The sequence below is a fragment of the Bufo bufo genome, chromosome 4 (assembly GCF_905171765.1).
Source record: "Bufo bufo chromosome 4, aBufBuf1.1, whole genome shotgun sequence".
In the NCBI taxonomy this organism is placed as follows: Eukaryota; Metazoa; Chordata; class Amphibia; order Anura; family Bufonidae; genus Bufo; species Bufo bufo.
Window position 1 is genome coordinate 547145103 of NC_053392.1, and position 144179 is coordinate 547289281.

The 144179-nt window shown below is 44.2% G+C and overlaps 2 protein-coding genes across 2 annotated transcripts; both read right to left on the reverse strand.

Annotated features, from left to right (window-relative positions):
• Positions 1 to 292: 292 nt before the first annotated feature.
• Positions 293 to 65101, reverse strand: PLEK (pleckstrin). The gene is made up of 9 exons (XM_040430049.1): positions 64964 to 65101; positions 52812 to 52964; positions 51473 to 51654; positions 49842 to 49933; positions 33066 to 33250; positions 28408 to 28512; positions 4934 to 5017; positions 2090 to 2150; positions 293 to 673 (listed from the first exon to the last, which is right to left on the reverse strand). The coding sequence occupies exons 1-9, from the start codon at positions 65009 to 65011 to the stop codon at positions 534 to 536; spliced, it is 1050 nt and encodes a 349-aa protein (XP_040285983.1). The 5' UTR covers positions 65012 to 65101; the 3' UTR covers positions 293 to 533.
• A 37738-nt stretch (positions 65102 to 102839) lies between these two features.
• On the reverse strand, positions 102840 to 125928 carry CNRIP1 (cannabinoid receptor interacting protein 1). The gene is made up of 3 exons (XM_040430051.1): positions 125388 to 125928; positions 120624 to 120768; positions 102840 to 103503 (listed from the first exon to the last, which is right to left on the reverse strand). The coding sequence occupies exons 1-3, from the start codon at positions 125564 to 125566 to the stop codon at positions 103339 to 103341; spliced, it is 489 nt and encodes a 162-aa protein (XP_040285985.1). The 5' UTR covers positions 125567 to 125928; the 3' UTR covers positions 102840 to 103338.
• Between the last annotated feature and the right edge of the window lie 18251 nt (positions 125929 to 144179).

Genomic DNA, 144179 nt, shown 5'->3' on the forward strand with positions numbered 1-144179 from the left:
GCACAATGTGGATATTACTACCGTGCAGGGGCATCGCTATAGGGGAAGCAGGGGAAGTGACTGCTTTGATGCTCGAACTCAGAAGGACCCATCCAAGAAGAGGACTAAAAGATTTTATTGTCAGTGCTTTGTTTCTATTCCCTATGTGGATCATTGGTGCTCTATGGAAATCTGAAACTGCACCTCAGGGTCGTTTAAACAGTTTTATGGCTATTTAGTTAAGCGATATTCCCATTTACAGCATATCCACAAGCTAACAATGTGTAAGTAATAATAACAGCAACATCACAGGAACAGCATATTCAGAGAATTTATTATGGTAGGTTTTTTTCAAAGTGCATCAAAATACACCGAAAGCATGTATTAAATTGTATGTTCTATGTATTGTATGTAACTTTTTTTTTATATATTTCAAATACATTTCTTATTAATTTATTATCCTTTCCTTCATGTCCTTATTAGGGACACAGCATCTCCAGAATTGGGTTCATATATATTGAAATCTTGAATTCTAGATCTTTCATTGTGTGGTCTTATTTTCCGATTTTGGAGACAGTCTGAATGGCTTTAATCCACTCTTTCCGCTCTTCTGCTGATGCCGCTTGCAGGAAGTAATGCACTTCAGATGCTGTGATGATTTCAAAAATATTCCCATCCACTTCTTGCCTTTTTGCTGGTAAAAGCAAAAAGATGTATTACCCAATTTAGCAGAATAATATCATAAAATGTTTATTTATTTTTTTAAGATTTTTTTAAGATTTAAAAACTCCACCGCTGCTCAGTTCCCAGGTGTTTCCAGTCACTGCAGGACCAGGAAGCCGCTGGGTCCTGTGACTGTTGTGGCCAATCACAGGCCTTAACAGTCACAATAGCTTGAAGGCTATGTCACAGCCAGTGGCGTACATAGAGACGTAAGGGTCCCATAGCAAGGATCAAACCAGGCCCCCCACACAGGACATAAAGTTTTCTGTCTAGACCCTTTTCAATGACCCTTGGGACATTTTTCCACTGCCTCATTTGCTAAAATAGGTATAGTCCTGACCACGTTTTCACCACCAGTAGAAGAGGAGATAATCCCAACTAAGACTTGGCCCCCTCTTGCCCTGGGCCCCATAGCAGTTGCATGGTCTGCCGCTATGGTAGTTAAGCCCCTGGTCACAGCACAAGTTAGGACCCCAGGAGTTGTCGGCTTCAAGGCTGTACAACCCCTTTATTGTTTAAAAAAATGCAATAAGTTGCCAGGATGTTGGTGAAAATCAAAGTGTAAGCTATGAGGAAGTTACATGTGTTTTTTACAAACGTTTATAGGGTTGGCGTTTTTTTGTGACACATTTTACTTTTTATACTTTTTAAGTATATCAGAAAATTCTTATAAAAAACAATGCTATACCCACAGTGTGCTGCCTACATTTAAAGAGGACCTCTGTCACCTCTCCTGACATGCCTGTTTTAATAGCTTCATGCATTCCCCATGTAATAACGATTCTGGAGCATCTATTCTTATGGCTCTAAGTTGTGCCATTCCTTTATTATTTCTATTAGAAGTTATGAATTAATTGCTAGCAGTCTGCAGTAAGGGTACGGAGGGGCGGTAACCAGTTGGGGGGGGCGTGTACCTGCACAGCCTCACTATCCAATCAGTGCTGCCATTTTCATACTGTGCAGGTACACACCCCCAAGTAGCTACCACCTCTCTGTACCCTTACTGCAGACTGCTAGCAATTTATTCACAATTTCTAGTAGAAATAATAAAGGAATAGCACAACATAGAGATATAAGAATAGATGCTCCAGAATTGTTATTATATGGGGAATGCATGACGCTATTAAAACAGGCATGTCAGGAGTGGTGAAAGGTCATTTTAAAAGTGTATTCATCCATTGTATTGATATCCTGTCTTTTACCCTCAGATTTTGCACTCCAGTTTAGAGAAAAGTGCTGCAAAAATGTATGGCCATACAGTGTCAATGCATCAATGCAGGGTATAATAAAACTTCATAGCCCTTCTTTGCAATGGCACTTTATAGATGTGCTTGTACAGATCACACATCTACTAGTACCTTGACATAAAACCATGAGGGCAACTTACCTTCTACAGCAGTCACAACACAGCCTCGCAAATGTATAGATCCCAATGGATCTTCATACCCCTGAAAAAAAGACATTGCTTAATGAAAAAAAATGTATATAAACATATACTTTTAAATGCTCTGATAAAATAGTTTTGTACAATGCAACCATGTATACAGTATACGCCTCAAAGGCAGCCTTATTACTGCTGGGAACACTATACAGGGGGCTTATTACTACTGGGGGCACTATGGGATTCCTTATTACTACTGGGGGCTTTATTACTAGGAGGATGGATCCCCAGAATTGCCAAATCAGCCCTAGGGGATGCCTCAATGCAGAATTCAAGACTATGCTAAAATGTCCAGGCATAGTTTTTCTTTTTTCTTTTTGCACAGTTAATGAAACTTTTTTGTTGTGATACATACAGTAAGCCTTTATTTTTATGGCTACTTTATGCTAACATTTTTATTTTATTGGATATTAACATGGGGAAAATGTACAAAAACAAATTCATGCCTGTTTTTAACATCTACGTATTATTCTTAAAGCACATCTGTCAGCAGATTTGTACCTATGGAACTGGCTGACCTGTTACATGTGCACTTGGCAGCTGAAGGCATCTGTGTTGGTCCCATGTTCATATGTGGCCGCATTACTGAGAAAAATTATATTTGAATATATGCAAATGAACCTCTAAGGTCCCTTTCACACGAGCGACTTTTCCGCGCGGGTGCAATGCGTGACGTGAACGCATAGCACCCGCACTGAATCCTGACCCATTCATTTCAATGGGTCTGTGTACATGAGCGTTGTTTTTCACGCATCAGTTCTGCGTTGCGTGAAAATCGCAGCATGTTCTATATTCAGCGTTTTTCACGCAGCCCTGGCCCCATAGAAGTGAATGGGGCTGCGTGAAAAACGCATTGCATCCGCAAGCAAGTGCGGGTGCGATGCGTTTTTCACTGATGGTTGCTAAGAGTTGTTGTTTATAAAAATTCAGTTTTTTATCACGCGCGTGTAAAACGCATTAAAACGCATTGCACCCGCGCGGAAAAAACTGAACAACTAAACGCAACCGCAGACAAAACTGACTGAACTTGCTTGCAAAATAGTGCGAGTTTCACTGAACGCACTCTGAACGCATCCGGCCCCAATCCGCAACGCCCGTATGAAACTACCCTAAGAGCAATGGGGGCATTGTCGTTACATCTAGCGGCTCTGCTCTCTCTGCAACTGCCGTCCGCTCTGCAGTTTGATTGACAGGGCCAGGCGTGATGATGTTATCACTGCCTGCCTTCTTTTGTATTTTTTTTGTATTTATTATTTATTTTACACATTGTGCCCACAATAAGGTCAGGCCTTTGGAGGACATTTTATCACTACTTTTCTTATATTGCTGATATCCCCTGTAACTAAATCTGACATATTGACCCTGATTGCACATTGAATAAAGTCCCCTGACATGGACTGCAAAGTTGATCTGGGTCTGCTAAGACACAGCAACTCTTGCAGCAAGCCAGCACCTGGAGGTCCTGTGATCGCCAAGACTGCACCAAAAAACACCGAAGGGACATTTTTCATGATATTTACTCTACTATTGTGGAGTTAAAAAGCCACAATTTATTTCACACACCATTTTTGCGGCATAACTTGGGGTGTGGCAAAGAAGGGGGCATGTCTAACAGGACCAGCACATTTATCTTCATTTATGCCAGTTTTCTGCCATGAATAAAGGCAGAAATCTACAAGAGCTGGTAGCCTGCCATAGATTTTAGCCTGTAGCCACAACATAACTTTGGAGCATCTTCTGGCTGTGCAGGGGTATCAAGACAAGCAATGAAAATGCCAGTCTTGATAAATGTCCTATATGTGTACAGCAATCAGGAATTAACAGATGGCAGCACACTGTCTCTGCCTTCTTTCTTTAGAGTTCGGCTCTCTAGACAAGCCCCACAATGGGCCTTTCTAGAAGGTTTTTGTCGGTGTTTCTGGACTAACTTCAGTGGGATTTAAAGGGGTTGCCTCACTTCAACAAATAGCATTTATTATGTAGAGAAAGTTAATAAAAGGCACATATTGCTTCCTTTGCTGGCTGGATTCATTTTCTATCACATTATATAATGCTTGTTTCCATGGTTACAACCACCCTACAATCCAGCAGCGGTGGTCGTGCTTCCACACTATAGAAAAAAGCAATAGCCTATGTGAACTCCCATGGTCCCGACCACCAGGGAGGCCGGCACTTTTTCCTATAATGTGCAAGCACAACCATCACTGATGGATTGCAGGATGGTCATAACCATGGAAACGAGAAGTGTATAATGTGATGGAATAATGAATCCAGCCAGCAAAGGAGGCAATATAGACAATCACAATACATTAGTAAGTGTCTTGTATTGACTTTCTCTACATGATAAACATAATAAATGCCATTTGCTGAAGTTAGACAATCCCTTTAACATGTCCTATTCTAGTGTTGAGAAATGTGTTTTGATTGATGCTTTTTAAAGGGGTATCCACAGGATAGGGGAATCCCACCAATCACGAGAACGGGGGCCCCTGTACCCTGTAGAGCCTCGCTGAAATGAAAGAATCGGTTGGTCGGGAATGCGTGCCACAGCTCCATTTATGTAAAATGGGAGCGCCGGAGATAGCCAAGTGCAGAGCATTTCCAACCAACTGCTCCGTCCATTTCAGGGGGGGGGGGGGTCCACATGGTACGGGATCTGTGTAAGTCCCAGTGGTAGGTCCCCCACAAATCTGATAGTTATAACTTGTTGTAACCAGAATACCCCTTTAATGTTCGATTAATCACTGAATATATAATAAAAATAGTTTAAAGTCTGAACAATTCTCTTACTGAGGCTGGATCATAGTAGTGCAGGTAAGCGGGGTCCTCTCTGAGGACAAATTTCCTCACTTTCCAGTTTTTCCTTCTGTGCCCCTATGATGAGTATTTCAGAAAAATATAAAGTTAAAATGTTTAGACGTGGAATGCAAAATATATTGACATATACTGACACATAATTATTGCATATGGCATAACAAGATCCGTATGTACAGTCGTGGCCAAAAGTTTTGAGAATGAGAAAAATATTGGAAATTGGAAAAGTTGCTGCTTAAGTTTTTATAATAGCAATTTGCATATACTCCAGAATGTTATGAAGAGTGATCAGATGAATTGCATAGTCCTTCTTTGCCATGAAAATTAACTTAATCCCAAAAAAAACCTTTCCACTGCATTTCATTGCTGTCATTAAAGGACCTGCTGAGATCATTTCAGTAATCGTCTTGTTAACTCAGGTGAGAATGTTGACGAGCACAAGGCTGGAGATCATTATGTCAGGCTGATTGGGTTAAAATGGCAGACATGACATGTTAAAAGGAGGGTGATGTTTGAAATCATTGTTCTTCCATTGTTAACCATGGTGACCTGCAAAGAAACGCGTGCAGCCATCATTGCGTTGCATAAAAATGGCTTCACAGGCAAGGATATTGTGGCTACTAAGATTGCACCTCAATCAAACAATTTATAGGATCATCAAGAACTTTAAGGAAAGAGGTTCAATTCTTGTTAAGAAGGCTTCAGGGCGTCCAAGAAAGTCCAGCAAGCGCCAGGATCGTCTCCTAAAGAGGATTCAGCCGCGGGATCGGAGTGCCACCAGTGCAGAGCTTGCTCAGGAATGGCAGCAGGCAGGTGTGAGCGCATCTGTACACACAGTGAGGCGAAGACTTTTGGAAGATGGCCTGGTGTCAAGAAGGGCAGCAAAGAAACCACTTAAACAGATTGATCTTCTGCAGAAAGAATGGTGAATGGACTGCTGAGGACTGGGGCAAAGTCATATTCTCCGATGAAGCCTCTTTCCGATTGTTTGGGGCATCTGGAAAAAGGCTTGTCCGGAGAAGAAAAGGTGAGCGCTACCATCAGTCCTGTGTCATGCCAACAGTAAAGCATCCTGAGACCATTCATGTGTGGGGTTGCTTCTCATCCAAGGGAGTGGGCTCACTCACAATTTTGCCCAAAAACACAGCCATGAATAAAGAATGGTACCAAAACACCCTCCAACGGCAACTTCTTCCAACAATCCAACAACAGTTTGGTGAAGAACAATGCATTTTCCAGCACGATGGAGCACCGTGCCAAAAGGCAAAAGTGATAACTAAGTGGCTCGGGGACTAAAACGTTGACATTTTGGGTCCATGGCCTGGAAACTCCCCAGATCTTAATCCCATTGACTTGACTTGTGGTCAATCCTCAAGAGGCGGGTGGACAAACAAAACCCACTAATTCTGACAAACTCCAAGAAGTGATTATGAAAGAATGGGTTGCTATCAGTCAGGAATTGGCCCAGAAGTTGATTGAGAGCATGCCCAGTCGAATTGCAGAGGTCCTGAAAAAGAAGGGCCAACACTGCAAATATTGACTCTTTGCATAAATGTCATGTAATTTTCGATAAAAGAAACATATGAAGTGCGTGTAATTATATTTCACAACATCACAGAAACAACTGAAACAAAAGCAGTTTAGCAGCAAACTTTGTGAAAACTAATATTTTTGTCATTCTCAAAACTTTTGGCCACGACTGTACATGACCATGAAACAGCAGCTAAGGGAAAATACGCCCATGAAAGTTGTCATCTTTTGTAGACACAACATAACGTGGATCTTTTTAGTAACCAATGCTTTAAGAACAAATGCTTTACTTATGAATAAATGAGCAGGATTAGGGTATTAGATTCGTAGTCCATTCACAGCAAGACACAAATCAACAAGCACTACACAGGATAAGAACAACGAATCTAATCAAAGCAGCTTGCCGATGGTTTCCAAGGAGGAAAGGAAACTATTTCTACACTATGCAAGACTGAATGAGGCTCTCTCTCCAGGATCAACCCTATTAAACCAGGCATACTGCCTGGTAGGCCTCATCATGCTGATTAAAACAATTTCTTTCTTTTGTTTGTATGATAAACAACTGCAGAGAGATCTGCATTTTATTCATATGCAAATGAGCACATTCGAGCACCAGGAGGTGGGACTGCATCCTTGGACCACTGTGCTATCCCTGTCAATCAGAGCATTACAAAGCAGTGCTCAAAGGATTCAGCTCCGCCTCCTGGCGCTCAAACTTTGCATATGAATAGAAATGCAGATATCTCTGCAGCTGTTTAGCATACAGACCAAACAAAGATATAGTTTTAATTAGCATGATGAGCCCTACCAGGCAGCATGCCTGGCTTAATAGGGTGGATCCTGGTGACAGAGCTTCTTGAATGAAGTGCCTACTATAGAGGCCTTGAGAAGGTGGCCCAGTTCTGGTTGGACCTATCCCCTTTGTTATTGACTGCATGTGTAATTCCAGACACAAGGATGATCTTTATTGCATTTTAGTCTCTATTAGTATGTTTTCATGTGCTTCTTGACAATGGTTGTCCACTTTGGACAGTCTTTTTTGGTTAAATAAATCCAGACAATATGCTGATCACATAACATTGCACTACTGAATCCTCCAATGATCAGCTGTAAGTTCTTAGGAAATCCAACAACAACTGTTCAATTACTCTGCAGCACCACCACAGGTGAAGCAAAGTATTACACAGTGCCCATTAAAATCAATACAGACCATCAAGAGTGACACTCTTTTCAACCAATTTACCCTCTAAGTAATAGCTGAATATCCTGAATATGGGACTCTCGCCTCTGTTGCCTTAAAATTTCTTAACTGTTTGTTGGAAAATGGGATTTCCTAAACCAGACAACCCCTAAAGGTGAATTTATGTGACAGTATGTAAATTAAAGACCATGGAACCTAGTACGAAAATGCCTGAAAAGTGGTTCTCGCACATTACCTCTAAATGGTCACCTTCTAAAGGAATGTTAGAACACTTGGGTAGACATATCATATGTGCAACCTCCAGACCAAGGACCCCACTAGCCCTTAAACCACAATTATAGTACTTCCTACTGCTTAGGACTATACATGTCAGGGGCTACAGTAATTATTCACCTAGTTTAAAAATGGATTGAGGCCATCAAAGAAACTGACTCACAGATTATTACAGGTTTTGCTACACTGTTCCAAGGGTGGTGATCTGCGATGAGCACTCTACTATTTAACATTTAGCTAATTTACTCTATGCACAATTAGAGCTCAAGGAGCATGCACAGGGCCCTCTATTGTTCATGCTGTCTTCGGTGGGAGATGTAATTTGCATGTGTCACCTTTTAATATTAGATTTAATATTAGATTTAATGGTATATAAAAACACATAAATATCATTTCAAAATGTCACAGAAAGAAGAAGTGAATATGTGTGACTGCAGAGGGTCCCTCACCTCCCACTCAGGAAACAACCACTTGTTTATTCCTATTTGTGAAACCATTAGTCATTTTTGGTATTAACTAGTGTTGATCGAGCACCAAAGTGCTCAGGTGCTCTGGCTGAACACATCGGGATGCTCGGGTGCTCTAGCGAGCACCCGAGTATAATGGAAGTCAATGGGAGAACCCAAGCATTAACCAGGCACCCCCTGCTCTGAAGAGGGGAGGGTGCCTAGTTCATAGGAAAAGGTCAGAAAATGATGGAAACACCACCTAAATGGTTCGGGAACAGCATGGGGAGGATGTCTGGGTGCATCTTGGACTCCCAGGTCACGGCTGGGAACGATGTTGTCCAAGTAGTATGCCACTTTTACAGACTGACAATAATATGCACTAAATTGAAGATAAAATAGATTTTAGAGGAAAAATTGTTAGGAAACATTCTTTCCTGTATATTTACTTTGTATATAAAGTGCAAGTGCTGCCAAAAATTACAAGGAAGAGGCACTCCGATACAACCTGTATATCACATAAAGGAGGGCCTCATTCACGTTGTGGTAAAATTGTTCAGGTAGTGGGACTCCTACACTCATAAAGCCTATGCACTAAGTCCAAGGGCTGCCAAAAATTACAAGGAACCGGCACTCCAATATACCCTTTGTTGCACATAAAGGAGGGCATCATACACAGCCTTGAAAAATTATGATTGATGGCCTGCTGGTGACCCTCAAAAACATTTGGAGCAAGGGCCTGCTGATCTGACCATCTAAAACATTATGGGCGAGGGTCGGCTGCCGCTTTGGTGACTCTAGATAACCTGGGGCTGATTGCACGTCCCCGTCCCCGTCATGGCGACGATCCATTCGGATGTCTGCCCTATCAACTTTCGAAGTTATTTTGAGCCCAAACCATGTAGACCATGGGTTAAGGGGGAATCATGGTTCGATTCTGGAGAGGGAGCCTGAGAATCAGCTACGGCTACCACATCCAAGCAAGGCAGCATGCGCGCAAATTACCTATTAGGTATAATTAGCTGAGGGCCTTCAGGTGAGCTGACCCTGTAAAATATTGTAGGTAAAGGCCTGCTGGTGAGCTGACCCTTTAAAAAATTATATGCGAGGGCCTGCTGGTGAGCTGACCCTGTAAAACATTATATGCGAGGGCCTGCTGGTGAGCTGACACTCTAAAAGGTTTGTAGGTGAGGACCTGCTGGTGAGATGACCCTCTAAAAAATTATATGCGAGGGCCTGCTGGTGAGCTGACCCTGTATAACATTGTAGGTGAAGGCCTGCTAGTGAGCTGACCCTGTAAAAGATTATATGCGAGGACCTGCTGGTGAGCTGACCCTCTAAAAAATTATATGCGACGGCCTGCTGGTGAGCTGACCCTGTAAAACATTATATGAGAGGGCCTGCTGGTGAGCTGACCCTCTAAAAAATTATATGCGAGGGCCTGCTGGTGAGCTGACCGTGTAAAACATTATATGCAAGGGCCTGCTGGTGAGCTGAGCCTGTAAAAAATTATATGCGAGGGCCTGCTGGTGAGCTGACCCTGTAAAACATTATATGCGAGGGCCTGCTGGTGAGCTGACCCTTTAAAAAATTATATGCGAGGGCCTGTTGGTGAGCTGACCCTCTAAAAGGTTGTAGTTGAGGACCTGCTGGTGAGCTGACCCTCTAAAATATTATATGTGAGGGCCTGCTGGTGAGCTGACCCTGTAAAACATTTTAGGTGAAGGCCTGCTGGTGAGCTGACCCTGTAAAACATTATATGCGAGGGCCTGCTGGTGAGCTGAGCCTGTAAAAAATTATATGCGAGGGCCTGCTGGTGAGCTGACGCTGTAAAACATTGTAGGTAAGGGCCTGCTGGTGAGCTGACCCTGTAAAACATTATATGCGAAGGCCTGCAGGTGAGCTGACCCTTTAAAAAATTATATGTGAGGGCCTGCTGGTGAGCCGACCCTCAAAAAAATTATATGCGAGGGCCTGCTGGTGAGCTGACCCTGTAAAACATTGTAGGTGAGAGCCTGCTGGTGAGCTGACCCTGTAAAACATTATATGCGAAGGGCATATATGCGAGGGCATTATATGTGACGAATAAGCATGTGTTGATATGATGGAAGAGGAGAAGGAGGATGAGAAAAGGAAGATTCAACCATATACCCTTGTTTGTGGTGGAAGGGGTGCATGGGAATACAGTGTATTCAGTACATTATAAACAACACATTTAAAGTGCCTTTATGTTCATCAGCTTTCCTCTGGTGGAGTCGAGAAGTCATGGTCAATTCAGGCCTTGGTAATTTTTATAAGAGTCAACCTGTCAGCATTTTCAGTTGACAGGCGGATACACTTATCTGTTATAATGCCACCAGCAGCACTAAATACGCGCTCAGACAAAACGCTGGCGGCAGGGCAGGCCAGCACCTCCAAGGCGTAGAGCGCCAGTTCGTGCCACGTGTCTAGCTTGGACACCCAATAGTTGTAAGGCACTGAGGGATCATTGAGGACGCTGACACGGTCTGCTATATACTCCTTCACCATCTTCAAAAAATTTTCCCTCCTTGTGACACTAGGCCACGCTTCAGGGTGAGGGTGCTGGCAATGTGTCATGAAATTGTCCCAGGCTTTGGAGAGTGTTTCCCTGCCTCTGTTGGAACTGCTGTGTGTTCCCCCTTTCTCCCCTCCTCGGTTGGCCATGGAACTACGCACCCTGCCGCCAGCGTTGTCAGAGGGAAATTTTTGGAGCAATTTTTCAACAAGGATCTTCTGGTATTGCACCGTTTTGCTCATCCTCTCCACCAGAGGAATGAGAGATGAGAAGTTCTCTTTGTAGAGGGGGTCGAGAAGGGTGAACAACCAGTAATCCGTGTTGTCTAAAATGCGTATAACTCGCGGGTCACAGGAAAGGCAGCCTAACATAAAGTCAGCCATGTGTGCCAGAGTCCCAACAGGCAAGACTTTGCTGTCGTCATCAGGAGGATGACTCTCAATCTCCTCATCCTCTTCCTCCTCTTCTGCCCACCCACGCTGAACAGATGGAATTAAACTTCCATGGGTTCTACCCTCTGTAGCGGAGGCAACCGTCTCCTGTTCCTTCTCCTCCTCCTCCTCTTCATCGTCCAATTCCCGCTGAGAAGACAAATTAAGGGTGGTTTGGCTATCACCCTGTGTAATGTCTTCCCCCATTTCCACCTCTTCCACATGCAAAGCATCGTCCTTAATTGTGAGTAGCGAGCGTTTGAGTAGACACAGAAGTGGGATGGTTACGCTGATAATAGCATTATCGCCGCTCACCATCTGTGTTGATTTCTCAAAGTTTCTTAAAACCTCACAGAGGTCAGACATCCATGCCCACTCCTTGCTTGTGAAGAGTGGAAGCTGACTGGAAAGGCGACAACCATGTTGCAGCTGGTATTCCACTGCTGCTCACAAAGCCTGGCCAACATGTGGAACGTTGAGTTCCAGCGCGTGTTCACGTCGCACAACAGCCGGTGAGCTGGCAATTTGAATCGCTGCTGCAGCGTTGACAGACCGGCTGAAGCTGTCGATGACTTGCGGAAATGTGCACACACGCAACGCACCTTCACCAGTAGCTCAGGCAAATTGGGGTAGGTTTTGAGAAACCGCTGAACCACTAAGTTTAAGATCCTTGGCGTGCCATCCCAGGGTAGTGTGCCATCAGGGAAATGTAGCGTCCCTGGCCGAAAGCACGTGTCCATGGTTAAGTGGACCTTCCCAGTAACTGCATTGGTCAGGGCACATGTGATGTTAAGGGACACAGGTTGATGTAAGGCGGGCACGGCACACCTTGAAAAATAGTGGCGGCTGGGTACTGCGTAACGTGGGACGGCTGCCGACATGAGGCTGCGGAAGGCCTCAGTGTCCACAAGCCTAAATGGCAACATTTCCAGGGCCAGTAATTTGGAAAGCTGTGCATTTAGTGCTATGGCCTGTGGGTGGGTGGCTGGGTATTTGCACTTGCGTTCAAATGCCTGGGGTAAGGACATTTGTATGCTGCGCTGTGACATGGAAGTGGATGTGGTCACTGATGGTGCTTGCGAAGGATATTGGCCAGCACGTAACACAGGGGAAGAGTAGGCAGTGGTGTGACCCGCAGACACAGATTGCGGACCCAGGCGTTTGGCCCACCTATTACGGTGCTTTGATGCCATGTGGCGGATCATGCTGGTGGTGGTGAGATTGCTAGTGTTCATGCCCCTGCTCATTTTTGTATGGCACAGGTTGCAAATTAGAATTATTTTGTCATCCGTACTTTCCTCAAAAAAGCGCCAAAAAAACACCTACCTCTTGGCAAGGGAGATTTCCGCAAGGGGGTGCTCCGGGAAAAAGTTGCAGGCCTGTTTGGTGTGGCTCGTCTTCTCCCTTTTGCCACCCACTGCCTGTACTGCTGTCCTCGCTCGGCTCTCCACCTTCCCAGATTGGATCACTGACTTCATCGTCCACCACCTCCTCTTCCACTTCCTCACTCTGCTCATCCTCCTGACTTGTTGACCTAACCACTACCTCAGTGATTGACAACTGTGTCTCATCCTCTTCATCAACCTCTTGAGACAGTAATTGCTGTTGAGTTATTGGCAACTGTGTCTCATCATCATCCAACGTATTAAACAGTAATTGCCATCCCCCACTGCCATCTTCTTGTGTTTGTGGAAGCTCATGAGTTTGGGAATCAGGGCACAAGATCTGTCCCTCTTCAGGCGTGTTTGGCAAGAGGGCCAAATCAAGGAAGGGCGCTGAAAAGAGCTCCTCGGAATATCCGAATGTGGGATCACTTGTTTGCCCAGACTCTCCATGGTGGGAGGAAGGAGGATCAGGGTGAGAATTGGGTTGAGCAGACTTTTGGCTACTGAGACTGGACTTGGTGGAAGACACGGTGGTGCTTAACCGACTGGAAGTATTATCTGCTGCAATCCAACCGACCACCTGGTTGCACTGGTCTGACTTCAAGAGTGGTGTCCTGTGCCACCCTGCAAACTGTGACATGAAGCTAGGTATCGTGAATGATTGCTTTTCTTGTGCTCTGGCAGCAGGCACAGTTTAAACGCGCCCAGGGCCACGGCCTCTGCTTGCACCATCTGCATCACGGCCACTGCCCCGTCCCTTACTGCTCGCCTTCTTCATATTAAATGTCATATATGATTGAAAGTCTGTCACACGTACAGTAGTGTAGGATTTGGAAGTGTATGCGTAAACAAATTTAAAAAGGTATTTGGGATGTGGAAACGTCACACAGGAGATATCCCGCAGATAATGTCATTGCTGTCACCAGCGACTAATGAAAAATTACAGGGAATGTCACAGATATTTGGGATGTCACTGTATGCAGCATCTACGCAAAAAAGTACACTGTATGTCACAGATAAATTTTTGAAGTGCACACGTTACACTGCAGATGTGGCCCTGGTAATGTCACTGTCAGAAGCGGACACCATCTATTGAAAGAGTACACTGTATGTCACAGATAAATTTATTAAGAGCACACTTTACACTGCAGATGTGGTGCAGCTAATGTGTAGTGTACGGGGACTGTAATGCCCGTCACTACAAAAGGGTCACTTGGTGTGCTGTCGTCCCTCCTTAATTATGGGGAAGTTGGTATATGTCATCTTTATAAATTGTCATGTAATGTAATGCTATGTATTTCCCTGTTACTGTGAAACTTGCATGTACAGGCCTGCTAGGGGTGTCATTCCAGCTTCTAGTCACTAGAGGGAGCTAGGGAGCCCTAGTTTATATAAGGCCCAGTCAGGGAAAGGAAAGTCAGTCTAGAGTCTAAAGTTGGAGTCTGGAGTTGGAGACTAGACCATGTCAGAGTCCAGTCCAGGCCTGAAGCCTGCGGACCAGGAGAGGGTATTGTAGTCCCTGTAACCGGGTTCCAGATCCAAGGAGAAGGTTCCCCTCCTGAAATTTATATATGCAGAAGCAGGAAGACCACTGTTAAACAGCCTGGGGTTCAGAAGTTTCTAGAGTGTGCTGAAGTTTCTAGAGGCTGAGGAAGCTGAGGGAGAGACAGAGGCATGTCAAGGAAAGCAAGAGGTACTCAAGATAACAGAGGAGGTACTTTATAAAGAGAGAACCAAGGATATACGCCAGAGTTAAGGTATTGGGCCTTGGAGAAGATTTTCTATGTCCCAGGATCAGTCAGGAATAGAGTGCAAGCTCCTGTACTGCAAGTCCTGTGTTTCACACTCTGAAGTCACCTTGCTTAATCTGTATTGCCTGCATCGACCGTATTGAAAAATCAACTGTATGCAAAGGAACTGTGCTTCCGTTAATGTCCCTATATGGAAACTACTAAAGTTGGAGTTTTGTTTTAACATCACGTGGTTCCTCAGTTATTCCTGCTATCAGCAAACGGCGTGCCACCGTTTAATTGGCACTGGCGTCACGAACATTTTCCTACCATCACCTGCCTATGCAGAGAGTCAGCCGTCTCAGGTTAGTGTCTATTGCACTACTACACCCAGGAACACATTTCTACACACAACTTGAGTACGCTGCACCTCTCTTTTGGCGTCACGAACAGGATACGCACGCTTTCTAGTGCAAGAAGCGTGAACTTTGTGCCTTATACAGTTGCCCTGTGACCAAAGTGACAAATTGCCTGTTTATTTAAAGTGGACTTTGTGAACTGAAAATCATACCAAAAGTGTTCCTAAAACCTCTAAAAAGCGCTGTGCAGTGTTGCGCTACCAAGAGGAAGAAAATCGCCACATTGGAGTGTGGTTTTGTGGACTTTTCATCATCCTGCTTGCTGTCAGTGAATAGACAGCGTTTCTTGCTAAAGATGGCCGCTGAGCTTGCTGAAATAACTGCTGCGTCATCTTCATCCCGAAAAGGCGGGAAAAATTGGCGCCTTTCTGAGGAAATAGCGGGAAGGAGTTCAAGGTCAGGCGCCACTGCTTATCTGGACATTTGCATGTCTGCCAGCATGGACACCGCCTTCCATATACTGGAATACCTGGGGGGCGGCCTCCCAGTGCAAGGGGAGGAGCTGGCTGATTTAATTGACGCGACCCTATCGCTCTCCAGAGAAGGATCGAGCATGTTGGAAAGTGAACAGAGCGTTGCTGCAACGTCCGCACCTGAGATTTCAAAGATGAGTGATATTGGTGTAGAGCCAGAGGAGGCTCCACCGGCCTACTCTCCGGGACCGGAGAATCCCGCCTGCCCGCCACGGGAGAAAGATCCAGAGCCCTGCTATGTCTCTTGGAGAGACTTCTTTCAACCCTCTTTCAAGTGGTCGTCACTTATGGCAGAGATCCGGGAGGCCGCGATAAAGCGGAATACAAAGACCAAGATCTATTATGAAGAGTTGACCAAGACAATCCATGAAAGACACACCAACACCCAACCCCGCCTGGAAAGGAGAAAGGGAGTGGTGGTGTCCTTTGACAAAACCCGTGGCTACGGGTTCATACAGGATTACCTGACTGGCAGAGACCTATATGTTAATAGAAGGTCTGTCAAGAGAGACTACCTCCCTTCCTATCAGCACAGCCTCCGCGAGGGAGAGGAAGTGGAGTTCACCCCTACCGAGAGCCTGAGAGGCCCTTATGCCACTGCCGTGACCCGTCCCAAGCGAGAACCTGAGGACTGGGAGGCAGAAGAAGAAGACTACTCTGGCTGCGAGCGGGAACCGGAACGCTCTCCAGAGCCGGCCCATCACGCCTTCCAGGAGCGGAGCTCCTTCATTGGGCCTAACGTCTTCTGGCAGCCAACCGTGTTGGAAAAATGGGTGAGCCCTTACCCTTCCCCCGAGCTGCCTCGTCGGGAGAAGACCATGCAAGAGATGGAAAATCTAAAGGGACTTCGAAATACCTTTGAGAACATCCGGAGGGGTCGGAGACCCGATGCATCACCAGAACCTGCAGAGGCCGAGTCCGTGCCATCGGTGACAATACCTGCGCCGGCGGCGCCAGCAGATGACCGCGACTCTGACACGGAGAGCATCGGTGAGCAGATTGTCCGGCTGGAGGAGAAGTTGCGGGAGCTGCGCAAGATCGCGACCGCCAGGATCCAGACGCCGCCGAAGAAGGACGAGGTAAGGGTGCCTGTCACCACCCGTAGACTACCTTCTGCTGCCACCGCTCCGCCAGTGCCCCAAAGAAGACCCCCTGTTGCTGTGAATTGCTGCACAGAGCCCACCGGACCGCTTGCGGCGGCTGTATCCACTCCACTTCATCCCACAATTATCATGCCGGGACCGGTACGGTCCACCCAAGGGTTTACCCCTAGGCCCATGGGGCCAATACCTATTAGGGGTCCCTTCACGTTGCAGCTTCCCCCTAACACTGTTATGTGGGCACATCCTCCTGTAGAGGACTACTACAGGCCGTACTTGCCAGCAGAGCCGGGTAATGATGACATACCCCTGTGAATCAGCCTGCTAGGCCTTTGATTTATTGCACCAACGAAAAATGCTGTTAACCCTTCCAGGACAGGAGTCCTATGTTCCCTGGTCGTTTGTTGCTGCTGCCAGTTTATCCACGGCTCAGTGGTGGGTGTTGACCACTGAAGTATTAAAGTCAACAAAGCCAAGTTTGTTTCCAGGACCTCCTGCCTGCTTTTGCTATCCCACGCCAAGTTGTGCCTGTTCCTGAGTTGCACCTTTTACCCTTATCCCCCTTTTCAGGTTGATCAGGGGTATTACCGCACTTGTTTTATATTATACCATTTTATTGTGCAACTTGATACTAAGGAACCGTGCCCGGAGACAGACTCAAAAGAACCTGAGCCTCTGAGATTTTTGCTCTTTTAAAAGGAAATGTGCCCAGAGATGGACTCCACCGCACGAGAGCCTCTGTGATTTATTAGGAAAATAACCTGGGTACGGACTCATGTTTGTTCTTTGAGCCTCCAAGAACTTTTATACTGTTTTATCTATTGTGCTGTTCTATTATGGACTTATTCATTGTCATGGACTATCCTGGTTATAATGTTACGCTGTGCCAGGTCAGCGCCCCAGTTCCATTCACTATCCTGAGGAGAAGAGAACGACGCCCCTTGTCACCACCCTTCACCTTTGCCAATTGGACCTGATATGAATGTAAATGCAGATGAATTACATATATGTATGCCTGCATGTTTCTTTTTCTGTTTCAGGTAGAGATTCCAGTTGGGCGAGCCCTGATGGAGTACGAGGTCGTACTCAGCTTAAAGCAGTGGGGTATGTAGTGTACGGGGACTGTAATGCCTGTCACTACAAAAGGGTCACTTGGTGTGCTGTCGTCCCTCCTTAATTATGGGGAAGTTGGTATATGTCATCTTTATAAATTGTCATGTAATGTAATGCTATGTATTTCCCTGTTACTGTGAAACTTGCATGTACAGGCCTGCTAGGGGTGTCATTCCAGCTTCTAGTCACTAGAGGGAGCTAGGGAGCCCTAGTTTATATAAGGCCCAGTCAGGGAAAGGAAAGTCAGTCTAGAGTCTAAAGTTGGAGTCTGGAGTTGGAGACTAGACCATGTCAGAGTCCAGTCCAGGCCTGAAGCCTGCGGACCAGGAGAGGGTATTGTAGTCCCTGTAACCGGGTTCCAGATCCAAGGAGAAGGTTCCCCTCCTGAAATTTATATATGCAGAAGCAGGAAGACCACTGTTAAACAGCCTGGGGTTCAGAAGTTTCTAGAGTGTGCTGAAGTTTCTAGAGGCTGAGGAAGCTGAGGGAGAGACAGAGGCATGTCAAGGAAAGCAAGAGGTACTCAAGATAACAGAGGAGGTACTTTATAAAGAGAGAACCAAGGATATACGCCAGAGTTAAGGTATTGGGCCTTGGAGAAGATTTTCTATGTCCCAGGATCAGCCAGGAATAGAGTGCAAGCTCCTGTACTGCAAGTCCTGTGTTTCACACTCTGAAGTCACCTTGCTTAATCTGTATTGCCTGCATCGACCGTATTGAAAAATCAACTGTATGCAAAGGAACTGTGCTTCCGTTAATGTCCCTATATGGAAACTACTAAAGTTGGAGTTTTGTTTTAACATCACGTGGTTCCTCAGTTATTCCTGCTATCAGCAAACGGCGTGCCACCGTTTAATTGGCACTGGCGTCACGAACATTTTCCTACCATCACCTGCCTATGCAGAGAGTCAGCCGTCTCAGGTTAGTGTCTATTGCACTACTACACCCAGGAACACATTTCTACACACAACTTGAGTACGCTGCAAATGTCACTGTCCGCAGCGGACACTGTCTACGGAAAAGTACACTGTATGTCACAGATATTTTTGGGATGTGCACACTTTACACAGGAGATGTGGCACAGCTAATGTCACTGTCCCCAGCGAACACCGTCTACGGAAAAAGTACACTGGATGTCCGATATTTTTTGGAAGTGCACACTTCACACAGGAGATGTGGCACAGCTAATGTCACTGTCCCCAGCGAAAACCGTCTACGGAAAAAGTACACTGGATGTCAGATATTTTTTGGATGCGCACAATTTACACTGGAGATGTGGCGCAGCTAATGTCTCTGTCCGCAGCGGTCACCGTCTATTGAAAAAGTACACTATGTCACAGATATTTTTTGGATGCGCACACTTTACACTGGAGATGTGGCGCAGCTTATGTCGCTGTCTGCAGTGGCCTAACTATTGTTCGCTATTTAGCGCAGGATGCGCTAAAAATTGATATTGCTGCCATACACAATAGTCCTTAGAAGGACTTTTGGGTCTGTAAAGTTTTAGCTATTTAGCGCAGGTTGCGCTAAAAATATAGATTGCTGCTGTCACACACAATAGTCCTTAAAAGGACCTTTGGATCTCTGAAAAGATTTGGTGGTAATAATATTCTTAAATCACTCCCTACACTGTCTGTCCCTTCCTCAGCACAGCTCTACCTGACTAAGAATGAGCCGAACATGCGTCATCGGGTGCTATATAGCACTCGATGACGCGTTCCGGCCAGCCAATCACTGTAATGCCATCAGCCAACATGGCTACGGCATTACAGTGAGGGCAGTACTTACCTGCACGTTTACTGGCTGCCTAGCAGCCAAGAAACGTGCAGGGCGGAGACTCGAGCATTGCGCTCGAGCACATGCGGTATTTGGCCAAAGGTGTTCCGCCGAGCATGCTCGATCATTACTAGTATTAACTAAACCACAATCTGAGTATCAGGAAACTACTAAAAGTAATGTAACTAACTAATGCAATCTTGCTAATAAAAAAGTCTTAACATAGCTGAGCGTGTCAAGTCTTTCACAAAAATACATTACTTATATACAGGTTTACAAAATTTTCCATGGTCAAGGTTCTTCTTCTGCGGTAATCTAGCATTATTGTTTAATTACTTATGTATGTATGTATGTATGATCGAGAATGAACATTCAGGACCTCCAGATTCAACCTTTTCTAGACCAATTATACAAAATTAATTGTTTGATTAATTATAGCCCTCAATGCCGTTTGCTAGTAGAGCCTCAAGCCCTTTTTAAAATGCTGACAAAGTATCTCTTGGGGTAGGGCATTCCATAGTTTGGCTACTCTAAAGAACCCTGTACATTACTCAACTGAGCAGATGATTGTCGGGAATGAACGCTTCCTGCTCATCAGTGGAGACCGCTGCATTTACATGCTCCTCCACAGTATAGGGGGAGTTGCGATCATCGTTCGTCCCCATACAGAATCATTGTTTGCCAGCAGCAGAGCATGATTACACAGCACAATCTGCTGCCGGCAAGCAATGCTTTAGGTGTCCGCACTAAAGAGCCTATTATCCAATGAACGTGTGTTTCTCTTGTTCATCGGGTAATCAGCGCTACCTTTACAGCAGCAGATTATTGCTAACGAGCATTTGTACAAACAATTGTTAGCGATTATCTGCCCAAACATTAGGCAGTCTAAAGGGGCCTTAACTGTAAAGAGTCCTTTCCTGTATTGATGTATAAATCACCTTTCCACCACATGTAATCAATGTCGCCTGGTCCATTGTAAAGTTCTTGGAATGAACAAATCATGTGCCAGTTCCTCGAATTAAACACACATCTATTTGTACATGTAAATGAGATTCCCTTTAGGACCTCTAACCCTTAGTACTGTCTAGAGATTTCTGAGAAAGGGGAGTCCAAGTGTCTCAAAATCTAGAAAAACTTGCAACTCCAATAAAATAGGGAGCTGAATAGATAAAAATATGGGCAGACAGTCCACAGTCCTTCACAATGTCATAGAAGTTAACTGCAGCTCTACCCAAAACTCTTCACAGCTTAATCATCAAGATAAGTCACCACAGTTCACACTGTGCGGGTAGATGAAACAAGCAATTATGTTACTTATGTGAGTATGATTATTAGTGTTGATCAAGCACCAAAGTGCTCGGGTGCTCGAATAGAACACTACGCAATGCTCGGGTGTTCTACCGAGCACAATGGAAGTCAATGGGAGAACCCCAGGCACCCCTGCATTGAAAAGGGCAGGGTGTCGGGACTCTAGTTCGGCTTAGGAGTCCTTGCTCTGACTCCATATATAGCTATATCCATATATGGAGTCAGTGCTTGGGGACTCCCCAGTGTATTTAAATCTAATTTCTGAAAAGTTTCTGCCAGGATTTGAACTCCCAACATTGTACATTAGAGGCAAGGACCTTATCCATTCATAGTAGTTTCTGTTGTAGTGACAATTCCTATTCAGCAGAAGACTTATTTTATATATCTGTGCTGGTTAACATGTAAATGTATAGTGTAGTGGTTAACATCCTTGCCTCTAATGTACATGGTAGGGAGGTCAAATCCTGGCAGAAGCTTTTCAGAAATTAGATTTAAATACACTGGGGTGTCCCCAAGCACTGACTCCATATATGGATATAGCTATATATGGAGTCAGAGCAGGGACTCCTAAGCCGAACTAGAGTTCCGACACCCTCCCCTCTACAGAGCAGGGGGTGCCTGGGGTTCTCCTATTGACTTCCATTGTGCTTGGGTGCTTGGTAGAACACCCGAGTGTCGCGAAGTGTTCTACTTGAGCCAACCAGCACCTTGGTGCTTGATCAACAATAGATTTTAGCTATAATATATTTACATATATTATTATATATTTTGAATATATAATATATTATAATACATGCAAATATATTATGGCTAAAAGTAGTTTACCACATATTATGCATTCATATATATCAGAAGTATGATTGTATCTATATATATATATATATATATACTAGCTGAAGGACCTGGCTTCGCTCGTGTATATTTAATCTATTTCATTTAATGTTTGTGTGTGTGTTAAAAGATATCAACACTATCCACTATAAGGGACATCTACAGCACCCCGCCCCCAAAACAGTGACCTCCACAGCCTCCCACACCTTAACACTGACCCCCCCACAGTGCCCCGTCCCTTAAAGTTGGACCTCCACAGCAGCCCACCCCCTTAACTTTGACCTTTACAGCAGCCTTCCCCTTTAACAGTGACTTTCACAGCATACCACCCCCTTGACAGTGACCTCAACAGGGGCCCGACCCCTTAACAGTGGCATTTACTGGATCGGGGGCATGTCCTTTAAACAGCTCACTCTAAGACAGCTGAGGAGTGGAGGGGCGTGGTCTAACCAGATCGTGGCGTGGCTTAGCGGGACCTAGAAGTGGGAGGGGGAGTGGCATAACCAGATCGGGGGCATGTCCTTTAGAACAGCTCATTCTAAGACAGAAGCACTGTGCTGTCTAAGTGTGAGCTGCAGGGAGAAAGTCACCCTCCCTCCCACCTTTGCAGCTGACAGATGTTGATTTTTACCTTCATTTTTTCAATCCCTGTCGGCTCAGGAGTGGGAGGGGGCATGGCCTAACCAGATCAGGGCGTGGATTAGCGGGACCTGGGGGCGGGATTTTAAGTCTTTTGAAGGTGGACACATTGTGGCAGGGGGCGTGTCTGGGCTTCTTCCTGCAAGAGTGACGCCCCTCTGGGTACCTTACTGGCTCATTTGCATAACAAAAAAACTGGATTTTCAGAGGATAAAAACATCTATTGCTAGAACAAAGGCACATCTTGAAATAAGGTACTAAGTGCTATTAGGCCATGGCTTTACTTCAATAGCGATTATCCTGGTGACAGATTTCCTTTAACCCCTTAAGGACTTAGGACGTACCGGTACGCCATGTTTGCCGAATCCTTAAGGACCCATGACGTACCTAACTTTAAAAGTACATTGCTGCGCGGCGGGGGTTAATCAGAACAGGATGTCCGCTGAAATCATCCAGCGAGCATCCTGTCACAACGCCGGGGGGGGTCATGTGACCCCCCCGCATCGGCGATCGCAGCAAACCACAGGTCAATTCAGACCTGCGGATTGTGGCTTTTACCTGTGCTTGCGGCGGCGATCGGCGGTGCCATCGGGTCCCCATGCGGCTGTAGGGGCACCCGATGGCATGGAAGGCAGCGCAATGCCTTCCTTAGGCATCAGCGCTGCCTTCCGGCGACGAGCCTGTGAGATCCAGCCCCCTGGATCTCACAGGCCGGAAGCTGTATGAGTAATACACACAGTATTACTCATACAGCCACTGCATTCCAATACAGAAGTATTGGAATGCATTGTAAAGGGGATTAGACCCCCAAAAGTTCAAGTCCCAAAGTGGGACAAAAAATTAAGTGAAAAAAAAAGTTGAAAAAATAAAGTTTACCCCCCAAAAAATTAAAAGTTTCAAGTAAAAATAAACAAAAATGTCATTTTTCCCAAATAAAGTAAAAAAAAATAGGTAAAAAATAGGGGGGGGGGGGGGGAAGTATACATAGTAGGTATTGCCGTGTCCGTATCGACCGGCTCTATAAACATATCACATGACCTAACCCCTCAGATGAACACCGTAAAAAATAAAAAATAAAAACTGTGCTAAATAAACCATTTTTTTGTCACCTTACACCACAAAAAGTACAACAGCAAGCGATCAAAAAGGTGTTTGCCCACCAAAATAGTACCAATCTAACCGTCACCTCATCCCGCAAAAAATGAGCCCCTACCTGAGACAATCGCCCAAAAAATAAAAAAAAATATGGCTCAGAATATGGAGACACTAAAACATCATTTTTTTTGTTTTAAAAAAGCTGTTATTGTGTAAAACTTACATAAATAGAAAAAAAAGTATACATATTAGGTATCGCCGCGTCCGCATCGACCGGCTCTATAAAAATATCACATGACCTAACCCCTGAGATAAACACCGTAAAAAATAAAAAATAAAAACTGTGCTAAATAAACCATTTTTTTGGCACCTTTCATCACAAAAAGTGTAATAGCAATCGATCAAAAACTCACACGCACCCCAAAATAGTGCCAATAAAACCGTCATCTGATCCCGCAAAAATCATACCCTACCCAAGATAATCGCCCAAAAACTGAAAAAATTATGGCTCTCAAACTATGGTCACACTAAAACATGATTTTTTTTGCTTCAAAAATGAAATCATTGTGTAAAACTTACATAAATAAAAAGAAAGTATACATATTAGGTATCACAGCGTCCGTAATAACTTGCTCTATAAAAATATCCCATTACCTAACCCCTCAGGTGAATACTGTAAAAAAATAAAAATAAAAACGTGTAAAAAAAAGCAATTTTTTGTCACCTTACATCACAAAAAGTGTAATAGCAAGCGATCAAAAAGTCACACGCACCCCAAAATAGTGGCAATAAAACCGTCATCTCATCCCACAAAAATCATACCCTACCCAAGGTAATCGCTCAAAAACTGAAAAAAGTATGGTTCTCAAACTATGGAAACACTAAAACATGATTTTTTTTGCTTCAAAAATTATATCTTTGTGTAAAACTTACATAAATAAAAAAAATGTATACATATTAGGTATCGCAGCGTACGTGACAACCTGGTCTATAAAAATATCACATGATCTAACCTTGCCTCACAAAAAGTGTAATATAGAGCAACCAAAAATCATATGTAACCTAAACTAGTACCAACAATACTGCCACCCTATCCCATAGTTTCCAAAATGGGGTCACTTTTTTGGAGTTTCTACTCTAGGGGTGCATCAGGGGGGCTTCAAATGGGACATGGTGTCAAAAAAACCAGTCCAGCAAAACCTGCCTTCCAAAAACCGTATGGCATTCCTTTCCTTCTGCGTCCTGCTGTGTGCCCGTACAGCGGTTTACGACCACATATGGGGTGTTTCTGTAAACTACAGAATCAGGGCCATAAATATTGAGTTTGGTTTGGCTGTTAACCCTTGCTTTGTAACTGGAAAAAAATTATTAAAATGGAAAATCTGCCAAAAAAGTGAAATTTTGAAATTGTATCTCTATTTTCCATTAATTCTTGTGGAACACCTAAAGGGTTAACGATGTTTTTAAAATCAGTTTTAAATACCTTGAGGGGTGTAGTTTCTTAGATGTGTTCAGTTTTATGGAGTTTCTACTCTAGGGGTGCATCAGGGGGGCTTCAAATGGGACATGGTGTAAAAAAAAACAGTCCAGCAAAGCCTGCCTTCCAAAAACCGTATGGCATTCCTTTCCTTCTGCGCCCTGCCGTGTGCCCATACAGCGGTTTACGACCACTTATGGGGTGTTTCTGTAAACTACAGAATCAGGGTCATAAATATTGAGTTTGCTTTGGCTGTTAACCCTTGCTTTGTAACTGGAAAAAAATTATTAAAATGGAAAATCTGCCAAAAAAGTGAAATTTTGAAATTGTATCTCTATTTTCCATTAATTCTTGTGGAACACCTAAAGGGTTAACAAAGTTTGTAAAATCTGTTTTGAATACCTTGAGGGGTGTAGTTTATAGAATGGGGTCATTTTTGGGTGGTTTCTATTATGTAAGCCTCGCAAAGTGACTTCAGAGCTGAACTGGTCCCTAAAAATTGGGTTTTTGAAAATTTCGGAAAAATTTCAAGATTTGCTTCTAAACTTCTAAGCCTTGTAACATCCCCAAAAAATAAAATATAATTTCCAAAATGATCCAAACATGAAGTAGACATATGGGGAATGTAAAGTAATAACTATTTTTGGAGGTATTACTATGTATTATAGAAGTAGAGAAATTGAAACTTGGAAATTTACAATTTTTTACAAATTTTTGGTAAATTTGGCATTTTTTATAAATAAAAATTATTTTTTTTGACCTTATTTTACCAGTGTCATGAAGTACAATATGTGACAAAAAAACTGTCTCAGAATGGCCTGGATAAGTCAAAGCGTTTTAAAGTTATTAGCACTTAAAGTGACACTGGTCAGATTTGCAAAAAATGTCCTTAAAGGGGTTATCCCACCTTCTAATTTCATCGCAGCGTCTCCTGTTTGCTCTGTACTAACGCCTATTTCCTGGGGCGTTGTCCTTTCTATTGATGGGCAGCTCGTCAGCGCTCTGCTGATCAGTTAACTCCGCCTCCCTTATTTGAGTGCGCGCTCCCGTTATAGCCGAACTTCATTCTGGGAGACGCCGCAGCACAAGGGAATGAAAAAACGCACATGCACGGCCAGCGGCGTGCGCGTTCATGGAAGAAATGCAGCCACACACTGGAAGGTGGTTTCTCTCGCCGCGCATGCGCGACCATTGCATTCGGCCGGCGAAAGGTGGCCGTAACTAAGGGAGGACACAGTACAACAATGAGGTAAAAGGGGGAGGTTTTTAGCGAGAAAGGTAGGAATTGGCTTAAACATTATATTTAGGAAAATGATCATTGTCGCAGCGTGGACAAATTAAACTATGATCCTTTTGATGGGATAACCCCTTAAAGGTGAAATAGGGCTGAGTCCTTAAGGGGTTAAAGCTCTCCTACAGCAGTGAAGAAAAATGGCTGGGTTGTTATGGAAACCTGGAGTAAAACTGTGTATGTGGAGACTGGAGGACCTGCGAGCTTCTATTCACTCATAAGGGTCATGTGACTAAGCTTCTATTGGCTAATGCATTTTTTGGGAATATCTCAGGAACGGTACATCCTAGAGAGCTGAGAGCTGGTCTAAAACCTTCCCAGACACCTGATGTACCCGTGTGCCAAATTTCGTGATTGTAAATGCGACGGTGCGGATTCCTTTAGCGAACATACACACACACACACACTCAGCTTTATATATTGGAGATATATATATATATTTATATATTTTTTTTTTTGTAATTACACATTTCTTTTGTGCCATAAAAAAATATATAAATTTAATTTCTATTTCGTAAATGTTTCTGCCAGGATTCAAACTCCCAACTTTGTACATTAGAGGCAAGGACCTTATCCACTCAGCTATAAAGCTGAATGCTAAACTGTGTCAGAAAAACCTCATAGGTGTATAGTGTAGTGGTTAACATCCTTGCCTCTAATGTAGGCTGGGAGTTCAAATCCTGGTGTAAACATTTCAGAAATAGAGATTAAATTTATATATTTTATATTTTTTTAGTAATTGTAAAAAATGTATGGCACAAAATACTTCTGATATATATGAATGCATAATATTTGGGAAACTACTACTGATATTTTAATCCATAATTTATTTACATATATTATATTGTAAATGAATAATAATATATGTAAATATATTATGGCTAAAAACTTATATAATATATATAAATGTTTCCGCCAGGATTCAAACTCCCAACCTTGTACAGTAGAGGCAAGGATGTTAACCACTTACACTATACAGCCGTAAGTTAACCTGCACAGAAATATAAAATAAGTCTTCTGCTGAATAAGAATTGTCACTACATCAGAAACTACTATGAGGTTTTTCTGACACAGTTTAGCATTCAGCTTTATAGCTGAGTGGATAAGGTCCTTGCCTCTAATGTACAAGGGATTCGTAGTTCAAATCCCTGCAGAAACTTTTCAGAAATAGATGCTAAATTACATTTAAATACACGGACTCTAGCATCGCGCTCGAGCACACGCGGTGTTTGGCCGAGCATGCTCGATCAACACTAATGATTATTTTACATACACTACATGACCAAAATAATCTGGACACTTGAACATCCAATTCACATTTATCTTATTCCAAATTCATGGACTTTACTATTTGGTCACTCTTTAGGGAAGCATTTCTAGATTTTAGGGCATTACTGAGAGGATTTTTATCCATAAACTCAAAAACATTATTGAGGAAGGGGCACTGATGTTTCAAGCTGAATGATGGAATGCTATATACTGTACATTTCAAGTCAACTCACTGGAATTTGATGGGATTGAAGTTAAGAGCAGTCTGGTTAAATTCAGCAAACCATTTTTAGTTAACTTTAAAAGAGTTTTCAAGGACTTTTTAACTGATACCAAGCACAGCCACTACACAATTTACGGCGTTGTGCTTGGTGAACTGATTGAAGGAAGCAGTGCTACTGCGACCCCCAGTGACTACTCAAACAGCTGATCAGCGGGGGTCTTAGGTGTTGGATTCCCACCAATCAGATACTGATGACCTATCATCAGTTAAAAAAAATCCCGGAAAAACCCTTTTAAAAGGACTGTTGGAATCATGAAGATCTTCCTCAAACTGCACTCCAATGATTTTTTTTTTCACCGGCTGAATTCTAGGAATGCAATTTGTCTTATTTCGGCTCAGTTGAATCCCTATATTGTCACCAAGTCATGTTATCCCCAGTCTGTCTACCAGACCTTGCTTTTCTGTGTTAATCTGTTTGTCAGTCAATCCTGTGTGACTTCCTGTGAACTACAAATCTCCCCTCATAGCTCTCAACCCTGTTCTCCCCATTTACTTTGTTCCATTTACTTTGGTCACCTCTTACATACAGTGCTGTTAAAAATATAATTTGTGCCTTATGTAAGGGAACAGGAGAGCAGTGATATCATAGGTGAGTCCCAACAGTGATTAGCTGCAGAGATATAACCTTCCCCTGATTCACATTAACTGTCTAAGTGTCTATATTATCTATGTGTGCTGTGTGCAGAATGTACAGTGTATTGTTATGACAAGCATCCTCACACTGCTCTTCCCTGCTGACAGGGAGAAACCTTTTACAAGCAGTAGGCAGAGATGAGGTGGAAGTTGGAACAAACAGGGTTATCATGTGCTTCATATACTTAAGTATTATTGTGTACATACTGACCTGCTTCAGTAAACATCCTTGCTTCACTATTATTCCTCGGAATTCATCTTTGACAATTGCATCATCATCGCTAGAGTTGTCTTCACAGAAAAATCCACTATCTGGCTGCACAGAGGAAACCACAGAAGATACTGAGAACATTCTAATGAGTCAGGTTTCAGTTTTATACTGTGAAAAATGTCAGACTGAATGACATCTTAGCAATGATTGACATATACAGTTGCAAGAAAAAGTATGTGAACCCTTTGGAATGATATGGATTTCTGCACAAATTGGTCATAAAATGTGATCTGATCTTCATCTAAGTCACAATAGACAATCACAGACTGCTTAAACTAATAACACACAAAGAATTAAATGTTACCATGTTTTTATTGAACGCACCATGTAAACATTCACAGTGCAGGTGGGAAAAGTATGTGAATCCCTAGACTAATGACATCTCCAAGAGCTAATCAATGAGATGAGATTGGAGGTGTTGGTTACAGCTGCCCTGCCCTATAAAAAACACACACCTGTTCTGGGTTTGCTTTTCACAAGAAGCATTGCCTGATGTGAATGATGCCTCGCACAAAAGAGCTCTCAGAAGACCTACGATTAAGAATTGTGGACTTGCATAAAGCTGGAAAGGGTTATAAAAGTATCTTCAAAATCCTTGCTGTTCATCAGTCCATGGTAGGACAAATTGTCTATAAATGGAGAAAGTTCAGCACTGCTGCTACTCTCCCTAGGAGTGGCCGTCCTGTAAAGATGACTGCAAGAGCACAGCGCAGACTGCTCAAAGAGGTGAAGAAGAATCCTAGAGTCAAAAGTCTCTGGCATATGCTAGCATCCCAAGAATATTGCTGAACTGAAACAGTTCTGTAAAGAGGAATAGTCAAGAATTACTCCTGACCGTTGTGCACGTCTGATCTGCAACTACAGGAAACATTTGGTTGCAGTTATTGCTGCCAAAGGAGGTTCAACCAGTTATTAAATCCAAGGGTTCACATACTTTTTCCACCTACACTGTGAATGTTTACATGGTGTGTTCAATAAAAACATGGTAACATTTAATTCTTTGTGTGTTATTAGTTTAAGCAGACTGTGATTGTCTATTGTTGTGACTTAGATGAAGATCAGATCACATTTTATGACCAATTTGTGCAGAAATCCATATAATTTCAAAGGGTTCACATACTTTTTCATAGTTGACAGTTTTTTTTGGATGCCTTTTTTGTGGTCAAATGAAGAACATTGGAATGTACTCTGTGTACCCCACAGTTACTTATGGTCTTACGTTTATGCATGTATTGCATATAAATAAAAGAGGTTGTGCACTGTTGTATGAGTGTGTGTGTTTGGCAGACCTGCGAAGGGAAAAATACCTGCTTTCTGATGTTGGCTCCCAGCTCCTGCTCTCTGGCCTCCACTGCTCCACTCAGGTCCCTGGATGTAAACTTCTGGTTTGACGCTGCTGCAGCCGATCTCTGGCAGTTGATACATGGTCACATGACACAAGGGGAGCAAGTCACCACAGGGACAACCAGGGACCAAGTGGAGCAGCAGAGGCCAGAGAGGGAAGGAGCCGGGTGCCAGCTTCAGGAAAGGTAAGGTTAGTATGCTTCTCTTAACAGGCCTGCCCAGGAGGAGCGTTTGCCAAACCTTCTGCCCAAACATGCATAACCCCTTTAAATATTGGTGTAGATTTATTGCCAGTGTTAACTTAGACTAGGCAGTCTCAAACTGTGCCAGATTTATCACATTGGCTGATGCTGGGGGATAAATCTGGCTCATCTTTAGACTGTCTAACTTTATATCACATATTTGTTGGCTTAGTTTACTGAAAATAAAGGCGCACATTTTTGCCTTATCAGTAATTAGCTATGTATACACATTTATACTACACAGGGGAATATGTCAACCACTGAAATGGAGCAGCTGTGCATTCAGTAAACATGGGGGAGTAAAATGTGTTTTCCGACTTCTCTCCCCATTATATTTTACTGTTGGAGAACTTGGAGACGGCTGCACCCACCACCCTGCTACTAGCTACTGTGTTGCTGCACCCTATGAGTACCATTACTCAAGACAGTTAGAGTTAGGACTCATGAACATGACTGTATATTGTATCTGCGCTCCATCCGCATGTTTTGCAGATTGAACATGACCCATTCATTTCTATGGGTCTGCAAAGAAAACGGACCACACACGGATGTAATCTGTGTGCTCTCCATACCATATGTGTCTGTTCCGCAAAAGGATAGAACCACAAAATGTTGACCATGGACCAATGACATCATAGGGTCTGCCCAAAAAAAATACAGACGCAACATGGAGGTGTTTTGCAGACAGCACAATGCTTACAGTGTGCATCAGGCCTTATACTACATTTAGGCTACCTGCACATGAATGCGGGTGAATTCACATGACAAATCCACACAAATTTCCCCGTGGATTTATGTGCATTTATGCAGAATATCCGCACCAAAATCCACAATGTCTAACAGCGGTTTTTGGTGCGAATTAGGTGTGGTTTTGTCGCAGATCTCACCCTTCCCTTGAAAAGGGTGAAATCCACAGCTAAAACTGCAAACATAATTGACATGCTGGAGATTTTGAAATGAGCAATGCAGGTCAATTTCTGTATGAAAAAAAGCTAAAAAAAAGTATATAAGATTAGTGTAATCTCATACACTTTGCTGGTATTGTAATACGCTGTGGTTTTTCTGCACAGGAATCCGTGCAGAAAAACTGAATGTATTTCGCAACGTGTGCAGGTGGCCTTAATGGGAGTAGGGGTAATCTGGGTTAAAGGGGCTTCTTTAAAATAAAAAAAACAATACTGCCTCTCTAGTGGTCCCCACCATCACCAATACTACATTTTTCCTGCAATGGCCCACATTTCCCAAGACAGCTGGACCCGCAGTGATCATTAAGCCAGCTTCATTTAAAATAAGAGGTGATTTACAGTACTGTGACAAATCCTTTTATACAGAGGATCTGTCAGTTCTCTTGACATGTATGTTTTTGTAAGTTTATAAATATTTTCTTAGAACTCCACATTGTTTCATCCTTCTGTTATTCCTCCGAAACACGTATGAATAAACATCAACTGTTAATTATATGTTATAGTTTACGACAGTGACGCCCAACCTACAGCCCGCGGGCCAAATCCGGCCCGTGAAGCTGTGTAATGCGGCCCGTGCGACTCCCTGGAAAAAGTCTATGATGTACTAATATGCCTTAGACTTTTCCCCCACATTCATCAGTGCAGTGAGCGCTGTGAACGGCACAGGCAGCGCAGCGATGCTGCCTGTGCCTGAAATAACCAATAGAAAAGCTCCTTACAGCAAGGAGCTTTGTTATTGGTTGGTATAGGAGCACGCCGGAGCAATACAGGTCCTGCAGCAGGGGAAGCCGTCAGAAGCTGGGAGGAGGAGGGGCCGGCTCCAGGGGTGGCTGTTGTAAGGAGAGCGGGGCGCGCTGACAGAGGACCTTGGGAAACATGAAAGGGCTGCTGGAGAGGTAAGGAGCCGTGGACTCCTGTGACTGGTCCCTGGTGACCCTGCTCCCCCTCCTCCTGTCACCCCACTAGTGACCCTGCTTCTCCCTCCTCCTGTCACCTCACTAGTGACCCTGCTCCCCCACAGGGAAGAAGCTGAAAAGACTCCACCGACTATGATGGGATCTGTTCAGTTTCCGTTCTGAATCTGTCTTTTTACCGGACCCAAAAGTGCTGCATGCAAGGCTTTTTTGTCTGATCTTTTGACAGAATCTGCAACAGAGGCTCCAAATGCAGCCTCCAACCCCACTAGTGACCCTGCTCCCCCCTCCTCCTATCACCCCACTAGTAGCCCTGCTCCCCCCTCCTCCTGTCACCTCACTAGTGACCCCTCCTCCTGTCACCCCACTAGTGACCCTGCTTCCCCCTCCTCCTGTCACCTCACTAGTGACCCCTCCTCCTGTCACCCCACTAGTGACCCTTCTCCCCCCTCCTCCTGTCACCTCACTAGTGACCCTGCTCCCCCCTCCTCCTGTCACCTCACTAGTGACCCCTCCTCCTGTCACCCCACTAGTGACCCTTCTCCCCCCTCCTCCTGTCACTTCACTAGTGACCCTGCTTTACCCTCCTCCTGTCACCTCACTAGTGACCCTGCTTCCCCCTCCTCCTGTCACTCCACTAGTGACCCTGCTTCCCCCTCCTCCTGTCACTCCACTAGTGACCCTGCTTCCCCCTCCTCCTGTCACCCCACTAGTGACCCTGCTCCCCCCTCCTCCTGTCACCTCACTAGTGACCCTGCTCCCCCCTCCTCCTGTCACCTCACAGGGAAGAAGCTGAAAAGAGTCCACCGACTATGATGGGATCTGTTCAGTTTCCGTTCTGAATCCTGTCTTTTTACCGGACCCAAAAGTGCTGCATGCAAGGCATTTTTGTCTGATCTTTCGACAGAATCTGCAACAGAGGCTCCAAATGCAGCCTCCAACATAGGTTTGAAGGCCTACGTATTATATATTCTAGTAATGCTCACACGTGCTCCCTCACAGTGTTAGCATTTCTTTCTTGCAAAGCTACCTGATTCTGGCCTGCAAAATTTATACTATGTCTAGTGCGGCCCTTTAGACGAAAAATTATTGGGCACCACTGGTTTAAGATAATATGAATTGTAATTACTTACAAAGTAATATAAGGCCTCAGTAGTATCAAGGAACGTTGTTTCTGCCAAGCCTTCAGCTGCATTTTTTGACACATCCCCTGCAGGCTGAAGGTGACCTTCATTGAGCATGGAGGAGGCCAAGACAAGTCCCTCTTGGCGGTTTCTGACTGATTTACTAGCTTCTAACCAATCAATTACACAAGTACCTGTTATGAAATGAAAAATATTAGACACATAAAAATAAAATGCAGAAATTTCTTACATGTGTACTATGTAAGTACCTACTTTCACATTAGCGTTTTTCTTTTCCGGCATAGAGTTCCGTCACAGGGGCTCTATACCGGAAAAGAACTGATCAGGTATATCCCCATGCATTCTGAATGGAGAGTAATCCGTTCAGGATGCATCAGGATGTCTTCAGTTCAGTCATTTTGACTGATCAGTGTAGGAATGTATTAGTGCATTCAAAATACCGGAATGCCGGATCCATCCTTCCGGTCTGCGCATGCGCAGACCTCTAAAAATTAGAAAAAACTAAATACCTGATCCGTTTTGCCTGATGACACCGGAAAAACGGATCCGGCATTGCAATGCATTTTTCTGCCTGATCAGGCATTTTTCAGACTGATCAGGATCCTGATCAATCTGAAAAATGTCTGATCAGTCAGAAAAAATGACCAGCGTTTGCATACAGTTTGCCTGATCAGGCAGGCAGTTCAGGCAATGGAACAGCCTGCCGGAATCAAACAACGCAAGTGTGAAAGTACCCTTACACAGGCTGTTCTCCTGAGGTTTTCCAAATCTTGCGAGAACAGCTTGTCTTCTCCCTGGATGTGAAGTGGTGGCAGCGATTGGACAACGTCACAGACAGGGAAAAGAAGATGCCTGCTAAGGAGAGCTGAGGTCTCCTCCTCCTTGTATCTCTGATACCCACTAGCAAAATTGGCACCAGAACAGAGGGTGGGGGGGCACAGAGGGCACATATTGATGTGTTCTAAAACATTTGACTGGTAGTGTACTTGAGTATACCGCTGAGCGGAAATTCTTGTAGAGTCTCATTTGGAGACTATATCACTGGGCCTCGTCTCTGTTCATTCCTGCAGTCTCGCTATCTTCCTGGATCACACATTTAACCATCTTTGTAAAAGGGAATTGTTTTTATGCAGTAAGTATACAACTAAAAAACTACACTACTATTTAGTTGTGGCATCCCCACACTTCTCTATTTCACATGGTCAGATGGTTGCTTTGTGGGGGAGGCCCTGAACTAATTGATCTGCTTTCCCATGGTGATTGCACTGGTGCTGTTCCTTCTTCTTGAGATCCCAAAGCAGAACGGGAGGCCAAGGGGAGCGACCATGTGACAGCCAGCTTGATATAGAGCAGGGATGTCTAACCTGCGGCCCTCCAGCCTACAGCTATCAGGGCATGTTGGGAGTTGTAGTTTTGCAACAGCTGGAGGGTCGCAAGTTGGGCATCCCTTATGTAGAGCAACCACAATATCATAAGATATTATAAGATAGAGTAAAACAAATACAATATAGTACCAAGCTTAAAATAAATGTTTAAAGGCAGATTGTGGCATTACTCATCATTCAAGAGCTCCACCATGGGGGAGAAAACAGTCCCACAATCTTTCATTTGTAGCCTTTCTGACAGCTTCTCATCAGCAGTATACAAAGCATGGGACAGCCTGCTTATTGTCACACATACAATATCATGGGTTATTGAGGCCGACCTACACTAGAATGTGTCACAGCTGCACTGCATCTCACCTTTTTGCAGAAGGATGTGGTGGAAAAGCTTTTCACTATGGCAGGATACAATGTTGCTATGTCACAATATTTCATTCCATCCTTTCTAACTCTAGTGTGCTATGGGTTTGTAACATACATTATGTCATTGCAATAAAACAGCAACTCCAAATAGCATAAAACAAATGTACTGGTGCACTCTACCTAGGCTAATATGCAAAAGCAAGCAAACACTACATGCAGCAGCACACTGTTTTATGCACCTAGACATATGCAAACATCATATATACACTCACCTAAAGAATTATTAGGAACACCATACTAATACGGTGTTGGACCCCCTTTTGCCTTCAGAACTGCCTTAATTCTACATGGCATTGATTCCACAAGGTGCTGATAGCATTCTTTAGAAATGTTGGCCCATATTGATAGGATAGCATCTTGCAGTTGATGGAGATTTGAGGGATGCACATCCAGGGCACGAAGCTCCCGTTCCACCACATCCCAAAGATGCTCTATTGGGTTGAGATCTGGTGACTGTGGGGGCCATTTTAGTACAGTCAACTCATTGTCATGTTCAAGAAACCAATTTGAAATGATTTGAGCTTTGTGACATGGTGCATTATCCTGCTGGAAGTAGCCATCAGAGGATGGATACATGTTCTCATTCTGTTTACGCCAAATTCGGACTCTACCATTTGAATGTCTCAACAGAAATCGAGAATTATCAGACCAGGCAACATTTTTCCAGTCTTCAACAGTCCAATATTGGTGAGCTCGTGCAAATTGTAGCCTCTTTTTCTTATTTGTAGTGGAGACGAGTGGTACCCGGTGGGGTCTTCTGCTGTTGTAGCCCATCCGCCTCAAGGTTGTGCGTGTTGTGGCTTCACAAATGCTTTGCTGCATACCTCGGTTGTAACGAGTGGTTATTTTAGTCAACGTTGCTCTTCTATCAGCTTGAATCAGTCGGCCCATTCTCCTCTGACCTCTAGCATCCACAAGACATTTTCGCCCACAGGACTGCCGCATACTGGATGTTTTTCCCTTTTCACACCATTTTTTGTAAACCCTAGAAATGGTTGTGCGTGAAAATCGCAGTAACTGAGCAGATTGTGAAATACTCAGACCGGCCCGTCTGGCACCAACAACCATGCCACGCTCAAAATTGCTTAAATAACCTTTCTTTCCCATTCTGACATTCAGTTTGGAGTTCAGGAGATTGTCTTGACCAGGAGCACACCCCTAAATGCATTGAAGCAACTGCCATGTGATTGGTTGACTAGATAATTGCATTAATGAGAAATAGAACAGGTGTTCCTAATAATTCTTTAGGTGAGTGCATGTATACAGGCCTGTATCAACATGTGTTGAATAAATATCACATTTTTCCACTTTTTTATCCAAGGAGTGCTGCGTTATATTTATTTGGATTATATATATATATATATATATATATATACAGTTGCAAGAAAAAATATGTGAACCCTTTGGAATGATATGGATTTCTGCACAAATTGGTCATAAAATGTGATCTGATCTTCATCTAAGTCACAACAATAGACAATCACAGTCTGCTTAACCACTTAAGGACCAAAGGTTTATACCCCCCTAAAGACCAGGCCCTTTTTTACAAATCGGCACTCCACAACTTTAGCGGTTTATTGCTCGGTCATGCAACTTACCACCCAAATGAATTTTACCTCCTTTTCTTCTCACTAATAGAGCTTTCATTTGGTGGTATTTCATTGCTGCTGACATTTTTACTTTTTTTGTAATTAATTGAAATTTAACGATTTTTTTGCAAAAAAATGTAATTTTTCACTTTCAGTTGTAAAATTTTGCAAAAAAAACGACATCCATATATAAATTTTGCTCTAAATTTATTGTTCTACATGTCTTTGATAAAAAAAAAAATGTTTGGGTAAAAAAAAAAATGGTTTGGGTAAAAGTTATAGCGTTTACAAACTATGGTACAAAAATGTGAATTTCCGCTTTTTGAAGCAGCTCTGACTTTCTGAGCACCTGTCATGTTTCCTGAGGTTCTACAATGCCCAGACAGTACAAACACCCCACAAATGACCCCATTTCGGAAAGTAGACACCCTAAGGTATTCGCTGATGGGCATAGTGAGTTCATAGAACTTTTTATTTTTTGTCACAAGTTAGTGGAAAATGATGATTTTCTTTTTTTGATTTTTTTTTCTTACAAAGTCTCATATTCCACTAACTTGTGACAAAAAATAAAAACTTCTATGAACTCACTATGCCCATCAGCAAATACCTTGGGGTGTCTTCTTTCCAAAATGGGGTCACTTGTGGGGTAGTTATACTGCCCTGGCATTCTAGGGGCCCAAATGTGTGGTAAGTAGTTTGAAATCAAAATGTGTAAAAAATGACCGGTGAAATCCGAAAGGTGCTCTTTGGAATGTGTGCCCCTTTGCCCACCTAGGCTGCAAAAAAGTGCCACACATGTGGTATCACCGTACTCAGGAGAAGTTGGGGAATGTGTTTTGGGGTGTCATTTTACATATACCCATGCTGGGTGAGATAAATATCTTGGTCAAATGCCAACTTTGTATAAAAAAATGGGAAAAGTTGTCTTTTGCCAAGATATTTCTCTCACCCAGCATGGGTATATGTAAAATGACACCCCAAAACACATTCCCCAACTTCTCCTGAGTACGGAGATACCACATGTGTGACACTTTTTTGCAGCCTAGGTGGGCAAAGGGGCCCATATTCCAAAGAGCACCTTTCGGATTTTACCGGTCATTTTTTACACATTTTGATTTCAAATTTCTTACCACACATTTGGGCCCCTAGAATGCCAGGGCAGTATAACGACCCCATTTTGGAAAGAAGACACCCCCAGGTATTTCGTGATGGGCATAGTGAGTTCATGGAAGTTTTTATTTTTTGTCACAAGTTAGTGGAATATGAGACTTTGTAAGGAAAAAAATAAATAAAAAATAAATCATCATTTTCCGCTAACTTGTGACAAAAAATATAAAATTCTAGGAACTCGCCATGCCCCTCACAGAATACCTTGGGGTGTCTTCTTTCCAAAATGGGGTCACTTGTGGGGTAGTTATACTGCCCTGGCATTTTTCAGGGGCCCTAATGTGTGGTAAGTAGGTAAATGACCTGTGAAATCCTAAAGGTGCTCTTTGGAATGTGGGCCCCTTTGCCCACCTAGGCTGCAAAAAAGTGTCACACATGTGGTATCGCCGTATTCAGGAGAAGTTGGGCAATGTGTTTTGGGGTGTCTTTTTACATATACTCATGCTGGGTGAGAGAAATATCTCGACAAAAGACAACTTTTCCCATTTTTTTTTACAAAGTTGGCATTTGACCAAGATATTTATCTCACCCAGCATGGGTATATGTAAAATGACACCCCAAAACACATTGCCCAACTTTTCCTGAGTACGGCGATACCAGATGTGTGACACTTTTTTGCAGCCTAGATGCGCAAAGGGGCCCACATTCCTTTTATGAGGGCATTTTTAGACATTTGGATCCCAGACTTCTTCTCACGCTTTAGGGCCCCTAAAATGCCAGGGCAGTATAAATACCCCACATGTGACCCCATTTTGGAAAGAAGACACCCCAAGGTATTCAATGAGGGGCATGGCGAGTTCATAGAATTTTATTTTTTTTGGCACAAGTTAGCGGAAATTGATTTTATTTATTTTTTTCTCACAAAGTCTCCCTTTCCGCTAACTTGGGACAAAAATTTCAATCTTTCATGGACTCAATATGCCCCTCACGGAATACCTGGGGGTGTCTTCTTTCCGAAATGGGGTCACATGTGGGGTATTTATACTGCCCTGGCATTCTAGGGGCCATAAAGCGTGAGAAGAAGTCGGGAATATAAATGTCTAAAAAATTTTACGCATTTGGATTCCGTGAGGGGTATGGTGAGTTCATGTGAGATTTAATTTTTTGACACAAGTTAGTGGAATATGAGACTTTGTAAGAAAAAAATAATAATTGCCGCTAACTTGGGCCAAAAAAATGTCTGAATGGAGCCTTACAGAGGGGTGATCAATGACAGGGGGGTGATCAATGACAGGGGGGTGATCAGGGAGTCTATATGGGGTGATCACCCCCCTGTCATTGATCACCCCCCTGTCATTGATCACCCCCCTATAAGGCTCCATTCAGATGTCCGTATGTGTTTTGCGGATCCGATCCATGTATCCGTGGATCCGTAAAAATCATACGGACATCTGAATGCAGCCTGACAGGGGGGGTGATCAATGACAGGGGGGGTGATCAATGACAGGGGGGTGATCAGGGAGTCTATATGGGGTGATCACCCCCCCCTGGAAGGCTCCAGGGAGACGCCTGTATGTGTTTTGCGTATCCGATCCATCTATCAGTGGATCCGTAAAAATCATGCGGACGTCTGAATGGAGCTTTACAGGGGGGTGATCAATGACAGGGGGGTAATCAATGACAGGGGGGTGATCATGGAGTCTATATGGGGTGATCACCACAGTCATTGATCACGCCCCTGTAAGGCTCCATTCAGACGTCCGTATGCGTTTTGCGGATCCGATCCATCTATCAGTGGATCCGTAAAAATCATGCGGACATCTGAATGGAGCTTTACAGCGGGGTGATCAATGACAGGGGGGTAATCAATGACAGGGGGGTGATCAGGGAGTCTATATGGGGTGATCACCACAGTCATTGATCACGCCCCTGTAAGGCTCCATTCAGACGTCCGTATGCGTTTTGCGGATCCGATCCATCTATCAGTGGATCCGTAAAAATCATGCGGACATCTGAATGGAGCTTTACAGGGGGGTGATCAATGACAGGGGGGTAATCAATGACAGGGGGGTGATCATGGAGTCTATATGGGGTGATCACCACAGTCATTGATCACGCCCCTGTAAGGCTCCATTCAGACGTCCGTATGCGTTTTGCGGATCCGATCCATCTATCAGTGGATCCGTAAAAATCATGCGGACATCTGAATATAGCTTTACAGGGGGGTGATCAATGACAGGGGGGTAATCAATGACAGGGGGGTGATCAGGGAGTCTATATGGGGTGATCACCACAGTCATTGATCACGCCCCTGTAAGGCTCCATTCAGACGTCCGTATGCGTTTTGCGGATCCGATCCATCTATCAGTGGATCCGTAAAAATCATGCGGACATCTGAATGGAGCTTTACAGGGGGGTTATCAATGACAGGGGGGTAATCAATGACAGGGGGGTGATCAGGGAGTCTATATGGGGTGATCACCACAGTCATTGATCACGCCCCTGTAAGGCTCCATTCAGACGTCCGTATGCGTTTTGCGGATCCGATCCATCTATCAGTGGATCCGTAAAAATCATGCGGACATCTGAATGGAGCTTTACAGGGGGGTGATCAATGACAGGGGGGTAATCAATGACAGGGGGGTGATCAGGGAGTCTATATGGGGTGATCAGGGGTGATCAAGGGTGATCAAGGGTGAATAAGGGGTTAATAAGTGACAGGGGGGGGGTGTAGTGTAGTGGTGCTTGGTGCAACATATTACTGAGCTACCTGTGTCCTCTGGTGGTTGATCCAAACAAAGGGGACCACCAGAGGAACAGGTAGCAGGTATATTAGACGCTGTTATCAAAACAGCGTCTAATATACCTGTTAGGGGTTAAAAAAATCACATCTCCAGCCTGCCAGCGAACGATCGCCGCTGGCAGGCTGGAGATCCACTCTCTTACCTTCCGTTCCTGTGAACGCGCGCGCCTGTGTGCGCGCGTTCACAAGAAATCTCGGCTCACGCGAGATGACGCCAATCGGCGTTAGCGTAGCCTGGGAGCGCCGCAGAGATGACGCCTTTCGGCGTTAGCTTAGCGGTAAGTGGTTAAACTAATAACAAACAAAGAATTAAATGTTACCATGTTTTTATTGAACACACCATGTAAACATTCACAGTGCAGGTGGAAAAAGTATGTGAACCCTTGGATTTAATAACTGGTTGACCCTCCTTTGGTAGCAATAACTTCAACCAAACGTTTCCTGTAGTTGCAGATCAGATGTGCACAACGGTCAGGAGTAATTCTCTTTACAGAACTGTTTCAGCTCAGCAATATTCTTGGGATGTCTGGTGTGAATCGCTTTCTTGAGGTCATGCCACAGCATCTCAATCAGGTTGAGGTCAGGACTCTGACTGGGTCACTCCAGAAGGCGTATTTCCTTCTGTTTAAGCCATTCTGTTGTTGATTTACTTCTATGCTTTGGGTCGTTGTCCTGTTGCAACACCCAATTTCTGTTGAGCTTCAGCTGGTGGACAGATGGCTTTAAGTTCTCCTGCAAAATGTCTTGATAAACTTCATTTTTCCTTCGATGATAGCAATCCGTCCAGGCCCTGACCCAGCAAAGCAGCCCCAAACCATGATGCTCCACCACCATACTTCACAGTTGGGATGAGGTTTTTATGTTGGTGTGCTGAGCCTATTTTTCTCCACACATAGCGTTGTGTGTTTCTTCCAAACAACTCAACTTTGGTTTCATCTGTCCACAGAATATTTTGCCAGTACTTCTGTAGAACATCCAGGTGCTCTTGTGCAAACTGTAAACGTGCAGCAATGTTTTTTTTTTGGACAGCAGTGGCTTCCTCTGTGGTATCCTCCCATGAAACCCATTCTTGTTTAGTGTTTTACGTATCGTAGATTCGCTAACAGGGATGTTAGCATATGCCAGAGACTTTTGTAAGTCTTTAGCTGACACTCTAGGATTCTTCTTCACCTCATTGAGCAGTCTGCGCTGTGCTCTTGCAGTCATATTTACAGATGGCCACTCCTAGGGAGAGTAGCTGCAGTGCTGAACTTTCTCCATTTATAGACAATTTGTCTTACCGTGGACTGATGAACAGCAAGGCTTTTGGAGATACTTTTATAACCCTTTCCAGCTTTATGCAAGTCAACAATTCTTAATCGTAGGTCTTCTGAGAGCTCTTTTATGCAAGGCATCATTCACATTAGGCAATGCTTCTTGTGAAAAGAAAACCCAGAACTGGTGTGTGTTTTTTATAGGGCAGGGCAGCTGTAATCAACACCTCCAATCTCATCTCATTTATTGGACTCCAGTTGGCTGACACCTCACTCCAATTAGCTCTTGGAGATGTCATTAGTCTAGGGCAGTGGTGGGCAACCTTTTTTTTCAACTGAGCCAAATCTCGCCAAAACCACGATTGAAATTTATTTTGAGAGCCACATTTTTAAAACCGAAAATACATAGGATGGTACACTGTTTTTAGTTTCAATAAGTTTTTATTGAGAATATTGTGCATGCAAGTATCCACATAGGTCGGGTACTGTGGGACTCTTTGCACCGGCCCTGTCACGTGGACGTGACCAGAGCCTGTGCAAGGATTTTTTGGCAACACAAGCGAAGCTACATCTCGGTGACCCCCTTCTCCCCCCGCCCCGCCCGCAGCTCACCTGGTCCTGGTTCTGTCTGCAGCAGCTGGCTTCTCCTCTGTGTGGTCCTGATATCTTCGATCTGGTTTGAGGACTGTACTTTTCGCCCTATAAGATGCACATAGGTTTTAGAGGAGTATAATCAGAAACAATATTTTCCATTATTCCTCAGGTCAGACCACCAATCAGACCCCCAATGTTAATCATACCTCAGATCAGCCCCCTATATCAGCAGTCAGCACCCCATCCATCATGCCCATGTCAGCCGTCAGCCCCCATCCATCATGCCCCCATGTCAGCCGTCATGCCCCTATGTCAGCCGTCAGCCCCCCATGTCAGCACCCCATCCATCATGCCCATATCAGCCGTCAGCACCCCATCCATCATGCCCATGTCAGCCGTCAGCACCCCATCCATCATGCCCATGTCAGCCGTCAGCACCCCATCATGCCCATGTCAGCCCCCATCCATCATTACCCCCCATGTCAGCCATCAGCCCCCCATGTCAGCCATCATGCCCCCCATGTCAGCCGTCAGCACCCCATCCATCATGCCCATGTCAGCTGTCAGCCCCCATCCATCATGCCCCCCATGTCAGCCGTCATGCCCCTATGTCAGCCGTCATGCCCCTATGTCAGCCGTCAGCACCCCATGTCAGCCGTCAGCCATCAGCCCCCCATGTCAGCACTCCATCCATCATGTCCATGTCAGCCGTCAGCCCCCATCCATCATGCCCCCCATGTCAGCCATCATGACCTTATGTCAGCCGTCAGCACCCCATGTCAGCACCCCATCCATCATGCCCATGTCAGCCGTCAGCACCCCATCTATCATGCCCATGCCAGCCATCAGCACCCCATCATGCCCATGTCAGCCCCCATCCATCATTACCCCCCATGTCAGCCATCAGCCCCCCATGTCAGCCATCATGCCCCCCATGTCAGCCGTCAGCACCCCATCCATCATGCCCATGTCAGCTGTCAGCCCCCATCCATCATGCCCCCCATGTCAGCCGTCATGCCCCTATGTCAGCCGTCAGCACCCCATGTCAGCCGTCAGCCATCAGCACTCCATCCATCATGTCCATGTCAGCCGTCAGCCCCCATCCATCATGCCCCCCATGTCAGCCATCATGACCTTATGTCAGCCGTCAGCCCCCCATGTCAGCACCCCATCCATCATGCCCATGTCAGCCGTCAGCACCCCATCCATCATGCCCATGTCAGCCGTCAGCACCCATCCATCATTACTCCCATGTCAGCCATCATGCCCCCCATGACAGCCGTCAGCCCCCATCCATTATGCTCCCTAATGGGGGACAATGTTGGAGTCTGCACCATCGGGGGGGTGACATGATGAGGGACAATGTTGAAGTCGGTACCTGATATATCACTGGGGTCTGGCTGGAGTGGGGTCGGTCTGGTCCTGGCTCCAATCTCAGCTGGCTCTGCCTTAAGGTGTCTTCTCCAGAGTCCAGACTAGAGTCCAGCAGGGTCGGCCAAGTTCCAACAAGTCGTGCCTCAGTGTTACTCTGTGACTGTGTTCTTCTGCTGCCAGCCTGGAGGGGCAGCTTTTACAGGTCATAGCAGACAGAGCAGCTCCGCCTCCTCGCCTCCCTCCGCCGCGGCCCACTGACAGTCAGTGACGCCTCCTTTGGCCTGAGCGCCGCACGGCACACATGTAGGCAGGACAGCCGCAGGCTGCCGCCCCCGAGAGGAGGGAGGGGAGCGGGCGCCCGGCACACAGAACAGTGCTCCAGACTAAAAAAAAATTCCAAGTAGCCATTGGCTCCTGAACTGAAAAATTTAGGAGCCAAATCAAATTTTTAGTCGCCAAATCGAAACTGAATCAAAATTTGGGTATCGTGACAACGCTACGCCGATCAGATCGGCGTAGGGTTGTTTTGAAACCAAAATTTTGATTCGCTTTCGTCACCATAAAAAAGTATTGTGATACTCAATACCGTGCAAAAAAAAAAAAAAACAACAAAAAAAGCCGCGTGCATTTCGCATTTTATGAAACATTCGGCCCATAATAGAACAGTCCTATGCTATTTTTTGGGGTGACAAGGTGACTAAAAAGGCTATGTAATATGTTTATTTATTTATTGTTTATATATTTTATATGTAAAATTGGGAAAGGGGGGGATTTAAACTTAATATTTTAAAGTACTTTCACATTAGCGTTTTTCATTTCCGGCACTGAGTTCCGTCACAGGGGCTCTATACCGGAAAATAACTGATCAGTTTTATCCCCATGCATTCTGAATGGAGAGTAATCCGTTCAGGATGCATCAGGATGTCTTCAGTTCAGTCATTTTGACTGATCAGGCAAAAGATAAAACCGTAGCATGCTACGGTTTTATCTCCGGCGAAAAAAAATGAAGATTTGCCTGAATGCCGGCTCCGGCATTTTTCCCCATAGGAATGTATTAGTGCTGGATCCGGCATTCAAAATACTGGAATGCACCCGCACTAAATCCGGATCCATTCACTTCTATGGGGCTGTGCACATGAGCGGTGATTTTCACACATCACTTGTGCGTTTTTCGCGTAACGCAGGCCCCATAGAAGTTAATGGGGCTGTGTGAAAATCGCAAGCAAGTGCGATTTTCACGCATGGTTCCTAGGATGAAAGTCTATTCACTGTATTATTTTCCCTTATAACATGGTTATAAGGGAAAATAATAGCATTCTGAATACAGAATGCTTAGTACAAGGTCAATATAATAAACATTGGTGGCGCAGTGCGCCCCCCCATCACCCCAATATAATAAACATTGGTGGTGCAGTGCGCCCCCCTCAATATAATAAACATTGGTGGCGCAGTGCGCCCCCCCCCATCACCCCAATATAATAAACATTGGTGGCGCAGTGCGCCCCCCCTCAATATAATAAACATTGGTGGCGCAGTGCGCCCCCCCATCACCCCAATATAATAAACATTGGTGGCGCAGTGCGCCCCCCCTCAATATAATAAACATTGGTGGCGCAGTGCGCCCCCCCCATCACCCCAATATAATAAACATTGGTGGCGCAGTGCGCCCCCCCATCACCCCAATATAATAAACATTGGTGGCGCAGTGCGCCCCCCCTCAATATAATAAACATTGGTGGCGCAGTGGGCAGTGCCAATGAGGGTTAAAAAATAAAAAAATAATTAACTCACCTCCTCCAATTGATCGTCTCCTGTTCTTACTTCTTTCTAGTTTCTTCAGGACGCAGGACCTGTGGTGACATCACTGTGCTCATCACATGATCCATCACCATGGTAATGGGCCATGTGATGAGCTCAGTGACGTCACCACAGGTCCTGAAGAAACTAGAAAGAAGTAAGAACAGGAGACCGGCAGCTACCTGATCAACTGGAGGAGGTGAGTTAATTTTCTTTTATTATTTTTAACCCTCATTGGCACTTCCCACTGTGTCACCAACGTTTATTATACTGGGGGGGGGGGGCGCACTGTGCCACCAACGTTTATTATACTGGGGGGGGGGCGCACTGTGCCACCAACGTTTATTATACTGGGGGGGGGGGGTGGCGCACTGTGCCACCAACGTTTATTATACTGGGGGGGGGGGGGGGGGCACCAACGTTTCTTATACAAATACAGGAGGCGGGTGCCGGAATCAAATAGCCGGCACCCGACCTTTGTGACAGGGAGCTGCGATCAGCGGCAGTTAACCCCTCAGGTACCGCACCTGAAGGGTTAACTCAACTGCAGCGGATCGCAGCTCCCTGTCACAGAGGTCGGGTGCCGGCTATTTGATTCCGGCACCCGCCTCCTGTATTTGTATTAACAGGTCAGTTTTCTTCATTGGTGGCGCAGTGGCCACAGCCCCTCCCCTCTTCCTCCTGTCTCTTCTTATTGGCAGCGGCGGGGACAGCAGCAGCACAGGGGGGAGGGAGAGACTCCTCCTGCGCTGCTGAGAACGATCATCTCCTGTGCCCGCCGCTGTATTGAGCAGAGCTGCGGCGGCGGGTCCAGTCGCTAATGGCATCTGGAGCCCTGCAGAAGAGCCGCATTAAAGTGTGTAAAGAGCCGCATGTGGCTCTCGAGCCGCGGCTTGCCGACCACTGGTCTAGGGGTTCACATACTTTTTCTACCTGCACTGTGAATGTTTACATGGTGTGTTCAATAAAAACATGGTAACATTTAATTCTTTGTGTGTTATTAGTTTAAGCAGACTGTGATTGTCTATTGTGACTTAGATGAAGATCAGATCACATTTTATGACCAATTTGTGCAGAAATCCATATCATTCCAAAGGGTTCACATACTTTTTCTTGCAAATGTATATATATATATATATATATATATATATATATTGTGGGGATTCGCTCTGGTAGGCAGGTTAGCGTACACAGTATAGAGGCAACAACAAAGTCTTTGAATTAAACAGTTCAGTGTTTATTCACACATTAAGCAAATGACAAAACAAAAAGTGTGTTTCAAGGAAAACAGTCTGTGATTTTGGTGTTTGTTCACACCATGCAGTAAAGAAGAAGTCCTTGGAAAAAGCAGAATCCTCCTGCTTTCACACCCACAAGGTAGCAGGCCCAAACTCACAGGTCCCAACACAGAGAATGACAGAGCTCCACTGTCAGTGAGGAGTAATCCACCCTCAGCTGACACTACTGGCTGGGTTTTTATAGTCCAGTCAAGACCCGGCCTGGAACGTGGGAAGTAGTCACCCACCCATCACTTTGGCTACTCCCAGTAAGAGTCGTCCCGGATCAGCTATACAGCCATACTAAAATAGCCAAGAGTCAATCAGCATTAGCTGCCGCTGACACCTGAAAATACCGCCTCTTACTTCACCGAGGCCAGGAATCTCGGTGACACATACCTTACGTCAACGATGGACCCTTGCGCCTTCCTACAATATATATACAGTGGCGGAAATAATTATTTGACCCCTCACTGATTTTGTAAGTTTGTCCAATGACAAAGAAATGAAAAGTCTCAGAACAGTATCATTTCAATGGTAGGTTTATTGTAACAGTGGCAGATAGCACATCAAAAGGAAAATCGAAAAAATAACTTTAAATAAAAGATAGCAACTGATTTGCATTTCATTGAGTGAAATAAGTATTTGAACCCCTACCAACCATTAAGAGTTCTGGCTCCCACAGAGTGGTTAGACACTTCTACTCAATTAGTCACCCTCATTAAGGACACCTGTCTTAACTAGTCACCTGTATAAAAGACACCTGTCCACAGAATCAATCAATCAAGCAGACTCCAAACTCTCCAACATGGGAAAGACCAAAGAGCTGTCCAAGGATGTCAGAGACAAAATTGTAGACCTGCACAAGGCTGGAATGGGCTACAAAACCATTAGCAAGAAGCTGGGAGAGAAGGTGACAACTGTTGGTGCGATTGTTCGAAAATGGAAGGAGCACAAAATGACCATCAATCGACCTCGCTCTGGGGCTCCACGCAAGATCTCACCTCGTGGGGTGTCAATGGTTCTGAGAAAGGTGAAAAAGCATCCTAGAACTACACGGGAGGAGTTAGTTAATGACCTCAAATTAGCAGGGACCACAGTCACCAAGAAAACCATTGGAAACACATTACACCGCAATGGATTAAAATCCTGCAGGGCTCGCAAGGTCCCCCTGCTCAGGAAGGCACATGTGCAGGCCCGTCTGAAGTTTGCCAATGAACACCTGAATGATTCAGAGAGTGACTGGGAGAAGGTGCTGTGGTCTGATGACCAAAATAGAGCTCTTTGGCATTAACTCAACTCGCTGTGTTTGGAGGAAGAAAAATGCTGCCTATGACCCCCAAAACACCGTCCCCACCGTCAAGCATGGGGGTGGAAACATTTTGCTTTGGGGGTGTTTTTCTGCTAAGGGCACAGGACAACTTATTCGCATAAACGGGAAAATGGACGGAGCCATGTATCGTGAAATCCTGAGCGACAACCTCCTTCCCTCTGCCAGGAAACTGAAAATGGGTCGTGGATGGGTGTTCCAGCACGACAATGACCCAAAACATACAGCAAAGGCAACAAAGGAGTGGCTCAAGAAGAAGCACATTAAGGTCATGGAGTGGCCTAGTCAGTCTCCGGACCTTAATCCAATCGAAAACCTATGGAGGGAGCTCAAGCTCAGAGTTGCACAGAGACAGCCTCGAAACCTTAGGGATTTAGAGATGATCTGCAAAGAGGAGTGGACCAACATTCCACCTAAAATGTGCGCAAACTTGGTCATCAATTACAAGAAACGTTTGACCTCTGTGCTTGCAAACAAGGGTTTTTCCACCAAGTATTAAGTCTTTTTTTGTTAGAGGGTTCAAATACTTATTTTACTCAATGAAATGCAAATCAGTTGCTATCTTTTATTTAAAGTTATTTTTTCGATTTTCCTTTTGATGTGCTATCTGCCACTGTTACAATAAACCTACCATTGAAATGATACTGTTCTGAGACTTTTCATTTCTTTGTCATTGGACAAACTTACAAAATCAGTGAGGGGTCAAATAATTATTTCCGCCACTGTATATATATATATATATATATATATATATATATATATATATTGTAGGAAGGAACAAGGGGCCATCATTGATGGTCGATACGTGTCACCTAGGTTTCTGGCCTCAGTGAGGTAAGAGCTGTTTTTTTCCTGAAGTGTCATTATTTGCTTTGCAGTCTGACACTTCAGCTGTTTAGTATGGCTGTAAAGCCGATCCGGGATGGCTCTTACTGGGAGTAGCCAAAGTGCCAGTTGGTGGCTACTCCACACGTTTCAGGCCGGGTCTTGGGAGGCTTATAAAAAGCAGTCAGCTTTATTAGGTGGTGTGGATTATCCTCCATCTGACAGAAAAGCTGTGAAGTACTTTGTGCCGAGGACTACAAAGAGGCATGCAGGCCACCTGGAAGCCTGCCATTGAACTTGTCTGTGGCTGAGCATATAGCCGGATGTGAACTGACACCAAGGATTCCAGGTGACCATTGTTATGTTTTGCTGTGTGCACCAAGACTGTAATGTTTTTGCTGAGGGTGAATAAAACACTGAAGTTGATTTACAACCTGGTTCCTTGCCTCTATACTGCGTCCGCTATCCTGTCTACCAGAGCAAGCCCCCACAATATATATATATATATATATATATATATATATATATTATTCTCAATTGCATTACTGCTATACTTACTGTAAATAAAAAATGTAGATTGTTTCTGCACAATTTTAGATCAAAATAGTCTGAGCCTGAAAGCCAGTGACAACACACCTTTTTGCATTGTACATTTGCCTTGGATTCGAGCTGCCTTGAGTTCACTTCATAGGCCAGAGGCAAATCTGATAATGTAGGTCCCCATCTGTCTTTGGTAGATGGGTCCACACAATTTTGCTAAAAAATGTACGCAAAGAACCTTAAATTCTTACGTACAGTAAGAGTAACGTATATACACAATGCTTGCATACTGTATATCTTAGCACATAAAACAGCATGCTGCTGTATGTAGTGTTTGCTTATACATTGTGTTCGCATTTTATTGCAATGCTTCAGGTAGTACAATGTGACTCTATAGTCCCAGATATAAAAAAAACAAATGTGCACCCCTTTTCTAGAGAATGTGGAGACTCGCTACACTCTATACTTACCTGTAAAACAATGATTATACACTTTTTTGTCCTTCTCCAACTTAATTTCTTTAATTCCTTTGTCTGGATCTTTCATGGTGAGATATAATTCACTACAAATAGGAAGATTTTACAGTTAGGTAAGAAAACTCATTACCCCTTTCTGCCCAAAATATAATTCACTGTGTATTGCTCTATTCTGCAAATCCAGGCTTTAAAGGTTATGATCACCTTCACAACCAGTTCTATTTTATTACTCAAATACGTGAAGAACTTTTGCAAATAGTCTTGATTTAACAGTTGCAATCGTGGCCTGTCTACGGCAGGAGTGCACAACCTTTTCTGGTTGGGGGCCTCATTGTCAGACTAATCCTATTCCAAGGGATGAAAATAAAACTAAAAGGGGCATTACCAACTGAAATATTGTATTAATGGCATACTGAACATACAGTATATATCATAAATGTCTAGTTACACTTAAAGGACTCCCATCTAATGGGAGAATGCATGAAAAATACATGTGAGCAGCCACAAGACATAGACATACATGTCTGTTACCGGATGGATGGGGGCCGCACAGAATGGTGTTGAGGGCCGCATGTTGTGCATCCCTAGTCTACAGTTTATATGTAGATCTATATTTCTCTATATAACAGACTACCAAAAAAATCCTGTATATAAATCTGACCTGCATCCATATGTTATTGCTTCCCCCACTTCTACATAGTCTATCAAAAGTATTTTTAGCAAGAAGAAGGGAACAGACTTAACAGAGTATTACTGCTGGATCAGAGTACACAGGTTTTCGCAGTCTATAACCATGGATACATGTAGATCTGCATAGGAGCTGTTGACACAATATGGTAAGACATTTTCAATCAAAATTATTTACAAAGTTGCTTTTTTTTTCAGATGCATTGAAGCAAAAAAATAAAAAATAAATAACAAACGTGGTATTGAAGGTACACGTTGTCTTATTACTCAGAAGGATTTAAACTCTTTATATTTGGTTTTAGCAATGATAAGATTGCTCCTTCTCTGTTTTGTGATCTCTTGGCAGGATGTATCATTATTACTCTATGAAACATTACTGTCGTAGCAGTGTCCCTTTCACAAAGTTGAGTATGCAAGTGTCAATCTCAGTATTAGACCGCTTTGACACAGTCAGTGTTTGGTCAGTTATTTCCATCAGTGATTGCGAGCCAAAACCAGGTGCAGGACAAAAACACAGAACAGGTGAAAATCCGTTGCTCCATTTCGTGGCCCCGCAAAAAAGATAAACATGTCCGATTCTTGTCCGTTTTTGTGGACAAGAATAGGCATTTCTATAATGGGCCACCCGTTCCGTTCCGCAAATTGCAGAACACACGCGGGCGGCATCCGTGTTTTGCGGATCTGCAATTTGTGGACCGCAAAACACATCGCGGTTGTCTGTCCCCACTCTGGCCAGGAGATAAGGATCCTGAACAAGATATATGGAAATTGATTTTTAACTCGACAACGCCTTTATTGTTCTCATTATTGGCACATCCTGTTGTCACACTCAATCTACTGTTGGGTATACAGTATAACACAGAAGAATTCTGTTTTCTTTGTATATAGTACAATCAGACAGAGCAAAAGTAAAATGTACAATTGTATTGTGCACTTACCCTAAATTAATTGTGTCTGGTAATCTGATTGATTTTCTGGTGGATTTTCTTGCAAACTTTTGACCATCTGCAATGCATTTTGATGCTCTTTTTAGGTCCTTAACCCAAGCGTCACGCTCTTCATGGTGAGATGCTTGGAAATAGTGATCCTGCTGTTTAGCAGTGGTCAGCTTAAACACAAACTAAAGCAAGAAACAGAATTGGTTTTATGACACTAATCCACAACACTAAAATATTGTTATGAATTAATACAACAGGTCTTGACTTTATAGTTAAATGGTCACCAACTTTTCACACAACTTTGCATAAATCACTAGTACAAGTGACCACAAAAATCTTTGTAATATGTTTTATCAGTGCAAAATGTCAATTTTTCCTCTTATCACCTGTTTACCAGCTCCCCTCTCCCAACTCCTGCTAATTAGTTTTCACTTTGAAAGATGCCTTTTTCCCTGTCAAGGATGGACTAGCTCTGCAGGAGGATGATATTACACATGTCACTGCAATTCTATGGAGAGGGGAGGGGGAGGAGTAAGCAGGAGCTGAGGAGACAGGCACTGACCAAAAGAGACTGCACAGCTACATAGGAAGTTTATAGCTCAGCACAAGCGCTTCATTCACAACCAAACAGGCCAGTACTTCTCTGTAATCTCCTCTATTATGGTGCTGCTTCTGAGTGACTGTGATCCAGTTAGGAATCAGATTCTCATCTACTTTCTCTGTGCAGCGAATGCACATGTTTGTTGAAAGCTCAGTGGTACTTTAAGTGTGAATGCTCCAAACAAACTGATGTAATCTATGTTGTGGAATTATAAATATCTTTATTAATAATAAAAAAAATATATATATTTTTGTCTTTTCTGAGATAACTGGGTCTCATATAATAGTGTTGGGGGTCATGTACATATGAGCTGTATGGAGCCACAAGATGGTACTTATTTGGGGGTCCTATTATATGCCACAATTTCATACAGAGGCAAATAGGGTATTTTTCCGTATTAATCCACATTAATCCACATTCTGTCTAAATGTGTATTAATGTGCAGCAATACATAGAGCACCTATGGGGTTTCTGTATGCCTCCATACGATCTTCTGCCCATGGCTCTAGAATATGCTATAATTTGGAGTTCCATAAGGGCATGAATATTGGCATCCCCAAAAATTATTAGAATGAAGTGGCCACAGTGCTTTCAACATGAACATGGTTGGTTTACTTATACTTGGGCAGGAGAACTTTGACATGCATGTGGTGGCAAGCAACAAGTCCTTTTTTGTTTCTCATATGCCATTACAGTTCAGAAATGTAATTATATGAAATATTATATCACAGCACTCACCATTCTTTTACTGTACTCCTGACAGTGATTTGTAATAACCGCTCCTTTTAGTGGTACCATCCCCTTTGGGCTGCTGTCACTTTTCTTCTTGTAGAATTCTATTCCATCCTCCAGCAATGTTACCCACATTGGCCTCCATTTATTAAACATGCCCTGAAATATGAGGTGGGAATAGATCAAGAATCAACTAAGTAGAAGCAAAGATGTGTCTATCTATATGTGTCCACAGCACTGTACAATCAGAGGATGCATGTAAAACAAAATCAGATATTACAATGTAACAAACTTTTCAACAATTCAAACAATAGAACTGTGCTCTGTGCAAGAGCTTACAATTTAGGTGGAGCTAGGGGTGACACAAGAGGTATCAGTGCTTGTTTTGTACATTGGTCTAGTCATCTCAACTAAATAGAGGAGTAGATATAGAACTACATGAGCCAGTCACCCACCAGTATATGTAGTGTTTCTGAGTGCATAGTGTGATAGATACTGCTGGAGGAAAGGATCAGGGTAAATGTAAAAGGGTAAGATTAGGAAATGTGATTGGCCACCCTAAAAAATGTTTTTAGAGAATGCCTGAAACTTTGGTTGTTGGGAGCTAACCTAATTGTCCAGAGAACTGGTACAGCTTAAGAGAAGTCTTGTAGATGGAAATGAAAGGATTATGGAGGATGTTAGTCGTAAATCATTGACAGAATAAGGAGAAGGGGGTAGGGTAGTACATGGAGATGAGGGAGGAGATGAAGAAGTGAAACACTGTAAAGAACCTTGTGGGTGAAAGTGAAGAGTTTAAATTGAATCCTGACTGAGCTGTATTGGCAACCAGTGCAATGACTGGCAGAGGGCAGAGGCATTGGAGTAGCAGTTGAACAGATAGATAAGCCTGGCTGCTGCATTAAGGATAGAGAGAGAAAGAGAGAGAGAGAGAGAGAGAGAGAGAGAGAGAGAGTCTAGTGAGGTATAGACCAATTAGTAAGTTACAATAATCAAGATCGGAATGGATCAGGACAACAATGGGGGGGGTTGTTGTTTCCACAGTAAGAAAAGGCAGATTCCAGAAATGTTCCTAAAGTGCAGGTGCCATGAGTGGGTGAGTTGAACATAGGGGGTGAAGGAAAGATTGTGTCAAGCATAACCCCAAGACAGTGGTAACACTGCCTAGAAGTCATGGTAGTGCCACACACTGAAATGGAGATATCAGGTTTAGGTAGGTTAGTAGATGGAGAACACACAAGCAGTTCCTTTTTTGAAAGATTCAGTTACACATAGAGAGGACATGATGCTAGAGACATCATAAAATCACTGGTGTTTTGTAGAAGTGCAGTGGTGATGTCTTGGGATGAGGTATATAGATGGGTGTCCTCAACAAAGAAGTGGTACTGAAAATCAAAACCGTTGATAGTTTGTCTGATAGGAGCAGTGCTGAGACATAAGAAGAGATAACCTAGGACTGGAGTCCCTGGGGCTCCATACTACGTCTTCTAGGAGAGAATATCTCCATGATATCACATCTGGTAGACCATGCCACAACAGTTTTTTTTATTCATATGGTTTCCAAAAGAAGAAAATCTCTGCATGCTTCTGTGTGCATTTTTGTCTTTTATTTTCTGTTTCCAACAAGTACATTTAATTGTACAAACAGCTTCATATACAGTATATTTTTTCCCACGATGCTACGTGTGACTATGATTTGAAAAATGTAGGTGTCACAAAAAAAAAGCTGTAGTTTTGTGGCTGTGATTGTTTTTGGGGAGCATGGTTTTCACCCGTTAGGCTGGTTTCACACGGGCATTGCAGGAAAATGTGCGGGTGCGTTGCGGGAACACCCGCGAGTGCAAAACATTGTAATGCATTTTGCACTCGCGTGAGAAAAATCGCGCATGTTTGGTACCCAAACCCGAACTTCTTCACAGAAGTTCGGGCTTGGGATCAATGTTCTGTAGATTGTATTATTTTCCCTTATAACATGGTTATAAGGGAAAATAATAGCATTCTGAATACAGAATGCAAAGTAAAACAGCGCTGGAGGGGTTAAAAAAAATTAAAATAATTTAACTCACCTTAGTCCACTTGATCGCGGCCCGGCATCTCCTTCTGTCTCCTTTGTTGAATAGGACCTGTGGTGAGCATTCATTCCAGGACCTTTGATGATGTCACTCACCATGGTAAAAGATCATGTGACGTACCATGTGATGACCGGAGTGACGTCATCAAAGGTCCTGGAATGAATGCTCACCACAGGTCCTATTCAACAAAGGAGACAGAAGGAGATGCCGGGTCGCGATCAAGTGGACTAAGGTAAGTTAAATATATCTTTTTTTTTAACCCCTCCAGCGCTGTTTTACTATGCATTCTGTATTCAGAATTCTATTATTTTCCCTTATAACCATGTTATAAGGGAAACTAATAATGATCGGGTCTCCATCCCGATCGTCTCCTAGCAACCGTGCGTGAAAATCGCACCGCATCCGCACTTGCTTGCGGATGCTTGCGATTTTCACGCAACCCCATTCACTTCTATGGGGCCTGCGTTGCGTGAAAAACGCAGAATATAGAGCATGCTGCGATTTTCACGCAACGCATAAGTGATGCGTGAAAATCACCGCTCATCTGAACAGCCCCAAAGAAATGAATGGGTCAGTATTCAGTGCGGGTGCAATGCGTTCAACTCACGCATCACATCCGCGTGGAATACTCGCCCGTGTGAAAGGGGCCTTAAAGACATGTGGCCAAAAACCCTGAGGCTACATGGAAACTTTTAGTAGCATGACTTTTCAATTTTATCTTGAAACTACATTTACAGTTCCTACATTCAAACTGCTCTGCATTAAACGGTTCGTCAAGACTAATACAGACCTCCCAGTGTGGCCAATACGCGGTGGTGATCATTCTTGCCTTTTCACTGCCACTGGCTTCGATCTCTGTCTTTCCTAGACCAACTCTTATTCTCCTTGCAGTAATGAATAGAACATCCATCAACTAGGTGACACGTGATTGGCTACAGCGGTAACGTGCTCACCTTTGTGTCCTGACAACTGTTCACGTGACACAAGGGGAGCAGGTCACTGCTGTGGCCTGTGATTGGCCACAGCAGTCACATTTCTCCCCATCGACAGATGCTTTCAATCCTGCAGGGAGAGGAAGAGCAGGCCTAGGAGCGACAGAGACTAAACCCAGCAGTGGGGGCCAGGTAAGGCTACTTTCACACCTGCGTTAGATGCGGATCCGTCTGGTATCTGCACAGACGGATCCGCACCTATAATGCAAATGCTTGTATCCGTTCAGAACGGATTCGTTTGCATTATTCTTTTTAAAAAAAGTCTAAGTCAAAACGGATCCGTCATGACTTGCATTGAAAGTCAATGGGGGACGGATCCGTTTTCAATTGCACCATATTGTGTCAGTGAAAACAGATCCGTCCCCATTGACTTATATTGTAAGTCAGTACGGATCCGTTTGGCTCCGCATCGCCAGGCGGACACCAAAACTCTGCAAGCAGCGTTTTGGTGTCCGCATCCAGAGCGGAATGGAGGCGGAACGGAGCCAAACTGATGCATTCTGAACAGATCCTTATCCATTCAGAATGCATTGGGGCTGAACTGATCCGTTTTGAACCGTTTGTGAGATCCCTGAAACGTATCTCACAAACGGAATTCAAAACGCCAGTGTGAAAGTAGCCTTAGTATGATCACCACCGTGGGGCGGCCAATCTGGGAGGTCTGTATTAATGTTGGATAATCTCTGGTGGGCTGCAACCACGGCTGGGACGATGGGTAGGCGCCCTCCTAGGGTGCCACTTCCCTACCCATAATGCTTTTGCGGTCGCTCAGCCTTATAGGCTGCAGACTGCTAGGCCTGAAGCTTATGGGGCAGTAGATAGGCACAAGAGGTCACTGTGACTTCTTACGCCAGGTCTCGGGTGATTACGCCATTGCGCGAAAGCCGGCACAGTCAGTCCAGAGGACATCACCACTCCTGTGCCGGATGCAGATGGCGGTGGGGGAACGGGACTGAGGTAAGTGTGTGTGTTTTTTACATTAGGTCGCCACTACTGGGAGCAGCAAGGAGAAGAGGGGGAAGCATTATATACACAAGGCACTACAGAGCAGGGCACCAAGGAGGAGGAGCATTATATAACTGGCACTAAAAAGGGGGTCATTATCTACTGGAGGAACCAAGGTAGGTAGCATTATATATAACTGGCACCAAAAAGAGGGTCATTACCTACTAGGTGCACCAAGGGGGGCATTATATATAACTGGCACTTAAAAGGGGTCATTATCTACTGGGAGCACCAAGGGGGGAAGCATTATATATAACTGGCGCTAAAAAGGAGGTCATTATGTACTGGGGGTGCAAAGAAGGGGGGGGGCATTATGTATAACTGGCACTAAAGAGGTGGTCATCATCTACTGGAGGTACCAAGGGGGGCAAGCATTATATATAAATGGCACCAAAAAGGGGGGTGGTCATCTACTGGGGCACCAAGGGGGAGCATTATATATAACTAGCACTAATGAGGAGGTCAACATCTACTGGGGGCACCAATTGGGGAAGCATTCTATAAAGCTGGCACTAAAGAAGGGGGTCATCATCTACTGGGGGCACCAAGGGGGTGGGGGAGAATTATATATTACTGGCACTACAGGGAGCATGTAGGGGCATTATATACTGACATTACCGGGGTGATCATTAGGGGTAGACTGGGAACTTAAAGTGGCCCTAGGAAAAATCTAAAAGTGGCCTCATGTTGTAGGTGGGTCCAAATCAACAGAAGGCAGGGCAACAAAAGTAGGCAGGTCAACAATACCATAGTGCAAAATATCATCCCAGCAGAACCAAATAACACAGTGTAGCACCATATACTGCCCCAAAAGCTGTCCCTCTGTGGTGGCCATCAATAGCTACCATCTGTCCTCCGCCTGCAGTTGTTAATGGACCAGGGATTTAGGAGGTGAGGTGCAGGCCACAGCAGTGGAATTCAGGAGGACATGTGCGGTCGCTGGCTGGGTACATGGGTACCTGATTCTCTCAGAGTTAATTACTGTTGAGAGCTCATTATTTACTTGGTCAGTGGTAGTGAGGGGGCCTTGGGTGGCCCCCCTGGGGCATCGGCCCACCAGGAAATTTCCCTGTAGTGTCTATGGCTAATCCACCCCTGGGGATCATTATGTACTGGCATTACAGGGAGAGCATTATATATATACTTGGCACTACGGGGGCATATAACTACAGGCACTATGGGGGTGGGGGTGGATGAGCATTTTATACTGGAACTATGTGGGGAGTAGGAGCATTATAGATATAAAAATATAAAAATATATTGGCACTACAAGGGGGCACTTTAATACAGGGGGCACTACAGGGGAGTTTTAACTGCAGGGGGGCAGAAGAACTACAGGGGGCACTGCAGGAGGGGCTGTATAAATACTGCGGCACTATTGTTATATTATTAATACTGAGGTGCTGTAGGGGGCATTAATATTACTGGGCGCATTGCCACTAATGTGGGGAGTATTATCACTATTGGCAGCACTATAACAATTGAGGGCTGTCTGGGCGCACTATTACAATGGTGGGCTATCTGTATGGCACTAATATTTCTGACAGTAGTGTTTGTGGGCATGGGGGAGCACAGCGGGCACAGTATTAGTTGGAGCAGCAGGATGACAGTGACCTGTATAAATTTGGGGTCTGATCTGGGGTCTGTATAAATTCGGGGGCTGATTTGCAAAATCTGTAACAGTCCCACATCTACCATGTACCATATAGTAATGCTGGTGTCTTCTTGGTGTCCTAGGGGGATGCACACCCCTGAACAAAGAAGTCTGCCTGTGATGGTCTGGACTAAATGGAGAAGAAGTGATGAACAATTCAAATCCATGACATAACCTGTAAGTCACTCCTTGACTATTTCTTTTCAAATGTGTTTTAATCTCTTTATTAGGAAGTAAGGTCACTTTAAAAAAAAAAAAAATTGGGGGGAGGGGTGCTCAACTCCCAAGCTCCTCCTAGGGCAGGTTTGCAGCATGTGGACAAGTAACTCCTACCCATAGCAGCCAATGGGTGAGAGATTTTTCCTCAAAATCAGCCAATCTTTGGCTGCCATGAGTCAGTGTGGCTTTGCAGCATGCGGCTAGCTGCACCATCGCGCCAAACCATTAGATTCATTTAAAGTGAAAGTAAATGTTCATAACTGACCCCACAGCAGGAAATGTTTATCCCAAATGCATTTTATGTAACACGCATACACAATATCAATATTAAACACACATCAACCACAAACCCAGGACATGTTCAGAAAACATATGCTAACAAGTGGTGGAGCAAGATAAACGTTATTGCATTGAATTACTTGAAAAATGTAAGTAGTTACTAAAACAGACATGTCAGGAGAGGTGAGAGCTCCTCTTTAAGGTTGAGGCTCACCTACTACTCCTGTTGTATGTTTCAAACCAGCAGTGGGTCAATTCTGCACATGAAGTGTATGTTACATGCTTTTACTTGTGCAGTTTCTCATTGCTTGAATAACTTTTGTGCATCTCCCTGTCAAACGCAAGTAAAGTATGACTTGTTGAGTAACTATTGCAGGGATCAGCAACCCTCGGCACTCCAGCTGCTGTGAAACTACAATTCCCAGCATGCACACTTGCTTGGCTGTTCTTGTAACTCCTATAGAGTGAAAGGAGAATTCTGGGAGTTAGGCCTCTTTCACACGGGCGTCATGTTTTTGGGCCGGATAAAATGCGGGTGCGTCGCGGGAAAATGCGCAATTTTTCTGCGCGAGTGCAAAACATTGTAATGCTTTTTGCACGCGCGTGATAAAAATCGGCATGTTTGGTACCCAAACCCGAACTTCTTCACAGAAGTTCGGGTTTGGGTTAGGTGTTGTGTAGATTGTATTATTTTCCCTTATAACATGGTTATAAGGGAAAATAAGAGCATTCTGAATACAGAATGCTTAGTAAAATAGGGCTGGAAGGGTTAAAAAAAATTAAAAAAATTATTTAACTCACCTTAATCCACTTGTTCACGCAGCCCGGCTTCTCTTCTTTCTTCAGGACCTGGGTAAAGGACCTTTGATGACATCACTGCGCTCATCACATGGTCCATCACACGATCCAGCACCATGGTGATGGATCATGTGACGGACCCTGTGATGAGCACAGTGACTTCACCACAGGTCCTTTTCCTACTGCACAGCAAAGATGAAGACAGAAGAGAAGAGAAGACGGGCTGCGCGAACAAGTGGATTAAGGTGAGTTAAAAAAAAAATAATTAACCCCTCCAGCCCTATTTTACTAAGCATTCTGTATTAAGAATGCTATTATTTTCCCTTATAACCATGTTATAAGGGAAAATAATAATGATCGGGTGTCACGGATGGTGTTGCAGAAAACTGGAAGTTATAAATAAACATCCGACTGACTTGATCCCAAACTAAGGAACATATGGGTGAGCCCTATAAAACCCCTAGAGCTCTCCCTAACTGCTATGCCCATGCAACGGTCTTTATGATAGATGATTGCATGCCCTCATACCTAGACTGTGACACCTGAAAACTCTATAATAGTGAGGGGACACGACCACCGGCTCCCTGCACTTAATATGGAGGGAGTCAGGGTCACCTAGAATCAAGCCACCACGGAAACACAAATAAAGGAAAAAGACTTATCTGAGGAATCAGCAGTTGCAGCCTCTAGCATTGAACACAATCCAGGAAGTAGTATAAACCGCAAAGTGAGGCAGTATGGGAGGGAATATAAAGGGAGACAATCAGTGTAAATAGGTGACAGCTGGGAGAAGGAAAAGAGATGACAAAGTGAAACCAAAACAAAGAGCATCATGCAAGAGGTACAGAAGAACGTCTGCCAGAGCTTCTCAGAGAGCTGGCTGTGACATCGGTTCCCCACCCCGATCGTCTCCTAGCAACCGTGCGTTGCGATTTTCACGCAGCCCCATTCACTTCTATGGGGGCCTGCATTGCAAAAAAAATGCACAAAGTATAGCATTCTGCGATTTTCAAGCAACGCACAAGTGATGCGTGAAAATCACCGCTCATATGCACATCCGTGGGGAGTCCACTGGTCAGCATCCTCATCTCTTAGTGTAGAATGGTTCTGAGAAATGTGTATCACTTTGGAGGACCTATCCTGTCCTGAAGTACACACACAATCCATTAAGTTTAAAGGAAACTTTGTAATACTTAATTTCTCCTGTGGAGGCGCTGCATGTAAACTAAACACAACAGTCGATCATAGGGGTCCCAGCAGGAAGACATTTGGTGATCTTTTTATTGTCAAGGAACCTTTTTAACAAGTTGGAATTGTCTAATATCCAGCAGTATGACATATATAAAAATGTATAACAGCACAGCATTGATCTCCAAAGTTTACATACTAACATCAAACAGCCCTTTAATTCAGTATGCGATGTAATACATATTTGAATAGGAGGTTTCTATTCTTATCCAGCTGACCTGTCTCTGATCAGATTATGGATCATCATGAACCTATAAGGGTTCAGTTCATTTTCCAAAAATAAATTAGAGAACAAGAAAAAGGAAGTTAAAAGAGGGAACTGATTGGTCAGCTTTTCTTAACTAGTTAGTTTTTTTTATATACACAGGGAGATATTGAAAATGGAAAAATAGCTTTTCTTGTTTTTTTTGTTTCATTTTTTACTAGCACAAGATGCAACAACCCTTTTTTAATTATTTCCCTTTTCCATAACGGTTATCTGGATATAGGAGGCGTGTTGGATGAGGGGGCAATGTGTGGTGATCTTTTTTTTCTTAATTATTTATTTTGTCTTTATTTATTTTTTGTTTACAATTTATGACACATGATCTCTTAGTATGACACTATTATATAATCAATGAATTAAAAATATTATTCAGTCACAGCAGAGCAGTATTATTTAGTCACTGTATGGCATTAAAATTGAGTCAATGTATGGCAGTATTAGGGTACTTTCACACTTGCGGCAGAGGATTCTGATCCGTATGACAAATGCATTGAAATGCCAGATCCGTCTCTCCGGTGTCATCCGGAAAAAACGGATCCGGCATTTATTTTTTGAACATTTTTTGCGGTCTGAGCATGCGCAGGCCGCAATGCCGGATCTGTTTGCCGGGGCCGGATTCGGCATTAATGCATGTCAATGGGAAAAACGCTGGATCTGGCATTCCGGCAAGTGTTCCGGAATTTTGGACGGAGATAAAACCGCAGCATGCTGCGGTATTGTCGCCGCCCTGAAAAGTCAAAAAGACTGAACTGAAGACATCCTGAACAGAATGCTCTCCATTCAGAATGCATTAGGATAAAACTGATCAGTTATTTCCGGTTTTGAGCCCCTAGGACGGAACTCAACACCGGAAAAGAATAACGCTAGTGTGAAAGTACCCTCATTCAGTCGTAATATGGCGGTATTATTTGCTCACAGTATTGCATTATAAATACTATGGAGGTATTATATAGTATGGCAGCTTTATATGGTTTCTGTATAGTAGCATTATTAAGTCACTGTATGACAGTATTATGCAGCCAGTATATGGCATTATAGTTACAGTGTTAAGGTATTGTTCAGTCATAGTATGCCACTATTATTTAGTCAATATGTGGCATTATAATTAAGTCATTCTACATATAAAAATATATAAACAATAAAAAATAAACATATTAGGTATCGTCGCATCCCAAAATGTCAGAACTATTGAAATATTTTTAAAAATTTCCTGTGCGGTGAACGCCGTAAGGGAAAAAAAAGAAGAAAAACATGCAATTCGCCATTTATAAGTCATCTTGTCCCCCAAAAAAATGTTAATACAGTGATCAAAAAGTCAAACATGGTACCAATAAAAACTACGCAAAAAACAAGCTCTCTTACAGCTCTGTAGACCGAAATATAGAAAAGTTATGGCTGTCAGAATATGTCAATACAAACAAAAAAAGGAAAATAGGCCCGGTCTTTAAGGAGTTAATATTCAAGAAGGGAAGGGGCAAAGTGGCTTTAGTGCTTTTTAGAAGTCCATCAAATCACAGAAAATTATTTATATTATGGAAAATATTGCACATTTGCATTTTTTCACATGTTTTCTCAGACGACTGTAAACTAAATGTCTATTGCTAACCAGTAAAGCAGATTTCCAGTAGTATGAGAGTTCACAGTATGATTTAGTATACTATCAAGTATCAAGTGAAATACAAGTGTGTATAATAAAGCAAGAGAAGGACTTCAGTATAACCGAAGAAGCACACAATGTCAAGCAGTAGCTGCAAAAGCTAGGGTGCATAAAAAGAATGATATAAAAACGAGCTCCGAATATAAAGTTGTCTCTCTACAAATCAAAGTGCAGTTATAGAATTCACTTGAAGAGCTGGATTTGTTTTAAAGGTGGGCAATTACACTTTAAATTAGGCTACTTTCATACTTGCGTCGTTAATTCTGGTATTAAGATCCAGCAGAGGATCTCAATCCCGAGCTTAAACAGATCCGCTTTGATTTTGCACATCAGGATGCATCCATTCCGCTAGGATGCAGTTGTATGAAATCAAAACGGAAAAAAACGGATTCCAAAAAGATGGATCTGTCACCATTGACTTACATTGTTTTCATGGACGGATCCGTTTTTTTTTCCATTTTTATGACCAGACACAAAACCGCAGCTTGCAGCGGTTTTGTGTCCGGTCATAAAACGGAATGCTGCCGACATCCTGATGCATCCTGAACGGATCTCTTTCCATTCAGAATGCATAAGGACTAAACAGAAACATTTTTTTCCGGTATTGAGATCCTCTGCCAGATCTCAATACCAGAAAACAACAACGCAAGTGTGAAAGTAGCCTTAGATTGGTGGTCCATCTCAGACATGTTAATGCACTATGTAAGGGCAGCATATTACAGTTACAAATCCGGGACCATCATTTATAGGCTGCTGTTTTTAGTGCTGTTTTAGCTACTAGTAGTACGGACTTGTAGCTATAATATGCAGCCCTTCCAGAGGACAGCATATTAATCTGACAGATCCGCTTTAAACTTTGTAATGTCCTATTACACTGTGAATTAATAATGGAAACAATGACAATAAAAACATAAAATGTATCTACTGACTAATGGTATTGAGAGTATTCATTTTTAAAGTGGGGGGATCATATTGAAATTTCCTATCTCCCAGGGGCATGTAGCTAGATTTCAGAGAGGTTGAACTTGATGGACATGTGTCTTTTGTCAACCTGAATTATTAGGTGACTATAGTCAAGTTATTATAAATTGCTTTATTGCTCTATTACCCAAGTTGCATAACAATAAAAAATAAATACAAGTTTTAAGAATTAAGAATTAGACACACAATATAATTCTGCTACATGAAGACATTTAAACAGTTTTTAAAGGAAATGAGACCAGGGGAAGTTTTTTGTTTTTGTTTTTATATTAGATTGGCGGGGGTCACAGCTGTTTGGGGAAAGTGCTTCAACCTCCTCACAGCTTATCATACAGACAGTCATACATTAAGGGTACGACCACACATTTAGGTTTCTTGATGCAGTTTCAGAAGCCAAATCAGGAGTGGATCATAAAAGGAGAGAAAGTATACAGGCCAGATACAACTTCCACTCTTTTTTGAGTTCACTCCTGGGTTTGGCTTCCAAAACTGCATCAAGAAATCTGAACGTTTGACAGTACAAGGAAGAGGTGAGGCCGTCAGGCTCCAAATGCAGAACTGAAGAATTCATGCCCATTCACCAAATTTTGTGTATTGAATTTCACTTTCAGCCTATAGAAAAACATTTAAAGGGAAAAAGCCATATATTCTTTACCTATGACCTATTTAAAGGGAAAAAGCCATATATTCTTTACCTATGACCAGCAGAATTTTGACCCTACCAAAAATAAATATTTTCTCACATCATTGGTTGTATTATGGCTCTGTGCATGAGCTAAAAGTTTTAGGTGAGGGACAGGATTGCATCCCACCATTCCTCATTTATGGAGTATGATACAGCCATGTGTGTACAACACTGCATGCACAATATAAGATTAGTCTGCCACCAAGCTTACTCTGACCGGTCTGAGTAAGAATACACAGCTCTGTAAGTAACATAAATCACCAGTGCTTAAGACATCTTGAGACTTTTTACATTGTACCTTACCTTCTTCACAAGGTAACCCTCTCGAATTTTCTGTGGCTCTCTCTCCATCTTTTCCTCCTCCTGAGAATTTGTGAAATGACAGTTTCAGAGGATGTGACAGAACAAATGTTGGTCACTGACTATCTATTTCCGTGCAAGTTTCATAACTCTGCCAATCACACTCTGTGCTGATGGTTTCCTCTTTTAACAGTTACATAGGGGAAGCACTGTCACAGCAATGGCTTTTTTTAACTATAACCAAAATGTCACTATACAAGCGAAGAATGACGAGTTTTGTCCTAAAGATAGAGTAAACTGTGGCACAGTGAGATACGTGAGTGACTGGCAAATTTGGGAAGGTGGTGTCATAGTGATGAATGCTATATGATTGAGGTCTACATATTGGTCTATACATATATACATTGATGCCAACTTCTCCTGAGAATTTGTGCAGAAACCAACTTACCATGCATCTAAGGCAGTCTTCCCCAACCAGTAGCTTGGAAGCCATATGAATCTCTCTTGCCCCCTACCTGTGGCTACCAAGCTGTGTCCTCAGGGATTTCCTAAAATTTCTAGAACTCCAGAGAAACCTACGGTAAAGCCATACTGTTAGGTCATATCTTGATCTAGGGTTTTTTCCCTTTTAATATTCAGTGTGATTTAACACCACCTGTCATTTTTTTAAGTGGTTGCCAAACTACAAAAAGTTGTGGACCTCAAGTCTAGGGATGTGCAGTGAACAACTATTGTTTTTAGAATTCCATGAGGAGGAGATTATATATATATATGGGAGGAGATTTTACTATCCATCATGCACCATCAGACACTCTTTTGTGCTTTGTTCAGCAGATAACTGGCTTATCAGTAAATGAGTGAGATCTACTGGGAACAGCATCTCATAATGATGTGACAATGTGCACCAAAATAAAAAGTAACCCAACTAATAGGAGTAGTTTTGAGCGAATTGAAGAATCCTCGAGCTTTGTGGTAACAAATTTTTTCTAAAATAACTGCTGGACATGTGACAAAGTGAAAGTAAGAAGCTCAGAAACAAGACATGACCCTTAATGCCGTACAGTTAGCCAATCAACAGATAGCCATCCCCTGTGATGTCACAGCCCTATACAAAAGCCTCACTGTGAGCTGAGCTTAGGGAGAGACGTGACAAGCACTCATGCACTAGGGACAGTGTTGCAGAAAACAGTTAAAAAAAGAATTTTGGAGAAGAAGAGTGCAGGGAGATCATAGGGGGAGTTTTTTAAGACTGAAGGGAGAGTATAGGGAGACTGCAGGGACTGTGCAGGCTGAGTGTACTCGCCCTGTGCATCTTGTTCACCTGATGTGCAATTCATACTTACTCTGTTTTGTTACAAATACACTTACTGTGCATCAGACTTAGTCTCAACAGGCAGTCTAATATATTGCTGCGTTTATCTTGTTCACCTGCTGTGCCATTCATACTTAATCTGTTACATTACTGATTCAGTTACTTTACACTATGGCCAACAGACAGTTGGCTGGGCCCTCCAAATGAATGGGCAGTAGCAAAAATGTAGCTATAGGTGGCACAAGTAGCAGCAGAAGAAGGGGTGGTGGAAGAAGCAGCTGCAGCAACAGGCCAGAGTTGCCACTGTCATCTTTTGGTCAGGTTTTGACCAACAATCCAGCTGTACTGGAATGGTTGACTCGCTCTTCAACATCATCCTAGATGACAACAGATACACACAGCCAGGAATCGATGGGTTCCTCTAACACCACGCTTAGTTGGCATTGCCCAGAAACTGCCTCTGTGCCCTCACCTGTCCTGAACCTGCCTCTTTCTTTTGCCGCTTTTTGGGCTAGCCAAGTAAGGTACGCCACCAGCTCTGAGACAGCAGGGTGGAAGCGTGCCTGTGAGACAGCAGGTTGGCAGTGTGCCTGAGAGACAGCAGGATGGACGCGTGACTGTGAGACAGCATGAACATAAAGTGGCGTGGGAAAACCGTGCCACTCATTTAGTCTTACAGCCTGATGCAGGAACTGCCGGCACCCCATCTCCAGCAGTCAGGGCTCGCCAACATCAGCAGAAGGAAGCTGTCATTCCTTTCCATCGACTTCAACATTGTGTATAGCTCCTGATCCTCCTCGTACTCCTCGTCACTTGTTTCGACAGCAATCAATCACTGAGGTGATTGCTAAAAGACAACAGTATGCGTGCACTCATCCATCAGCGCAGAAGCTGAATGTGCACCTGGCCAAATTGCTGGTAGTTGACTCTGCATATTTCAGAGAACTGATGGCTTGTATCTACCCAAGATAGAGAGTCCCAAGCTGACATAACTTTAAAAAAAAAAAACCTGTACTAGTCCTGCACACATACGTTGAGCAGAAGGTGGTCCAGACCTTGGGCCTCTCAGTGTCCGGAGTTCATGCCAGCGCTGACTTATGGAGTTACAACTATGGTCAAGGACAATATATGTCGCTCACAGCCCACTGGGTAAGTGTGGTTCCAGGCCAATCACACCAGCATCATTGCCAGGTGATGGCAATGCCACCTCCACGTTGTAATACTGTGATTTATGCACCAATGTCCTCTGCCTCCTCATTCTCCATCTTGTCCTCCCCTCTAGGCACAGTTCACAGTTATCCTCCAACATATCACCTATGCAAAGTTAGGCATTTTCACCCGGTTCTGCACCTGGTCAGCCTGGGCGAACAAAGCCACACTGGGGAGGAACTGCTAAGCGTCATAAATAAAAAAATCGAACACTGGCTGTCTGTTCGCCAATTGGAGATAGAAACCATGGTTAATGACAATGGGAAGAACATTTTGTCTGCACTGTGTGTGGGAGGGCTGACCCATGCGCTCTGCATGACGCACGTCTTCAATTTAGTTGTCACATGGTTCCTCCAGTTTTCCACTGAAACTGTTAAAAATGTCCAGGGAACTGTGCATGTACTTCTACCATTCTTCACGTGCAAAACACACTCCTTGAGCTGCAAAGGAAAAATGCTCTTCCCCAACACCACCTGATATGCAAAGTTTCCACCCGTTGAAACTCCACTACCTGTATGAGCAGAGGAAGGCAGTCAAAGATTTCTTATTTTTTAATCAGATAACTTTTTTATTGACATTTTGTGAAGAAACAAGTAAATCAAACTCCCAACCCTTTCCCTCCCATACTCCACCCCCCTCCCCACCGGTCTGCAGTCCGGAAAAAGTCCACTTGAGTAACTATGATTGGGTTATCAATAAAGTTCGGAGTTGCATTTTTCTTCTTGACTCTGCGTGGTTCTTCTTCTCATAAGTTTATTAGTCTTCTGAGGCAGACAAACATTCATCCATATCTCTCATTCCAATACACAGGACTGTAAGTAAGGACCCTGTTTGTTATTTAAAGTCCCCTTAGAGTACACACCAACAAAGGAACAACTGTCCCTTAATTTACTTCTCAAGGTTATAACATAAAATAACATAAATTAACATATCATACCCCGGCAGTATATTAGCTACTAGAAATCTAGGACTGTCTTCTTCCGTCACTTAAAACTACCCTTACTGTCACGTCTACAGACTAGATTGTGGTATTATAATGCTGCAACCATGAGTTCCATATTTTCAAAAAAAAATTACAATTATTTCTTTTCTGATACACATATCTTTCAAATTGTATCAATGTATTAACCTTCTCTACCAATTTTTGAATGTTTGGGGGGTTTTGATTAATCCAGTAGAATGCAATCAGTTTTCGGTACAATATACGCATAAAAGCTAATCTTTTTTCTGGAATCACTTGCAGCGTTTTAACATATCCTAGTATTCATACTAAGGCAGACTTATTTATCTTTACACAAAATACGTTATGTAAGAGGTCTATAACATCGGTCCAGTAGCGTCTCAGTCTCGGGCAGTTCCACACAAGGTGAATCAGATCAGCATTAGGTGTTCTACATGTTGGGCAATCGTCATCCTCCCGATATCCCATTTTTTTCAATACTACTGGAGTTCTATATACCCTGTGGAGCAGATATAGTTGGGAGACTCTATGGGCCTCACTCACTGCCACTTCTGTGAAATCTTCTAACACTCTATCCCATTGTTCCACAGTTAGGTCAGCTATGTCTTTCTGACACTTTTCGTGTAGCTGTAAGGGGTGTTTTTTTTTTAATTGTATCTCCATAAGACTTTTCTAATGAAGAGAAATAACTCCATTGGTATCCCCCTGTGAATTAGTTAGGTCTATAATGGAATGTTTTGTTGCAGGTACTATCGCCCCCTGCTGTTCCTGTGACTGTATAGCAGGACTGAGCTGTAAAAACAGGTAAAAATGGGTTTTCGGCAGTTTAAACTCTTATTGTAGCTGAGCGTATTCCTTAAGGGTACCATTATCAAATTGGTGAATACGATTAAGTCCATATTTCTCCCAAATCTGAGTATTTGCTACTTTATTCAACTCCCCAAACATATGATTGGGCCATATCAGAGTGAACTTGGTATAACTGGTGAGTCCTGCAACAGTTCTAGCCTTCCACCACACTCTGTGCATAGTGCGTAACAATCTAAATTTGTCCCCTTTTTTATAAAATGTACCATCCTCTATAGCTGACCTTAGGCTTTTACCAGTAATCATTTGTCTCACAATCCGCCCAGTTGTATTGAGGCCACCGTCATCTCCCCAGCCCCAAATATGCTGCAGTTGGGCTGCTAAATAGTATATCCATGGGTCTGGGACATTTAATCCTACTTGAGTTTTTGGTCTGCATAAAGTAGTAAGCTTTATACGCGGAATTCCCCTCTTCCAGATAAGATCCCTAAAAATCACATTTACAGTATAGAAAACTCGGAGAGGTATCCAAATTGGAGCATTATGTACCATGTATAAGAGTTGAGGCATTAGAACCATTTTAGGTAAATTAGTACGGCCAATTATAGTAAGGGGTAGACGAGTCCAAGTCTGGACCTTCTGTCTAAATTTGTGTAACCGAGGAACCAAATTCAGCTCTTCATAGTCCTGGTCATTAGTCGATATCTGAATTCCCAAAAATTTAAAAGGAGTAACAATCTGTAAACCGGCTGCTTGTGCAGAAACATCCCTTTTACTTTTAGACATTAACATCAGCACTGACTTCGACCAATTAATGATTAAGCCAGATTAATTAATTAAGCCAGAATAATGATTAAGACAGCCTGCCAAAGCCATTTATAATGGCCATGGCTTCTGGAAGAGAGGAATCCCATTCATCTAAAAACAGCAATAAGTCATCAGCATATAATGCTTTTTACGATAAGGGACCATATCGGAACCCTTTCACTGTATCTGCTTTCCTAAGTGCCTCTGCCAGGGGCTCTATTGCCATTGCGAACAATAGAGGAGATAAGGGGAAACCCTGCCTAGTTCCTCTGTGTAGCTTAAGGCTGGGTTCACACCTGAGCGTATTCGATAAGCGCTTTTTACAGGAGTTTTTATCCGGCGTTTTTGAGGCGTATTTTGGGGCGTTTTTGTATTTTGTAAACGCGCGTAGTACGCGCGTTTGTGTGATTAATCCAATGAAAAACTGCCACAATACGCGTGACAATACGCCCCAAAGAAGCTTCTGTACTTCTTGGGGCGTAGGGCGTTTTACAGCGCGTTTGTATGCGCTGTAAAACGCTCAGGTGAAAACCATGCCCATAGGGAAACATTGGTTTTTGCCTGTTGAGCGTTTTACAGCGCGTAGGAACGCGCTGTAAAACGCTCAGGTGTGAACCCCGCCTAAAGGAATTTGAGAGTCTCCCATTTACTCTAAGTCTAGCCGTGGGGCAATTATATAATAATTGTATCCACTTAATGAATTCTGGTCCAAACCCCATTTTCTTGAGCACCATCCATAGTTATCACCATTCCACGCTGTCGAATGCTTTGGCCGCATCAAGAGATGCGACCGCCGTATTCAAGGCGTGGACCTGGCTCACCTGAATATTCAAAAATTATCTCCTTATATTCACCGGTGTTGACATGTTAGGCATAAATCCTGCTTGGTCAGTATGTATAAGTGATGTTATCACCGAATTCAACCGGTTCGCCATTACTTTTGCTAAACTTTTTACATCTACCTGGAGTAAGGAAATAGGCCTATAGGATTCTGCCGCTAGAATGTCTTTACCCGGTTTCGGAATAACTACTATTATTGCTTCATTTATAGACATGGGGAATTTGATTTGAACTTGGGCTTCTTTGTAGACTTCTAATAATTGAGGTAATGGTATGGAGGCATAGGTCCTGTATATTTCAACCGGTAACCCATCTCCACCCAGGGCCTTGTTGTTTAACATATCTCCCAAAGCAGCTTCCATTTCTTTTACAGTTATAGAGGCGTCTAAGAAATTTCTCTGTTCCTCAGTTAAGGTAGGGAGTTGCAACGGGTCAAGAAACCCTGCAATCTCTGTGTCATCAGCGTTTGCTTTAGATTCATATAAGGAGGAGTAGAACATTTGCATGATCTCCAATATCTGTTCTGGCGTTGTGCATAAGTCTCCAGTAGAGTTACGGAGAGTGGCTATATATGCCGAAGGTTGTTCGGCCTTAGATATTAATGCCAATAATCTACCTGTTTTTTCCCCCTCCTCATAATACGATTGCTTTTGAAAGAGACGTTTATTATTCACATTTAGAATCAAGCGATCATTTAGTGCTTGCTGAGCTTTTTTCCATTGTTCTTCATGAGCTAAAGATGGTTTCTCTACATATTTTGCCTCTGTCACTTTCACCCCTAGCATCGGTTTTTGTACTGTCGCCCTGGTTTCATTCCTTTTTTTATTCACTTCTGCTATAAGTATCCCTCTTAAGAGAGACATGTATAGCCTGTGTACAATCTATCTATAGCCTGTGTACAATCTATCAGACTCCTAAGCTTCCGACTCTATTTCTGCACTGCGTGCTGTAAGGCTACTTTCACTCTTGCGGCAGAGAGATCCGGCAAGCAGTTCCATCGCCGGAACTGCCTGCCGGATCAGGCAAAACGTATGCCAACTGATGGCATTAGTAAGACTGATCAGGATCCTTATCAGTCTTAAAAATGCCTGATCAGTCATGCATTGAAATGCCAGATCCGTCTTTCCGGTGTCATCCGGCAAAACTGATCCGGCATTTATTTTTTTCACCTTTTTTAGTCTGCGCATGCGCAGACCGGAAGGACGGATCCGGCATTCCGGTATTCTGAATGCCGGATCCGGCACTAATACATTCCTATGGGAAAAAATGACGGATCTGGAGTCTTCAGTTTTTTTCGCCGGAGATAAAACCGTAGCATGCTGCGGTTTTCTCTTTTGCCTGATCAGTCAAAACGACTGAACTGAAGACATCCTGATGCATCCTGAACGGATTACTCTCCATTCAGAATGCATGGGGATAAAACTGATCAGTTCTTTTCCGGTATAGAGCCCCTGTGACGGAACTCTATGCCGGAAAAGAAAAACGCTAGTGTGAAAGTACCCTAAGACGCCATATCTGTTGAGGCCACATATTTTTTCAGCAGCGGCTTCCACTCCCTCATTTTCAGAATCTAAGTCATTATCGGTTAATAAAGACTCACACTTGTCCCGGGACCGTCTTGCGCTGGGTGGTGCCACTGAACGAGCATATTGTCCCAGCTGCGCTGCAGCTTCTAGCTGTAGGTGTGGCGGAGCCGGCGCCATTTTGTGGATCTTTGTTGGCTCCTTTCCCGTCTCTTTTCTTAGTCATGGCGGCAAAATGATGCTACCGTCGGATACCCAAGCAATCTCTAGTGAATCCAACGCAAGGTAAGCTTACATGCAGCAGGATTAAATCAGTATTTGCAGGATCACTGGCCGGGGAAGTGCAGGAGCTCAGCAGACGAATGGCCACTCACATGCTTGGCTAACCACGGCCCGTGTCAAAGATTTCTTAATGCAGCAGATGGACAGGTCTACTCCCCGGTGTAACTTCCACGTTAGCTTGTGGAAGCTCATACGTGATACGTGCTGTTTGCTCAGGCCCTTTGAGAAGGCCACTTTATTTGTCAGTCAGCAGAATTGCGGGATGAATGTCATTCCACTCCTTCACATCCTGGAAGGGATCCTGACAAATCTGATTGGAGAGAGGACAGAAGACGTGGCACTTAGATCTCACGGCCACCTGAGTCCTGAGGAGGATGAGGCGGAGGAGGACATAAACGCCCAGGGATTCTATACACAACTAGGTGGTTTATCTGGCCAAAGGACAGAAGCAGGAGGAGTGGAAGGGCGACAATGAAGACGACGCAGATGACCCTGACAGACCGTTGCAGTATGCAGTGTAGATAGAGACAGGGGGCCCTCCAAGTCCCTTGCACAAATTGCCAGATAGATGATTTCCTGTATTCTTACTGACAGTCGCATTGTCAGGATTCGGCAGAGGGATGACTACTTCCTATCCACATTGTTAGACCCTCGCTACCGGTCAAAAATAGGGGCATTTTTTAGACCTTCTGAGAGGGATGCAAAAATGTACTACTACAGAGACTTGCTGTGTAGTCGGTTGGTCGCTGCCTACAAGCACCATCGCTCGTCCTCTCTAAGGTCTGACTGGGGGGACCCTCTATGCTCATGCTCCACTACCCTGACTGGTGGTGGTGGGGGTGGACAGGAGTAGCTCCATATACAGCAACTTCAGTCTGGAGTCTATAATGAGCAGTTTTCTTCAGCCGCCTACGGAAGAAATCACCCAGCAGCAGCAGAACATGCAGCAGAACCTCAACCAGCAGGTGGCTGCATACTTGGACTGCACCCTGTCACCCATGATCCAAAATCCCCTGGACTACTGGGCATGCAAACTTGAATTGTGTCCGCAACTGGCCAAGTTTGCCATGGGTATGATTTACTGCCTAGCCAGTAGTGTGGTATCAGTGTGGGTGTTCAGTGCTGCGGGGAGCATACTTACCCCTAAGAGAACTTGCCTTTCCTCCCAAAATGTTGAGAGTCTAATCTTTATAAAGATAAATGAAGCGTAGATCAACCAGGATTTCCAGACACCGCTGCCTGATGCAACAGAATAGATCATTCTGCCACTAATAATCATACTGTAGTGTGCTACCACATTGGAATATTTAGCAAAATAGGCCATTACTTCTGGCCACGTGCTGCTGCTGCCACCCACCTGATGTCACCCACTTGCTGTGTCTACTGCCATTCCTGCAAATAATTCCAATTACATTTTATATGTTTTGAACCCAATCCTCTTTTTGACTTACACTTACTGATGCAAAACACTGACCAAATATTGACCGTATGAAAGAGGCCAATAAAGTCTTTTTTTTCCTTGTTAAAAAAACTGATTTCAGAAGTAAATGGCCAAAACAGAAGCAAACTGGGCATCAGGCCTATTTTAGATGGTCAGTATTTGGTCAATGTTTTGCATCAGTATTTGATCAGAATTGGTAAGCCAAAAGCAGGAGCGGGTCCAAAACACAGATGAAATAATTCCATTACACTTTATCTCTGTTTTGGACCCACTCCTGTTTTTGGCTTACACATATTGATCAAATACTGATGCAAAACACTGACCAAAGACTGACTGTCTGAAAGAGGCTTTATGGATGCTCAAAATACAGGATTTGATTTTTGGTTTTTCTTTTCTTTTCTTCTGACGGACCTTCCCACTCTGTCATGGGCACACTACTGCCACTGTTTCTGCCACCTTCCCTACTCTGTCATGGGGCCACTACTGCTTCTGCCACCACCATCCCCACTCTGTCATAGAGCCACTACTGCCACTGCTGCCACTACCGTCCCCACTCTGTCATGGGGCCACTACTGCTACTGCTGCCACTGTCCCTACTCTGTCATGGAGCCACTACTGTTGCTGACACCCCACCCCCACTCTGTCATGGGTCCACTACTGCTGCCACCACCATCCCCACTATGTCATAGGGCCACTAGTGCTACTGCTGCTGCCACCATCCCCACTCTATTATATAGGAAATGCGCGGCACTCTAGTCTGCTGGTGAGTGTTGTCGTGGCCTCCCAGCCTAAATCCAATGGTGAATTGAGAAAACAGCACTCTTAATTAATGCAAAGAAGTTTTTATTCGTAAAGCAACTTTCACAACAAAGTGACGTTTCCTTCAAATCATGACCTTTTTCAAACACAAGTTGCTAGAAGGACAGACGAGAAGAAGAAAATATCCGGGAATAGCAGGCTAGAGAATGGTGTGTACACACCTTGGTATGAGCTGCTGCGGTCCCATCATGCCGTAGGGCAGTGAGATGTGTCCTGACATCAGCAATGTTGCTACCAATGACGCTTCTGTGTCCTACATTACAAGGCTCAAATGCAGGACGTGACCTACAGCAACTGAATATCAAAATAGATTTGCCAAAGGGTGCAATGGTAGGCTAATAGCTTTAGAATAAGGCAGTTCTGATAAATGGTTGTATTTGGGAATAGTAATATAACAGTGATATACAGTACAGACCAAAAGTTTGGACACACCTTCTCATTCAAAGAGTTTTCTTTATTGTCATGACTATGAAAATTGTAGATTCACACTGAAGGCATCAAAACTATGAATTAACACATGTGGAAATATATACATAACAAACAAGTGTGAAACAACTGAAAATATGTCATATTCTAGGTTCTTCAAAGTAGCCACCTTTTGCTTTGATTACTGCTTTGCACACTCTTGGCATTCTCTTGATGAGCTTCAAGAGGTAGTCCCCTGAAATGGTTTTCACTTCACAGGTGTGCTCTGTCAGGTTTAATAAGTGGGATTTCTTGTTTTATAAATGGGGTTGGGACCATCAGTGGCGTTGAGGAGAAGTCAGGTATATACACAGCTGATAGTCCTACTGAATAGACTGTTAGAATTTGTATTATGGCAAGAAAAAAGCAGCTAAGTAAAGAAAAACGAGTGGCCATCATTACTTTAAGAAATGAAGGTCAGTCAGTCAGCCGAAAAATTGGGAAAACTTTGAAAGTAAGGGCTATTTGACCATGAAGGAGAGTGATGGGGTGCTGCGCCAGATGACCTGGCCTCCACAGTCACCGGACCTGAACCCAATCGAGATGGTTTGGGGTGAGCTGGTCCGCAGAGTGAAGGCAAAAGGGCCAACAAGTGCTAAGCATCTCTGGGAACTCCTTCTGGAAGACCATTTCAGGGGACTACCTCTTGAAGCTCATCAAGAGAATGCCAAGAGTGTGCAAAGCAGTAATCAAAGAAAAAGGTGGCTACTTTGAAGAACCTAGAATATGACATATTTTCAGTTGTTTCACACTTGTTTGTTATGTATATAATTCCACATGTGTTAATTCATAGTTTTGATGCCTTCATAGTCATGAAAATAAAGAAAACTCTTTGAATGAGAATGTGTGTCCAAACTTTTGGTCTGTACTGTATATGTTGGGCTGCATACATTTATATTAATTAACAACCCCTTTTTAATAAATGATGATAACAACAACTGATGACCATGGTGACAATGCACCATGATGGATTTAGACTCACGATATTGTATGTACTTTGGATTCATTCTGATCCTTATGAAAAAAGAACACCTGGGGAAAAAAGTCCACGTAATCAGACTTCATGAAGAAAGTATAGATTGGTTGTCATCAGTAACTTTAATAGTGATAGGTAGGCTGTAGATAGTCATCTAGAAAGTGATTTGTGATCCACAGGAGGTAATCGTGAGGAATATCCATAGGGCTAAAATATCCGGTGTTCATTTTGACAATATAATTGCAAAAAAACTTCCTAAAGACAATGGGGTCATTTATTAAGACCAGCGTTTTAGCCGAAGTTATGTAGAGGCTCATCCACCACCGGTCTAATTTAAAGCCAGCTTCCTACAAAAGGCGTAGAAAGTGATAAATGAGACGGGCCTGCAGGCACTTCCCCTTCCCCACCCATGCCATACCCCCTTTTTTAGACCTGGCGTGAGCAGGGAAAAGTTGTAGAATAATCTTTGCACCGCAATTTGCGATAGATATATTCAAGAAGACTAGCGAATATCATTTATATATATATTTTTGTAATAATGCAAAAAATATGCTGATATATTTTTTTCTAATCTTTTCAGAATGTATATTTTTTATTCTATTTTTTTGTACATGATATTTGGGGCAGTCATCTTGTTTGAGCTGCTGCTCTGGGCTTTAAACAGCAGTTGCAGAGAATTACTTTATGCAGCCATATGAACATAATAAGAAAATGACCTACTGACTTCTATGGAAAGCAGTTTTTTCCATTATGGTGTTCACCATGTAGGATAAATAATTTGACATTCTAATAGTTTGTACATTTTAAACAGGGCGATGCCAATTATGTTTTTTATTTTTAAATGTCAAATTGGGAAAGGGGGTGTTTTGAAAAAACAACAACATTTTCTTACATGTTGGGCTCCCTATGGGACTTGAATATGCAATCGTTCAATCACATATACCATACACTGGAACAGTTTACTATTGTAGTCTGTGGACATTCTCAGTACTTCTTAGTTAGCCCTGCCACAGGCAGGAATTAACAGGCAGCGTACTATGGCAGGCATAGGAGTCTTCACAAGGCCCCAGACTGCCATAGCAACTGACTGGCACCCACAGGGTTGCCGATTGGAGGTCAGAGGGAGCCCCAGGGAGCTCCTATGTCCTATCCCACTGTAAATAATTAAACTCTGTCTGCCTGCAGCCATTACTAGGGGGAGTTCAGTACATATGAATTTATACAGCTACAATAGAAAACAATAGGATCTGTATAAATCTCCCCCTAGTGGCAGAAGCAGGTAATTATTTCAACTATGTCTGGAAGCAGCGAAAGCAGATCAGTGTCAGGCCCCACTTCCATCACCAATGCATCCATGGAAGGTATGCCCTTTGCAGCAGTGAGGATGCCATTATGAACAGCACTTGACAGCTGTGGTCAATGATTGGCTGCAGTCGTTATGTGTTGAGATGACATATAGAATAGTTAACATTTGTATAACAATACTATTCTATCATATTAAAAAGAAAAATACTGATCAGATAATTATGGGTAGAAAGAACTAAATTAAACATGAAAGGATGGAAGTATTGCATGGACAATACAACATTTATCAGCTGAAGCATATTTAATATGACTCATAGGAAATAGTGTAGCTGACAGCAATTACACACAGTCATGCTGCTTCTTCTATATTAATCAACTCTAAAAATAGTTTTGACAATCGAAACATTGCAAAAACTTAAAAATTTTTACTTTCAAAAATCTCCCATTGCTTTTGGGAGCCATATATGTAGGGTGTACCATAAAGGGTCACTATGCAGATTCTATCAATGTATTTAACCTCTCAGTGTACATGTAAGAAATACAGGTTTTGGAAATAATATATGCATTATGTTGCATTACATTTTATAGACTGTATGCAGCACCAGTTTGTTGCTGCAGAAGGCATTTTGCATGTAACACAAGCCAATGTGGTAATGTGGCCACTGATTATTACTATTTGTCAAGTGGTAACCTGGTGTTTCCAGAATGCAGAGCTGAAGATACCAGAGCACACTCCTATGTACACTCACCTAAAGAATTATTAGGAACACCTGTTCTATTTCTTATTAATGCAATTATCTAGTCAACCAATCACATGGCAGTTGCTTCAATGCATTTAGGGGTGTGGTCCTGGTCAAGACAATCTCCTGAACTCCAAACTGAATGTCAGAATGGGAAAGAAAGGTGATGTAAGCAATTTTGAGCGTGGCATGGTTGTTGGTGCCAGACGGGTCTGAGTATTTCACAATCTGCTCAGTTACTGGGATTTTCACGCACAACCATTTCTAGGGTTTACAAAGAATGGTGTGAAAAGGGAAAAACATCCAGTATGCGGCAGTCCTGTGGGCAAAAATGCCTTGTGGATGCTAGAGGTCAGAGGAGAATGGGCCGACTGATTCAAGCTGATAGAAGAGCAACGTTGACTGAAATAACCACTCGTTACAACCGAGGTATGCAGCAAAGCATTTGTGAAGCCACAACACGCACAACCTTGAGGCGGATGGGCTACAACAGCAGAAGACCCCACCGGGTACCACTCATCTCCACTACAAATAGGAAAAAGAGGCTACAATTTGCACAAGCTCACCAAAATTGGACTGTTGAGGACTGGAAAAATGTTGCCTGGTCTGATGAGTCTCGATTTCTGTTGAGACATTCAAATGGTCCGAATTTGGCATAAACAGAATGAGAACATGTATCCATCCTCTGATGGCTACTTCCAGCAGGATAATGCACCATGTCACAAAGCTCAAATCATTTCAAATTGGTTTCTTGAACATGACAATGAGTTGACTGTACTAAAATGGCCCCCACAGTCACCAGATCTCAACCCAATAGAGCATCTTTGGGATGTGGTGGAACGGGAGCTTCGTGCCCTGGATGTGCATCCCTCAAATCTCCATCAACTGCAAGATGCTATCCTATCAATATGGGCCAACATTTCTAAAGAATGCTATCAGCACCTTGTTGAATCAATGCCACGTAGAATTAAGGCAGTTCTGAAGGCAAAAGGGGGTCCAACACCGTATTAGTATGGTGTTCCTAATAATTCTTTAGGTGAGTGTATGATGCAATTAATAATTCATATTTATTACGTATTCAAATAATCAACAGAAAATTTATGTGATCGGAGAGTTCTACGGTATTATCTAGGAAAGTGACTTTGTCACAGACCTTGGTCACAGAAGCATTAAGAGAAGAAAAGGGGTCACAGATATCCTGATGCACAGCCGAGCTGGGCTGCAGGAGTATGGGCACCAAAGCTTTAGCACTCCTGGCAGTGCCCCCTAGGCTGTGCATCAGAATATCTCTGCCCCTCTTTCTTCCCTTTATGACTCTGTGACCAAGGTCTATTTAGACCGAAATGTCAGACTACAGTTACTTTTCTGCAAATTTCCACTGAATTCTCCGATTACATGGATCTGCTGTTATTTGAATATGTAATAAATCTGGACTCTTAATTGAATCATACATAGTAGTGTACTGTGGTATCTTCACCTATATATTCTGCCTCACCACGTGGCCCTACATGTTCTTTAACCTAGTGTTTCCATCAGACAGGACTGAACCTTTCTTAAACAATATTTTATACAGTATTTTGTTATGACCGAGGAGGTTCTGGGAGACGGAGTTGAAAGTAACTTGGACATGAAGATTAAATCATTTCTTTAAACTGCTTACACGTGAGAAGTTTTGATCGTTTGGTTCTGGGTGCTGAGATCCTTACAATCGCTCAATAAGCTCAGAGCACTGTGCTCCTTTGGCTTTAAAGGGAACCTGTCAGCAACAAAAACCATCCCAAACTGCCAGCAGTACCTTCAAGTAGCCGGCAGTGTGTTGTTAATGAGGATTTTCTTCCTGCAGTCAGATGCGGTAAAAGCAGGAAAAAACATTCTTTTATGCCCTGAGCGCGCTATTTTCGAGTCACTCTTGAAGTCAAGCGGGCAGCGGCCTCTTTGCTTCAAGTCAAGTTAACCGCACCCCCTTACCTGCCCCTTCTCCTGTGACTGACAACCGGCTGTTCGGCAAAGCCAGCCGGCTGTCGGGCATAAGCGCTGTCAGTCACAGCGAAGGGGCAGGGAAGGGGGCGCGGTTACCTTGACTTGAAGCAAAGAGGCCGCTGCCCGCTTGACTTCAAGAGTGATTAGAAAATGGCGCGCTCAGGGGATAAAAGATCGTTTTTTCCTGCTTTTACCGCATCTGACTGCAGGAAGAAAATCATCTACTACTTCTACTACTCATCGGCTACTTAAAGGTACTGCTGGCAGTTTGGGGTGGTTTTTGCCACTGACAGGTTCCCTTTAATTGGATGTGCTTGATATGTGTGGGTCTCACATCTGGAACCCACTCCTATCTAAAGAATGGGACCCCAGAGCAAGCTGCAATAATTGGAGAGCAGGCCACACATAAGCAGTCCCAAAGCACTGAATAGAGAGCACCAAGAGCCAGCACACCGCTTAAGGTGCATCCAAGGCATCTCACCTAGCCAGCCAGAAACCTACTCCTTACTGATAAGGGGCAAGCACCCCAAAACAGCTATCTACTAATGGATATCTTGTTTGGCATATTCCAAGCGCTTGTTAAAATGTCAGCTGTGCATGCATGTGTATAGGAAGTCGCTGTCGGACAGCTATGTATGACCAGCTTGAGACACCGGGCAATCTGTGTCTACAGGCTCATGCAAAGTAAATCTAGTATTGACTGTGGATCTTTAATTTCCTATCTTGAACCTCAAATCATTTTTGTAGTCTGGATTTGTTTTTGTTTTTTGGCTTTCTTACTTCCAGGAGAAAATTGAAAATGCCACCTTTCTGGAAATCTAGGCCTCCAAATAGGACAATACAGTAACTGCCTGTTCAGAAGAAGCAGAAGTAGTCACGATCTTCCCAGGAACCTGTAAAGGAAATTACTCTCTATGCATGACTTTGCAATTACTTCGAAATAGCTGTCTGCAGATGAGACTCACAGGATGTTCAGCTAATATGCATGCCAGGAAAGAATGACAGTTTCAGCCTTTTCCAAGAAGGTCCCTTTTAACACTGGCCTTTGTCCATAAAATGAAAGCTGGCACAACATCTGTTCTACCATGTACCAGTATTCTCTGGTCTACATATGTCATATCGGAGCTTGGCCTTACTGTTCCACTGTGTTTCCTAATTATATTCCTTTTGTATCACACTATATAATATCAAACGTGGTTCTACAAAACCCCAAGATTTCAACAAAAAGTCTCAAAAGATATGGACAATAGTGTGCAAGGAAGTGGAGATTCTGACACCATCTTGATTTTGTGGCAAGAACATCCATTAATATGGCCACACTCACAGCACTAGCCACTACAGTGTTAATTGGCAGTGTAAGGTCTCATGCAAGCACCGTAAACTGTCCGCATCCATATGTCCGTTCTGCCGTCCCGCAACAAAGATAGAACATTTCCTATTCTTGCCCATTTGGCAGGATACAGTTGTGTGCATGAAGCCTAAGTGAGACACATTCCTGTCCGTTTTGCGGACAAGAATAGGTATTTCTACAATAGCGCAGGACGTATTTAATGGGAAAGTGCAGGACGCAAAAGGCTAGTATCCGTGTTTTGTGGATCCATAGTATGCGCACCACAAAACGTATGCAGTCGTGTGCATGAGGCCTGGACACATGGAAGAAAAGTTGGAACAAATCTTTATATGGACTGTCACGTACCGCGCCCACAGCCAAGCTAACTCCGGCTCAACCACCTCCAGTTGCTACTGGTAACACAGGCGTCTGCCGGAAAGAGCCTGTCCGCGTAACACGGCCGCGAATATATGGGTGCTAAGAATCAATCAAAGCATTAACTCCTTACACCCTATATTTGCTGCCACCAGGTTCGTAAAAAGAACCACACTAAGGCCTCTTTCACGCTACCATTTTTTATTTCCGTTTTGCGGGCCGTTTTTTGCATTCCGTATACGGTCCGTATACAGAACCATTCGTTTCAATGGTTCCGCCAAAAAAACGGAATATACTCCGTATGCATTCCGTTTCCATATTTCCGTTTTTCCGTTCCGTTGAAAGATAGAACATGTCCTATTATTGCCCGCAAATCATGTTCCGTGGCTCCATTCAAGTCAATGGGTCCGCAAAAAAAATGGAACACATACGGAAATGCATCCGTATGTCTTCCGTATCCGTTCCGTTTTTGCAGAACCATCTATTGAAGATTTTATGCCCAGCCCAATTTTTTCTATGCAATTACCGTATACTGTATATGGCATACGGAAAAACAGAAACACAACGGAAACAAAAAATCGGAACAACGGAGCCGTGAAAACAGACCGCAAAACACTGAAATAGCCATACGGTAGTGTGAAAGAGGCCTAAACCTGAGGATCAGGGATTTTACGATTTTGTCCCCCCCCATGGACAAATTTGTACAGAAGTGCGGCGCCCAGCAGCAATCCCGACACTCCCGCAGTGTGCAGAAGAGGGGCAAGATGTCGGCCACGAGTGAGAGAGGAAGCAGACTTACAAGGTCAGCCTCACAGCCACCCCAGCGCTGGCAGACAGTTCAGATCCCTAGTGAGGAGGACTGTGAGTTGCTCCCAGAGCCAGATCTCGCCATATCATGTAAAAATATGACCATAGAAGTGGCTAAACTGCTGGCCCCTGAGATTAAAGCCTCTTTGGAAGCCACAGTAGCAGCAGCATTGCAGCAGCTCCACAGTGACATCCAGAACCATTCGGGGCAAATCGCGGAACTGGAACAAGGGTGGAAGATGAGTTGGAGAAGTCCCGTTCCCAGACGAGTGAGGCATATCGCATTAATCAAGCGCTTAAGGAAAAGGTTGACGATCTGGAGAACCGCTCCAGAAGGAGTAAATTACGAATCATAGGGATTCCGGAATCGATTCAAACGCACCAATTGGCTAAGTTGTGTGAGATGGACATCCCGCAGGCCCTGGGGCTTCAGGGTAAATTTATGGTGGAGAGACCCACAGGCTGGGACCGTGGAGACCTTCTGAGCAAAATCAGAACGCAAACAGACCAAGATCGGTTATTGTAAAATACCTAAATTTCGCTGCAAAAGAAGAAATCCTTCGCAGTTACAGAAAAAGTAAACACCCTCTGGCTTTCTAAGCCATTTGCTCTTCTCTGGTCGCACAAAAGACCAAATTTGCGTTCTTCTACCCGGCCACTCTACGGATTTTCCAACAGGATGGGTCCATCGAGACGTATCTTACCCCCAAGGAGGCCCACGAAGCTGTGGTGCTGGAGGGGGAACACTCCCCTTCTCGGATGAGCCCATCGCAGTGAGATCTCTTCTCGGGCAGAAGTAGACGTGAGAAAACGGCGAGACGGCGTAGACCCTCAACTTCATCTTCTGGGACTGCCAGACATGTTTCCTCACCCCCTCGGAGCCAAGGAACAGAGTGGGAGTGACAGATGGACGGGTTACTTTTGGTCACGTGAGATACAATAGGGAGGAAAGGGAGTGCTTATTTTCTGTGTATGAATTACTATATATTCATGGTTGGTCGCTCTTTATATTTAGTGACACCTACCGTGGGTATATAACACGGTTAACAGAACCAAAAACACAAAGAAAAGGGGGGGACAGGGTGTGTTTCTTTTGAACATTAATGCCGGGAAAATTGGTAGCATATCTAGAGGTGTCGGTATATGGGCGGAGGAGATGTTGGAGGAATATGCTGTAATGTTGAGAGTATTTCGAAGCAACAACGTCTTTGCGAAGCTTCGCACGAAAAAAGTGAAGTCCACAAACTATAAGTTAACATTGTGTTTAGCAGGTTATGTTTTGTTTGGGGAGGGGAATGGGGCTACGGGGGGTGGGATAGGTGTCTTGTCAATGTTCTCTCAAATGCATGTTCTCACTCTGATGGGAAGTCAAGGGGCGATTCTGTTCCTCTGGGTGATGTCTCTGGGACGCCTGACTGTTGCACCACAAGTATGAGGATAGCTACGTGGAATGTGAAGGGTTTGCGTTCCCAATATAAATGCACAAATGTACTACGGCATCTCAAAAAACTCAAAATTGATGTAGCTCTTCTCCAGGAGACACATCTTGAGGAACAGGATTTTTGGAGAATGCGGAAGCAATGGGTGGGGCAAGTAATGGGTTCCTCTTCACAAGATAGGAAAGCAGAGGTTCTCATTCTCTTACACAGATGCTTGACATGGGAGGTCGAATCCATAATGTTGGATGATGATGGCAGAATGGCAAAGGTGGTCTTGGTCTCTTCGTTAGGTCAAATGACAATTTACAATATCTACTCACCCAACTCGGCCCAACATATTTTTTACCGAAAGCTAGAAGTGACCCTACTTCAGGAGGGGAAAGGATTTTAACAGGGTACACGACGAAAGGGAGGATAGGAGGCAACGAGTGTCTAAACCGCACTTGAATCCTAAGGGTGCCCACACGTTATTCCCTTTTCTGCAAATGACAGGGTTGGAGGATGTATGGCGACATTATCACCCTGAAGGGAGGGAATTCTCACATTACTCTCACGCCCAGTCTTCCTGGTCGCGTCTGGACTATTTCCTTGTCACATCAGAGGTATTGTCCAAAGTCCGGGAGGTGGAGATTTCTGATTAAGTTATATCGGATCACGCCCCGGTAATCATGGAGATGAGAGATGGGACCCCGAATGGATCGAATTTTATATGGCGACTGCTGTCTCATCTGTTGATGGACGAGGATTTTGCGGACAGATTAAAGGGGTGGTGGTGGGAGTATTCGCAGGACAATCAATTCCATGAATCAGATCCACAGTTGTTCTGGGATACAGTCAAAGCTGTAATTAGGGGTAGGATAGTATCATATTTCACCGGAAAAAAAAGGGAGGCGCACAGGAAATATGTAGAAGCCTTACAAACCTTGAGAGAGGCCTACACCGATTTTGTCCAAGTCCCCACTGAGGCTGCGTGACGAAATGAATGGGGTTGCGTGAAAATCGCAAGCATCCGCAAGCAAGTGCGGATGCGGTGCGATTTTCACGCACGGTTGCTAGGAGACGATCGGGATGGGGACCTGGAACATGGTTATAAGGGAAAATAATAGCATTCTGAATACAGAATCCATAGTTGTAAAATAGGGCTGGAGGGGTTAAAAAAAATAAATAAATAATTAAACTCACCTTAATCCACTTGCTCGCGCAGCCCGGCTTCTCTTCTGTCTTCTTTTTTGCTGTGTGCAGGAAAAGGACCTGTGGTGACGTCACTACGGTCATCACATGGTCCGTCACATGATCTTTTACCATGGTGATGGACCATGTGATGACCGGAGTGACGTCACCACAGGTCCTGTTGCTGCACACAGCAAAAAACAAGACAGAAGAGATGCCGGCTGCGCGAGCAAGTGGATTAAGGTGAGTTAAATTATTATAAAAAAAATTTAATCCCTCCAGCCCTATTTTACTATGCATTCTGTATTAAGAATGCTATTATTTTCCCTTATAACCATGTTATAAGGGAAAATAATACAATCTACAGAACACCGATCCCAAGCCCGAACTTCTGTGAAGAAGTTTGGGTACCAAACATGCACGATTTTTCTCACGCGAGTGCAAAACGCATTACAATGTTTTGCACTCGCGCGGAAAAATCGTGCATGTTCCCGCAACGCACCCGCACCTTTTCCCGCAATGCCCGTGTGAAAGAGGCCTTAGATGCGGGTAGGATTGCTGGCCTTTTTGATTGTCCTCCTTTAGTTCATTTTCGTTTGTCTCCATTGGGCATTGTTCCCAAAAAGGATTCCGGAGATTTCAGGTTGATCCATCATCTGTCATACCCAGATAAGAGTTCACTTAATGACGAGGTGGACAAATCTGAAGCTTTGGTTGAATATGCTTTGTTTAATCAGGCATTGGTTTTATTAGGCTACTTTCACACTGCCGTTTGGTGCGGATCCGTCATGGATCTGCACAGACGGATCCGCACCGATAATACAACCACATGCATCCGTTCAGAACGGATCCGTTTGTATTATCTTTAACATTGCCAAAACGGATCCGTCTTGAACACCATTGAAAGTCAATGGGGGACGGATCCGTTTTCTGTTGTGCCAGATTGTGTCAGTGAAAATGATCCGTCCCCATTGACTTACATTGTGTGTCAAGACGGATCCGTTCGGCTCAGTTTCCTCAGACGGACACCAAAACGCTGCAGGCAGCGTTTTGGTGTCCGCCTCCAAAGCGGAATGGAGACGGAACGGAGCCAAACTGATGCATTCAGAGCGGATCCTTATCCATTCAGAATGCATTAAGGCAAAACTGATCTGTTTTGGACCGCTTGTAAGAGCCCTGAAATGGATCTCACAAACGGAAACCAAAACGGCAGTGTGAAAGTAGCCTTACGTCAGCTCGGACAGGGTGCATTATGGCCAAGGCTAATATTAAATCAGCTTTCAGATTGTTGCTAGTGAATCCTAATGGTTTTAACTCTTTAGGTTTTCAGTTTGAAAGCAAGTTTTATTTTGACCACTGTTTGCGTATGGGTTTCTCAAAAGCCTGCAGTTATTTTATCATTTGCTAGTTTCCTTGATTGGGTTATTGATTTTGAGACGTCATACGGAGGGAGTGTTTTTGTTTTCCGGTATTGAGTTCCGTCACAGGAGCTCAATACTGGAATAAAACTGATCTGTTTTACCCTAATGCATTCTAAATGGAGAGCAATACGTTCAGGATGTATCAGTTCAGTCCCGCTTAAGTTTTTTGGACGGAGAAAATACAGCAGCATGCTGCAGTTTTCTCTCCGGTCAAAAATACTGAACACTTGCCGGAATGCCGATCCGGCATTAACTTACATTGAAGTGTAATAATCCGGCATTAAGTGTTCCGGCAAAACGGATCCGGCTTTCCGGTCTGCGCATGTGCAGACCTTTAAAAATGCAAAAAAAAATTATACCGGATCCGTTTTTCCGGATGACACCGGGGAGACGGATCTGGTATTTCAATGCATTTGTCAGACGGATCCGCATCCGGATCCGTCTGACAAATGGCATTAGTTTGAGTCCAGATTGCCGGAATCCTCTGCCGCAAGTGTGAAAGTACCCTAAATTGTTACTTAAGTTTGAAGAGTTTTCCCGTTTGTTTGGTATTCCAATAGCGTTAGAAAAGACTATTTTACCCTGCGATTGTTTGGAATTTTTGGGTATACAGTCGTGGCCAAAAGTTTTTAGAATGACACAAATATTAGTTTTCACAAAGTTTGCTGCTAAACTGCTTTTAGATCTTTGTTTCAGTTGTTTCTGTGCTGTAGTGAAATATAATTACACGCATTTCATACGTTTCAAAGGCTTTTTTGCAGGACCTCTGCAATTCGACTGGGCATGCTCTCAATCAACTTCTGGGCCAATTCCGGACTGATAGCAACCCATTCTTTCATAATCACTTCTTGGAGTTTGTCAGAATTAGTGCGTTTTTGTTTGTCCACCTGCCTCTTGAGGATTGACCACAAGTTCTCAATGGGATTAAGATCTGGGCAGTTTCCAGGCCATGGATCCAAAATGTCAACGTTTTGGTCCCCGAGCCACTTAGTTATCACTTTTGCCTTATGGCACGGTGCTCCATCGTGCTGGAAAATGCATTTTTCTTCACTAAACTGTTGTTGGATTGTTGGAAGAAGTTGCTGTTGGAGGGTGTTTTGGTACAATTCTTTATTCATGGCTGGGTTTTTGGGCAAAATTGTGAGTGAGCCCACTCCCTTGGATGAGAAGCAACCCCACACATGAATGGTCTCAGGATGCTTTACTGTTGGCATGACACAGGACTGATGGTAGCGCTCACCTTTTCTTCTCCGGACAAGCCTTTCCAGATGCCACAAACAATCGGAAAGAGGCTTCATCGGAGAATATGACTTTGCCCCAGTCCTCAGCAGTCCATTCACCAAACTTTCTGCAGAAGATCAATCTGTCCCTGATGTTTTTTTTGGAGAGAAGTGGCTTCTTTGCTGCCCTTCTTGATACCAGGCCATCTTCCAAAAGTCTTCGCCTCACTGTGCGTGCAGATGCGCTCACACCTGCCTGCTGCCATTCCTGAGCAAGCTCTGCACTGGTGGCACTCCGATCCCGCAGCTGAATCCTCTTTAGGAGACGATCCTGGCGCTTGCTGGACTTTCTTGGACGCCCTGAAGCCTTCTTAACAAGAATTGAACCTCTTTCCTTGAAGTTCTTGATGATCCTATAAATTATTGATTGAGGTGCAATCTTAGTAGCCACAATATCCTTGCCTGTGAAGCCATTTTAATGCAACGCAATGATGGCTGCACGCGTTTCTTTGCAGGTCACCATGGTTAACAATGGAAGAACAATGATTTCAAGCATCACCCTCCTTTTAACATGTCAAGTCTGCCATTTTAACCCAATCAGCCTGAGATAATGATCTTCAGCCTTGTGCTCGTCAACATTCTCACCTGAGTTAACAAGACGATTACTGAAATGATCTCAGCAGGTCCTTTAATGACAGCAATGAAATGCAGTGGAAAGGTTTTTTTGGGATTAAGTTGATTTTCATGGCAAAGAAGGACTATGCAATTTATCTGATCACTCTTCATAACATTTTGGAGTATATGCAAATTGCTATTATAAAAACTTAAGTAGCAACTTTTCCAATTTCCAATATTTATGTAATTCTCAAAACTTTTGGCCACGACTGTAGTGATTGATTCTGACAAGATGGAGTTTAGACTGCCTGAAGATAAATTGAAAAAGTTACGTACATTGTTAGTAGTTATGTTGGCTAGGAAGAAATCAACTTTGAAGGAGATGCAGTCACTGCTTGGGCAGTTGAATTTCGCTTGTAGGGTGATTCCTTTATTTTGCGACGAGGGGTTTAAAATCACCTTTTTCTCACATTTGTTTGACAAAGGAATTGAAAGAAGAGTTAGGTGTTTGGCTTGAATTTTTGAGTAGGTACAATGGTCATACGTGTTGGCACTATGAATTTTGTGATAGTGATAGCCTAGTATTATTTACGGACGCTGCAGGTGGTTTTGGTTATGGAGCATTTTATAATAATAAATGGTCAGCTGAGAAGCGGCCTGTAGCTTGGGTGCAGAATGGCGTCACTAAAAACATTGTGCTATTAGAATTATTTCCGTTATTAGTTTTGCTTTGTTTATTTGGGGATCTTGCTTTATGAACGGGAGAATTCTGTTACTGTCAGATAATAAAGGTGTGGTATTTGCAGTCAACTCCCTCTCTTCAAAAAGTGATTTAGTTGTAAAAGTACTTAGGCATATAGTTTTGTGCTGTCTGAAATTGAATGTATGGGTTAGGCCTCATGCACACGACAGTTGTTTTTCTCGGCCTCCGTTAGTTTTTTTTTTGCAAATAGGATGGGGACCCATTCGTTTCAATGGGTCAGCAAAAAAATGCTGATAGTCCATCCGTTTGTGTTCCATGTCCGTTGTCCGTGTTTCACCTTCAGCAAAAAAAATAGTGCATGTCCTACTTTTTTCACATTTGCGGACAAGGATAGGCATTTATTACAAGAGATCTGTGGAAAAAAACTGATCCTCCAAAAAAAAACGGATGCTGCATCCTTTTTTTTTTGCGGACGCACAATTTGCGGATGCAAAAAACAACTGTCGTGTGCATGAGGCCTTAAGGCGAGATATGTACCTGGAAAATGTAATGACATTGCCAATTCTTTATCACGTTTGCAGTTTGAGAGATTTCGGATTTTTGCACCCAATGCAGCGTCGGAAGGGACGCCTCGTCCGGGACATCTATGGAATGTCATATGGGACTAATAATTAATAATATAAGGAATTCAGTTGCTATAAGAACATGGGCTAGCTATACGGCCGCATGGAAAGATTGGCAGCTTTTCTGTGGTTCAGTTGGAGCGGGTCTGCAAGATGATGACTTTAGTTTAATCCCCCTTCTTGTCTGTGATTTGATTGAATTTGAGTTTAGCAGTCTATGCGGACTGCCATCTTTTTTCACAAGTCCGGCGAGGCACTGGTAAGCCCTTACCTGTGCCGCGAGACGGTCTGAAAACAAATGCAGTCACCGGGAGCAGGCAGTTCCGAGAACAGCCCGATGAAGGCCCCCGGTGGCTGTTCTCGGAACTGCCTGCTCCCGCTGACCGCACTTGTTTTCAGACCGTCTCGCGCACAGGTAAGGGCTTACCTGTGCCTCGCCAGACTTGTGAAAAAAGATGGCAGCCCGCATATGTTCGCGGGTGAACAATGCGAACTGGCCATCACTGCTCCTCTATACACAAAAAATTAGCGGGTATATCTTTCTTTTTTAAACTTTTGGGAAAACAACCAGTGACTAATCATTTTGTTGTCAAGCAAATGTTGAAAGGCTATGGGAAGAATTTTGTTAGTGGAGACTTGAGAAGACCTATTTCCATTGACATATTACAACATTTGTGGGTTGTTTTTGGATAAGAATTGTTTTAATTAGGGTTGTCCCGATACCACTTTTTTAGGACCGAGTACAAGTACCGATACTTTTTTTCAAGTAGTCACCGATACCGAATACCGATACTTTTTTTAAATGTCATGTGACCGTTTTGGGGGATCTGTGGATCTGTGGATGACGCACTGTCATGTGGGGGATCTGTGGATGGCACTGTTATGGGGATCTGTGGATGGCACTGTTATGGGGGATCTGTGGATGGCACTGTTATGGGGGATCTGTGGATGGCACTGTTATGGGGGATCTGTGGATGGCACTGTTATGGGGGATCTGTGGATGGCACTGTTATGGGGGATCTGTGGATGGCGCTGTTATGGGGATCTGTGGATGGTGCTGTTATGGGGGATCTGTGGATGGCACTGTTATGGGGATCTGTGGATGGCACTGTTATGGGGATCTGTGGATGGCACTGTTATGGGGGATCTGTGGATGGCACTGTTATGGGGGATCTGTGGATGGCACTGTTATGGGGGATCTGTGGATGGTACTGCTATGGGGTGGGATATCTGTGGATGGCATTGTTATGGGGTGGGGGGATCTGAGGATGGCATTGTTATTTGGTGGGGGATCTGTGGATGGTGCTGTTATAGGGGATCTGTGGATGGAACTGTTATGGGGAGGATCTGTGGCTGACACTGCTATATGTCATCCACAGATCCCCCTCATAACAGTGTCCCCCAATACACCGGGCCCCGCCGCTCACCGAAGTATTTATAAACGTGAATCCTTATCCTGTTGTTAAGTTGAACTAACGCTGCCCTCTCCCATGTTCCCATGTCCCCCCTGTATCCCCATAGCACTTACTTAAGCTTCCATAGCAGGCAGAGCGGACGGCACCAGTAACGTCACTCACTGACGTCGCGCGCCTGCTCCGCCTGCTTCATTCATAAAGTGGGCGGAGCAGGCGCTCTACGTCAGTGAGTGACGTTACTGCTGCCGTCTGCTCTGCCTGCTATGGAAGCTTAAGTAAGTGCTGTGGGGATACAGGGGGGACATGGGAACATGGGAGAGGGCAGCGTTAGTTCAACTTAACAACAGGATAAGGATTCACGTTTATAAATACTTCGGTGAGCGGCGGGGCCCCGCCCATAGTTACGCCCATAGTATTCTATTTATGTATCGGGGCGGGGTATCGGCGGCTGAGTACCGCCGAGAAAACTCGGAATCGGTCCCGATACCGATACTAGTATCGGTATCGGGACAACCCTAGTTTTAATAATTTTGAGACTTGTCTTTTCAGAACAGTTTTTATTTTGGCATTTTTTGGGGGCTCTACGAATAAGTGAGCTGGTCTCTCGAAGTCGTTTCTCACCGTCAGGTTTATTAATTGAGGATGTAAAAGTTGATGAAGGTTCTGTGGTTGTGCGAATAAGGAGGTCAAAAACAGATCAACTAGGTAGAAGTTGTTCGTTAAGACTGTTTAGCGTTATTGGTTCATCTATTTGTCCAGTTGAAAACATTATTCGTTGGTTAGAAATTAGGTCAAAGATCGGGGGCGTTTTATTTTTGCATGAAAATTTTATTCCAGTTACTAAGTACCAATTCAAAGCGATTTTTAAGAAGTGCTTGTTGGAATTGGGTTTAGGGAGCTTTTGTTCTTCATCTCATTCTTTCGGGATCGGAGCTGCAACAGAAGCAGCTAGGTTGGGATTGAATGATGCATTGGTTAAAAAGATTGGACGGTGGGAATCAAATAGATTTAAATTATATGTTAGACGAGAGTTGCTAATTACAAATTAATTTTTCTCTTTAGATCCTATTGTTATATGGATCGTGGGCCACTCTTTCATTTACTGGCTCGAGATGCTACTCTGAGAATTTGGAATTTAATTGTAAAATATTTATTGTTTTTTGGTATGGAGTTCGAGGTTTGAAATGGAGGAATTTGCTTAATGAAATGCATAAGCTGAACGCAATTTGGCCTTCATCAGATGTTTTAATTTTTCATCTAGGGGGCAATGACATTGGAAAAATAAATACCTTGGATTTGTTATTTGAGGTGAAGCGAGATGTAGGGATCTTGCGCTGCATTTTTCCAAATTAATTTTTAATCTTTTCAGAAATCATTCCTAGATTGGTCTGGGCCAATAAGCATTTTTCTTGAAAGAATTAGGAGAATCAATCGGGCAATGTGCAAATTCATGCCGTTGATTGGTGGATTCTCTTATCGTCATACTGATCTAGAGGGTTTTACAGTTGGTTTGTACAGAAGTGACAATGTGCATTTATCAGATGTAGGTCTCTATATCTTTAACAATGGTCTTCAGAATATGATTGAGCAATGGCTGCGGTGTTTTGGGGGGACCACTCCTCTTTGAGTCGTGGCGTGTGAGAGTTTGTCGCCCAGCTAATGCTGTGTGGACTGCTGGTTATGATTTTCTGGAGTTTAATTGATGATTTTATTTGGGATTAATTTCAATTAATTAATGCTATTTATTATGCTAATTTATTATGCTAATGCTAATTTATATTGGAGTGCTCCGCAATGTTTATTAGTGGGAGCTAAAGCTGGGTGGACTGGGGGTTATGGTTTTCTGGAGTTTAATTGATGATTTTTATTAGGGTTGTCCCGATACCGATACTAGTATCGGTATCGGGACCGATTCCGAGTTTTCTCGGCGGTACTCAGCCGCCGATACCCCGCCCCGATACATAAATAGAATACTATGGGCGTAACTATGGGCGGGGCCCCGCCGCTCACCGAAGTATTTATAAACGTGAATCCTTATCCTGTTGTTAAGTTGAACTAACGCTGCCCTCTCCCATGTTCCCATGTCCCCCCTGTATCCCCACAGCACTTACTTAAGCTTCCATAGCAGGCAGAGCAGACGGCAGCAGTAACGTCACTCACTGACGTAGAGCGCCTGCTCCGCCCACTTTATGAATGAAGCAGGCGGAGCAGGCGCGCGACGTCAGTGAGTGACGTTACTGGTGCCGTCCGCTCTGCCTGCTATGGAAGCTTAAGTAAGTGCTATGGGGATACAGGGGGGACATGGGAACATGGGAGAGGGCAGCGTTAGTTCAACTTAACAACAGGATAAGGATTCACGTTTATAAATACTTCGGTGAGCGGCGGGGCCCGGTGTATTGGGGGACACTGTTATGAGGGGGATCTGTGGATGACATATAGCAGTGTCAGCCACAGATCCTCCCCATAACAGTTCCATCCACAGATCCCCTATAACAGCACCATCCACAGATCCCCCACCAAATAACAATGCCATCCTCAGATCCCCCCACCCCATAACAATGCCATCCACAGATATCCCACCCCATAGCAGTACCATCCACAGATCCCCCATAACAGTGCCATCCACAGATCCCCCATAACAGTGCCATCCACAGATCCCCCATAACAGTGCCATCCACAGATCCCCATAACAGTGCCATCCACAGATCCCCATAACAGTGCCATCCACAGATCCCCCATAACAGCACCATCCACAGATCCCCATAACAGCGCCATCCACAGATCCCCCATAACAGTGCCATCCACAGATCCCCCATAACAGTGCCATCCACAGATCCCCCATAACAGTGCCATCCACAGATCCCCCATAACAGTGCCATCCACAGATCCCCATAACAGTGCCATCCACAGATCCCCCACATGACAGTGCGTCATCCACAGATCCACAGATCCCCCAAAACGGTCACATGACATTTAAAAAAAGTATCGGTATTCGGTATCGGTGACTACTTGAAAAAAAGTATCGGTACTTGTACTCGGTCCTAAAAAAGTGGTATCGGGACAACCCTAATTTTTATTAAGTTATGCTAATTATTATTTATTATGCTAATTAATTATTCTAATTTATTTATTTATTATAAGGTTATCCTTAATAAACATCGTGGTCATATATTTCCACTTAGAAAGTGTCTGCGTATTTACTTATTAGGGTTGGTTAATGACTATGTGACTTGGACCACTACAACTCCCAGCATGGTCCATTCACTCCTACGTGAGTTCAAAGAATATCTAAGCAAATGTGCATACTTGCAATCATACAGTTTCAACATTTTTGTAGTGCCGAAGGTTGCTGATCCCTGATCTAAGACACAGGAAAGGGAGAGATGCCCTTCACTAGTAGTTCTCCACTTTGGCTAAACCAGTACACGAATAGGGCACTGTAAACGGTTAACTTTTACTACAGCACTTAACCGACTGTTATATAGTATTATGTTGTTATTTATGGTTAAATACTTGTTTTTCCTATGTTATATAAGTCCCATGGCAAGTGTTCAGGAGTGTCACCGTGAACTGAGTACTACTTTCCCTCTCATGGTCACAACCAATATTCTCATCCACTCACCTTCCTCAGCTCACTGCAACAAATTGGTGTCACGAACTGGATGCCATCCTCTGTGTCCTACTAATTGGTCAAAGTTGTCACACTGTGTTGAAAACACTAAAGAGAGTATGTTATGGCTACAAGTGACTATATTGTGGATTCAATGGCCACACTGTGCTGTAAAGACATATCGCGGGTGTTATCACTCACCCCAATTGTTATCAGCAAATTGAACCACATCATAGATTGTGTGACATCCCACAAAGGGTTTACCACTTAAATTAAAGCTGAACCATCTGTGCTGTAATTACACCCCACTGGAGAGTGAGATTCTAATAGAGTACGCCCTGCACAGAGCTGGAAGGGGATCCTGTGCCGGCAGATTTGGCTTTCTTGAAGATGATGAGACCACTGGTGAGTCAGCGGTCTGACAAGAGGGTGTACCTCCCCCAACATCTGCACAGCCTATATGCAGGGGACCAGGTTGAGTAGATCCTAACAGCTGGCGTGACCCATTTGCCCAAGCCACCAGACCAGCAGAGGAATGGCCTGAAGAGCAACTGGGCACATCCAAGCCATAAGGCCTCCGGCCAACCACAGAGGGTACCCTCATCTTCGGAACTTTCATCCAGCCAGAGACCGCTGCAGTTCTGTAGCCATTGATTTCATGTCTGTCTGAGACGCCAGTGGCCACCATCGAGACCAGTAACACAATCTACATCAGAATGGTCATCAATATAACTGCCAGGCAAGGTGTGTCATAAACACTCCCATGGAAGCCGCCAGAGCCGCGGAGGAGCCTGTCTTCCCAGAAGCCACCTATGGAGCCCATCCGCACTTTCCAGGCTCTGCTAGTTGCTGTGCACACCACTAGAGGGCGCCCGAGCTCCCCCACAGACCCATCTGCTGGAGCTACAGCCACAATCAGCGGGACCGATGCTGTAGATTCAACACCTGCCAATCCAGCTGCTGCACCAAAGGCCAGAGATGACCATCCAGTCTAAACTTATACAGCATCTATCAAGCTGCAAAGGAGCCCAGAGCCTAGGATAAGAGACTGGTGCTTTGTTTTTGTGTGTGCTGTTAACCCTATACCAAGCCTCTCCTAGAGATTATATTGTAAAGGGGCTCCACTTTACATCCTAGTTGTCCATGTTGCAGCTTCCCACCCTTCTCAGGTTAAAGCCAGAATAACCTGAAGTTAATGCAACATTAAAGCAATGCCCCCCACCCCCACCCCCGGGAAAAGACTCTAACACACTAGAACTCTCTGAGATTTGTTTCATAACCTTCAAGTACTGTACCCAGAGAAAAGACCCTAACATACAAGAGCTCTCTGTGTACTTAGTAATGTTTAAGTATACTGCCCAGAGCCAAGGACTTTAACATGCTTAAGCCACCCTGAGATGTTCCCTATACCTGTTCAAGAGTTATGCTCAGGGCACGAACTTTAACGTATCTAAGCCCCTTATTGTATCTTGTTAATGTTGCACTAGTCGTCCATTATTCTGCTAAGGCTACTTTCACACTAGCGATCAGAGCGGATCCGTCTGGGGTCTGCCCAGACGGATCCGCTCATATAATGCAGACTTGGGATCCGTTCAGAACGGATCCGTCTGCATTATATTGTAGAAAAATTTCTAAGTGTAAAAGTAGCTTCAGACGGATCCTTCCAGACTTTACATTGAAAGTCAATAGGGGACGGATCCGTTTGAAGATTGAGCCATATTGTGTCATCTTCAAACGGATCCGTCCCCATTGACTTACATTGTAAGTCTGGACGGATCCGCTTGCCTCCGCACGGCCAGGCGGACACCCGAACGCTGCAAGCAGCGTTCAGGTGTCCGCTTGCTGAGCGGAGGCTAAACGCTGGCAGACTGATGCATTCTGAGCGGATCCGCGTCCACTGAGAATGCATTAGGGCAGTACGGATGCGTTCGGGGCCGCTTGTGAGCCCCTTCAAACGGAGCTCACGAGCGGACACCCGAACGGCAGTGTGAAAGTAGCCTAACATAGTCATGGACTACATGTTACTGCACTAATATGGACTTCATCCTTGTAAGAGGTAACAATAAATATTGTCAACCTAGATCAAATCTGGTGTTACTGAGAATCTAGGGTATGATTGCATTGTCCGATTCCTCCTCTGCTCCCCTTTCTGGGCTCGCTGCACTAATAGAGGAAAGTCTTATGTGGGTGACATTAATCTATAACATTCATAAGCTCATCTTTGAAACTTAAAGCAAGTTGGACGTTGGGGACGGGGTGGGCCACTTTTGTAATTGTCTAAAAGAAAAAAAAGAAGTCCTTGTTGTCACAGTACAGGTTTTATTTTTCTTAGTGCTTTTGAAAAATGAAAGCTGCTCTGTGATTGGTTACTGTGGATAGCAAAGACAGTTTTACATTTATACAGTTTTCATAAATCTGCCCCTCTGCTTCTAGCCTATATAGTTTATTGCTCGTGTATACATCAGATTGAATTTGGCCTACCAAAGTTTCCATCTCACTAGTCCAGTTTTGAGAGGGTTTTGACATGGTTAGCTCTTTCAGAATAGTTTAAAGGGGTTCTCCTATAATAATGACTGCCCCACTAAGCTAAGGATTCATACTTACCTGCTCCCTGCCACTCTGTTCCACCATGCTACCCCTGGTGTCTCCATCTTCTGGTTCCTGCACTGTTTACATCCGACTTAGCATGGGCATGGTCACACGCTCTGCTGCAAACCTGCTGCTTGTGGCCACAACACTGCTGAAGCCAGTCATTGGCTGCAGCAGAACATGTGACCATGTCCATGCAAGGCAGGATGTAAACAGTGTGGGAACCGGATGATAGAGATGCAGGAGGTAGTGCAGAGGACTAGATCAGCAGGGAGCAGATAGGTATGAATTCTTAGCTTAGTGGGGGCAGGCAGCTGGCACTTAGTAAGATGTCTTTAATATTATTACCAGAGAATCCCTTGAAAGAGAATTTCTATGATTACCATAGTGTTATGCCTAACAAATATGCCTATGTAGTTGGTTACGTCATGTACATCTTCCCCCAAAAAAATTTATTCCAATTTGGACTTTCCTAAATCCTGACCCGTTTTCACCATGTAAACAAATCTCTCTTGTTTCCATCCTGTATGTAGCACTTCCTGTTCCTGTATCCAACCAAACCCATGATGCACTTCCCCTTTCTTTGCCACAGCTCCAGCACCGCCCCTAACACATCAGCTAGTTTATAGCTCCTCCCACCCGGTTAGTTACGTGGACAGTGTCCTATCACTGCTCCTGTGTCACGGCCATGGCTATGACCGTGACTCCTGTACCGCATGCGGTTGTCAGCGGTTTTCTTTGGTGTTCAATCACAGGTGAGGGCTACGGTATTTGCCTCACCTGTGGTTGCCGCTGGCAACAGTGTGTATGTGGCAGCGTAGCAGGCTGAGCTGTGCCATTGCAGCTCGCTACGTTGTGCATGCGGTTTTGAGTTATGTGTGTATGTGTGCACTTCCTTTTTATGTTATTGTGTGCACGTCTCCTTTAAGTGGTGTTTTCCCTTCCCTGGTGTTGGAAGGGTTAATCTCCTTCCTAGTGTGTGTGTGCACTGGGTGTGTCCGACTGTGGGGTGTGGCTTCTTGGCCTATAAAGCCTCACTGCTTTTGCAGGCCTGCAGGTTGCTTCAGCCATGCTTAGCTGAGAGCAGCCTCATGTCTTTATTACCTGCCAGTAAGAGCCACCCCTGTGGTCATAACCATAATGTCGCTTTAAGTTATTTCTAGTTATGTGTGATGTCCGTGTGATGTTTTATATGTGATTTTGTGCAGCTATGGATCTGGGTCCCTGTGTGGGGATGCGTTTGTGATCTGCACCCTGCTAACACAGGGATCCAGTCAGCAAGGCTGTGGCAGGTAGGTGGAACTCTTTGTTCACCTGCCATATCCATAGAGCTGTTTATGTCTCCCCTTTTCCTGCAGCTTGGCCGTTGAGACTCCTGCTCCTCCGTGTCTAGGAGGAGTGGGCTTGTCTTACTCAGCTCCTAGGTGAGGGTCATCTTGAGGGCTAGCAGGGACTTTTAGGTTCCGGAGCATGGGCCCTCCTACCATCAAGGTTGGCTCATGTAGCTAGGAGCCAGGGTCAGGTTAGGGATGCGTTTAGGAGGTGACCTGCTCCCTAATCCTGTCATCATGGCCAAGCAGCCGTAACATCACCGGGCTCCACACGGCTGAGGATTTCCCCCATCCTCAGCCGTGACATCCTGTTGCAGCTTGGACACACCCATGGACATAACATCACGGGAAATAAGGAAGAGCTGCATGGACATGGTCATGTGACCACTGCCCTAGATAGAAAATAGGAGCAGTAAAAGTGAAAAAATACATAACAAAATGACAGCTACCTTCATAAATGATTATTTTGAAGGATGTTGAAGCAAACAGGAAAACCCCTTTAAGAACCACAGCATGAAGTAAACACACTGACACAACTTGCAAAATCCATCAATGTAATTTTACCAGAACAGAAAAACTAATGACATATATAAAGGGAAACTATCATTATCTGTTTTATATTTATATACCTTCAATCTCTGATTACAATAGTGCAGTACTTCATTTGACCTTGGTACATGATATGCTTATTACCTACGCAGTAAATTGTTGTGATTTTCTTTATTATAGTTCTCAGCACTGGGATATATATTGAACTCAAAACAGTATCTTCATATTTCTAGCACTCAAGCAGGACTGTAAAATTTGCTCAGGGGCAGACACAACTTGGAATTGCAGCAATCAAAGAAACAAAAACAATAACATAAGGTTCAATAAAAACATAATACTTGTTAGCACACAATAGAAAGGCACAAAGTAAAACAGTAATGATAGTCTCCCTTTAAACACTTGGGGAATAAAGGCAGAGCACTTAAAAGCAATGACAGCTATTCTCACAGTCTTCATATCTTGTCTACTAGGGGTTCATTTTCTTAAATACTAATGTTCTAAAACCATGGAGCAATTACATTATAAACACAACATTATATATAAAAATAAAACATATCCACTAACACCATTGTAAACATAAACAGGGTATAAACATTGAGTCATATAGAAGAATCATGTCACAGAGGAATACTTCATTATATGTTGTCTTCTGTGACCCAGGAACTCCTGTTCCCATCACCGGTAATGACTTTACCTAATCTATGTGTAAATGACCAACTTCTATAGTGCATCAATCTTTTTTACATCGACGTTGTAATATGTTAGTGATTAGCTTTATGGTCCTCCTGCGCACAAGTCTAATGAAAAGACAGAAGAACACAATACGTTCAACAAGATGTTGGTTATTTGCATATGGTTGAAGGTAAAGGCTTGAAGGTCCAACACGGCAGATCTTGACCTTAGGTGATCCTGTGTTTTTCTTTAAAGTGGTTGTCCAACTGATGATCTATCCTCAAGATAGGTCATCAGTATATGATCGGTGGAGGTCTTCCTCTCGGGACCCCCATCAATCAGCTGCTTGAAGATGGCCCAGCACCCTGCTGAGCAGTGAGGCCTCATCCTAGGCCAGTGAAGTCAGGTTCATCAGTCACAAGGCCCAGGTGCAGCTCAGTCCCAATCAAGTAAAAACCCTGAGCTGCAATACCAAGCACAGTCACTATCCAATGGATGGCACCTTGTTTGGTAAGCTTTGAGGAGGCCGTGGCTCTTGACGGAACACAGCACACTCTTCAAACAGCTGAATAGCAGGGGTGCCAGGTGTTAGACCTCCAGCGATCAGATAAGATGATCAAAAATGAGGATAGGTCATCAGTTTTAAACACTCGGAAAACCTCTTTAAAATATTTAAAGCATTTGCGTCTAAAATAGTAAATCACCTGTAAATATAAGCCACCTGTTTTCCTAAGAACTAAGGTCAACACCAAGTTTTCACTAAAGTCCTAAACAGCAAATCTGAGTAGTTATCCAGCGATGAACCAAAACTGGTGAATAACTAGGGAGACTGGCTATTCAGTGTACTGAAAAAGCTTGGTGAAAACCCAAGTGTGAGCTGTGGTGGTGTCCATATTGGTTGTCATTAAATAGCACTGAACCCGGACATACTTCCATTTTCACCCAGGCAGCCCCCCTGACTTGAGCATCGCAGCAGTTCATGCTTCGATGCTCTCCTTTGCCATGTGCTAAATTGCGCAGGGCAAAGGCATTTTCAGGAGTTCAGGTGACGAACCGGGCTTCCATGCGGCTGAAGCTTCCGCCCAGCAGTGTGTTCGGTGACATCACCGGCACTGATAGGCAGGCTTCAGTGCTGCCCTAGCCAGTAAAATGGCTAGGGCAGCGCTAAAGCATGCCCATCAGAGCCGGTGACATCACCGAACACACTGCTGGGCAGAAGCTTCTGCCCAGCAGTGTGTTATTGTAAACAAAAGAGCCCGTGCCCTGCGCGATCTAGCGCAGGGCAAGGGAGCACATCGGAGCATGAGATGCTCCGATGCTAACATTAGGGGGGCTGCCTGGGTAAAGGGGTTGTCTGAACCCGGACAACCCCTTTAAGCTTTAGGTTGCATTCAGAAAGCTATAATATGGCTCAGCGTAACAATGTATATTTTGTGCAAAGAATGGAATTGGATGCTCATAGGGCAAAGTAGGGAATGAGTTCCTTTCCTGACAGGATCCAGTCCCATTCTTGAAGTTAAATATCTGGTTCCCGCACAGAGGTGTATTACGATTGCTGGCTGGTGGCAGAACATAAAGAGGACAAATAAAAGACTTTAGTAGGTGAGTGATATATCTACTGGTTGTGTGTTTTTAGCAATTTAGGATAAATGTTCTTTAAAGAGGACCTTTCACCGATCCTGACATTGTGAACTAAGTATCATGACATATACAGCGGCGCCCAGGGATCTCACTGCACTTACTATTATCCCTGGGCGCCGCTCCGTTCTCCCGTTATGTCCTCCGGTATGTTCGGGGACTTGGTTATAGTAGGCGGAGACTTAGGGGACTTGTTCTGCTGGGCGTCTCCTTCTCCTAGGCTGTAGCGCTGGCCAATCGCAGCGCAGAGCTCACAGCCTGGGAGGTTTTTTCTCCCAGGCGGTGAGCTCTGCGCTGCGATTGGCCAGCGCTACAGCCTAGGAGAAGGAGACGCCCAGCAGAACAAGGGCAGACTCCGCCTACTATAACCAAGTCCCCTAAGTCTCCGCCTACTATAACCAAGTCCCCGAACATACCGGAGGACATAACGGGAGAACGGAGCGGCGCCCAGGGATAATAGTAAGTGCAGTGAGATCCCTGGGCGCCGCTGTATATGTCATGATACTTAGTTCACAATGTCAGGATCGGTGAAAGGTCCTCTTTAAGTTAAGGGGTATTCCCATCACACAGAGCAATGATATAGAACTAGGATATAACATAACATTTTAACCAGTGAGGTCCAACCTCTGCCAAATTGAAGGACAAAGGGACCAACGTACTTAGTTTTTTTTTCCCTGGTTAGAGATGATCCTGTCCACCCAGGATCTTGCAACACAGTTCCACTGAAGTGAATGTGATTGTGTTGCAGTTCCTTGTAGATGGGACTCACCTGCAGGAGTCATAGCAGACCACTAGTGCTGTTGTTCCTTTAATTTGAGGTCTGGTAGAGGTTGTGGCCTCTAATAATCAGGAAGTGTGGGCGTATACTAGTGATATGCCAGCCCATCTAATGATCTGACTATCCCTCAAACATGTACCTACTTCATACACACAGCTGGGGTGGCCAGTTTGTAGCTGGCTGATATTCACGAGACTTCACCGGATCGGTTCAGCCTGAACCAATGATATTACGTGAACATTAAGAAGCAGACTTGGGCTACATGGCAATATGAGGTTGTTCACAATTTGAGGTCAGATTGTTTGATAGCTCACAATTAGTTTTCCCTGAAGGAGAACACTGATGTCACTAGTTTCACTGTGACTCCCAGATGCTGTCATGTTGCTGTGTAGCCCCAGCCATAAGCATATAGTGTCTCAATGATATTAGCAGTCCATGGTAAACTGGCAAATGATTTTCCTCTTACAGTCACCATCACTGATGTAGGGGTTTGGTTTATCTCAAGTAAACATTATTCATCAAGGACTTTTTTTTAGGCTCATGATATGTTATTTATACTCTGCTTTGCGGCTCATTGTGCTGGTCAAGTTAGGTCCTCATCAGAAGATTGTCCAGCTTTGGTGGCTTCAGTGGAACATCTCTTTGTTGATCCACATTAGGCTGCGGGTCTCATTAGGCTTGCACTCATATTCAATACTGCTGAAGCTGTTGCCCCATTGGCAATGATCTCTTTTATGGTAGTTGTAAAACTTCACTTGCCACACTGTCTCAAAGCTTCCGATGTCTTCAAACTGTGAACAGGGCAGAAGAAAAAAAAGAAGAAGAGCTTTTATCAGGAGATCTCAGACGATTTACATCAAAATATGCACAGTAATATCCAATTTGTTTAGGTAACATGGAGACAACCGGGTTTGCGCGGCCACCGTTTCCATTCATTTCTAAGGGGCAGACGGAAATAGCGCTCGGCTATTTTTGGCAGCCCCATAGAAATCAACGGAGGGAGACTGCTCAGTGCGCCCTCCGCCACCTTCCCCGCTCCGTTCTCGGTGTATGTCCCATAGGTGGGATCCGCACCTATAAGACAATGGGGGCATATCCTAGCTATATGCCCCCATTGTCTGCGATGGGAATACCCCTTTAAGCCTCTTCATCAGGAGCCTTTTAAGACAGTATCTGAAGATTCCCATATTTATACACCAAAGTACACAGGAATAATTAGGTAGATGAGACAAGTAAAGTAAGGCAGATCAATATGAGTGACGGAGGAAACAAACTGTTGTAGCAATTATAGATAAGGAGAGTGAAAGCTTTATTGTTCCATTTGCACTTCACTTTTGATACTTTAGCAGACATGTAAAAGAAGATTCCTCGGGTTCTGTGCATAAGGTCTCATGCACACGACCGTTCCGTTTTTTGCGGTCCGCAAACCGCGAATCCGCAAACAAACGAAAGCCGCCCATGTGCCTTCCGCAATGGGCGGCCCATTGGAGAAATGCCTATTCTTGTCCGCAAAACGGACAAGAATAGGACATGTTCTATTTTTTTTTTTGCGGGGCCACGAAACGGAGCAACGGATGCAGACAGCACACAGAGTGCTGTCCACATCTTTTGAAGCCCCATTGAAGTGAATAGGTCCGCATCCGTTGCCGCAAAAACGGCGGCTCGGATGCAGACCCAAACAACGGCCGTGTGCATGAGGCCTAACAAGTATTGTAGGTGTTTAGAACCGTGCTGATTCTTAGGCTACATGCACACAAACGTATTTTGTTTCTGTGTCCGTTCTGTTTTTTCTGCGGATAGGATGAGGACCCATTCATTTCAATGGGTCCGCAAAAAATTGCGGACAGCACACTGTGTGCTATCCGCATCTGTATGTCCGTTCCGTAGCCGCGCAAAAAAAATAGTGCATGTCCTATTCTTGTCTGTTTTGCGGACAAGGATAGGCATCATTACAATGGATCTGCAAAAAAAGTCATCCGTTTTTTTTTTGCGGATCCGCAATTTGTGGATGGCAAAACACATACGGTCGTGTGCATGTAGCCTTAATATTATGTTTTATTCTTCATTTTCAGAAAGCTAAAATATTAAATCTGCCAGCATCCTATTATGAAACAGCAGTGCATTGTGGGGTTTCATAGTTAAAGGGGTTGTCCAAGTTAACATAAAATGCCTTAACATAAAAGCACCAAATGGCTTAAAAAAAAATAAAAAAATAAACAACAACACCCTGGACTCACCAGTTTTCTTCCTCACAGATCCAGTCCTCCTCCTGCTGTTTGTATACCACGCTGCAGCAGCGACGTGCAGGTATATGACACATGACCGCAGCAGCCAATCACTGTTCTCAGTGATCTTGTGCCTTATACCGCTCAGAACAGTGATTGGCTGCAGTGGTCACATGCTGTATAGCTCTGTGCCACCGCTGCAGCCTTGTATAGAAACAGTGGAAGGAGGACCAGTTGAGTGCAGGACGTTTATTATTTCAAGGCATTTAGCAGCATTGGGCACATTTTAGGATAACTCAGACCACCCCTTTAAAGTGGTTGTGCTAAGTATAAAAGTTATCCCGTGATAGGACCTCACGGATCCCAAGAACGGGCATCCCATGGTCCTGTCCTGATGGATTGGCAGGCCGAGCAGCATATCCTGCATGTGACTGATAAGGACAGACAAGTACAGCTTTTGGCCATTTCCAGCAGTTCAATAGAGAATGAACGGACCGACAGGGCGCATACTCGGTCTGCCGCTCCATCAGAACAAGAACATGGGATTAGTGGGCAGGTGCAGCAGTCAGGCCCCCACCTATCAGTTAGTGATCCCTAAGGAATAAATAAATATACAGATTTCAAGATTATTTTAACTAAGGCCTCTTTCACACTTGCGTTGTTGGGATCCGGCATGCACTTCCGTTGCCGGAGGTGCCTGCCGGATCCGTAACAACGCAAGTGTACTGAAAGCATTTGAAGACGGAACCGTCTTCCAAATGCGTTCAGTGTTACTATGGCACCCAAGACGCTATTAAAGTCCTGGTTGCCATAGTAGTAGTGGGGAGCGGGGGAGCAGCATACTTACCGTCCGTGCGGCTCCCCGGGCGCTCCAGAGTGACGTCAGAGCGCCCCATGCGCATGGATGACGTGATCCATGTGATCACATGATCCATGCGCTTGGGGCGCCCTGACGTCACTCTGGAGCGCCCGGGGAGCCGCACGGACGGTAAGTATGCTGCTCCCCCGCTCCCCGCTACACTTACCATGGCTGTCAGGACTTTAGCGTCCCGGCAGCCATGGTAACCACTCTGAAAAAGCTAAATGTCGGCTCCGGCAATGCGCCGAAACGACGTTTAGCTTAAAGCCGGATCCGGATCAATGCCTTTCAATGGGCATTGATCCCGGATCCGGCCTTGCGGCAAGTCTTCAGGATTTTTGGCCGGAGCAAAAAGCGCAGCATGCTGCGGTATTTTCTCCGGCCAAAAAACGTTCCGTACCGGAACTGAAGACATCCTGATGCATCCTGAACGGATTTCACTCCATTCAGAATGCATTAGGATAATCCTGATCAGTATTCTTCCGGCATAGAGTCCCGACGACGGAACTCTATGCCGGAAGACAATAACGCAGGTGTGAAAGAGCCCTAAGGGTACTTTCACACTTGCGTTTTTCTTTGCCGGCATAGAGTTCCGTCCTAAGGGCTCAATACCGGAAAAGAACTGATCAGTTTTATCCCCATGCATTCTGAATGGAGAGTAATCCGTTCAGGATGCATCAGGATGTCTTCAGTTCAGTCTTTTTGACTGTTCAGGACGGAGATAATACCCCAGCATGCTGCGGTTTTGTCTCCAGCCCAAAAAACTGAACACTTGCCTGAATGTCGGATCAGAAATGTATTAGTGCATGCGCAGACCGAAAAAAAAAAAATTGAAAAAAATAAATGCCGGATCAGTTTTTCCGGATGACACCGGAAAGACGGATCCGGCATTTCAATGCATTTGTAAGACAGATCAGGATCCTGATCAGTCTTAAAAATGCCATCAGTTGGCATACGTTTTGGAACACAAAAATAACACATCCTAGATCTGAATTAATTAAATATTCTTCTGAAATACTTTGTTCTTTACATAGTTGAATGTGCTGACAAAAAAATCACACAAAAATTAAAAAATGGAAATCACGTTTTTCAACCCATGGAGGTCTGGATTTGGAGTCACACTCAAAATTAAAGTGGAAAAACACACTACAGGCTGATCCAACTTTGATGTAATGTCCTTAAAACAAGTCAAAATGAGGCTCAGTAGTGTGTGTGGCCTCCACGTGCCTGTATGACCTCCTTACAACGCCTGTGCATGCTCCTGATGAGGTGGCGGACGGTCTCCTGAGGGATCTCCTCCCAGACCTGGACTAAAGCATCTGCCAACTCCTGGACAGTCTGTGGTGCAACGTGACGTTGGTGGATAGAGCGAGACATGATGTCCCAGATGTGCTCAATTGGATTCAGGTCTGGGGAACGGGCGGGCCAGTCCATAGCATCAATGCCTTCGTCTTGCAGGAACTGCTGACACACTCCAGCCACATGAGGTCTAGCATTGTCTTGCATTAGGAGGAACCCAGGGCCAACCGCACCAGCATATGGTCTCACAAGGGGTCTGAGGATCTCATCTCCGTACCTAATGGTAGTCAGGCTACCTCCGGCGAGCACATGGAGGGCTGTGCGGCCCTCCAAAGAAATGCCACCCCACACCATTACTGACCCAATGCCAAACCGGTCATGCTGGAGGATGTTGCAGGCAGCAGAACGTTCTCCACGGCGTCTCAAGACTCTGTCACGTCTGTCACATGTGCTCAGTGTGAACCTGCTTTCATCTGTGAAGAGCACAGGGCGCCAGTGGCGAATTTGCCAATCTTGGTGTTCTCTGGCAAATGCCAAACGTCCTGCACGGTGTTGGGCTGTAAGCACAACCCCCACCTGTGGACGTCGGGTCCTCATATCACCCTCATGGGGTCTGTTTCGGACCGTTTGAGCAGACACATGCACATTTGTGGCCTGCTGGAGGTCATTTTGCAGGGCTCTGGCAGTGCTCCTCCTGTTCCTCCTTGCACAAAGGCGGAGGTAGCGGTCCTGCTGCTGGGTTGTTGCCCTCCTACGGCCTCCTCCACGTCTCCTGACGTACTGGCCTGTCTCCTGGTAGCGCCTCCATGCTCTGGACACTATGCTGACAGACACAGCAAACCTTCTTGCCACAGCTCGCATTGATGTGCCATCCTGGATAAGCTGCACTACCTGAGCCACTTGTGTGTGTTGTAGACTCCGTCTCATGCTACCACTAAAGTGAAAGCACCGCCAGCATTCAAAAGTGACCAAAACATCAGCCAGGAAGCATAGGAACTGAGAAGTGCTCTGTGGTCACCACCTGCAGAACCACTCCTTTATTGGGGGGGTCTTGCTAATTGCCTATAATTTCCACTGTTGTCTATCCCATTTGCACAACAGCATGTGAAATTGATTGTCACTCAGTGTTGCTTCCTAAGTGGACAGTTTGATTTCACAGAAGTGTGATTGACTTGGAGTTACATTGTGTTTAAGTGTTCCCTTTATTTTTTTGAGCAGTGTATTTAGAATAGTCAGATCTCAGGGTTTCTACTACAGACCGTTTAATACCCTGTTAAGACTGTAGCAGGTAATGTGCTGGTTACCTGCAGTGACCATTAGATGGAGTTTACTGCTACTGTTGTACATCAGAAGGGATGCGCTGTGTAAATGCCTTGCCCAATGTAATGGGGGCTGCGTGCTGTAGTCCTGTGTGGGGGGCTACATCACAGACGGAATTTAAAAGCGATGCCTCATGGTCCACTGTATGACAACCTCTAGGACATGCGGCAGTTTTTACATAGTTCAGGTATAGATTTTCAAAGTGAAATTCCCTTTCGTAACCATGTCCAAAGTACACAATTTTGAACTGAAGCAAGGAGCTTGATCAGCACAGCGGCACGTGTCACTTCTCACTGCCAAACATAAGCAAAGGACAGTACCAAAGTACAGTGGAACTCCGCATAGTCAGCAAACGTAAGCTCAGGGACAGTGTTGAGCGAACTTCTGTTTTCAAGTTCGGCGTACAAGGTTCGGGATATCTAAGAATTCCGTTATGGATTCCGCTACCACAGACCATAAGTTAAGGTCAGTGGTACCAGAATCCATAACAGAATTTTTAGATAACCAGTACTTTGTACGCCGAACTTGAAAACAGAAGTGCACTCATCCCTACTCATGGATCGTACAGTTTAGCTCTGGTTAACCTTCACATATAAAGCAGGTGGATGAGCAACAAACCGACTTGGGCTACGTTCACACTCGCGTTTGGTGCTGATCCGTCATGGATCCGTTCAGATAATAAAACCGCATGCATCCGTTCAGAACGGATCCGTTTGTATTATCTGTAACCTAGCCAAAAGGGATCCGTCTTGAACACCATTGAAAGTCAATGGAGAACGTATCCGTTTTCTATTGTACCATATAGAACGGATCCGTTTGCCTCCGCTGCAAGCAGCATTTTGGTGTCCACCTCCAGAACGGAATGAAGGCGGGACGGAGGCAAACTGATGCATTCTGAGCGGATCCTTATCTATTCAGAATGCATTAGGGCAAAACTGATCCGTTTTAGACCGCTTGTGAGAGCCCTGAACGGATCTCACAAATGGAAACCAAAACGCCAGTGCGAAAGTAGCCTTAGGGCGCGTTCATACTGGCGATGAATCCCTTTGGGTATTGTCCGAATTTAGAACAGACAGTACCCGGCCTGAGTACTGACCCACTGAACTGAATAGCTACATTCACATCGGCAATTTTCCACATGGACCACTGGTCGGTCCACAGCAAATCACAGCATGTTCTATCTCTGTCTGTTTCATGATTTATTTACACGGATAAAAACCGTTACAATTTTTGGCGGCCAAATCCCAGTAATTATGTGGCCAGATCCCCACCGATCCTCATTATAGTCGATACGATCTGCGGAGCACATAGCACTATCCGGCTATGCCGGGCCGAGAAAACTCCGGCAGGCTGTTCTCTACTTGAGCAGCCTTCCAGATTGCTGTGCCGCATGTGAGAAACTAGTCTCGAAGAAGTTGTGCTTAAAGGGCATCTATCAGCAGTTTTGTACCTATGACACTGGCTGACCTGTCACATGTGCGCTTGGCAGCTGAAGACATCTGTGCTGGTCCCATGTTCATATGTGCCCGCATAGCTGAGAAAAATGTTTTAATATATGTAAATGAGTCTCTAGGAGCAACAGGGGAGTTACCATTACACCTAGAGGCTCTGCTCTCTCTGCAACTTCCGCGCCCTCTTCACTTTAATTGGCAGGATGCCATTTTCACTGTCTGGACCTGTCAAAGTGCAGAGTTCGCGGCAGTTGCAGAGAGAGCTGAGCCTCCAGGAGCAACGGAGGCGTTACCATTACTCCTAGAGGCTCATTTAAATATATAAAAACATCATTTTTCTCAGCAATGCGGGCGCATATGGGCATGGGAGGCCAAAAAAGTTCCTGACATGCATATTAAACCCATCCATAGACTGCCAGATGAAAGCCGCCACAAGAACGTCCTTCCGGCCAGTACACCGCAAACAAAAGGTACGAAATAATGTAATACACTAAACTATTCCATACAATGCTATCCAGTTATTAAAAACGCATACATTTAACTTCTCCGTTTTGCAGACAATAGGCATTCTTACAATGGAGCCTGTGAAAATAATGGGATGCACACGGACCGCATCCGTATTTTGCTGACCCGCAATTTGTGGATACGGTCGTGTGAATAGCCCCGTATACATAGGTTTTAGTATTGTAAGCCACTACTGAAAGAAACACGTATTCAGGGTAGATACCACATGGTGATCTCCCTCAGCTATTCGGTCAGGACGCCGCTGACTTTTCATGGTATCAGGTAATAAATGACACAACCCTACAACGCCATCATGGAAACTCAATATTCCACGACCGTAATTACAGCTGAGAAAATAACTGTAATTTCCAGTCTTTTGATTACTGGCCATTAATTTGAACGTTGCCATGACCGGTAACGATTATCTCAGACTTTCCATGTACTCCTCTATAATATCTTATCAGAAGAATGACCTCGTACAAGGAAGGTGTATTTAAGTTCTGCATTGCGCTGTAATACGCCTGGCAATTATTCTCCTTCTTTAAAGGGGTTTTCAGAGATTCTTTTACTGATGACCCACCCTCTGGATCGGTGGGGGTCTCACACCCGGGACCCCCGCCAATCAGCTGTTTCAGGAGGCAGCGAACTTCCTGTGGGCACGGCGGCCTTCTCTCAGCTTTTCCTAGGCCAGTGACGTCACGTTCTTCGTTCACATGGCCTAGGAGCAGCTCAACCCCATTCAAGTGGTAGTGTCCCTTTAAGCTGAATTTGTATCAGATTGACTGTAAGGCCTTATGCACACGACCGTTGTTTGGGTCCGCATTCGAGCCGCCGTTTTGGCGGCTCAGATGCGGACCCATTCAAATTCAATGGGGCCGCAAAAGAAGCAGACAGCACTCCGTGTGCCGTCCGCATCCGTGGCTCCGTTAAAAAAATATAACATGTCCTATTCTTGTCCGCGCTTTGCGGACAAGAATAGGCATTTATATTGCCGGCGCCCGTTCCGCAAATTGTGGAAGGCAACACGGGCGGCTTCCGTTTTTTGCGGATCCGCGGTTTGCGGACCGCAAAAAACGGCACGGCCGTGTGCATGAGGCTTAAAGGAGAAAGAGCATCCTGGAGTATATGTGAAATGGTGCAGACTGCAGAGGACAACAGCTCAAAATTTTTAACAAAGACCAATTGGCAAAATTTTTGGGCCAACAGCCCAAAATAAACATAATGCATTATTAAAAGAAACGATTCAAAGGTGAGGAAATGGTCACATAATACCCAATCACAGATTCGTACGCAACTACTATCACATGTTGTCACACAATTCAGCGCATTTGTGATTTAATCTATTCAACTCATGTCGCTGCCTTCAGTAGTTTCTAACAGTGGTGGGTGCTGATTAGAAACAAATTGGAAGGAACCTAACCCTTGTGAGATCTACACATCCTATTAAATCCCACCTATGTAACGATGCATTCTTATAGGACGTGATCTTGTTGGACTCGTTTTTGGGCATAGAATAAACCATTAAAATATCCACTGTAGAAGAATGACACATAATTGCGCACATCTTTTCAGCACAACATTTTGTATCCAAGATTTTCACACATGGCATACGGACACTAACAAATCCCTCACTGCTAATTAAGCTAAAAAAAAACTCTCAGATGGTGAGAACCTTTGCTGCGAGCTGCTTCGTATGTGTCTGGAGGCTGTGAACATTCTGGTTTACTGATATGCAGTCAGGACAGTCTTCCACTGTAAAGGGAAGTATACATGTAAATAGCACTTTATCTATAAATGGCAATTCTGCTAAAATTCCCTATATTTCAATTTGCAATTTTTAATCACTACATTTTACTCATGTTGAGCTCCTGACAGCTCCTAAACACTCATTATAGCCCAAATCTTATCAAACTGAGTTTATTTTATTACAGTATTTCATGAAAGTGAGTACACCCGTCACATTTTTGCAAATATCTTATTTTATCTTTTCATGGGACAACACTGAAGATCTGACACTTTGATACAATGTAAAGTAGTCAGTCTACAGCTTGTATGACAGTGTACACTTGGTGTGCCCTCCAAATAACTCAACACACAGCCAATAATGTCCAAACTGTTGGCAACAAAAGTGACCACACCCCTAAGTGAAAATATCCAAACTGTGCCCAAAGAGTCAATATTTTGTGTGGCCACCATTATTTTCCAGCACTGCCTTAACTTTCTTGGGCATGGAGTTCACTAGCGCTTCACAGGTTGCCACTGGAATTCCACTCCTCCGTGACGACATCATGGAGCTGATGGATGTTAGACACCTTGCGCAATGAGGATGCCGGTAATTGATTTTAATGCGCTGGGTTTCACAGGTGCCAGACCACATAAGAAATGAGCAATTCTGAACAATTAATGGATGTAAAAAAATCCATGATTGTTCAGAATTTAAAAGAAAATTAGGTTTTGTAGGCTCAAATACGAGCTTCAAAATCATAAAAAAAGTTTAAAAAAATATATTAAAAATATAAAAGTTTAAATCACCCCCCTTTCTGTAGAATAAAAAAATAAATACATAAATAATAAAAAATATAAACATCATGGGTATCACCACGACCGTACTATGAAAATATAAAAATATTTTTACAATATGTCGAACGGCGTAACGTAAACAAGGGTAAAAATAGCCAATTTGGCATTTTTTTATTGCTTCCCTTACCCAAAAAATTTAATAAAATGTGATCAAAAAGTACACACACTCTAAAATAGTATCTATAAAAACTACAGATGTCCCGCAAAAAATGAGCTCCCACACAGCTCAGGAGATATAACTATAACTGTAAAAAGTTATGGGGGTCAGAATATGGTGATGTAAAAAAAAGAAATTCTCAAAGTTTCAATTTATTTTTACAGTATTTAGACATAAAAACCTTTACATATGTGGTATCGCTGTAATCGTACTGACCCAGAGAATGAAGAGCTCAGTTTTGTCATAAACACAACATTGTGGGGGAAAAAAACGTAAAACGGTGGAGGAATAGTTTTTTTATTCCCAATTCCAACCCATTTGTAATTTTTTTCCCGCTTCCCACTACACTGTATGCCATATTAAATGGTAGCATTAGAAATTACAACTTGTCCCGCAAAAAATAAGCCTTCATACAGCTATGTGAAAGGAAAAATAAAAACGTTATGGCTCAAGGAAGATAGGGAAGAAAAAAAAACAAAAAAATAAAAAAACGGTATCCTAAGGGTTAACAATAATCAGCCAAGCATTTCTCATTATGGTAAATCAATTGTGGTAAAATATCATATATATATATATATATATATATATATATATATATATATATATATATATAGGCTTTTACCCAGAGACCAACTGTGATTTACACATTTTGGGGTGCTCCATACCTGTTCTGGACAGAGGTTGTGGCAAATGCATAGTCCTTCTCCATTACAGTGAATGGAGGCTAGGGACAGCACTTATGTGATCATGGCCAAACCTATGTGTATTTTGCAAATTTTTTCACATTTTATTATTGTCAGGACTCAGCATTTAGTTTTCAAACCACATATACAGAGTCAGAGCTCTAATGCAAGGTCCTTGGTGGAGGTTGGAGGGCTGGAGCACCAGAGAGCCAACTATGCTTTGCTCGGGGCTGTTTAGATACAAGGTTAAGGCATCAAACTTAATCTTTGCCCCAGGTAAAGAAAAGTCCTATGACTATTCTCTAACGGTAATTTCAATAAACCAGAATAACCTTCTTATAGTAAATATTCAGTAAATGCCCCATTAGGATATGAAGGGCATGAACTGGGGTGGAGAATAAAATATATAAAGGAAGACTCTAGGCCAAATGCTGTTAAATAAAAAAAATGGCATCTAGATGCGGTGAAAAAAGCTGAAGCATACATTTTGAGGTCTGCAACATCTAAATTTATGTTGGCATGTCAAATCCACAGCATATTACGTGGAGATACCCACAAGGGTCCTAATGAACCTTTTCTATAAATGGCAGGGGCAAGGAACAGGTTATAGATTTTTGAATCTGACCCACACAATTCAAGTAATGTCTCTTGTTGGTGGGAATTTCAAGTTCTCTGTACTTTTCTTGCAGACACGTTGGCAGAGCGAGTCTCTACTGCATCATCATTCTCCTAACTGTGAAAGAAGAACAGGGACACCAACATGGACCTCAGCTCCTTCCCTTCTTGGGATCGACACAATCTATGCGGTCATCCAGATTTACTCTACCTTCAGCCTCTTTATACCAGGGATGGCAGATGTATTATGGGAAATGAGGCAAGTGACATATGAAGTGATTTTCCTGGCTGTTTCGCCAACAAGTTGCACAATGGAGATGTTTTAGAAGAGCTGACAAATGATAAGGCCCAAAACAGAGCTTGTGTTCCGGTGGCCGGTGGAAGGTGTCTTCTATTGTTACATAACTGTGAACAGGTTTGGCTTCTTTTAGTGTTAGAAAGATATTACTGAAGCATTTCAGGCCGAACACAGACTCCTTCCTGTCACTGTGTTATTAGAAGCGTGGAGCTGCCTTTGGGATAGATCCAAATCACACAAAACATTCAGAATTTTGCCAAATATGCTATTTACTAAAAAATAACTAATCCTTATCGGGTATCTGCTAAAATTCATGGAAAGGAAGTGTAGTAGAGAGACTTGAAGAATAGCTTTGGACACCACAACAATTGGAACTAATCTTATCTCCTGAGAAAATGTATATTCGGATTTACTTTCGGATTCATCATGCCTTCACCCCAGAATTCTGGCTTCAATGGGGCTTTTGCGACTATTTGGAATCACTTGCAAAACAAATTTGCAACTTTTTGCATTTTTACACCACTCACTCTAGTTTTCAAATATAGGTGGGAAAGTGGGCATTGTTAGATATGTTAATGAGTTCCAATGCCGATGTCATAAACGTATCTGTCCGGGCTCCAGCGGGAAGATCTCCCGATTCGGTGTGACTGCGCCAGGAGAGACACGCTGCTAAGCCATGGCTCTAGTGATGCGACCGTCATTAATAACAGGATGCAATGCTCTGTTTCTCCCTGCAGATGATTGCTCAGCTGATTTATTACTGTGCACTAGTGTTTCTGACTAATAGAGCACCGAGTCATGGACCTATCAGGTTCTGATCCTGGGAGTCGGTGCTATTTAAACCCCTTCCTGCCCTTATACCAGTGCCAGTGATAGTCATCGACTCCCTAGCTGTGCTCCTGGTTCCAGATCTGTGTGCATTTGGATTGCGTCTATATTTGACCTCGGCTTGCCTTTGACCCCTCTCTGTCTAGGTACTGTGTTTCTTGTCTGGTTCTGACCTCGGCTTGGCTATCTGACTATCCCATCTTGTGATTTGGTACTGTATTGTCCGTTTGGTTCCAACTCATTTCAGTACGTACCGGTCTCTGTGTTGTTCTGTCTGTGTGTGTGTATGTCTTGTACTTTAGCAGAGTAGGGAACATCGACCAGTTGAAGACTTGCCGGCTAGGGCTTGCACTGCAAGCAGGCAGGGGAATTGGGAGGGTTCCAGTTAGGACTCACTGTCTGTGTATTCCTTCCTACTATGGTTACATCAGATTTATCAGTGTGACTTTTTTACCAGGCGCAATCTTACTCCAGTAGAAGGGTGGAGTAGGAAAACTGGAGTAGATTTTCTAGACAAAAGTGTTTAAGGGTTTAAGGATAAAGTACACCAAGGCAGACTCAAGCAAAACCGACTTCAAATATTTCCCCTATAGACTGGTGACCTGTATGCACAAAACTGTTTTTCACTCCAAATCATTTATTGATACTGCATGAAAGCCTCATGAATGATGAAAGCACATGATACAACTCAATGTAATCTTATGGACTGCAATCTGCACTATTATTCTACAGAATGTTTGTATGTTGTAGCCATGGCTTTAATAGTAACACTGGGACTACAAAGTGACTTTTTGTATTGTGAGAGTTGTATTAGCCACGGTCATATATAGATGTTGTGTGGAAGGCACATGGCCTATGGCCCCCATGTTCTGTGCAAACTGACCCAGTTGCCCTCTATGAGCTATAGAAGGCTTTAGCGATACACTGAATCTTCACATTTTATGGTATTTTAAACACAAAGTCTAGACACTGGCTTTATGAAATATTCTGCACAAAAACGTGTTTTTTGCCACTATGTCCTAGAGATCGATCTTCTATCAGAACAATTTACTAAGAGCAATAAAAGCAGAAGTTGCAGATAATTGCCTGTTCATCAGAGGAGGTGAGAGCTGCGTTTACATGCAGCAATCATCTCCACTGTATGGGGACCAGCAATGGCTGCTGCAATCGCACATCCCATAGAGAATCATTGTTTCTGGGCAGCAAATATCGGTTTACAAGGGACATCTGCTGTCCAGAAACAATGACTTTGGTGTCAACACCAACGATCCTTTCACACAATGAATGTTTCCTCGTTCATCGGGTGATTGATGGCACATTTACACAGGGCAATTATCGCTCCTTCCAGATAATTGCCCCATCATCGATCCATGGAAGAGGGCCTTGGCTACTTTATTCCAAAAACAGAAGCACCCCTGTCCATGGGTTATGGGGGTCATTTATTATACTGAAATACGCCTATATTAGGCGTCTTGCAGGCGCAGATGGCTAACTAACAGTTGCTCTGGTATCTGCAACTTCTCCCCGCTCACGTCAGGTCTAAAATTGTGTCCGTGGCCATTTTCTACGCCTGTTTTAGACGTAGAAAATGGTCTAAATGTAAATCAACTCAGAAGCTGTCTTACATTTAGAACTGGCGATGGACAGGCTTGCACCTCTTCGTAACTTTGACGGATTCTCCGCCAGCTATGGGGCTTTTTTAAGACCGGCGTCTAAAACGCCGGTCTTAATGATGTGCCCCTATGTCTGTCATTGCAGCTCAGCTCCATTGGAGTCAAAGAGGCAGAGCTTCAATACCGCCCACAACCTGTGGATAGGGGTGGTGCTGTTTTTGGAAGAAAGTAGCCAGGTTTTTCTAATCCTGCATGACCCCTTTAAAAAATATATATATAAACGGTGTCATTCTCCTTCTTGGTGTCATTCTCCTTCTGTGGACCTTTGCAAGCTTCATCACTTTTTGCCGTCATTCCCTTCGCAATCTCTTTTGGTCTTCCTTCTCCAAATCTCTAGCTCTCACTACAAGGCTTTCTTATAATGGGGCTCCCTGGAAAGCTGCCACTTCTAGTTATACCCTGGTAGTTAACAGGGCATGGAGAATGCTTAAGAAATGCTGCCTAGAAATCTCCGTTTTATCACCGACATGACATTTGTAGGGCACATCATGTACAAATCTTTACATTTTGTTTCCTCAGCTGAATCCCTGCTTTTTATAACTTTATAACACTTACCCATCCACTTTATGTAAACTGATCTTAAAGGTGTATTCTCCTATGGGAAATTTAGGGGCTATTGATAGGATATGCCATATATGTCTGATAGGTGAGGGTCCCCCTTCTGGCACCTACTCCTATCTTGAGATCGGGGTCCCTGCATGAATAGTCAGCACGCTGTGTACTTGAGATAGGAATATTTCCCAGAGATGGGATCCGCATTTATCAGAAATTCATGGCATGTCCCAACAATTTTTCTCTATATTACGGCACTGTATTACATGGCGAGATTATCGCGAGATTACGGCACTGTAACTTTGTGAGCAAGGAGGAGATTCCTGGATGCAGGCGGTGCTGGGCTCCTTAACCGTAAGTAACCACGCCTTGGGCACCGTAAGTAACCACGCCTTGGGCACCTTACTTGGCTAATTTACATATCTATAAAATTGTTTTTTAAACAAAATAAAACCACACAGAGCTATGGGACAGGTATATTGCGGACATGCTAGCGGAGAACTATCCGTGCATGTCCGCAGCTCTATAGGGTAAAACTAGGTGACAGATTCCCTTTAAGTCCCTGACCCCTGACTTTCAGTCCCATCCTCCTCTGACCCTCCGCTCACCAATCAGATGTTCTAAAAAAAATTCTTACTATGTGAAGATACCTTACCCCTCGTGACTTCCGGGGGTGTGAGCCTCAGCGCAAGCGTACTACCACGGCACGGGTAAGGTAAAATTACAGGGAGCGCTGACTCAGGGGTAAGGAGATCTGACGGTCTTTTCTCCTTACCCTCACACTGCGCACACGCGGATTGTGAAATCTCCTTTTGCTCCCAGCACTATCAGCCATCCGAGGGGTGGGGGGTATAACCCTAACCTTTGTGAGGGTAAGGAGATTTCACAATCTGCGCGTGCGTAGTGTGAAGGTAAGGAGAAAAGACCGTCAGATCTCATTACCCCTAAAGGGGCCCGCGCGGTGTCCGTAAGTCAGCGCTCCTTGTAATTTTACCTTACCCGTGCCGTGGTAGTGCGCTTGCGCTGAGGCGCACACCCCCGGAAGTCACGAGGGGTAAGGTATTTTCACGAGTAAGGATTTTTGTTAGAACACAGGCGCTGCTGCTCTCCTCCCCCCCACCCTCCACCACTTGACGCGCTACGTCGTGCGTACGTTTATGGAGCCTCAGCCTGCCCTGGAGGACCTCACCCATACCACGCTAAGCCCACCTGCCGTCGGTAGGCCAGTTTCCCGCTGTATAATTTGCCCTGCTCAGGGCTCATGCTGCCACTGTTACTGCCGCATTGCCACAGTGTCCCAGGCCTTTGCACATTGCTATACACATGGGGGTATGTGCAAAGCATTGTACCTTAGTGTCAGTAGTACAGACACTATGATGCAATGCTCTTCCCAGTCTGCACATACCCCCATGTGATTAGTAGGAGGGTACATACCAGGGTATACAGACTAGTTTTAAATGTAAATAAGCCCCTCCCTCAACAAAAATTAGTCCCCCTTTTCCTATTGTATTTTTATATAATTAATGTCATTTTGATAATTATGTAACTCCTAAAATTGTTTTAATATGGCCTTTGTACATAATTTTTCAAGTAAAATCATATAAACCCCTTTTTTGGCATTTTGATGTTTTTCCTGATTAATCGATGAAATTATTCAAATAATCGTTAGCTGCAGCCCTACTCTGATCCCTTTGATACTGCTCAATATTCTAAGCAAACAACCCATCAGATCAATGGCCGCTTACTTAGAATGTTGTGTCAGATTTCCAGTAACAGAAATCTCTAAGCAGTGTCAAAGGGGTTTGCGTGTTCTATTGTATCTTCTGGATTCTGGAAAGCATAGTGCTTTCCAAATGTTTTGTATGTAGTAGATAGTTATCACTTTACCCTTTTCAGGTCAGCTAAATATCTATGCAGGTATATATAGAAATGCTGTGTTCTGTCTGTATATTAGTACACTAGAGTACATGTGGGCACCGCGTCAGCATGCATTTAACCATGGTATGGGTGTGAATATTAGAATGTGAGCATGTAAGTTTATGGCAAGTCCCTCAAGTTCAAAAGTAACTTAAAAAATATATATTACAAATAGAAAAAGGGTAAGGGAGGTGCAGGGGTAGCAGTCATATACCGGCCCTGATGCCTGAGAGAGCCACATAGTAGAAGCTCTGTTCCAGATTTTGTAATGGGGCCCATGAGCTTCCAGTTATGCCTCCGATACATAACACAAGACACAAGGAGAATTGTGCACCACACGTTGAGAAATTATTTACCCCAACATCTATATCTATTAAAATCACTGGCCGGGGCTTATTTTCCACTTCATACTCTACAACCAAGACTATGGATAATGAAATATCTAAATAATATGTAAAATTTCATTAGGTACCACCCCATCTTCCACCGGAGAGAAGAAGAAGTTCTGATGTTCCATTGCTGTAGTGCTGAAAAGAACCAACATTCATCTCCGACTAACGAGTTACCGGTTGTTCAGTTACAATTTTCTTTTAAACTTATGACCATCCAATCACTGAGAACAAAGGAATCTCGAATCCCCTCTCCCCAGCCAATGATTTGGCCATGATTGTTCAGCTGCTCTACAGACAAATTAAAGGGGCTGCTGAAACAGTCAAACACTCACATTTAGGTATTTCAAAGGCTCGTCGATTTAGATTTATAGTGGCTAAGCCAAGCCTCAACAGTTCTCTAACCCTCGTGTCCTCAGTAATGGTGGGCCAAACCCATAGCTATCATTCTTTTATGATCAACCTGGCCGGACAGTAGGGAATGGGAGACAAAACAACGGTGAAAAAACTATGAATTTTCTATTTGACCACATAAAAAGTTATAAATGACTGGTAAAATACCTGGATCATGACTTGGAGTGGTTGCCTCTCCCCGCTTTTGGTGTGGGTTACTCCCTCCGTATCATAGAAGGCTGTGTAACAAACCGTCTGAGGATCTCTAGATTTCTCTTCTAGGGGAATGACCAACCCTCCTAAATTGATAGTCCTGAAAGAGATGTCATAAAACAGGTTAATCAATAATTACATGGGAAAATGTGCTCCAGTCCGACCAAACGTATGTATGCATGTCCACTGCAGACTTTACTGAGGGATATTGGATTTGGCTTTGTGTCAAAAAGGCAAGGTGTTGGGTTGGCGGTCCTTTTCTAGGGTTTGGGGTCCTTTGGGGGACAAAATGCACAACATGCCCAAACTGCTTCATAATAATCCTGCCTGTATCATTATCAGTATATGGTTCCCAGCTATTCCACACAATCAGTACTAGACTTCACAGCCCATTAGGTCCTCAGCCTGGTGACAGCTGGGTCTACACAGACCCTCAATAGTGGAGAAATGGAGAACCGCACTCTGAGGGTTTTCTGCTGCCAACAAGGGCTAAAATAGCCACGTTACACATAGTAGAGATTGAAGCACTCAGATCATTCAGTTTTGCATTGAAGAAAGGATTTTTTTATTCATACATCAGTTTCATAATCCAGTTGCCCAATTTTTACATCAAAATCAATTAAAGAAAAATGACCAGACGTTTCGGTCTCTATGGACCTTCCTCAGTGGTCAGATTTTATCTGCAAATAACCGGTACATAGGACATGTCGTCATTGTCAACCAGTATGAAAACTCAAGAAAAAATGAAAAAAGAAAACAAGGACAGACGAAAAATAAAATGAAATAAACAAACTAGCTATCTAAAGTACACAAGAAGGTATAGTGATCAGTGTCAGGTGGTACACCATATACACATGATTGAAGGTAATTTACATGATTGAAGGTAGTGGTAAGCTATAATATCTGGTGGACTGTATTTCCCATAATTGTAGACATATGTACAATATACAATGTATAGATAAATAACCCTTCAGTAATTTAAAGTGCCAAAAGTATGTCGGCATCGTATAGTCCCTTAGTAGAAAAAGGAAGGAAAAGGGGATAACCCTGAAAGAAAAAGAGAAGATTAGTCTTTTTAGAGTTTTCATACTGGTTGACAATGACGACATGTCCTATGTACCGGTTATTTGGAGATAAAATCTGACCGCTTAGGAAAGTCCATAAAGACCGAAACGTCCGGTCATTTTTCTTTAATTGATTTTGATGTGAAAATTGGGCAACTGGATTATGAAACTGATGTATGAATAAAAAAAAAAAAATCCTTTCTTAAATACACATTGATATAAAATCTGGTATTCAGGGTAAAAAGCCCTCCTCTGGAATGTGAAATGCCTCAATATATATTAATCAGGTGACATGAATGTGCTGCTCCCGGCACATGTGCAGCCAGTGATCATACACCGAAAAAAAATATAAACGCGACACTTTCGGTTTTGCTCCCATTTTGCATGAGCTGAACTCAAAGATCTGAAACATTTTCTACATACACAAAAGACCCATTACTGTCAAATATTGTTCTCAAATCTGTCTAAATCTGTGTTAGTGAGCACTTCTCCTTTGCTGAGATAATCCATCCGACCTCACAGGTGTGGCATATCAAGGTGCTGATTAGACAGCAAGAATACTGCAGAGGTGTGCCTTAGACTGCCCACAATAAAAAGCCACTCTGAAATGTGCACAGTTTTGCCTTAGTGTGTGTGTGGGGGAGAGGTCATAAAACCAGTCAGTATCCGGTGTGGCCACCATTTGCCACACGCAGCGCAACACATCTCCGTCGCATAGAGTTGATCAGGTTGTTGATTGTGGCCTGTGGAATGTTGGTCCACTCCTCTTCAATAGCTGTGCGAAGTTGCAGAATATTGGCAGGAACTGGAATACGCTGTCGTATACGCCGATCCAGAGCATCCCAAACATGCTCAATGGGTGACATGTCCGGTGAGTATGCTGCCCATGCAAGAACTGGGATGTTTTCAGCTTCCAGGAATTTTGTACAGATCCTTGCAATATGGGGCCGTGCATTATCATGCTGCAACATGAGGTGATGGTCAGGGATGAATGGCACAACAATGGGCCTCAGGATCTAGTCACGGTTCCGTTCCGTTTTTCCGTATGGCATATACAGTATACAGTAATTACATAGAAAAAATTGGGCTGGGCATAAAATTTTCAATAGATGGTTCCGCAAAAATGTAGCGGATACGGAAGACAAACCAAGTACATTCCGTATGTGTTTAAATTTTTTTTGCAGACCCATTGATTTGAATGGAGCCACAGAATGTGATTTGCGTGCAATAATAGGACATGTTCTATCTTTCAACGGAACGGAAATACGGAAACAGAATGCATAGGGAGTACATTCCGTTTTTTTTGCGGAACTATTGAAATGAATGGTTCTGTATACAAGACCGTATACAGAACGCAAAAAACGTTCATGTGAACGAGCCCTTAGGCCTCTTTCACACGGGCGTTGCGGGAACATGCGCGATTTTTCCGCGCGAGTGCAAAACATTGTAATGCGTTTTGCACTCGCGTGAGAACAATCACGCATGTTTGGTACCCAAACTTCTTCACAGAAGTTCGGGCTTGGGATCGGTGTTCTGTAGATTGTATTATTTCCCCTTATAACATGGTTATAAGGGAAAATAATAGCATTCTGAATACAGAATGCATAGTACAATAGGGCTGGAGGGGTTAAAAAATAAATAAATAATAATTTAACTCGCCTTAATCCACTTGCTCGCGCAGCCCGGCATCTCTTCTGTCTTTTTTTTTTTGCTGTGTGCAGGAAAAGGACCTTTGGTGACGTCACTCCGGTCATCACATGATCCATCACCATGGTAAAAGATCATGTGACGGACCATGTGATGACCAGAGTGACGTCACCACAGGTCCTTTTCCTGCACACAGCAAAAAAAAAAAAGACAGAAGAGATGCCGGGCTGCGCGAGCAAGTGGATTAAGGCGAGTTAAATTATTTTTTATATTTTTTTAACCCCTCCAGCGCTATTGTACTATGCATTCTGTATTCAGAATGCTATTATTTTCCCTTATAACCATGTTATAAGGGAAAATAATAATGATCGGGTCCCCATCCCGATCGTCTCCTAGCAACCGTGCGTGAAAATCGCACCGCATCCGCACTTGTTTGCGGATGCTTGCGATTTTCACGCAACCCCATTCATTTCTATGGGGCCTGCGTTACGTGAAAAACGCACAAAGAGGAGCATGCTGCGATTTTCACGCAACGCAAAAGTGATGCGTGAAAATCACCGCTCATGTGCACAGCCCCATAGAAATGAATGGGTCAGGATTCAGTGCGGGTGCAATGCGTTCAACTCACGCATCGCATCTGCGCGGAATACTCGCCCGTGTGAAAGGGGCCTTAGACAGATTTGTGAACAATATTTGACAGTAATGGGTCTTTTGTGTGTGTAGGAAATGTTTCAGATCTTTGAGTTCAGCTCATGCAAAATGGGAGAAAAAATGGAAAGTGTTGGGTTTATATTTTTGTTCAGTGTATATATACAGTATATATATATATAGAGGCCAACCCCTTTAATGCAGAGAATTAATGCATCACTATGAACAAAGAATAATGAATATTTCCCTAGAAAGAGCACGCAAGTCCTTCCAGCAATATCATCGGGAAATAGTCACTCATCCGGAAGCAGCACCACTGCCATTACCACTTCACTGATCCTGTAAAAAAAAAGTTAATACAAAAAACTATGTATCCGCAGAGTCTACCGGAATTATTACTATTACATAATATAATTAATAGCGATGAAACGAAGAGCCATTCCACACTGCTGCATCATCGTCTGCCCCACGCCGGGTGACCTGGTTGTGTTCCTTCCCGCCCTCCTCCATACAATCACCATATGCTCCGCCATAAATCTCCATTTCCTGATAGTTAATCTGAAAATCCCAAAACATGTGTGACCCCAAAAACTGAATATTTGCCCCGATGAAGGAAATCCGAGCTGCAGCTCTTGATCCACAGCCTATTAAAGGGGGTTTCCAGCAATAATGACTCTTTATCTAATGACTGGCTGATATCTCGCTTGTGGCCATGTCCCAGCTGAAGCCAGTTATTGGCTGCAGCGGAGATTGTGACCATACAGCGCCGGATGTGAACACTGCGAGGTCCGGAACACGGACACAGCGGGGGCTTAGCGCAGCGGGTAAGTAGAAGTTTTCTATTTACAGATAAATAAGTATTCCCAGAAAACCTGTCAGCAGATTTGTGCCTATGACACGGGCTGAAATCCGGACATTGTCGCGTGCACAGGGCCTAACAAAGCTATAATGTAAAGTATCTTTCTAAAAAGCATGTCTTTCACCCGGATCTCACTTCCACGTAAGGCCTACTGACACGCCTGGATTCAGGGGCTCACCGCCATCATCACAGCTATACTTGGGACCATAGTTGGTATTTTTTGCGTCCCGAACCCCCTTTATGGAACCATAACCCAAATCTGATGGCTCGCTGGCGCTGATTGCCCCCATATCAGGTACAGAGACCATGTCCTGATCCTGACAAACCTTCTGGCCTCATCATAAATGGTCCTTGTCTGCTGCACTTGCAGACATGGCCCCAGGCCTCAGGGCTCGGACAGGAACGGGCTGTTTGTGTTCCTGGGATTTCTGCTGATGACAGGAAGGAGAAGAAGAAGCGCTGAGCACAACACAGGGGGATTAACCCTTCACAGGCACTTACGTGGCTCTCACCGCCCCCGGTTTCAGGACCACCTCGATCTTGTATTTGGCTCCAGTCAATAATTTGATCGTCCGGTTCTGCCCGAATCTCTGTCCGTCCACCTTAAAATACACCGGACCGTCATTGGGCTGGATCTTAAGGGAGACCGCGATCTTGACCAGATTAGGGATCTCCCCCATGGTGAGCAGAGGACACTGACAGCTCTGGTGGAGGAGGAGGAGGGACCAGGAGCTCCCTATGGGACCAGCACGGACGGATGGAGGAGGCAGCAGCAGCAGCGGGGCGCAGCCATTCACCGGCAGCAGCAGCAGCGATGCACTGACTCCGCTCTAATCCTCCGCCACTGCTGCAGTATAATCAGGGAGGGGGAGGGGAGGCCGGATCTCCTCCCCGAAAACCAGCAGGAGAGGAGGAGGACACCAGCTCTCCATCTAATCCTCTCCCCATACATCAGGAGGATCCAATGTCTTATGTGTCTGGTTATTGTATTTCATCATTGAACAGATTGCTCAGAATATTACACATCAATCTGATGTATGTACCATCTGCCTGCGTATTATCTATCTATTCTCATATCATCTATCCATCCCATATCTATCTATTATCGTATCTATCCATCCCATATCTATCCATCCCATATCTATCTATTCTCATATCATCTATCTATCGTATCTATCCATCCCATATCTATCCATCCCATATCTATCTATTCTCATATCATCTATCTATCGTATCTATCCATCCAATATCTATCTATAATTCTAAGTGTAGTGAGCGGCACAGCAATTAAACATTTGTGGTGTGCCAGCGGCTGCGGAAGTGATCCAGCATGTAGATAAAGGCAAAAGTGTGCACATTTCAGAGTGGCCTTTTATTGTGGGCAGCCTAAGGCACACCTGTGCAATATTCATACTGTCTAATATCAAAATTTAAAACACACTCCAAAATGGTATTAAAAATGAACTATGAGAAAGTTTTGGAGGTCAAAATATTGCAATGCATTGAGAATTTTTTTTCAGTATTAAAACAAGATAAACTGTATAAAGGTGATATCACTGTAATTGTACTGACCCGGAGAATGAAGAGAACAGGTCAGCTTTAGTACATAGGGAACGCCATTAAAACAAAGCTCATAAAATTGGGGTAGAATAAATGGTTTTTTTTTTCAATTTCACGACAAGTAGTTAAAGAGGTTATCCAACCCTTATAATCACCCCCCAATGCCCGCGATGCTAGGGAGGCTCGTCCCCGTCGTGGCCTGCTATTGGCTGCTCCCCCCATCGCCGGATGTTTTGATCCACGCAATGGAGAGATGCAGCGGTGGTAGGGTTGCCACCTTTCCCAACAAAAAATACCGGCCAAGTTAAGCCACACCCCAAAGGGGTGTGGCTTAACACAGGGTATTAAGTCTCTGTGCTCCCAGTAAAATCAATGCCTCTGTTAGTGCCCCCCAGAATTGATAATGCCCCCATTGGTGCCCCCCAGAATTAATAATGCCCTTATTAGTGCCCCCAGAATTAATAATGCCTCCAAGAGAGTTCCCCAGAATTTATAATGCCCCTATTAGTGCCCCCAGAATTAATAATGCCTCCAAGAGTGCCCCCCAGAATTAATAATGCCCCCATTAGTGCCCCCTAGAATTATTAGTGCCCCTAGTAATAGTAATGCCCCCTGAGTGATTGGGCAACTTAGCAAATGAGGTTCAATGTGGACAAATGTAAAGTTCTGCATCTTGGTAGTAATGATCTCTGTGCTTCATATGTCCTAGGTCAGTGGTGCCCAACCATTTTTCGCCTGAGGGCCGCACTAGACTTGGTATAAATTTCACGGGCCGGAACAGGTAGCTTTGCCAGAAAGAAATGCAAACGCTGTGAGGGGGCACATGTGAGCATTACATATCTGGCATAACTACTGTGAGGGGGCACATATCTGGGCATAACTACTGTGAGGAGGGCACATATCAGGGTATAACTACTGTGAGGAGGGCACATATTAGGGCATAACTACTGTGAGGGGGCACGAGTGAGCATAACTACTGTGAAGAGGGCACATATCTGGGCATAACTACTGTGAGGAGGGCACATATCAGGGTATAACTACTGTGAGGAGGGCACATATCAGGGCATAACTACTGTGAGGGGGCACGAGTGAGCATAACTACTGTGAAGAGGGCACATATCTGGGCATAACTACTGTGAGGAGGGCACATATCAGGGTATAACTACTGTGAGGAGGGCACATATCAGGGCATAACTACTGTGAGGGGGCACGAGTGAGCATTACTACTGTGAAGAGGGCACATATCTGGGCATAACTACTGTGAAGGGGCACATATCAGGGTATAACTACTGTGAGGAGGGCACATATCAGGGCATAACTACTGTGAAGAGGGCACATATCTGGGCATAACTACTGTAAGGGGGCACATATCTGGGCATAACTACTGTGAGGGGGCATGTGTGAGCATTACGTCTGTGAAGAGGGCACATATCTTGGCATTATTACTGTGAGGGGGCATGTGATGTATACATGTGTGTAATGTATGTAGTGCAGTATGTGATGATCACACACTGCACTACATACAGGGTGGGCCATTTATATGGATACACCTTAATAAAATGGGAATGGTTGGTGATATTAACTTCCTGTTTGTGGCACATTAGTATGTGTGAGGGGGGAAACTTTTCAAGATGGGTGGTGACCATGGCGGCCATTTTGAAGTCGGCCATTTTGAATCCAACTTTAGTTTTTTCAATAGGAAGAGGGTCATGTGACATATCAAACGTATTGGGAATTTCACACGAAAAACAATGGTGTGCTTGGTTTTAACGTAACTTTATTCTTTCATGAGTTATTTACAAGTTTCTGACCACTTATAAAATGTGTTCAATGTGCTGCCCATTGTGTTGGATTGTCAATGCAACCCTCTTCTCCCACTCTTCACACACTGATAGCAACACCGCAGGAGAAATGCTAGCACAGGCTTCCAGTATCCGTAGTTTCAGGTGCTGCACATCTCGTATCTTCACAGCATAGACAATTGCCTTCAGATGACCCCAAAGATAAGTCTAAGGGGGTGGGATTGGGAGACCTTGGGGGCTATTCAACTGGCCCACGACGACCAATCCACTTTCCAGGAAACTGTTCATCTAGGAATGCTCGGACCTGACACCCATAATGTGGTGGTGCACCATCTTGCTGGAAAAACTCAGGGAACGTGCCAGCTTCAGTGCATAAAGAGGGAAACACATCATCATGTAGCAATTTCACATATCCAGTGGCCTTGAGGTTTCCATTGATGAAGAATGGCCCCACTATCTTTGTACCCCATATACCACACCATACCATCAATTTTTTTCTTCCAACAGTCTTGGAGGGATCTATCCAATGTGGGTTAGTGTCAGACCAATAGCGGTGGTTTTGTTTGTTAACTTCACCATTCACATAAAAGTTTGCCTCATCACTGAACAAAATCTTCTGCGTAAACTGAGGGTCCTGTTCCAATTTTTGTTTTGCCCATTCTGCAAATTCAGTGCGCCGATCTGGGTCATCCTCGTTGAGATGCTGTAGTAGCTGGAGTTTTAAGGGTGCCATTTGTGAGTAGCTAATATCCGCCGAAGGGATGTTCGACTAATGCCACTCTCCAGTGACATGCGGCGAGTGCTATGCTGTGGGCTCTTGCTGAATGAAGCTAGGACAGCCACTGATGTTTCTTCATTAGAGACAGATTTCATGCGTCCACATTTTGGCAAATCCAACACTGAACAAGTTTCACGAAACTTAGCAAGCAGTTTGCCAACTGTAGTATGGGAGATGGGTGGTCTCGAAATCTGCTGCAATGACCTGGTTACTGCGTTCACCAACACAATTTCTATCCGCTCTTTACGTGTTAACCTCGGCTGTAAACAAAGAGAAACTTGTAAATAACTCATGAAAGAATAAATTTACGTTAAAACCAAGCACACCATTGTTTTTCGTGTGAAATTCCCAATAAGTTTGATGTGTCATATGACCCTCTTCCTATTGAAAAAACAAAAGTTGGAATCAAAATGGCCGACTTCAAAATGGCCACCATGGTCACCACCCATCTTGAAAAGTTTCCCCCCTCACATATACTAATGTGCCACAAACAGGAAGTTAATATCACCAACCATTCCCATTTTATTAAGGTGTATCCATATAAATGGCCCACCCTGTACATTACAAACATGTATACATCACATACTGCGCTGTCACCTTCTTCTGCAGGTCTACCTTGAAGTCTGGTCTTTAGGCTTCAGTCAGATCCTCCACCACCATGTCCGACACTACCAGGAGCTGGCCCCTCCTCCTTTCATCTGCCGCCGGCTTCTCTTACAGCAGAGAGCTCTATCACTCCAGTGCCCGCCCAATCTTACCAATCAGGGGCGTAGCTAGAAATGACTGGGCCCCATAGCAAAAAAAATGTATATCCCCCCCTCCCGGACCTCCCACCCCTTCCAGAGCTCCCACTCAAACACCCCTCCAGGACCTCCCACCCCAACATCCCCACACCCCTCCCTAGATCCCCCTAAGTGTCGTCCACAGATCCCCCTTCAGTGTCGTCCACAGATCCCCCCTTCAGTGTCGTCCACAGATCCCCCCCTTCAGTGTCGTCCACAGATCCCCCCTTCAGTGTCGTCCACAGATATCCCCCTCAGTGTCATTCACAGATATCCTCCCCACCCAGAGCCACTTCCTAGATAATTTATTCACTGCACTTGCCTCTGTGAAATTGAAGAGAAGCAGCGTAATCTCGCACAGGCGCACTGGCAGAGGCCAGGAAAACGGTGCATGCGCACTTCGATGCCTCTGCCAGTGCGCCTGTGCAAGATTACGGCGCTTCTCTTCAATTTCACAGAGGCAAGTGCAATGAATAAATTAGCTAGGAGGCGGCGCTGGGCGGGGAGATTGCAGGCACAGGCAGCATCGCTTTGCACCCTGCGCTGATAAAGTCCTGTCACTGCGCGGTGCCGCATGACACGGCTTCGCGGGCCAGGCCGTAGGTTGGGCATCACTGTCCTAGGTGATGTAACACTGGGAGAGTCACTTATAGAGAAAGATGTGGGTGTCCTTGTGGATGGTAGATAAAATAACAGTATACAATGTCATTCAGCTGCTTCTAAGGCCACCAGGATATTGTCATGCATTAAACGAGGCATGGACTTGTGGGGCAGGGATGTAATACTACCACTTCACAAAGCGTTGGTGCGGCATCATCTGTAATATGCAGTTCAGTTCTGGGCACCAGTCCATAAAAAGGACGCTCTGCAGCTGGAAAAAGTACAGAGGAGAGCGACTAAACTGATAAGGGGCATGGAGGGTCTTAGTTATGAAAAAAGATTAAAAGAATTGAAATTATTTAGTCTTGAGAAGAAAAGTCTAAGGGGGGACATGATTAACCTATACAAATATATAAATGGGCCATACAAAAAAATACAGTGAAAAACTGTTCCATGTAAAATGCCCTCAAAAGATAAGAAGCGTCTTCAGAAGCGTCAAAGCTTCTTTACTGTAAGAACGGAGAAGCTGTGAAATAGACTTCCTTAGGACTTGCTTACAGCAGGAACAGTGGACAGTTTTTACCACTTCACATCGGGGCCATTTGCCCCTTCCTGACCTAATTTAGCAAATCTGACATATGTCACTTTATGAGGTAATAACTTTGGAACGCTTTTATTTACCCAAGCCATTCAGAGATTGTTTTCTCGTGACACATTGTACTTCATTATAGTCATAAATTTGAGTCAATATATCTCGCCTTCATTTATGAAAAAATCCCAAATTTACCAAAAATGTTGAAAAATTAGCAATTTTCAAAATTTCTATTTCTCTGCTTTTAAAACAGAAAGTGATACCTAATAAAATATTTATTACTTAACATTCCCCATATGTCTACTTCATGTTGGCATCATTTTGGAAATGTCATTTTATTTTTATAGGACGTTAGAAGGCTTAGAATTTTAGAAGCAATTCTTAAAATTTTTAAGAAAATTGCCAAAACCCACTTTTTAAGGACCAGTTCAGGTCTGAAGTCACTTTGTGGGGCCTACATAGTGGATACCCCCATAAATGACCCCATTGTAGAAACTACACCCCTCAAGTTACTTAAAACTTATTTTACAAATTTTGTTAACCCTTTAGGTGTTCCACAAGAATTAAAGGAAAATAGAGATCAAATTTATAAATTTCACTTTTTTGGCAGATTTTCCATTTTAATCCATTTTTTCTTTAACACATCGAGGGTTAACAGCCAAACAAAACTCAATATTTATTACCCTGATTCTGCGGTTTACAGAAACACCCCACATGTGGTCGTAAACTGATGTAAGGGCACACGGCAGGGCGCAGAAGAAAAGGAGTGCCACATAGTTTTTGGAAGGCAGATTTTGCTGAACTGGTTTTTAGATGCCATGTCCCATTTGAAGCCCCCCTGATGCACCCTTACAGTAGAAACTCCCAAAAAGTAACCCCATTTTGGAAACTAGGGGATAAGGTGCAAGTTTTATAGGTACTATTTTTGGGTACATATGATTTTTTGATAATTCATTATAACACGTTATGGGGCAAGGTGTTTTAGCACAGTTTTTATTTATTTATTTTTACAGCGTTCACCTGAGGGGTTAGGTCATGTGACATCTTTATAGAGCAGATCGTTACGGATGTGGCGATACCTAATATGTATACTTTTTCCTATTTATTTAAGTTTTACACAATAATAGCATTTTTGAAACAAAAAAATGATGTTTTAATGTGTCCATGTTCTGAGAGCTATAGTTTTTTTCTACTTTTTAAATGATTTTCCTATGTAGGGACTCATTTTTTGCGGGATGAGGTGACGGTTTTATTGGTACCATTTTGTGGGACATGAGTGGATTATGTGATATACTTATAGAGCTGACCGTCACGGACGCGGCAATACCAAATATGTCTATTTTATTTTTTCTATTTTTTCTATTTTTTTTATTCCTTACTTGGGGAATTTTTAATTTTTACATGTGAAACCTTTATTTATTTATTTTTTAACACTTTATTTTTGTATTTTTTATTTTACACTTTGCGTCCCCCATAAGGTCATACACTTTTTTTTATTTATTTTTTTCACTATTGACTTCTCCTGTAACTGGGGCTGACATAGTAGCCCCAGTTACAGGGGAAATACAGCCCCCAGAGAGGCTGTACAGCAGTATACTATACTATAGCGGTATAGACCCGACAGCTCCTGCACTCTTCCGGCCCTGGCGGTCACGTGACCGCCGGGCCGGAACAGGAAGCGCTGTGTATACAGCTATCTAGAAGGCAGGGACACCTGGGAACTGTCCCTGCCTTATCTCAGGGTTGCCCTGCTGTCACTGACAGCGGGCAACCTGATCTGCAGCTGCACGATTAGCGTGCAGCTGCGATCTCTGAATGGACGTTCAGAAACGTCCATTCAGAGATAGAAAACCACCTCCCGGACGTTTATAGTCAACGTGCGGATGGGAGGTGGTTAAAAAGGGTTTAGATGAATTCTTAAACTTAAACAACATTAATGCTTATTAAAATGTGTAGAACTCTTTGTTTCATTTCCTTCTGGGATTCGCGCCCCCACCTATCCCTTGGTTGAACTTGATAGACTTATGTCTTTTTTCAACCGTATTAACTATGTAACTAATTAGTGCTCCCCTTTAATAGTAATGCCCCGAGTAGTTCCACTCAGTAATAGTAATGCCCCCATTAGTGCCCCCCAGTAATAGTAATGCCCCCAGTAGTTCCGCTCAGTAATAGTAATGCCCCCATTAGTGCCCCCAGTAATATTAATGCCCCCATTAGTGCCCCCAGTAAGAATAATAACCCCATTAGTGCCTCCAATAATAGTAATGTTCCCATTACTGCCTCCAGTAATAGTAATGCCCCCATTAGTGCCCCCCAGTAATAGTAATGCCCCCAGTAGTTCCACTCAGTAATAGTAATGCCCCCATTAGTGCCCCCAGTAATAATAATGCCCCCATTAGTGCCCCCAGTAAGAATAATAACCCCATTAGTGCCTCCAATAATAGTAATGTTCCCATTACTGCCTCCAGTAATAGAAATGCCCCTATTAGTGCCCCCCAGTAATAGTAATGCCCCCCATTAGTGCCCCCAGTAAGTCAATTCAGTACCAAGTTGTATTATTTTGCTTTTTGGGGAGGGGGGGGGGAGCCTGCCTTTCACTTTTGCAGTCACTGTCTGCAATTGCCAGTGCCACTAAATCAAGCCACTGGTCAGTTTAACATTCAGATATCAAAAAAATAAAAATAAATCCAGTCCTTCTCCTCCCTGAGGGCTCAGGGCACGGAGTCAGCCTCCTCCTACAGCCTGCTGTGCTGTGTAGGTAACTGCCTTCTTCATGCGCAGCGATACTCATCCTGTTTTAAGGGGGCAGCGGGCACGCGCAAGCGGCAAGCTTATACAATGCAGAGGACTCCTCCCCTGTCCCATTTAATAATAAAATTACCGGCCATTATCATGGCCAGTACAAAAAAATATACCGGCACTGGCAGGCTGAGTAAAACATCGGCCTTGCCGGTGAAACACCAGTCAGGTGGCAACCTTAAGCGGTTGCCATGCAGGGATCCGGAACAACGCAGGTGCCAGGCCGCGGGTAAGTAATGTATATGAGGGGCTCAAAGATTGGGGGGGGGGGGGGGTCATTATAGGGGTTGGATAACCTCTTTAAAGGAATTAAGGCCCCTGAAAATAAAAACTGTACTCATTGTCCTGCTGTGTTCTGCTCCCCACAGGTCCAGGCAGTAGCTGGGTCCCATAACTGCTGCGGCAAGTCACAAGCCTCAGTGGTCACAGAGGCTTGAACAGTGCATCACTGCTGTGACGTAGCATTTATGCCACTGTGACCACTGAGTCCTGTCACTGGCTGCAGCAGTCATGGGACCCAGCCACTGCCTAGTCCTGTGAGGAGCAGAACACAGCAGGACAGTGAGTGCAGTTTTTATGTTATGGGGCACAGGTCCCTTTAACTACAATCCCTTTAACTACTTGTGGATTACTGGGGATTACTGGGTGGTCTAATGCATGAACATTTTTGAACATCCACATTTCTGGAAGCGGCTGGGAATGGAGCAGCAGCAGGACAGAGGAGTCTTCCCTTTTTCATGTTCAGGGGCACGAGTCCGTACCAAAAGGGTTGTTGGCAACAAGGCCAGAGAAGCCCTTTAAGGGGGTTGTTGGAAATACAACTGAAAGCAGCCACAGGAAATGTTATAAAGTAACAAACCAAACAGTGGTCACCTGTTAAGTCCACTGCTACCTCATCAACAATGCTCCGATGCATCCCTGCTGTCAGGCTAAGGGTCCATTCACACGTCAGCAAAATGAATACGCATCCGTTCTGCAATTTTGCAGAACGGGTGCGGACCCATTCATTTTTAATGGGGCCGGAATGTGCTGTCCGCATCCGCATTTGCGGTTCCGCACTTCCTGATCCACACTTCCGTTCTGCAAAAAAATTGAGTATGTCCTATTCTTGTCCGCAAAGGCATTTTCTATGAGAGTGCCGGCGATGTGTGTTCCGCAAAATGCGGAACGCACATTGCCGGTGTCCTTGTTTTGCGGATCCGCAAAACACATACGACGTGTGAATGGACCCTAAGCCCCACAGGCACAGCCTGACAGCAGTAACAGTGCTGCGCTATGTGAAAGTGTAGTGTACGGGGACTGTAATGCCCGTCACTACAAAAGTGTCACTTGGTGTGCTGTCGTCCCCCCTTACTTATGGGGAAGTTGGTATATGTCATCTTTATAAAATGTCATGTAATGCAATGCTATGTATTTCCCTGTTACTGTGAAACTTGCATGTACAGGCCTGCTAGGGGTGTCATTCCAGCTCTTAGTCACTAGAGGGAGCTAGGGAGCCCTAGTTTATATAAGGCCCAGTCAGGGAAGCAAAGGTCAGTCTAGTCTAAAGTCAGTCTACAGCAGTTGGAGTTTAGACTATGTCTGAGACAAGTCCAGGCCTGAAGCCTGCAGTCCAGGAGAGGGTTTTGCAGTCCCTGTAACCGGGTTCCAGATCCAAGGAGAAGGTTCCCCTCCTGAATTCCCATATGCCGAAACAGGAATACCTCAGTTAAAGAGCCCGAGGAAGCTGAGAGGGAGACAGAGGCAAAGCGCAGAAAAGCAAGAGGTACTCAAGATAACAGAGGAGGTACTTTATAAAGAGAGAACCAAGGATATACGCCAGAGTTAAGGTATTGGGCCTTGGAGAAGATTTTCTATGTCCCAGGATCAGTCAGGAATAGAGTGCAAGCTCCTGTACTGCAAGTCCTGTGTTTCACACTCTGAAGTCACCTTGCTTATTCTGTATTGCCTGCATCGACCGTATTGAAAAATCAACTGTATGCAAAGGAACTGTGCTTCCATCAATGTCTCTATATGGAAACTACTAAAGTTGGAGTTTTGTTTTAACATCAGGTGGTTCCTCAGTTATTCCTGCTATCAGCAAACGGCGTGCCACCGTTTAATTGGCACTGGCGTCACGAACATTTTCTACCATCACCTGCCTTTGCAGAGAGTCAGCCGTCTCAGGTTAGTGTCTATTGCACTACAACACCCAGGAACACTATTAAACACAACTTGAGTACTCTGCAAAAGGACTGCAAAAGTTCATCTTTTCCTGAGGTCTCAGAAAACAGACTAACACCAAGCAGGTAATAAGCCTTTTGTTAGTTAAAAACACCTGGTGCGGTACTGTATGGCAGCTGGTGTTGACATGGTGCTGGGGTGGCCCGGAGCCAAGGAGGCTTATCCTGAAAGACCTCAAAGCTATAAATTTTGCTGAGCATAAGCAGATGGATGTATAAAATGTGGATGTGTGGTAATTGTCTTCTACTGTATATACTGTTGCATTAAGGAGCATCTGTCAGCATGATCAACCCTAGTGAACCAGGCATACTGCCTGGTAGGGTTGATAATGCTGAGGGTAACGACACCTCTGTTGCAGAAATCAGAGGTTTCGTTTGAGGGAAATTTGTACTTTTTTATGTCACATGCTGTCCTATTTCACCCAGCAAAATGCTTGTTGCTAGACGGAAACCCAGACTCCATTATAATCTGTGGGGTCCTTTGGACGCCATAAGTGTCCATCAGCACTTCTGTTATTGGGGCAGAACAATGGAAATAAGAATGCCAATGTGAACGAAGCCTTGGTGCCTTACACATACTGTAGATATAAATTGTTTAAAGTGTAACTGTCATATTTTTATTTTATTTGCTAGTTTATTAGAGCAAGGCATGTATACCTGAGTTAGTCTGTCAATGATTCTCAAAAGATCTGTAATTACCTTATAATAACAGCTTTCATAAATGCCCCCTGTCCCTTTCCACTGCTCCCTTGCAGTTGCTATGGCTTGTCTGTCTCCGGCTAAGAAGACAGGAAGACAGAAGGGCGGTCCTTCACACTGCATGCCTGCATTAGGCTTCAGAGTGAGGAGGCGTGTCTCTCAGTAATCCAATCTGATTGGCTGGCAGGGAGCTTCTGGCTACAGCAAGTGCGTATGTGAAGTGAGGAAAAGCAGTTTTGGCCTCAGAGAACTGGCAGAGGAGCCATCTTGAGAAGGTCCTCATATTGTAAATGTTTAAACAGCCGTAGCTAAGGGAAAAACTCAAGGAAAACAGTGGTATGTGAAGAAACTAAAGATTGCTTTATGCATAATGCTGCTGCAGCAGTAACATATGCTAAAATTGCTTTTTTGATCAAAACATGACGGTTACACTTTAATGGTAATATACTACTGACAGACCCCTGTCGATCCTTTCAATAGGGAACATGTTGTCTTAATAGGACAGACCCTGTAATCAGACTCCAGACCAGACACCATAAAGTAAAAAGACCACACACACCCTAAGCTGAGGGGACACTTTTTTTTTCTATGGTCACTTTAAGATCCCAGTCCGCCCCTGCTTGAGACACAAGGCAGCAGAGTGATTAGCAAAAGTCTGCATTACAGACGCTGCTGCAAGGTAAGGAACTACAGCTCAGACACCCATCACCCAAACCACCACTAGGCCAGATAAAGTTCAAGTCTGAACCTTACAGAGGACACCTATACCCACAAGCAGGGCCGCTGATAGAAATCATGGGGCCCCGTACAGCATACATGACGGGGCCCCCTTCAGCTCCACCCCCTGATCCCTCCTTCAGCCACACCCCTGGCCCCGCCCTTGGCCCCTCCCCAGACGCCGCCTTGAAACAACATGCAGATTTGTCTACAAGTGATATTTATTTTTCTCCAGCCAGTTATAAGTTTTATTATCCAAAAAAACATAAGTAATGTGGATGACACTTATGGGGGGATCTGTGGATGACACTTATGGGGGGATCTGTGGATGACACTTATGGGGGGGGGTCTGTGGATGACACTTATGGGGGGGGGGTCTGTGGATGACACTTATGGGGGGTCGTCTGTGAATGGCGCTGTTATGGAGGGGATCTGTGAATGGCACTGTTATGGAGGGGATCTGTGAATGGCACTTTTATGGAGGGGATCTGTGGATGGCACTGTTATGGAGGGGATCTGTGGATGGCACTGTTATGGAGGGGATCTGTGGATGGCACTGTTATGGAGGGGATCTGTGGATGGCACTGTTATGGAGGGGATCTGTGGATGGCACTGTTATGGAGGGGATCGGTGGATGACACTGTTATGGAGAGGATCTGTGGATGGCACTGTTATGGAGGGGATCTGTGGATGGCACTGTTATGGGGGGATCTGTGGATGGCACTGTTATAGAGGGGGATCTGTGGATGACACATACCGTATATAGCATCTTATGCTATGTGTCATCCACAGATACCCCTCCATAACAGTGCCATTCACAGATACCCTCCATAACAGTGCCATCCACAGATCCCCCCCATAACAGTCATCCACAGATCCCCCCATAACAGTGTCATCCACAGATCCCCCCATAACAGTGTCATCCACAGATCCCCCCCATAACAGTGTCATCCACAGATCCCCCTCCATAATGGTGCCATCCACAGATCCCCCCCATAAGTGTCATCCACAGACCCCCCGGCCCCCCCCCATAAGTGTCATCCACATGACAGACTCCCCCCCCATAACAGTGCCATCCACGGATCCCCCGCCCTCCCTATAACAGTGCCGTCATGACGTCATCCATATAGATCCCCCCCCGCCACTCACAGTAGTATACATTAATAAATCGGTGCAGCCGTGCAGGCTGCAGACAGTAACTTTAATTTTAGCACAGGCACAGCGCTCATCTCTTTACTAAAATACTACCTTACATTCAGCTCCTGCCTCCTCCCTCCACCCTCCAGCCTCCAGTAACAAGTGCGGGCGGCAGCGCTCACTCACTGACGTCACGCGCCTGCGCCGCCTAGTGGGAGGAGCAGGCGTGTGACGTCAGTGAGTGAGCGCCGCCCCCACACTGCCTGCTGTTACTGGAGCCAGCCCACTGACAGCAAAAAAATTAAAATGGCTCGGGAGTCGGCAGCCCGGGCCCCCCTGCCAGCCGGGCCCGGTACAACTGGGCCAGCTGTACTGGCCTATCAGCGGCCCTGCCCACAAGTGCCCATTCGCAGTCTTCCAACCTGCCTTTATACTTACTTAACTGGTGCCAGACACTGCACTTTGAATTTGCTGCTACTGGATGTACTGCAAGTTATATTTTGTATTAAGCAAAAAAAAGACCTTTATACGTTCACTTCTGGCCTCATTCTTCAAGCTACATTTTCTCTGCACTGATCCCCAGGGAGCAACAGCCTCAGAGAGCATACCATGACACAACTCCTCATCAAGGCCACTACCACTCCCATCCTCTGCACCAGCCTCAGAGGCTCGCTGCACAAGCCACAGTTTGTTTTCTTTCCCCATAACACGGTGTGTGTTTAAAAGCCACCTGCCCAATAAGGGACAATTTTTTGAAGCTTTATAATATAAAAAAGCATAACACATAAATGAGCGGTGTGTTTATGAACACGCTGTTTGTTAACACTGTCAACCATGAGTTTACCCATAGCTATGTATGTCAGAGTCACTGAGACATGGTTTACTATTGCTGTCATTTGCGTTCAAGAGCTTAAAATTGGGCGTGGGGGGAAAGAGCAAAAATTTATTAAGGGGGGCGTGATGCAGCTTTGCAGTGAGCTCTCCTCAGAATCCTGCATTAAATCCTGAATTCCCCATCCTTCTCTCTCCTGACGACCACCTTCCCCACCTGGTAGAGAACCCTGGACCCTCCCTGACACACCAGAGTGGCAAGAAGGAGGCTGCTGCAAGAGAGGAACGTGAGCGGCTCCATACCTGACAGACGCGGGAGCCGGCTTCTTGGAGGAGACTGTCGGAACAAGGCAGCGCAGATCGCGGGAGTGGTGAGGCGGGGGAAGCCCCGCAGTCATTATATTTCCCAGGGAGAGGGTATCGGGATAGCCCAGTGACCTCCGGGAGCGCAGGACTCTGTACCTACCCGTAGGAGAAGAGCGGATCTCACCCTCTGCACACGCGGCAGCCATCTTGCACACTTGGCCGCGGACATTTGCTGGGACACAGCAACGGGGTGTAAAGGAAGGGGAAGAGAGCCCTTAGTCATCTGCACCCTACACCTGCATAATAAGCTTTCCTCTACGGAGGATTGGTGTTCTATACAAGTAGAGACTGCCACCTAAGGAAAGCCTGACAACCTGGATACAGCACATATAGACCAGTGCGCCTAGAAGTGGAAAGAATTATTGAGACCCATCATACCTATAGAAAGGCATACTATTGGCTATCTGATCCGCAGCTTATACTTACAAACCGGTCTAACTTACTCCTAGACGTGCATAGGGGTAGGGAAGGTTGTATATGGGGGGGTGAAAAACCGCGTCGGCACCACCTGGCACACCAGGCAAGGCCTTGGTAAACAGCATGAGCCAAACAAAGAAGCACGACATCACAAACAAAACACCGACAAAATTATGTTGGCCATAGAAGCTTGCCACGCAGCCTCAACTGCTAAAATAGATCACCTACAAAGTAAAGATCCTTCAAGCAAGAGCAGAGGACGTGGAAAACCGCAATAGGCGAAATAATATCTTTATACTTGGTCTCCCCTGAAAGGGCGGAGGGTACTGAACCTGAGGTCTTTACTGAGAATCTGATCAGGTCGGTGCTCTCCCCTCTGCACCTCTCTAAATGCTTCGTTATTGAAAGGCCTCACAGAATCCCGACTAGACCTCTACCTCCAGGCTCGCTGCCAAGACCATTTATAATGAAAATCCTAAACTACATAGATCGTGATAGTATCCTGGCGGTGGCTAGGAAAAAGGGCAATATCTCCTATGAAAACACGAAGATTTCCTTTTATCCGGATTTTACCACTGAAGTGCAGAAGAAGAGGAGACAATTTACACATGTCCGGGCCAAACTGAGAGAATTAGGCATACAGTACGCAATGCTTTACCCGACCAGGCTCCGTGTGCAGGTGGACGGGACAACTCACTTTTTTCAGGTGCCTGAGGAAGCTTCAACCTGGCTGGACTCTAGACAGTCTCAGAGGGATAGGCGATGATCTGGTCGCTAAACTCAGCAAATTAATTTCTTGATCAGGGTGCATCATCTTTTGTAATGAAATAGGCGCAATGGGGGTATGAAGGAGGGAGGAAAATGACAAAGTAAGGGGGGCACGTTCGCCGCCCTAAGGGAGGAAGAAAGTGATTTCTTAGCCTATTCTAACTGAGGGTACTTCATATACAAATGTTCTTCCCCGTTTATATTGTGTCCGGGAGGGGGTCTCTATTTTGCAATGTGGCTATCTTTCTTGACAGAATGTTGCATCATTATGCTATATCCTCGAAATCTTACATCAGAGACACAGGCGATTTTTTGTCTAAAATAGATAACCTTGACATTCCTGCAGGTGCGACTCTGGTATCATTCGACGTGTGTAGCCTATACACGTCGATTGACCATGAGTTGGGCCTCCAGGCGGTAGAAGTATGTTTAAAAGATTCGGACTACACTGAAGCCTGCCAAACTTTCATGTTGACACTATTGAGATTTGTTTTAACCAAAAACTATTTTCTGTTTCAGGACGATTTTTATGTGCAGATGGGTGGGACAGCGATGGGGTCCAACGTGGTGCCCACTTATGCCAACATCTACATGGCCCACCTCGAGGAGTCGTTTGCATATGGTATCCACCACTTCAGACATGTTCTGGGGTGGTGGCGCTATATCGACGATATCTTTTTGGTGTGGACGGGCGACACGTTGGGCCTCCTCGCGTTCCACGCATTTCTCAATGAAATCGATCCGACAGTAAAATTCACTGTGGTCCATTCCACTGACAGACTGCAGTTTCTGGACACGGAGGTCCGGATCATGGGACGGGGATTGATGACTGATCTATTTGTAAAGATTACTGATAAAAACACGTTGTTGCGCTATGACAGCCATCATCCCCGCTCCATGATTCGATCATTGCCCTTTAGTCAATTCCTCCGAGTACAGAGGATCGTGAGGGACAAACAGACTAGAGATATACGGCTTAATGAAATGGGGCAGAAATTTGCTACTCAAGGGTATCCCAAGAAATTGATCAGGGGAAGTATCTCACGAGTGGACAACAATTCCACTACAGCCAGCCCCAAGGAAGGTTCTCAAAAAAAAAAACGTATTCCCTTCGTCTCCCGATTTTCCACTGACAGTCCGCAAATTGCGGCTGTCATTAGGAAACATTGGAAGATGATAGGGAATAGTTTCCCCCAGGTTGAGGAATTCCATACACCACCTCTATTTTCCTATCAAAAAGGACGCAATTTGGAAGACAGGCTGGTGAGGTCTGACCAGCGTAAGAGCACTATGTGGTTCCACGCGGACTGGCTGCTACCCGTGTTACCATTGTGTAAATTGTAGCCTTATGTTGAAGGGGGATACATTTTTCAATCCGGCCACTAACAAAATGATCAAAATTACCCAGTACTTGACGTGTAACTCGTCCTATGTGGTCTACCAGCTGACCTGTCCCTGTGGGAGTGGTATGTTGGTGAGACCACGTGGGACGTGAAGACACGGTTAAACCAACACCGATACTCCATTAGAAAAGAGAAAATGGATTTGCCGGTGTCCAAACACTTCAAAGAGGCAGGACACACACAAAAAGATCTGAGGTTCCGTATACTGGAACAGATACAATTGGGAAGGCGGGGGGGAGATAGACAAGCTTTCCTCAAAAAGCGCGAGCTATTCTGGATTTTCACCTTGAAAACCTTGAGAACCAACGGGTTGAATGTTGATTTCAGAGTGGATTAGTGGTGTCTCTCTGACCATATTCCCTACTTTGGGTTGAGTGACACATGTGTACAAAATAATCAAGTGGAATCGTTTTTTTTTTATAAAAATTAAAAAAAAAAAAATTCTTTACTTTTAGATTTGTCTATCTATCACGGTCATGACTGACATCCTGCACAGGGAGAAGAGCATCTTGGGTCCTGCCGGCTACCCACGATTTTACTGTACTACATGTAGGCGAGATGGCCCGGACGGTGTTCTGTTCCAGTTGTGGAGTGTGATCCATGACAGTTGGGAGCCTACCCACACAGTATATATTTTTTTATATCCTAATAGGAATTTGCTGATGCTATTTGAGTTATATCCAGGTCTGACACTGGCCACTCAGTGTACTAGGTGGATGGTGAGGTGACATACTGGGGACGGGGATGGTTTGCAGTGAAGGCTCGCTGCGACGTCACCGTCTCCCTATCCCGGCAGTGACTTGACCGTAGATACGGTTGGTCTCCGCTGTGGGACACCAGCCTTCCCTATTTTGTGCACGCCTGGGTGGCTTCAGAACAAGACCACAGGGTTGATAGGATGCTGGACCCTGGATCTCCACATGTGCATGTCATGCATATTTGTGGGAATTTCCGGGATCTATGCGATCCAGACCCACATTTTAGTAATGAATTACCTAAACCTATTTTGTTTATCTGCCGTTGTTTGGTCATGTGACATTGATCACATGATTACTGGTGGGAGGCCGACGCTTCTGCATTGACATGCGCACACTGGGGAATCAACAGGCTGAGCCATCTTGGATGTGGTTTTCAGTCAGTCTCTCTGCGTCCGAGGGATCGCGGGATTTGGTGTTCCCGCGCATGCGCAGAGACGGAATGGGGACGCTGCCGGGACCGCGATGCCGCATATGTGCAGCTTATCAGCTGATTGTGAGTTTTTATGTTTATGTCACCAACGGGATACACCTGCACTGAATTATAAGTAATTACAGTACTTTATGTATGTTTAGGACACATTATGTATTTTATCACAGCACTTTATAAATGTACTGTATCTGTGAACTCTTATGACACTACCTACGAGATTTGCTCACAAGTTTAAACTACTGTCACTATGAATTTTGTTACTTGTATGCATAAATTGATTTGATTGTAATATTGATTGACACACCTTTATATTGTATGATTGTAACACATGTGCACATAGCTTGAGAAAGACCGCAAAAAGCGGTTGAAACGTCGCTGCTACTGATACTGGGTGAATAAACCGCACGTTTTCCTTTGAAACCCTTGGTGTGCTGCTGGCCTTTTTTTCATTTCTTCTGATGTTAATCCGATGTAGATTACATGGGACGGGGGGATTTGGCGGAGGGTAAGAAATGTTTGATGTGGATAAGAATAGGGTTTAATGGAGATTTCCCTTTTATTCTTTGATCTTACACATATCAAGTTTTACAGAGAAAGGTTAAACAGGGAAAGGATAGGGCGAGTAGTTTATT

Excerpts from the sequence above, each read along its gene's own strand:
- PLEK (XM_040430049.1), bottom strand. The coding sequence starts at position 65,011 with ATGGAGAGAGAGCCACAGAAAATTCGAGAGGGTTACCTTGTGAAGAAG. Across the intron at positions 51,655-52,811 it reads AGGAGTACAGTAAAAGAATG|TTTGTGTTTAAGCTGACCAC; the intron begins GTGAGTGCTGTG and ends TTCTTGCTTTAG. Across the intron at positions 2,151-4,933 it reads ACTACTATGATCCAGCCTCA|GGGTATGAAGATCCATTGGG; the intron begins GTAAGAGAATTG and ends TCTTTTTTTCAG.
- CNRIP1 (XM_040430051.1), bottom strand. The coding sequence starts at position 125,566 with ATGGGGGAGATCCCTAATCTGGTCAAGATCGCGGTCTCCCTTAAGATC. Across the intron at positions 120,769-125,387 it reads CCGGGGGCGGTGAGAGCCAC|GACTATCAATTTAGGAGGGT; the intron begins GTAAGTGCCTGT and ends CATCTCTTTCAG. Across the intron at positions 103,504-120,623 it reads CACTCCAAGTCATGATCCAG|TTTGAAGACATCGGAAGCTT; the intron begins GTATTTTACCAG and ends CCCTGTTCACAG.